The sequence below is a fragment of the Lytechinus pictus genome, chromosome 9 (genome assembly GCF_037042905.1).
Source record: "Lytechinus pictus isolate F3 Inbred chromosome 9, Lp3.0, whole genome shotgun sequence".
NCBI classification, from domain to species: domain Eukaryota; kingdom Metazoa; phylum Echinodermata; class Echinoidea; order Temnopleuroida; family Toxopneustidae; genus Lytechinus; species Lytechinus pictus.
In genome coordinates this window covers 8,074,525-8,218,703 of record NC_087253.1, presented here as the reverse complement: position 1 = coordinate 8,218,703, position 144,179 = coordinate 8,074,525, and the positions used below count along the sequence as shown (strand labels likewise).

Genomic DNA, 144,179 nt, shown 5'->3' with positions numbered 1-144,179 from the left:
GGAATGGTTGTGCAATAAATGTATATTGGAGAAAATACCTTTCGTTGACTCTTTTGATCTACACATAGAAGAAAATGTGCCTGATTCTATAACAAACGATGATGTTGTACATGATAGCGTGATTACAAATTCAACTGAAATTATGAAAACCAATCTGAACAACACAAAAGGTTTGAAAGTAGCTCATCTGAACTGTATATCACTTTTGAAATATTTTGATGAGATAAAACAGTTTGTTATTGATGCAGATCTAGATGTAATGACACTTAGTGAGACTCACTTATGTTCTTATGTGGATGATAGTGAAATCGCTATCGCAGATTACTCCCTCGTAAGACGTGATAGAGATCGCTTTGGAGGAAGAATAGCAACCTACGTGAAAAGCAGTATTCAATTTATGATAAGGGACAATCTAATCATGAGTGATAAACTGGAAATGTCAATACTAGAGATAAGACAAAAGAAACCAAAATCTTCCCTCATTGTAAACTGGTATCGTCCACCAAAATCTCGTGTTGATGTATTTATTGACTATGAACTCGTCATGAATAGAATAGATAATCTTTGTATTGATTACTTCATACTAGGTGATTTTAACTGTGACGTTTTGAGTCAGAGTAAATCATGGCAAACTGTGAAGTTATTGGATATCATGGATTCATTCAATTCTAAACAGTTAATTACTGAATATACACGTGTAACTCCAACTTCGTCTACAGCAGTCGACCTTATTTTTACCAACAATATAGATAAATGCACTCAAAGTGGAGTTATTTATATTTCACTTTCAGATCACTATTTGATTTTCTGTGTAATTGGAAAAAAAATTCATGACCCTCAAGAAACACACAGATATAAAGTAAATCGTAATTTTAAGGATTTTTCAGAAGAACTGTTTACTCGTGATATGAGCCGGATATGCTGGGATCCTGTCTATCAGAGTGAATGCCCACAAGAATCCTACGATAAATTTAGCTCTTTGTTACTAAGAGTCATTGATCAGCATGCCCCCATACGCAAAAAGAGAATCAAACAAAAAGAATCCCCCTGGATGAATAAAGAAATTATCAATCGGAGACGTAGTAGAGATCGCTTAAAGGCCAAAGCCAGAAAAACGGGCGCTGAAGCAGATTGGATCTCGTACAAACTAGAGCGTAATGAGGTCACATCACTTATCCGATTAGCAAAGCGTAATTTTCTAACTAAAAACATTGATCAAAATAATTCTAAGGGAATTTGGAACTCTCTAAAATACTTGACTCCCAACAATAAAAATAGATCTCCTCTTTCAGGCATCTCGATAAATGAAGAAAGACTTGAAAAAGAATCACTGGCAAATGCCATCAATGACTTTTTTAGTGATATAGGTATCAAAATTCTGAGTGAAATCACTAATCCTAATGCATGTACTCTCTCGGATTTTAGGAAAGCCGAGTCACGGTTTTGTTTTGAAACTGTTACTGTGTCAAGTGTTATGAAGATCATCAAGTCGATGTCAGGTGATAAAGCGACTGGCCCTGACACAATACCAGTAAAATGTATTTCATGTATTGCTCAAGATATTGCAGCTCCTTTAACATATATTTTGAACATTTCACTTAATACAGGTAAAATTCCAAGCCAGTGGAAGCTTGCCAGGGTAACACCCATTTTTAAAGGTGGGGACAAAAATAATTTGAACAACTATAGACCTCAAGATTTTGGTTCTTTCTGTATTGGCTAAGATAATGGAAAAAATGGTATATGACCAGGTATACAAATATTTGGAGCAATACAACTTACTTTCATCCTGTCAATCAGGTTTTAGACCAACATACTCTACTCAAGGAGCACTGCTTAATGTAACTGACAAATGGATGTCAGCAATTGATCAGGGCAACCTAATTGGTGTTGTAATGATTGACCTCAAGAAAGCTTTCGATAGTGTAGATCATTCTATATTACTGAAGAAACTAGATTTATACGGTTTTGATAAGAAAGCAATTAAGTGGTTTGAGAATTATTTATGTGTTGATAGACAACAGTATACTCAAGTAAATGGTATAACCTCTGGTATTAGGAATGTCCTTTGCGGAATACCGCAAGGCTCATTGTTAGGCCCAATTCTGTTTTCAATATATTTAAATGACCTACCCAATAAAATAAAAAATAGTCATTTGGCTCTTTATGCTGATGACACCTGCCTTTTTTTATATAGACACAAATCCACTGAATATCTATGATAAGCTGAATGAAGATTTAGCCATTATTTCTGAATGGTTGAAGCAGAACAAACTAGCTCTTAACATAAAAAAGTCAGAAGCAATGGTAATTGGTAGTAAACAAAGGCTGACGAAGTGGAGTGATATTACAAAAAAAAATAATTATGTCAATTGATGGAGTTGTCATCAACAGAGTAAACGTTTGTAAATATCTCGGGATTTACATTGATGAAAACCTTAATTGGAACAAACAAACAGACCATGTTAAATCAAAAGTTGTGAAAATTCTTTATTTACTAAAAAGAATAAGACCCATTATTAGTAAATCAACTGCTATGATTTTCTACAAATCTGTTATACAGTCACAATTTGATTACTGTTCCACTGTATGGGGAAAAACTTCCCAAACCAATTATAAGAAATTGCAAAAATTACAAAATAGAGCATTGACAACTGTATTACAAATTGACCATCTATATCCATCGAAACTCCTTTATTCTTCGCTTAATATGGATAATCTAAAAATTCGTTGGGCCAAACACTTGGCCGTTGTCATGTTTAAATCCGTACATTGTCTTGGCCCACCATACCTTAGCGATATATTTATTTCCCGTAAATCTATATACAAAACACGGTCTGGAAATGACCAACTGGCCTTGAACTGCCCCAAAACTGAATATGGCATAAGACGTTTCTTGTTTCAAGGCGGAAAGCTATGGAACAAATTAGTATCGTACATCCCTCCTGAAACTTCTCTTACTACATTCAAGATAAGACTTCGGACCACATTAGCTCAACACTTATTATAATTTCCCCCTTACTGCATGCTACCCCCCCCCCACCATCCCCCATGCCCTTATTATTATTATTATTATTATTTATTTTATTTTTTTATGAAATGTATTTTGTAGTCGTAAGTTGTTTTGTATAGCATTGATTTATGTTTTCTTTATATAATTATGTATTTATTTGTATATTGTATGTTTGTATTTTTAAACGTGTGTACTAGACCCCTCAGAAGAACAGCCTGTGGCTAAAGAGGGTCATCCAGCCCACGAGTGGAAAATAAATAAATAAAATAAATAAATAAAATAAATAAGCTTAAAAATTTTCTTCCAGCACAGGCGCTATACATGTTGTATTGTGCATTAATTCTACCATATCTTAATTGTGGAATTCTGGCATGGGGTAATGCCTCTCAAACGAGACTCAATAAAGTCTTGCTACTTCAGAAAAAAAGTACTGAGAATAATATGCAATATGTCCTTTAGAGCTCATACGGATGAATTGTTTCGTCAGAAACGTATCCTTAAAGTCAATGACCTGAACCGCTTGCAACTATTCCAATTCATGTATCAGCTAGATAGAAATAGTGTACCTAATGTCCTACATGAGAAATTGATGAGAAACAATACTTTACATTCATATAATACGAGACAATCAAATGACTATCACTTACCTAAAAGTAGAAGAGTATATTCTAGCAAAACTTTATTTTTCAAAGGACCAAAACTCTGGAATTCTCTGGACAGAGTAATAAAAGAGGCAGCTAATCTGAACCGATTTAAATTACTCATCAAAAAGATTATTCTGAATTCTTATTGATTCAATCAAATATTTTGTGAACTTCATACTTATCCACGGTAGTATTGATTATTTTAAAGTCAATATTTAATTTTGTATATAGTGTTACAGTGTTTATATCTATATAATTTTATAGAGTTTTGCTGATTATTTGACTCTACTTATATCATATTACCCTTGTATAAAATTTTGATAGGGGGTCTACATCTTACAAGCTTTGCGTTTTAGTTGGCCCCTCCAATTTTTTTTTCATTTCATTGCTATGTTTCAATCCTGCATGTGTTATGCAATTTTTCATTGTAAAAATGATTTATTACGAAATGTACTTTGATGATTGTGAAATATGAATATGTCAATAAATAAATTAATTAATAAATAGGTAAAAGTTGACGACCAAATTTTCATAATTTATTATTGAATAGACAGTCCGCTCTTGATTTCATGCTTACGTGTAATAACAACCAGTCTCGATCTCAGAGAGGGGGGGGGGGACTTGTAGGACGAAGGCTAAATATTATCTTAACCCTCATCCCATCAACCTACTCAACCCAATCGAATGCTACCACACCCAAATTCTCCCATGACCACACTGCTGAGATCCACATGATAAAGTTAAAATGTTGCACTAAAAATTGCAATATATGTTCGCTCATGCATTAAATTTGAGTTTAATAAGCCATGACTGATCGTTAATTCATCACAAAACCCTCAAAGTGAAAACAAAAATGAAAGTGTAATTCTTGCCATACCCTTTGTTTAAGTGGGTATTACTCACTCAAGCATGAATAGTTTTCCAACATTTTGGTGTCATATGAAAGTTGATTTCATTGGCTTTTCATATATTTGGTCTTTTCCCTCAAAAGGACATATTTATTCTTTGGCATAGTTTTCAAAAGTGGATTTTTTTTTGACACACTGCAGTTGGGGATTACAAAACATTGAAAAGAAGCGTAGTTTAACTTGAATATATACATGGATATATATAAATATATATATATAAATATATATATATATATATATATATATATATATATATATATATATATATATATATGAAGTCCTCAAAAAATAAGAATCTGACTTTGATCGATCATTCCTCATCAGTTTTAGTGAATATCAATGTGTGATTGATACAAATGAATACATCATTTAATTTTCTATAAAATGCTACCCTATATGATATGATTATGGTTCACATGGAGGCGCAGTGGACCAAGCCCCTTTTGCAACCAAACTCTTCATTTATTCACACACACACACACACACACTATATATATATATTTGTGTGTGTACATGTGTGTAATATACGCGGCGGTGGAAATGCACACCTGACGTGGAGGACATTTTCTTAGACAGGCAGGAATATCCTCTAATCAAAATTATTGCCCCCCCCCCCCCAGGAAAAAATATAGTAATAATGATAAAATTTGGATTGTAATTAAAAAATCATTAATTTTTTATTTTTTTTTAGTCAAATAACTAAAATATAAATAAATAAAGATAAGCAAATATTGAATATTAAAAAGATATATAATAAATAATAATACACATTATAATGTTAGGATAAACGTTTTCTAAGTGACCCGGTTTGAAGAAAAATCTGAAAATAATCATATTTGTTTATCATGAATAAAATATGCAAATATCTTCGTGAAAACATTGTTTGCAAATTTAACATCCATTTTCACTTTAAACTTTCTTTTTTTACCAGATGTCATCTTTGTAATCTAATTTAAAGGTTTTTTCCTTATGTATTTCTCCCTGTTTTTTTCATCGTTTCTTTTTTTTTTTTTTCAATGGAAATTATTACAGACCATTAACCAACTGAACTATAATGAAAAATAATCTCCCTTTTATGAATTCCATCTCCCATAGACTTTGCACACAAAGTAAAAAAAAAATTAGCAATTTTCGGCATGACAATGTCTTGTAAAAAGTCACGTGGCGTCACGATACTATACCCTATGTTGCGAATTCGGTCTCAAAAGTTGCGCGAGAACAAAAAAAAGCGCTATTTCCTTGCGTTTTGGAAATATCGCGCGAAATGTCGAGGGGGAGGGGGCATCATGCCCCCCATTCGTTTTAGGGTTAACCGTGAGTTTTAGTTATTGAAAAAGGTTTACTTGGAGTCATTAGCGAATGGCAATTCACATAGAGCACAGGTATGCCTGCATAAACAAAGCACGCATAACTTTCTTTGGATGGTTTTTTTTTTTGTATGAAAATATCACCTCATGTTAGGACTCTTTAGGTTAGGAACTTGAGGTCATGTTTCACGTGTGCTTTTCCGTAGTTGCAAATAGTGTTCCAAGGAATTATTTGCACCACAACAAAACAATGCAAAAGGAGAAGATGGGCTATGCTGGGATTTAAAAAACAAATAACTTGACTGTCATAAAATCACATCAAAGGGTGTTGTATATAATTGTGTCTTATCTTAGCCAACTAAATGCACGAAAAAAATTGTTTATACAAAAACAAAATCGATGTATAATCAAGAAGGTGCTGCAACCGTCCTGTATTCTAAAATAAAAATAATATGAGAAAGGGAAGACTGAAAGATTCGCAGTGTTAGGGAATCCAGGATTTTGGATTTTTCTTAAAATCAAACTTTATAAGAAAAGATTTGTTTAACTCCAGCTGCTAATCTTACAGCTAACCTTCATTTATAATGTCTACAAGGAGTTGCTTTTCCTTAAGTATAAATATATCTATGAGTTTCTGTGGACCTCGCCCATACTTCATGACAAACTTGTCAAGAATAATCTTGTATCCCTTCTGCGGATCCGCATCTTGACGTGACATTTGCATTGCAGCAGTAGCGGTAACATCATCAAAGCCCAAGTCTACAGCAAATTCACTGACTGGATAAATCGTGCAATTAATTTCCTTGGACAGCTTAAGCAAAATAGCATCATTCAGTGAATATCCCGGCATATTTACCTGAGAGGAACTGGTAAAGAAAATAAATTAATTTTGCAGAAGGAAGAAACATAATTTTTTCTAAAATATGTAACCAGTAAAAGGAATATTTTGTTAGAGAAGAAAAAGTGAAAAAGTAATAAATATAAAAATCAGATTACGGGTTAAAAACCATTTACAGTTTTTGTTTAATGTTTTTTTATTTCAATGATAAAATAGGAAAATTTTCAGCACGTTTTTTTTAAATGACACAACTGCGCCATCTTCATGAATCGTTTATGCGCGTTTATACACGTTAATGCATTGGCAACGCTGTATGAATTATGTCAAACTTTTATGTTTAACTTCAACAATGGTGATTTGAATCACGGGTTAATATCATTGGAGATATGATGTGTTGAATATATTGTTGTGTGAATAAATTTAAAGATATTTTATATAAATATATATATATATATATATACATATATATCTTAAAGTTTCACGTATTGGCTTCTGTAAAGTAACGAAATAATGCTGAACATAATGCTTTGATTGCCAATAAATGTGTTATTGTTCACTCGAATGTTCGACGGTCCTCCGTCCTCTTCAGGAGTTTACATTGTGTGGTATCAGATCAATCAGAGAGCGCATCCTCAGACAGATGTTGCTATGATGACTGGCTGAGGATGCACGCCCTTCACAGAAACAAATATAGTCATAGTAACGATTGTTTGTTAGGATCATATTGTTACGTAACAGTAAAGAAAATATTGCGCAATAACATTACTCGTTACGTAACAATAAAAAATTTAAGCGATTAGATGATAGAACAAAGATCAAATTGGTTCAGAGAAAATGATTCTCCCCGAAAAAATATTAAGTACGAATAGGTATTTTTGAGCAATAAGAGAAATTCCTGTGTGATACGTTACCAAACATCGCGGCACTCGTCAAAGTTTTTTTTCAAAACTAACGAAAGAATGAATATCCGCTTAGGAATCCCAGATCTCTGTTCATACCATCACCCTCAAGACTCCTACATTTAACAATTTCTCGTAGTTCAGCGGTTCTTCTCTCGTCCGCTGATTTGTATCCTCCCCCAAATGTGCACACTTTCACATTCGCTAACGAATGTCCAGGGAGGCAGAAATGTCTGGCAACAGGAAGGTCGGTACGTTTCTTCTGAAAAAGATTTGTGGTTATTGAAGCGCATTCGGAATTTCGTGCTCTTTTCACCAATATAGATTGTATGGGGGCAGCGTGCGCAGAACAAACAGTAAAGCGCGTTACTGGCATCGCAGTCATGTCTCTGCGGGTGCAGAGTAACATTATTTGCAATTTTAATTGTGGTGTTAGTAATGACGTGTTTACAGATTTGACATCTGGGTTTGTCACAAGGTATGTTACCTCTTGGATGTTCAGGTGTCGGGAGTCTAGTGCTCACAAGCAATTCCCTCAGATTGGGAGGCTGACGCTGAGCATGAAGAGGGTTTTCTACGACTATTTTCCCTAGCTTGGGATCTAGAGCCAATGTTGACCATTTCTGCCTGACCTGTTTTACGAATTTCTTGGTATCGGGATGGAAAGTGGTCACTAGAGGGAGTCGTTTCTTCTCATTGACCAAACGGTCCTTACTAAGTAGATCTTTACGAGATTTCATCTTTACTCTCTGAATGGTCTCTGAAATCAATTTGGGAGGATACCCTCTCCTTATGAATTGTCTCCCTATTATAAGGGCTTCCCTGTCAAACTCATCCTCTTTAGATATGATACGGCGAAAGCGTAGCATCTGACTATAGACAATTGATTGCTTTATGTGTTTTGGATGGAAAGAATCAAATATCAAATATGAGAAGGAATCAGTAGGCTTACGGTACACAGATGTATTCAAAGTTTTCGTTTCATGGTCGATAGAAACGGATACATCAAGAACATTGATTTCCTTCTTTGAGTTTTCCATTGTAAATTTAATGCTTTCACTGCATGAATCGAAATCGTTATGGAACTTGGCCAGTGAGTAGTCAGGATGCTCCCAAATCATGAATATGTCATCTATATACCGAGCATAGAGTGTCGGTTTCTGAGGATGATTTGACAGAAATTCCTCTTCTAGTACAGCCATGAAAATGCTAGCATATGCGGGTGCCATTTTTGTGCGCATGGCTGTACCCTGCTTTTGGAGATAGTGGTTGTCATCATATTGGAAATGATTGTGCGTTAATATGAATTCAACCATATGTGCTAAAGCGTATACATCCAAGGTCTCGTCCACACTAGCATGCCTGTTAAGAAATTGGCGGATAGCCTGGACACCTACTCTATGGGGTATATTAGTGTAGAGACTCTGTACATCCTTGGTGACGAGGGTGGAACCAGGGGCAATTTGAACTGACTGGATCTTTTTTGAGAAATCAGTGGTATCCTTGATATAACTCTTAATTTTAGGTAGGTACGGTTCAAGTTTCCTATCAACAAACTGAGACATTGGCTCGGTAAGAGAACCAACACTCGAAACTATAGGTCTACCTGGTGGAATGATAGAGTGCTTTTTTGCTGCTGCAATAATTGATTCAACATTAGTGAATTCTTGATTGGTTTCCTTCGTCACCATTTTAGACAGCTTATGTACTTTAGGTAGCAAGTAAAACTGACTGACTCTAGGTTCTTTGGGTAAAGATATACCACTACCTGGAATTTCATCAACACATTTCTGAGCTAGAATTTGTTATGTAAAGGTGAAATGAACATACAGATGACTAAGTAAATGCCATTGAATGAAAAAATCATGATGATGGTGTTTATTGTCGTATGTACATATAATGAACATTATTTCTTTTTCATAATTTTCTTAGATGTAGATTTATTGAAAGAAAACATTCCTCTTTTCAGAAATTGTTATAAACAGATGGGTGGAGAAAGAAAGAATCACAGGATGGAAAAGAATGAAATGTTTATGTTTTTTATCAATATACTTGACATTTGTTTTTCCCCCTCCCGTAACCAAGCGCATCTGGTGTGCCCTGTTTATTTTACCCCCATTTTGAATGCCACTTTATTTTGTCTTGTATTCTTAATCCAGGTTTATGATGCAAAATAAGTGAAGAACAGTAAAATAAAATAAAAAAATCATCTCAAGTGTGTATAAACGGTAAATATCCATGAAAACCAACGAAAGTCCTCCAAATGGTCAGTTTTCATGTCGGTTAACAGAAATCAGCACACACTTCACGCTTGCCTATAAGCTAAGCTAACGTATTTAAAAACGTAAGTCTTTGGGACAGCCCCTCCCCCCTCATTGTAGGCGTGCATATGGTTTAGGTGGGGGCCACCGACCTACTCCACCACCTCCAATATACACAGTAAAACAATAGCATGTTGTTTAAGCCTGTCACTCTATCAACAGGTTGTTTAAATTGTTTTGTAATTGTTTAAACTTAAAAAAAAATTGTTTAAAATCTTTAAACAGTAGTTGTTAGAGTGACGGGCTTAAACAAAGTGCTTAAAATTTTAAACAGCGTTTTTACACTGTGTATATACATGTATATATATATGTATGTATATATAACAAATAAAGAAAATAATAATAAATAGAAACAAATTTAAAGATAGAAAATAAACAATAAAAACATCATAAAACGAAAAAAAAATATATAAGAATATAAAAAATCATGACCAAGAAAGGAGGAGAGAATGAATAGAAAAATAAAAAGAGTGAAATATGTTGTATTTTTTTAAATATCATGGCACCAAAATAAAATTAGATTTTCTTTAATTAAATAGAACAGTTTATTAGCCCGTTTCGCTTGCTCCTTTTACAAATTTGCCCTTTTTACCATGTCTGGCCCTAAAAGTTTAGACTCTTTACTCCACAGATCCCCCCCCCAAAAAAAAAAAATAAAAAAAAAAAATAAAAAAATCCTCACAGATATTTCCCTTCATTTTTGTCGGCCCCCCCCCCCCCACTTGCACCATGAACTCCGATCGACACCCATGAAAAGAGAGGTATATATTATGTCTTTGAAAATATTTGTTTGGGTTCGTGAATTTTAATGTAATACTCGTGAAACCTATTCGGTATTTGTTTTGGCATAGTTTGATTGACCTATGCAATTAATAATGCTTGTTGAAAAAGAAACAGTGTCTTTTTATTTCTTTCTTGGGAGTGAGTATGACCGGAAGTGACTTTATCTACTTAAAGGAGAATGAAACCCTTGAAACCAGCTGAATCCATATCAAAGAGAAAAATCAAAGAAACATATTGTTGAAAGTTTGAGGAAGATTGAATGAATAATAAGAAAGTTATGAGCATTTGAATATTGAGATCACTAATGCCATGTAGATCCTCCCATTGGCAATGCGACCAAGATCGGTGATGTCACACACGTACAACTCCCTCACTACTTTAGTACCTTTTTCACTTATATTCTCACTTTTATAGAGTCTATCATAAGGTGAGGTGTTCTATTTATTAGAGGACAAGTACAGAGGTTTCACAACATTATATCATTGATGAATCGTTTGTCATATGATTAGAATGAGCAAAAAGAGATGTTTTAGGGTATATTTTCAGTGTCCAAAAGGGGAGAGTTGTTCATCTGTGACATCATAGATCTTGGTCGCATTGCCAATTGGAGGATCTCCATAGCATTAGTGATCTCGACATTCAAATGCTCATAACTCTTATATTGCTATTCCTATTTTACTCAAACCTTTGTTGATCTTATTCTTTGATTTTTCTGCTTTCACAAAAGCTAACTTGCTCCAAGAGTTTCATTCTCCTTTAATACAGGACACTCCATAGGTCCTATGGCATAAACAATATCTTAATATAAGACGAATACCTATTTTGCTAGAGTAGACTGCCGTAATGAAGCCACATTTTGAGTTCGTCTTGAACTCACGAAGATGATAAGAACGCAAGAGCAAATAACGTTATAATGACGTTTGTCATGAAAAAGTCAGAAATCAAATTCCTGCCCGATCACCTAATGCGTTGTGAGTGATAATTGAATGTGCAGTTATTAGTAATGTATTTAAAATAAAATATGTAAGCTAACCTTGTTCTGGCGGTTTGAACGCCTACTGAACTCGATGGCGATGGTACAAGAGCAAGGTTCCCTTGTTGAGATGGATCTACGGCTGATGTGGAAGATGAACAATCGGGTGTAGAATCATGATATCTCTGTGATGTACCTGGTTTTTCTAATTGTAAGAACCAAACAAATCGATTCGTCAGAAATAAAAATGACACATTAACTAACCAGTATTTTGAATAAGTGTTATTAAAGCCGACGCGTCTAGAATTTACGTTTTGCGTGGAATGATTTTTGTTTTATATCTTCTGGCAATATACATTTTTGAAGTTATAAAGTTAGAACTTTATAACCAAAATTAAATATAAAAAAACCAATGTTATTGATGTGCAAACGAGAACATTATATTTTTGGTAAAAGGGGACCACAAAATAGCAATAGCTGCTAATTGGATGTGGCACCCTGGATATATTACTGTATAAATCTAAAAAAAAGGATACATGCTAAAGGCATTATCCAAGGCACGCATTCTATATACTAACAACTAATTCAATTAGAGTACAATGGGCAGGACCAAATGAATAGAAACAAAATAATTAAAAAAAATACATTTTTTTTTTATCACTGACAAAGAAAATGATGCAAGAATTTAATGAAAATGACTTAAATGTTTAATATACACTATAAAAAATTAAAAGTAATTAAAATGCAAGAATCATGAAAAAATCTTGAGTGCTAAGGGGGAAAAATATTGCGATGTCAGTGACGGCTTTCTTAGTTGTACGATATAAAGTGTTACCAGTTATCTGCATCGGAACCATAAGTTCATTTGTTGTGCTTTGTTTGAAGACAAAAGTGACTATCATCACAGCATCTTGGATATTTGTTGTGTCAACTTTAAAGTCGGGATTACGGTCTCTCAAGTAGCGTATTTCGCTTTCCTCGATTATCTGCAATATATGAAAAAGATAAGAACTTTTGGCTCAACAAATTAGGCAGCAATTTTATTTTATTATTATTTTTTTTTATTTATTCTTTTTTTTTTCGGAGGGGGGATCCCCGTCAGTGTCATTACATTAATATAAAGATGATTGTTTACACATTGCTTACCACTAGAAATATGATCAAATGAAAATTGCCGTTCTTCATTTATATATCACGCAACATAAAAAATAATAATTATATTCATTATTGAAAGGTCGAGGCCAAACGGGATCAGCAATATAAGGTTTACAAAATAATCAAATCCTGAAATTGTTAAACGCCAAAGCAACTCCAGCTTTGCAACGTCTTTTTTGGTCTGACGCGCCGCGGCTTGATTCTCTGACATTCCGCTTTCAAGACGGACGTTCTAAAAACTATGCAAACACACCATTGTAAATAGGTACTTCAGAAAAAAAAGTAATAATAGCGATGCTCATTCGTAGCGCGAGCTTTGATTTTTTACAATTCAAACATAAAAACAGGACAAAATAGTTCCACGATACCGATCAGGAGTAATCCAGTATCGGTTGAATTGTACAATGATATCATTAATGTTATTGACAATATCCGTATTGGTAAAGTTACTGACGCTTTTTTTTTAGAAAGCATCTTAAACGCTACAGATCTACTTATGTTCTTCACATGCAAATTCCTCGAAAGATTCTCATCAATTTCGATTCCAAGATAACGAATATGTGTACTTGTTTATAATGTTCTTATCCAGATGTATGTTTAATTCTTGTGAAGTATGTGGGTTTCGTTTTAATAGCATAGTATACGTTTTGTCAACATTGACTTTTAATTTATTTTTCTTCCACCCGTTCCCATTGTTTTCAAAATACACCTGTGACTTATAGGTAATGACTTCGTTAGTCTTATCAGAAAAATAAATAACAGCATCACAATGTATATTGCATGAACATGATATTAAGCATTCACTTCAGTCATAAGTAAAAAACCGAGAAAAGGGGAGAGGGCAATATCCTTGGGAATTCCTTCAGAAGGATTATTAAATTTAACAAATTTCATGACAATAAACAGCTTGTTTTCTACCTGATAAGTAATTGGTAAACCATATCAACTCATTTTCTTTAAGACTATATATTTCAATTTTTTTAATAGGATATTATCATCAATACAGTTAAAACATTTAGATATGTCCCAAAAAAAAACACCAACCATCTCACATTCGTTGAAAAAATATTACCAATCATCTGAAATTGTATGTAAACATGCCGTTGCCGAAATATTAGGTTAAAATTCATATTAGTAAATGTTTAAGAAAAATGTGTTCATTAAGATAAAAGAGAAATTTACCCTGTAACTCTTTTTTCCAGTAACTTCGCCAAATAACATACAACGTTTATAGGTCTGTAATTAGTCATCTCATCCGAATCCCCTTTTACTTCATACATTTAATGAGTCTGACATTTTCTTGTCTAATTTAATGAAAAAAAATCGATAAAGTCATCCCCATTTAAGGAGTTTGGTATATATATTTTTTCTGTCCTGTAAATTAACGAAATTCTTTCCATAATTTCTCACTATTAACTTTATACATTTCAGCTATGTTATTAAAGTACTCTCGTTTCTTATTTTAATAAGTGTTGTAACATTGTTTCGAGTTTGAACATATTCATACAGAAGATGAGGAAGTTTAAGCTTATCATACTTCATTTAACAAAAATCTTTGTATATACATAAGTTTCACTACATCAGACAAAATCCATGGATTATGACGACATTTCTTTAAAAGGTGCATTTCTTACAAAGTTCAAGGAACAAATATTTCAATTTGGACCACATTTCATTTAATGGTAAATTATTGATATTTGAATCTTTGAACGTATTACACTGATTCAAATCATGAATATACAATTTGGCATCAAAATAAAAAAAAACACGATAACGAATTTTTTTATGTTTTACTTTCTTTTAATTACGTACACCAATACATGTATAAATTAGATAGTGATCACTTAATGCGATTTGAGCAACGTCGTTGATTAAATGCTTGTCATGCATTAAACTGAGAATGTGATCAAAACATTTCAATGAGGTACTAGTAATTCTTGTCGGTTTTGAAAAAAATTGTCTCAAAGAAAATAGGATTTCTAGTAGATTAACTGGGTTATCACACAGTTTGTCATCAGGCAAAAAATGCATAGTGCAGGACTTAGAATTTATAATTTAGATACTTTAATTCGTTCTTGTTCATCTCCCTCCTCATTAAAAATTTTATTTAAAAGATATTAATAATGAATCCCTTTCCCTTGTAAAGGGGCACCTGCCTCTTACCATTAATATGTTGATTTGTTTACATGAATGTATACATTATACTTATTTGATGCAGTATGTACGTCTTGCTACATTTATCCATTTATATGTGTTATTTTAAATTGTATTTGAATATTTTTATATGGTTAATAAATGAAATTGAATTTTTCGAGGTACTGAAGCGTATGAACGGCGCTTGTTGGTTACATAGGGATCGAGTACGGATTCAGTGATGTATGACTGCGTTGTGACGAGTTTGGCTATGGAATGAGGTACCCCTGAGGGGCCTGAAAAGTAATGTCGGGCGGGTAAAATGACAAATGGGGGGAGGGCGGTGCCCACTTGCCTGAGCGTAGAATTGTGAGGATCTACACGATCTATATTGAGGAGTAGGTCGAGCAAGTTGAAGTTGAGTGAGTTGGGGAGGTGGTGGGGGCCTTGGATATCCATTGATATGCATAAAAGGATGAGTGGGTAAGGCTGGGAAAGCTTCCTGAGATTGAGGAATATCAGTTTGCACCTGACATCTTTGTAGATGAGGCTGTGTGTCGAGAGGCGATTAATTTCAAACACTGGATAAAGGCAAACATCCGAAGAATAAAGGAACATATATTACTCCGTGGGAAGGCCTTCGATTGGTTCAGGAGCTACCTCAGTTCTCGTAAACAATGTGTTTCTTATACAGGTATAAATTCTAGTTCGAAATCAATATCTTGCGGAGTACCCCAAGGATCACTCCTTGGTCCCTTACTTTTCATTTTTTTACATTAATGATTTAAAAAATTCTTCCAATATTTTGTCATTTATTTTGTTTGCTGATGATTCTAATCTTTTTCTTTCTCACCGTGACCCACATATACTACTTAATATTTTAAATACAGAACTTCAATCAGTTCAGTCTTGGATTAGAGCTAACAAGTTGTCACTTAATGTTAAGAAAACCAATTTTATGATTTTTAGTTATTAAAAGTTTACCTGGTCAAGAAGTCATGGATAATGTAAATTTATTACAGGTTGAATCCACCAAATTTATTGGGCTCTATATCGATCATGATTTGTCTTGGAAATGTCACATTAATTACTTGTGTAAATTGACTTCTAGAAGTATCGGTATTTTAAGCAAGCTAAAATTATTTTTTCCTGATTATATACTATTAAACTTATATATGACTCTCATTTCATCACGACTAAATTATGGTATATTAGCTTGGGGTAATACAAACAAGACGGTATTAGAAATGTTATTTAAATTACAAAAGCAGGCTACTAGGTTGATTAACCAATCTGACTTTTATGCACACACAAATCTATTATTTATAAAAAATAAAATCCTGAAAATGATATTTACGAATTTCATTTGGGTACATTCATGTTTCAACTTTCAAAAGATGATCTACCGGAAATTTTCTCTTCCTTGTTTCAAAGAAACGACCTCATCCATTTTTATCCAACCCGCCAAAGGGACTCATTTCACCTTCCACGTACTCGAACGTTATTTGCTCAAAGAACAATTGTATTTGAAGGACCAAGGTTTTGGAATCATCTTCCAAACGAAATATCTAGCTGTTATCCTTGAGTATGTTTAAATGTAAACTGAAATCATTTCTTTTGTCCAGTTATGGACCCCCTTAAGACGCACTGGCTGAATATATATAATGTATTTGATTTGTACCTTTTTAAAGGTATACTGCCGTGTTTGATTTTTTTCATTCTTCGCTCATCCCCCTTCTATTTCACATTTGTCCACTTTCCCTTTCATTCTTTACCCCGCGATTTTCCGCTAATCTTTGGCTTTTCCTTTGTAGTCTGATTTTTTATGTGTGTGTCCGATCTCCTTGATTACTAATTTCATAATTACTTTAAGGAACCTGCAGACATTACAAGCTCTGCTTTTTATGCAGGTTCCTTCATATTTCACTTTATTTACTGCCATTATACATGTTATATTTTGTATTTTGTATGTAATCAAATGTATTTCTCAATTGTATTATGTTATTACTTCGCTATCTTGTAAAGTATGAAAATAAATTCAATTCAATTCAATTCAATTCAAATCCCGCTGCAGAAAAATATAAACGCTACAATTTTTACACCTCAAATCAATATCTGTTCATGGAAATGTTACCTTTGGAGAGTTTCCCCTGGTGCTTTCTGGACAAGTAATCTTCATAGGGCCAGATCCCCACTTAAACAGGAATTCCTCCCCTCTGCGCGGAGCTGTATGTCGACTCGAGAGCTGAGGGGTCGGGACAAAAAAGGGGCTTCCAGTTATTGTAATTATATTATAGATGGAGAATATGAAGGCTTGAAATTTAATTGATAATATAACAACTCGATTTATAAAGCGCTTTTTGCCTGAGGATACAAAGCGCTGCTATTATTACCCCGGCTTCAGCTCGAGCTACCATCACCGGCGCTCAGTGCATTCAAGGAATTACTCCTGCCGGGTATCCATTCACCTCACCTGGGTCGAGTGCAGCACAGTGTGGACAAATTTCTTGCTGAAGGAAAACACACCATGGCTAGGATTCGAACACACGAACCTCTGTTTGAAAGGCGAGAGTCAGAACCACTAGACCACGACGCGCCCACAATGCAAAAACATAGGTCATTAGCATGTCTAGAATAAAAAAATAAAAAATTAACATACATGTAGAGGACAATAATGCATGTTTTGCAGGAAAATGTTCTGTAAGCAATTTCAAATAGTTATTGGGAAAGAGGAGCAAAGGAAACGGAAAAAGGAAAGTAAAACAAAAAGAACTAAAAAACAAAACATTAGGAAGACATGCAGGCTTACCATGAAAGAATATCATACATATAGCTAATAGGTATGGGTGCGATGGTGCTAGATTTCGCATAAGGCTCCATTTAACGAAGCATTAGCCTAGTTTAAGAGAGTGTTTTTCTTTCTTTCGCCGAATGTGAAATATCGCACCATTGCACGAATAAGAATAAGAACAGGCCTTTTTGGTTATTTATTTGGAAAACGCCTCGGAAGTTGGCAAAAAAAAAAACGAACAATAATTCGTTTTTTTCCTACGTAAATTTATGAAAAAAAGAAAGGATTTTTTTTAGACAAAAGGAAAATCCTTTCAAACGCGCATCTGGGACCTGATTGATAAATGACTTACAACTGCTGTAACTTTGCCATTATGGCAACTACCATGAAAACATGGCTCAGCAACCAATCAAATCAAGGTTACTATTGCAAAGTTACAACAGTTGTAGCCAACGAACGCAGAGGGCAGCAATACACAGCAATGTTTTATAATGAGGTCCAATCGATACGCACATACCAATGACAATGACAATGACAATGTCAATGACAGTGGCAATGTCAATGACAATGTCATTGTCATCAACCACTGGCGTAAATCCCGGGGGGATGGGGGATACATCCCCCCCCCACTTTTCGAGGAGGGGGGGATGGCCTGTACAAACATCCCCCCCCCTCACTTTTTACGAAAGAAATGAAAAAAAAAATCACAAGAGATAATTGTTTTATTGGTGAAAATTATTCCTAAAATACCGCTTAACAAATAAAACAATATTATTGAATCATAAAATGCAAATAAAGAGCCATTTCACCATTTCCAAACGAAATACTTATGTCCATATTATAACATTGAAGAGAAACCCCTGTTTGTTCCAATTCATCAATGTTGGGGTCTTTGGGAAGGGATTAAGATGAAATGTCAAAAGATTTTGAATGTAATCTCTAATAAAACCATTAAACCATCATGGGGTAAAAAAAGATAATAATATTGGAGTGGTATTTGCCATATGGACATACAGTGGCGTAACTACGGGGGGCATGGGGGCACACCCCCCCCCCCCCATCGGCTGACAAAAAAACGGGGAAAGGGGGAAAGGAGAAAAAAAGGGAGAAAGGAAGAGAAACGTAGTGGGAAAGAAGAAAATATTCATTATAATGTTATATTATATTATAATTATGTTATGTTAAATTACAACTTTATGAAACATAATTTGCCCAGGGCCTACGTCTTTTTTATTGTTCCTGGTGCTTGCATTGTCTGTTTAACGAGATATATAATCCTGTTGTACTAAAACATCCCGTTTTCAAGTCAATATAAACCAAATATATTTCCTAGCACTTGAGTTATCATTGTTTTATGTAGTGACATATGCTTCTTTTTCATGACTCAAAAGTGATTGCCCCATGTTAAGGTCTTCTTATATATGAAACATTTTTCTGTCCGTGATTACGTTCGCACTAATGGATTGGTGACATATGTCTGCTCTTCATGAATTCCTAAAATCAGTCCTTAAAATGTCCCTTCTGATCTGAATATCAAAAGTTTTTAGCTCGCGCTTCGCGCGCGCATTGTTTAGCGAGACAGGTACCTATCATGATTACACAAATCTGATTATATTGTCCCTTTTTAGGTGTGAATATAAAAAAATTCAGCTCGCGCTCGCATTATTTGATCAGTGAGATACATATCCGTTTAATGACATTGTCCTTAAAATGTCTCTATTAGGTCAGTATAACTGGTAACTTAGCGCGCTTCGCGCACTCACTTAGTGATTAAAAATTTTTACTGGTGCCCCCTCCCCAATTCCGTGACCCACGGTACGCCACTGTGGACATATCAATGACAATTCCTTGCATATCTAAAAACATGATTGCAAAAAAATGCCAAAATATTTTAGTCATCCCCCCACCCATCAACACGGATTTACGCCAGTGTCATCAACCGACACAATGCACTATGGGATTAATAGCAAAATAAAGGCACACTAACGGATATTATGGCAATGTCAGATTAAAGTAATAGAAACCCAAAAATATACACACAATGGAATATTAATGTACTACATTCTGAAACAAAACTATTACTAAATGTTTATTTTTTATCTTCAGTAAATAGTTTTGAATTATGTCATTAAATGAACCAATCTGCTCATTTTACTCCGATTTAGCCAAGTTTATTATGTGACCACCTAATTAGCTCTGCCCTCTGTCAGATGTTTTTTTAATATATTGTAAAATTATAGAATGAAAATAGTACCCGTGACATAAACCTTCGCCCCTTCATATTTATTAAGTCGATACCCGTCAGAATATACATGACTTGACTGAGCAAGTATTTGATATTGTTGCCATAACGGAGACATAGCTGAGATCAGACGACGATCTTGTAGCCAAGGAAGTCACCCCAACGGGCTTCTTGTCCATATCTGTCGAGATGGCAGACCTGGGGGGGGGGGGGGTGTCGGCTTGTTACATAAGTCTAATCTAAGTTTGAAGACAGAGCTACCTCATATAGTATAACTCCTTTGAGGCCTTACATGCGCAATTATTAGATGATCATGGCACATTTCGTTGAGTCATCAGTATACGGCCCTAGTACTCTGGAACAATGCTGCAACTTTAGATTATCAGTCAATTTGGAGTAATTTGGATCAGATATGGGACTCCTCATTGTGAGTAACTGCTGGTTTATGTCTGTGGTCCCATACATATAATTATGTGATGAACTATACAAGTTAGATCCACTAGGCCTAGATCTACATGTACCACATTGAACCAGTTCATCTTCAAAGTTCAACGCCCCTTCAACCATTCAGTTCTAACTTGAATAATAGACTCGTGGAACAATGGCTAGTCAAAGACAGATAGCAGCGGTTGCTAGTCAAGTCATGCAAGACTTGCTCAAGAATCAAGAGTTCATCAGCTTACTGGAGTCAACTGTTGGTAATGCCATTGAGAAAAAAATGGGGGAACTATTGAAAAGCATAGAAAGTATTCAAGGTGAATTGTTTGAGTTGAAAAGTGATGCAGAAAGGAAGGACAAAGAAACTGAAAGGTGTAAAGAAAAGATAACTCAACAAGAGCAGAACATCATTAGATTGGAGCATTCAGTGAACAACATGGAACAATACTCGAGGAGATCATGCCTTCGCATATTTGGTCTACAAGAGAAAAGAGGAGAGAACACTGATACATTAGTGAAAGAGGTTGTCACCGCGAAGCTTGGTGTGTCCTTGGATACCATGAAAGATATCGACCGCTCCCACCGAAATGGACGAACTCCGGTTTCAGCACAACCCGGGTCATCGTCAACATCCGGAACTGATAAACCGAAGCCGCGACCAATCATCGTTAAATTGACCAGCTACAGGAAGAAAAGAGAAATCCTTCAAAATCGGAAAAAGTTGAAAGGAACAAAGATTGTGATTGCCGAAGACCTTACGATGAAGAATCAAAAACTTATTTCGCAGACAAGATCTTCGAAAAGCGTAAAAACAGCTTGGTCGTCTGATGGACGGATTATCGCTCTGCTTGGCTCCACTTCGTCAGGTAAAAACATTACAAAACTCTTAACGTGTGAAGAGGATTTGAGGAGGATTCCTACTACATGAACTGACTTTTTGTCTGAAGAATATAATTGTAAATGAGCTTTTGAAGATAACTTACATAGTAAACAATGTGAATAATAATTATTGATCCATTACTCTATTTATTAATGTTTCAATGATTGAACTTTTAACCTGGTTATTTGTACATGTATATACTTGTATTTTTTTTTTTTTGATTTCTTACCTTTTATTTCGATACACTTTCAACTTTTTCTCTGTCTTCTGGAAACTTGTCGATTTTTCTCTTTATTACTATTCTGAATCTAATTAATATTTGTTAAACAATGTGTCGCATACTGTATTTTCCAGGTCTTACTCTTTAACACTTGCTTGTATTTTCTTTCCCGACGAATTTTTTAAGTGATATACAGTTACAACGTTCTTATTTTGATGTGCCTTCTTTTAACTTAAAATATGAAGGTGATGAATTTTCTTCTTCATTCTCATTATTACATTTCAACTGTAGAAGTCTTGTGTAGAATTTTGATAACCTTAGTTTATTTCTCAGGAGTATAACTCATACATTTAAAATAATAGGTTTGTCAGAAACATGGTTGAAAAAATCATCTCCATTAAATCTTTATGACATAAATGGATATAACTTAATATGTAATAATAGAGAAAATAAACGAGGTGGCGGAACGGGAATGTATGTACATAATTCATTGCATTATATTATCAGAAATGACTTGTCAATTGTCTCAGAATCATATGAATGTATTTTTATAGAATTGTGCAATAGTAGTCAATGTAAAAAAAATATTATTGGTGTTGTATATCGTCCCCCTGGATATGATGTAAATTTGTTTCTTTCTTCATTTTCTAATCTGTTACATAAAATCAATATTAATTCATGCAACTGCTTTATCATGGGTGATATGAATATAGACTTGACTCAAACTGGTGTTAATTCAAAAGTTGATTCCCTTTTAGATCTTTTACATAGTTTCTACTTGCATCCAACCATTGAATGTCCTACTCGAATTGTTTCAAATTCTGCTACCTTATTAGACAATATTTTTATAAATACAAATATCTCTGTCAATTCTGATATTATACTAAGTGATGTTAGTGATCATCTCCCAGTGTTTTGTATATTCTCATCTTTCAAACATATTTAAAAAAAAGGCCAATTCCTTTTACAACGCGAAATATTAATGATATAAATTTGCAATCTTTTTATAGCAAACTATACAATGTCACATGGAATTTTGTATCATATAATGCCACTGTTGATACTATTTATAGGACTTTCTTTCAAATATTTACGGAAATTTATGAAGACTGTTTTTCTCTCAAATCGCATCGTCCCAAACAAAAACCTAGCAACCCATAGTTAACCAAGGACTTGATAAAACTATGCCATAAAAAATCAGTCTTACATAAAAATATTTGAAAAATCGAACTTCATATAGAGAGCAAGCTTTAAATTTTTTTCGTAATTATGTAACTTTAAAGATAAGACAGGCTAAGAGAGATTATTATAATAGAAAGTTCCATGAAGTAAAATGCAATATTAAATCAACTTGGAAAATTATAAATATTCTCTTAAACCATAAAAAGAATAAAAAAGGAAACAAAATTGATTTGCTTGAAGTTGATAAAGTTAATATAACAAATAAGAAAGATATATCTAATATTTTCAATGATTTCTTTATTAACATTGGTAAAAATTTACAAAATCAAATTGACACTGATGATGATTCTTTTAAAGATTATCTTAAACACCAAAATACACATTCTATTTTCTTTAAACCAATAACTCAACGCGAAATAATATCCATAGTTGATAAAATGAAAAATAATACTAGTGCAGGTATAGACAATATAGATATAAGAAATGTAAAATTTGTCATTCATCTTATTAGTGCCCCGTTGTGTAAAATATTTAATAAATGTATTTCATATGGAACTTTTCCCTCTGATATGAAAATTGCTCGTGTAACACCGATTTTTAAAAAGGGTAATCACAAAGATGTCAATAATTATAGACCAATTTCAGTACTAACAATTTTCTCGAAAATTCTAGAAAAATGCATATACAAAAGACTTACTGATTTTTTTGTAAAACACAATACTCTTATAAATAATCAATTTGGATTCCGTCAAGGACATACCACAGCTACTGCAATACTTAATCTTATTGATAATATCAATAAAGCAATCAATGATAAAGAATATGCTCTTACTATATTCATTGACCTTACTAAGGCTTTCGATGTCATAGATCATAAAATTTTATTACAAAAAATGTGTCATTATGGCATTAGGGGTACTCCTTTACAACTTTTATCAAGTTATTTATCTAATCGTAAGCAACTTACAATTGTTAATGGAATCGAATCCCAATTTAAACAGGTCAATTGTGGAATCTCCCAAGGTTCAATCCTCGGCCCCCTTATGTTTTTAATTTATATAAATGTCATGTCATATTCAACCCAACATTTAAACTATATTTTATTTGCGGACGACACCAGTGTATTTTGTAGAGGTTCCGACCCCCCCCCCCCAACTTTATTCAAATTTGTTAACACCCAATTAGCAAACATAAGTAATTGGATGAAGTCCAACGAGTTAATCTTGAACATCACTAAAACTAATTATATAATATTTGGAACTAAAACCACAATTTCGCCTGACTTAAACTTGTTTTATAGAAATGAAAAAATTACACGTGTATCTCATACCAATTTTTTAGGAATAATCATTGATAATAAATTATCCTGGAACAATCATGTAAATAATTTATGTAATACTCTGTCTAGAAATGTTGGAGTTCTCTATAGATTGCAATTCTTGCCACAAAACGTCCTGCTTATGGTATTTCATGCACTCATTTCTTCTCATATTAAATATTGTAGCATTGTCTGCGGCTTCACATCTAAAAAAAATATAGAACGGATTTATAGATTGCAGAAACGTGGAATTCGTATTATAACACATTCCGCATATCTTGCCCATAGTCTACCTTTAATTTAAAAAAATGCAAGTTCTACCTATAAATGAACTAATATCATTAGATACAGCTATTTTTATGTTTAATTTATCTAATAATTGTCTTCCAAAAATGTATAACTACATATTTACTCTGAACTGTTCTATTTAAAGTCATAATACCAGGAATGCTAAAAATATTCACCTTCCTCTTAACCGCACATCAATAGCACAAAAGTCAATTTTCTTTTAATGGTCCAATGCTTTGGAACAATCTCCCATTTTATTTTAAAAATAGTAAGACTGAAAAACAATTTAAACATCTGTATAAAAGACACCTCCTATTTACTTTACCAGATTGATTCAGAATTCACATACCGAATGGTTCCTTTCTATCTTCTTTCCCTCCTTTATTTTGTATTATACACTGTTGTCATTTATGTTATTTATCTCTGTTTACTTGTACTGTAAGGGGTCATTTTTAACAAGCCATCTTTTGTGCTTTCCATGATCCCCCACTATACCTATATGTATTGAACATTGTATTGATTTGTATATATTGTTGCTTTTTAAAGTGGAAATAAATTGAATTGAAATAAAAGAGCAGGTATTGAACTTCTTAAAAATGTGATTTTTTTTTTAATTCAGACAACCCCCGCCAAATGAGTTTTTGGTATCCTTTCTTCAATTTTTTCTTGCTCACTCATGCGTGAATGAAGATATTCTAAGCTTTACAATGATAGGTCACTTGGCTATTGTATTTGTGATTAAGTTATGATAAATCATCGATAAATCTCGGTTTCGGTTTTGTGGGACGCACTGTATTTCACCAACGCGTCTGTCGACGACTGGCGGAGAGATACTTCTGCATCCGTTGAAACATACGAAAAATATATGCGTGATATCAGTGATACTCTTGCACCTCTAAAGACAAGATGCCTGAAAGAAAGAAAAAAAGTAGATGGTATAATGATGAGATTCGGGCTGCAAAGAAGGTGAGACGGAGGTTGAAAAAATGTGGAGAAAGTTTAAGTCCAAAGAGGGAGGACAACTTCATCATAAAAGATAACAAGAGCAATGCCAGAGAGTTGTTACGCTAATAAAGGTGATGAAGGTAGCAAAGATATATTTATATTCATGTGCTGTTGAGAACTGTACGTCAGATCAAAAGACTTTATACACCATTGTTGATGAGCTTCTCCAGAAGAAAGGCGATGTGTTACCACAACTATCATCTGATGAGTAATTAGCCAACATATTCTCGGAGCATTTCTTGAACAAGATAAAAAACAATCGCAATTCGTTTGCGCAGCTTCACGAGACCTGTGTAATTTCTTCAAGTCGAGTACCGTATATGGCTCGTTATCAGAGATTGAAATTGAGAGAATCATCACAGAGTCATCAGCGATCTCTTGTCACCAAGACCTCATTCCAACGTGGCTAACAATTTCGTTCGAATGTTAGGTCTAATAAACGATAGACTATGACTTGGTTTTGCTAGTATGCTGGCCGTATACGATCTTGCTTGGATTGTAAAAAAAGCTGGGTCGGATTTGTGGACATTATATACTGTACTCTTATTTTGAGACTGCAATCTACACTGAGAGTAAAAACCAAAATTCTAATCTCGAACATTTATCGTTGCTCAACTGCCTTAGTGGCACAACAATTATATATCAAGCCCATATCCTTGAAGTCCATATCTGGCTACATGTAGGTCGAGTCGCGTCGAGATAATTCTGCCAGTCCGGTGCGGCCAGCACTGTTTATAATATTCACGAAGTTTGCGCACTGGTATGCAACCGGCGAAGTTTCGGCGCGAACAGGTCAGAAGAGCAGGGTCTTGGCTTTGGAGTTGGCTAGTGTTATTTCGGTAGGGGCAGCGAAATTTAGCAGCAGAACGGCAATACAATATCATAAGGCTATAATCTTTCATTGATTTACAAACTACAAGAATCATGGTTTTATTTTGTATAGCATGGAAAAATTCATTCACATTCCGAAAATAATATTTGACATTCTTTCTTGGAGTTGTTGTTATCCATAAAAATAGTAAAATTGAACACATATAAAAGTCAACTCTATAATCTACCATAATGGTTCTCTGGATGAGAGGCGAAGCTTAGGGTGGTCACAAAATCTGAGCGAAGTGGACCTTCCTAAGAGCAACACTGCAAATGGTTGGTGCCATCACCGTTCGTTGGTTAATGCTTTACGTCATCGAGAGTACTAATTGTTAGATATTACACGTCACCTGTGAATGTTACTTTATCCTGGACTGCAGCCTTGGTTCAAAAACAGTTTCTTTTGGGTCAGTTTATAGCAAATTTTACCTCGTGCTGCATGCTTACATCAATTGTTTAAGACACACATATTGCTATTTATTATAAACGCGGTATTAGAGTGTGTGTTGTTTCAGGTTAGAATATGAAAGAAAAATAGCTCGCGCCATAAATCTTCAGGCAATTCCGCACTGACACTGCATATTTCACGACATTGAACAACCAGGTGCGATTCGATGTGCAAACTAGTTGTAGCCTACTCGGGGGCCAGAATACTATCGTACTATTTTACCAGACTGTGTCATGTTTATGAGTGAACAAACCTTTTCTTCATGCGTGTTTGCATCTCTTACGTTGACAAACAGAACACGCTTCCCGCTCTGAAATGGCGGCAAGGGAACATACGGCGTACAGACAAGGCGCTTTCCAATGAAAATTTCCTTGAACCTCGTGTACATGTTGTAGACAGCCACGAACCAATATTCGCAGAAGTGTTTGAAGAAGATATCGAGGTCCCTCTGTCTTACCACACACCAGTGACTAGTGCCTCTGATAGGATGTATTGCAACAAACTCTTCAGAAGCTACAATTAAATGCAAAGGACACAACAAGTTTTACCTCATATTTCCTTAATTGTTTACTTAAGCTTGTCAAGAATTTGGGGAATATTTTATATACAAAATACATGTAAATAATAACTAAAAGTGACTACTGGACCACTTTCATTGGTCGATTTCCTCAGGACATTTCGATATGAAGGTTTTTTTTTTGCATTCTCTTTCAGTCATACCGAATTTATTTGGTAACCCACCAATGTACAAAATGCTATTATTATTTCATTTTGTATATTTAGATGACATTTTTATACAAAAACTGAATTGAGGATTAAATTTCCGACGACTCATTTGATTCAAATATTTTACAGGATTACCATTCACGTATGCGTAAGTTAAAGCTATTTTTAAAAGAATAAAGGGGAATTGAACATTTAAAACATTTTTACCTGTTTTCCGATAGTATGAAATGATTTCCACATTCTTTGGTTTTGTGAATATGCCCGAGTGAGGCATCGTCACTTGAATGGGATGTTCAAAGATCGCATTAGAAGGCGCCTTCACCTTCAAGCCGTATGTAATGATTGCTTCTGTTTCTTTGATCTTCAACTCGGGCGGGACATCATCGATCACTTCGACTGTTATATCCGATGAGCTATAAGTATCGCTTGGTGGGATTCGTACTTCAATGCCATGTTTCTCTAGACAAATTATTTTAGGAATACCACCCGATTCCTCTCTGCTTTCAGGAGTGTTAAATTCTTCCTTATGGGCGCTTGTTGAAGTAACATTGCTGACACCGACATCTGCACGGTAAAGTAAAGTATCCATACTACTAATAACATTTATGAGACGCCCATTTATCTAGTTTCTTATTCCATAGCGAACTATATATTACCCTGGCTTTAGCGCCAGCTGCTAAAGGCGTTCTGTGCATTGAAAGAATTAATCCTGCCGGGTAACTATTTACCTCACCTCGGTTGAACGCAGCACAATATGGATTAGTTTCTTTCTGAAAAAAAGGCTGATATTCGAACCCACGTCCCTCTCATTGACTGGCGAGATAAACACGACGATAATCACTACACTACGACGCACACATGAATAATATTAACCCAAAACGCTAATGTGACAAGCCACCCTGTAACCAAGTTGCCGGCCATGGAAGGTTTTCTGTGAATAGTCAAGTAGTTTTTCGGTCTTAAAATATAAAAATAAGCAAATTTGCTCATCTAAAAGAGTAATTCATTTTCATCGAAATGTCAAAATTTGAAGTTGTAAAATAATGAATAAAAAGACAATAAACAAAGCTTATTTGACACATTTTTTTCTTCTTTTTCTGCAGACTGCTTGAATATTTCACCGAGATTGCACAGTGTGCAAAGCTTGAGTAAACACTTGTAATCTCCCTATATATAATAATAATAATAATAAAAATAATTATACGCACCTTCTATATAGCTCTTAATACACTGTTCATAAGCAATGCATACAACTATCTCCGCTTAAGCACGGGTACGCTTATTGGGCGCTCGAGCGTTGAAAAAAATGTTTTCCTACCGGGTGCTTTTTTTTACAAAATATAGGTGGCGAATGGCAAATGTCGATGCTTTGCAAAAGGATGCAAGTGCTTCGTTGGAATTGGAACACCTCTTTCCATATCCTACTTTGGTGCACATGTTCTAAGGGGTTAAAGATATTGGTACAGGTTTAGAGTAAGATTTCCATAAGCACTCCAGGGTCCTGGGCAGAGATGGAGTCCAAAATGGCCGCCGTAGCCAGCCTAAAAATCCACAATTCATCTATGAAATACCATTTTTCAAGGATTCAAAGGGTCAATTATTAAATTGAAACATGTTATCATGACAGTCAATGGTCTGGTATGTCCAAATATCCAAGATGGCTTCCAGAAATTGAAGGAAACCTTCATTAACGAGCTTTGTATATCAGAAGGTTTCCATTTCTTTTGATTACTTTATATCATTATTCGCTTTACTTTGTAATTTCAATGAAATTTTGAAATGAAATAAATTCGTTATTAACCAATCAATCAATCAAAAAATTAGTCTAAATTGCTGTTGATACTTAAGGCGGAAATACCTCATTTCTTATCCGCCTGGGAAGTATGATTTTGGTGTCTAAAACATGGTCTCAAGGGTCAAATGATACCTTTGGAAGCTTCTCTCTAAATATAAAGAAATAGTAATTTGGTCCTCAAAAAGAAAAAAAAAAGAAAAAAAGAAAGCTGATCTGAAAGAGCGATTCTTCTTGTTATACTGTAAAAATTGGTGGTTCTAAAGAACTTAAATGAAAAAAAATTATACAAGAGTTTCTTTGACACCATTGTTTTTTTTTTCAGATAGCACTGTGTGACTGTGAGCACCTCTTGCTGAGTAAACCTCCAACTTCAAATATAGACTGTGGGATGGTCGCTAAAATTGAGACTTTCCATGGGCAGCAAATGCAAGCACGGTTCTTGGACATGATAATATGTAAAGTATTATGTGTGAATACATTCAACATTTTGCCATCGCTGAATTCTGCTCCTTAACTCAAACTCCACACACTATACTTGCCAACTGATCGCGACCCTAAAATTTACCCTCGGGAGAGGGCAAAATTCGAGGGTTGCGCGATCAGTGGACAACTGCGGTGTGTGGAGGAAAAGTGTGCAGTGGATGATGCGCAGTGAGAGTGGAGAGGAAAAATATCGAAAGGCCAACATCTGGACTAGTATTAAGCTTTAAATAGCTGTCATTATAAGGAAACCTCTCGATATAATTTTCAGTATTTTTAGATGTTCTATGGGCAGATGCTCAATTTCACAGCATTATTTCATGTAATATTTTCATGGTATTTTTTGTCATTTCTCAACATATTGCCTGTTAATAAAATAAATAAATAAATATATATACAATGAATGAATATTGAGGATGAAACTAGCTGTAGTTACCTCCATGCAGGATAGTGTCTGTTACATATGTCAGACCAGCATCTTTCAGGGCTCGATGAAGCTCCTTTACCTGCTCACTAGGTCGGACTCTTCGTCTCCAATCACTTAGCATCTCAACGAACCCCGATCTTGAAAATTTCTTATAAGAAGAATCTGACCGATCGAGGTATTGCTCTACGGTTGACTCTGAGAAACCGAGATAGCCGCCAAGGGAATTTGCATCACTTTGCATGAGAATCACGTCAGCCAGGGTTTCGATAAGATTGTTGGATAAGCAGCTCCATCGGCCTTCTCTGTATATAGTATATTCATAATGTTTACAAATATATTTTCATAAAAAACGCCAATTATTCCTTGTTTCCAAAAGGAGAGGCTCGTGTTTCACTATGTTTCCTACCCCCGGGTATAATATAATTTTGTTGGGTTTTTTATTGGGTAAATTTTATTTTCGTATTACTATGAGTTATATCTTACATGAAAGCGATTATGTTACTATTATTAGTATTGTCTTTATTAATATTTCTATTACTTAACTTTTCCCCAGGATTGCCAAAAGCGACTGGACTATAAAAAGGTCTATCTAAATATTTAATGACAAATTGCAGTCCTAAAAATCACAAGGCACGTCTTGTTTGCATTCTAGATCTGAATTTATTAATCTAAGGATGAAAATGCATGCCTCGGGTTCATATTCCAAATTACGTTACATTTTATTTTATTTATTTTTTTAAAGAAGAAAACGTTATATTTTATTTTCAAAAAAAGAAAGAAGAAAACTTACGAAACCCTGCGATAGATCGTGTAATCCGGTTCATCTGATGGAAAATGAAAGAATATAGCAGAATATCATAAGGATCGTTATTAATATCAACATTGGTGGTGAAGCAGTAGTAGTATTCGTATTATTATTATTATTATTATTATTCTGAGGAATTTATTTAATTTTACAAAGATCTATCAAAGAGTAACAGGGTAACCTGCTAACCAGTATGTTCCTTTAGAAATCGAAATTCAATAATGGTATGTTTATGGTAATACAAGGAATGATCACGTACGTACATTTTTGGGGTAAGATTGTGGTAATAGTTTCATGAACATTTATATTCATGGTGAGTGAGAATCGTCTTACTTATAAAAAAATACTGTAAAGATCACATTTCTAATTCAATTATTAGGACTCGTCTTCTTCTTAGACGTTGACGGTATCAAGGTTCACTATTATCGCATAAAGAACATCAGCTGCCGATACTTCATGCAATTTGATTTAAGTTCAAACCAGCTTGAATTTGTTGCTGAAATATTTCATCGTACCTTCTATTGACACGTTGAACTCTCTATCGGACATGGGCTCGTATCTTTCCTTTATTGCAATGCGAATATTCTTCTTCTCATTTTCTTCTGGGGTAAACTGAAGCGTGAATACGACAGGGCTGCACTGACCATTCAATACACCGCTGAGGGGTATCTTTGTTGGGGAAAAAGTATTTAAAATATATCAAGAAACCCGTTTCTTTTTTTTTTATCAAACTACGCATATTTCTTGTAATATCAGGTTTTATGGATAAGATTATCAAACCTACTCAATTAATTATAAAAAAATGGAAAAAAGTGGTAACAATTTCCCACAACAGTTTATAATCATCTCAAATACATGGCAATTTTTTCACCTTGAGTTTGGATGTGTTCGGTTTGCTAGATTGAGAGAGAAGATTTAGAGGTGAAACGCATATATGGATATTGATAAATCTTACAATGAAATTTCTTATATACTTTTTTTTTACTCAAGACAGGGTGCAAAGAAATAGCTTGGCAAATCAATAAGAATGTACAACGAAAATTGTCATGTGTGGTCTCTTATTGACTGTGTGTTATAAATACATCGTCTTAAAATACACGTTTCCAGATATCTACTAATACTACAGAGAATAAAATGACCTTTAATTGTATTTGTATAAAGAAACTAAAATGTTTTGAGATGAAAAGTAATTATTTTGCTACTTATAGCATAATCATTGCGGTAAAAATGTATTCAGTAGTTGATTAACATGTTATCATTCAAGTGGGTCTATATTACTAGACTACATTAGCATTATGGGTCAGGAAACTGGCCAGGTATGAGTAGTTGAAGGAGAATGAAACCCTTGAAACCAGCTGAATCCATATCAAAGAGAAAAATCAAAGAAACATATTGTTGAAAGTTTGAGGAAGATTGAATGAATAATAGGAAATTTATGAGCATTTGAATATTGAGATCACTAGTGCCATGTACTCCTCCCATCGGCAATGCGACCAAGATCTGTGATATCACACACGTACAACTCCCTCATTACTTTAGTACTTATTTCACTTATATTCTCACTTTTATAGAGTTTATCACAAGGTGAGGTGTTCTCTTTATGAGATGACAAGTACAGAGGTTTCACAACATTATATCATTGATGAATCGTTTGTCATACGATTAGAATGAGCAAAAAGAGATATTTTGGGGTATATTTTCAGTGTCCAAATGGGAGAGTTGTACGTGTGTGACATCACAGATCTTGGTCGCATTGCCATAGCATTAGTGATCTCGACATTCAAATGCTCATAACTCGTTTATTGCTAGTCCTATTTTACTCAAAGTTTTGTTGATCTTATTCTTTGATATTTCTGCTTTCACAAAAGCTAACTTGCTCCAAGAGTTTCATTCTCCTTTAAGGACTCAAGATGGTGCTGTTGGTTCGTATCTGCTTTAAATGTTTAAAGTATGTTTGAATTGCAATAAGCGCATTACCATTTGGTTTTGTTGCTTCGTCTCTTCATGACAAATAACCGTTAGGTGCTTTGATTTTGAGCCAATAGAGAACTTGAATTCCGTCTCGACTTGGCAGTACGGTACAGACGAAGTCAGCTCCCTCATGATAATATCCTGAAATGGGGAAAAGGTTAAAACTTGATTCACAGGAATTTCTTGATTATCAACGATAAGTATCAAAATAGTCAGTATAGTGCTCATTTAAGTATTGGTATGGTTCAATAATTTGCACAACATTTTTCCACTTGAAACCGAATATAAAAGGATACAAAATTTATCGACAGTTATTTCTTCATAGTAAATGGCAAGTGTACGGACTAAATGGCTACATTAAAATGAATGTGGGGCTTCTTTATAAAAGGAACATTAATTGTTCACAGATGACTCTTGATTGACACTAATGTAAATGTCAGTATCATGAATTTTGATAAGAATGCTGCTTTATTCTTGTCAATTGACTGATTAACCTAGACGTAAAATATTTCATTGGTAATTGGTTATATACCAGCTTGGCGTTTACCAGCAAAATGCTGTCCTGCCGAGTTCCTACGGGAGTTACCACAAACAGAAACAGAAACACAAACACAAATATCTGGAGCTGTTATGTGTCATATTCTTCTAGGAACGGCTGTTCGTTGCGGCAGAGATATTGCCCATATTAAGACTAACAAAAATTGGTCAAGGAAAGCTTATAAGAATTTCACTTTTTCTTTATGAATGACCGTGCATAGTTTAAAGTGAAGTTAGGATGTTCAGAAGAATTTGATATAAATTAATATTAGATAGCCAAGTGCGATTGGTCCATAGCGTGTCACGTGATATGATTGGAATCAATGTATTTTCCCAGTTGGTACACCTTCGATAAATATGTTGACCAGCCGGTCCATGAATTTTTTTCTACGTGTGCGTAGACCTCTTGTGGATTAGATGTTACCAATTACACGGAACTAACAAGTGTGGAAATAAAGTAGCAATCGTTTGCAATCGATCAACACTCTCGTTAACACAATTAACGTATATACCGGACCGCGGAATTTCCGATGACGAGGAGGGGGTTGCTACGAGTTAGATCTAACGTTAGGCCTTCTTCAGTTATTTGAGACAGGAATAACCGTTATTTCTGACATTCTGAGGATTTATTAAACGATTTCTGGATATGCATTGTCTAGTGGAGCCAATGAACTAACAGTTGAGTTAGTTAAGCAGATATAAACTGATGCTTAGCTTAGGCCTACTTTTAAAACTTTAGTTTTGATTTGGTCTTACGTCAAAGATTTGTGGTGATATCTGACTAGCAATGAGGAATAAGATTAGCCTTTGGACGCTAGAATCGGGTAAGTACATCTAGATATATAGATCTAGGCTACAGTCTAAAGTAAAAGTTAGAGAAATCTAGCGTTAAATCTTGCTAACGACAACGTAAGTTCGTGGTCGCAAAACATTAGTTAGATTTGGTCCAGGACCAGATTCGAAAACAGAGAGATCAGGACTGCTACCACCAAAAGTAGTCTGACATAGATCTAGATCTAACTTAACCATGTTTTTCTCATCCTAAATTAGATCAGAATCTGCACCTGATCATGGTTCAACATGCATTCTCGATCTGCCTGGGTCCTGGACCTAGCTGGACTGGACTCTAAATTTGATCTAACAAGTTAGGCCTAAACAAACTTGATATTGATTAGAAAATGGGCATTTAATGCGTTAGACTAACATTTTTTATACCAGTTCAATAATTCACTGTGAATTTCATACACAACTAAACTACTGCACGCACCGTAGACCCAACTTTAGGTTTACTTTTAGCGTTAGATCTATCATCCAAGGCTATCTAATATAACATATATTGACTGATGGGGTGTGTAAAGAAAACATTCTTTGGACCGCCTAAAGGGTTTATATTTCCCTCCTGATCATATTTTCCCTCAGCGCTGCGCGCTCCTGGAAAATATAACCCCTCTGGAAAATATGAATCCGGCGGTCCAAAGAATGCTTATATTACACACCCCATCATTCAATATCTGTATAATAGTAATACCTGGGTATATGCCTTATATGGATGAATGACGTACACGCGTAGAGATGGATGGTCTGCTGGTGACTTCATAGTAGGCTGGAAGACCAAGCATGTTAGTTGAAGATCTCGAAGATCCGTTGAACACACAGCCAAAACTTCAATATGACGTGTACAAAACTCGATCGTAGATTTTGAGATTCGCAAATCGTCCCCAGTCAGTATTCTGCGACCAAATTTTCCTGAAGTTTGGAAAATAATGGACGTGGTATTGTAATAATTAATTTCCATCAATATCGGGTCTATCTCTCTGTTGTACTTAAGTGACGGGAAAACAAATGTGTTTTACAATCAGACATTTTTCTTGTTCATCAGTTAAGCATTTTCCTTATTAACTTTATCCATACATTTGTTCTTTGGTACCATGTTAGAAATGACGAGAATTTGGGAACAGATATGAATCTAAACTTTTGTGATTTCTTAAAACCGGATAATAGCTGCCAACGGGCTGATTTATAATTGAGAGTCTACACCCGATGTATTAAGAGTCGATATACAGTACTGGGAAATTAACATTAATCAAACTATTTTATGACAAACTTTATACCTTGTCCGGTCTTGGTGTACATTACAAAGGTAGAATCGTCGTTCGTGAAACCCATACAGTGTGGTAGTACTATCGATGCCGGCTTGAGAAGTTCTTGTGTGACAGAAGTCTCTATGACGGGAGTAATAAGTACTTCGTCGTCGCGCATTGGAAGTCTACGAATATTTCGAAATGATACGCGAAGGGTGACAGTTGATAGCATTCCTTTTGGAATAGCCCCTTTAGGAATGGATAAAGCAATTTCAAGTACATCGAGGGTCAGCTTCCCTCCCTTATGATCAATGATGCCATACGAGATGAAATATTGATAGCTTGACTGACATGCCAGACCTATTGGGTAATGATACGACATAAAGATGTAAAACATACATTGTAAAAAAAATTGTTTTAATTTAAAGCGTTTTTCCATTGGACAAAAACAATGCATGAATATTACATGTATAGAGAGAGGGAGTAGAGAGCAACCAAGGGATTTTTTTTAAACTAGATGACGATAGTGACGTTTTATACTTTCAGAAGTATTTCATGCTCGTTGCTTGCTCGCCTTTCTATGCTCCTTTCTTTTCCCAGCTCTTTCTTTCCCTCCTCTAAATCCTTTCCTTTTCTAATTATTGTTTAGTCATATAGCTTACAAGACTAACCCGACACAGGCACTTGCTTCCTGCGTTTTACGCCTTAAAGCAAGTTAATTTACATTCCCATTCATCGTTTTTGTAGTATATTTAGGATATTAATAGTATATTGTACTTGAAAAATAGATGAAATGACGTTGACTGGAAAACAATAAATATTGATTGAATTGAAAAAAGGAATGCACAAACGAAGGGCAGACGTTGATTAAAAAACTTACCTTTTACTAAAAGGTCTACGCCACGGAAGCGAAAAGCCTGAGCTATTGCCAGAAGCCTCTCCCTGGTTCCACCTTTCCTGGACCATTCAATCAGCATTTTTAGGGCAACATGAATAATCATGTGGGGTGTAAGAGCTGCAGATGTCTTAATGACCTCCAAGACGCTAGTAGGTTGTACATCCAAATGATGAATTAAGCCTACTAGATCTGCCTCAGATCGAATGAGTTTTGCTATTTCTGTGAAACCTCCTGTCAAGGAAAACCGTTATAAAAAGCTAACCATAGTTACATGGATGGAACTGAAATGAATAAAGATGGACCTAGCTTTGGGCTTGAAAAGGGGGATTAAGGCTACCAGGCACGTTGACCATGAAATTGTTATTAGATATGTAGCTTAGGTTAATGCATTTCAGCTCCAAACATGATGTTTATTTTTATGACGTGAATTGCACTCTCCGTTCGGCTTTAGTAGACTTTAAAGTGAGAACTTTTCTGAAAATTGAAAATGAACCTCTTTTTACAGGTTGAAACTAAATTAAAGTGAGTCAGTTAAAGAGAGGTTTCAAATAACCTGTTTTGTCAACAGAAATGTTGTACTTCACCAATATCTTTTGAAGTTCAACTTCCTTGGCTCCTTCTTGTAAGCCGCAATGCCACATTCGTAGGATCTGCTGCGCTGTCTCATGCAGTAATGAATGACTTTGCTGAGTGACGTAACTAACTATGGTAATGTCATCGATACGAAGTGCTTTCCCAAGTGAACGTGCTGTTTGTAATGTTTTGATTTGACGAGCCACGTTACGAAGTTCTTCTGTGCTTGGTATTCCACCGTGTTTATCAAGATCCTCAAGGATTTCTCCATGTTTACACGAAGAACCACTTGGGTCATCTTGAATTTAAATTGATAATTATGCAAGAAAGGTGAATACACATAAGAATGATAATGAACATCAGCAATATAAAATGCATTGATCTTTATAATTTTTTTTCGAATTTTCTGACCATTTTGGAATGTATTTTATAACACCTTCTTCATAAATTAAAATATCAATTTTGTAATTCATCACAGTATAGTTTCCTTCTCAAAACTCCAACTTAGTCAATGGTTTTTTTTCTCCTGCTCCAATACAATCCCATTAACCAAAGGTCAATACTCCGTATTCATTGCAATAGATTGTTTTCATGTATGCCCATGTATGTTTTGCCTTACGATAAGTTTTTAAGGGGGGGGGGGGTTCAGGACCAAATGTATAACGACATTGTCCCTCTTTACTCTTTTTTCCTGTTGACCTAATAAGAAATTGTGCATTTTGAAGTTAATATTTTAGCATCGGGTGAACACTGCAGTTGAAAATGTGACTTCGGTTTCTAAAGCATACCATACACTGTGCCAGCTGCATGAGTCATGCTTAGTCACTGAAGGAAGTTACGGAATATAATATATTTCGATCATTTTCATTATGCGCCACCTCCCCCACACCTCAGTCGTAGATGGTCCCATCAACTATTAAACAATACAGATATAAAGTAAGATTAAGGGAACAATGTTATGTTCTCTTTAAATTTTTTTTTTTACATTTTACATATAAAACATCCTATAGAAAATATGCTTACATTTAAATATTTTTTAAAAATTAAACATTTAAAAATATAACATTTTCGGGAGACTGTCGAATAATTACTGTAAAACACAAGTCAATTAAAAAAAGTGTATCGAAATGAGAAATAGGGACGTCCCTAGCTTCCCCGGGAACTTGAGGTTGATTTGAAATTCATTGTGCAATGTCGATAAACACACATGAAAAAAAAAAATATTCGCTTCTCCTTACCCGTTTCTGAAAAGTCAATGATCTTCAAATGTTCTTGTTCGAGTTCATTTTGCTTGGCTCTTTCCACAACAGCCTGTTTGAGAACCGTAGAAGTATCTTCGTCTTCTGGAAGGAAAATTGTTTGTAATACAGTGGTGTAGTGAAGGCTCAAACCTCCGAGGCCAAGGCATGGAAACCCAAGGCCAGAATTTCGTTAAGACTTAAAACATTCTAATTGGGCAAAGGAAACCATACAAGGACACTCCTAACGGGATATAAAGCAACCTTGTTATAATTATTTAGAGTTGGCTATTTTTTAAGTATGGACATTTTAATAATTGCAGTCATATCTTTAAGAATTGTTATCAAATTATCATCAAATCACTATAATCTTTATCATAATCATTATTACTATCATTATTATTAATGCTATCATTATCATCATTAGTCATGATGACAACACAATACAAATAATTGTCTTTTTCATCACTGCTGTTTTTATGTTACATATGTAATGATAATTCTTGAAATGGAGAGAATTACAATTGATGACACCGCTACTACACTTACTACTACTGCTGCTGCTACTGCTGACTGATAGCATTGATCTTTAGTGTCATTAATACACAGAACAACTGAAACATTTATAATTACTTATACAAAACAAATGAAAGTACAAAATATATAATGCCTTGAAAAAACTTAAAAATGCAATGAAAATGCTTTAGAATGCCTTAAAATTATAAAGCTCATAATCCTCAAGGCCAAGGCCCTTAAAGGCCAATGCTTGAATGTTCAAGGCCAATGCTTTGAAAATTTAGGTCTTAAGGCCAAGGCCGAGCAACAACGCACTACCATAACTACAGCACTGTTGTAATGTAACAGTGTTTTAAGAAACTTGAAATAAGCGTAGCCTACTCTTTAAGTACAAATTAAGACAGATGGCGGTCTAAGAAACTCTTTTCTGGTGTCCTTTATCTAATTGTATGAATCCTTTTTTTGTCACAACTTGGCATATTGCACAGTTTTCCTGTTTGCAGTCAATATTATCGACCTAAAATGACTGATATGTTTTGCAAAGTTACTTTTTTCTCGGGAGAATATGAATTTTCCATCGAATCCATAGTCTGTTCAAATTGAAATACAAACACTTCAGTATATACATTTATTTTTCTAATTTCTCACTTACCTTGCATCCAGTTCGAGCGAACACATTTTTTTTAATTTAACGATGCCAAACGGTTGCTAGTTTTGATTATGTCCCATACCTTCGATATTGTCAGATTTTGTTACTGATTGGACAGAATCCCAAACAAGTTTCAAAGTCTCCACTGCCTTTTCTCCTGGCGGTTGTGATGATTTCCATGTAGAAAGCATCTGGATGTTGGTTTCCCTCCTGTTAGCAAATGTCCGGTGTTTTATGTGTTCAAGCTCTACCTTTGTAAGACCAAGCTTTCTTCCAGTCTCGAAGTAATTCTCTGGTTTTATCTTACGGGATATATCGAGAAGCACCTTGTTTGGAATGTCACTGTATAATTGTAAGAAGAAGTTAACAAGATTTAACTTGAATTGTCAATTAATAAATTTAATGATGTAGTGAGTACGGTTTCGATTCTTGGCATGCGAGTTGGTAACAGGTAGTTTACTCGCCTTCTTTGAATCCGCAAATACGTGCAATCTTCGCACATTTCAATCTATGTTGGTGCAGAACATTACCAACAAATAGGATAAGTTTACTTATATAGAACCAATCTATAAATTTACAAACTGACAAATCAAACGCTTACCTGGCAGGGGTTGTTTCAAGCGCACACGTGTCTATATCGGGAAGAAAGAAAAGAGACAACAGGGTTTCAGTTTGATCTGAATATATTGCTACTGGCAGCCACATCGAAGCAAACCATCCAGACCCGAGCCCCATGTGCACCACACTGAACGGATTGGCAAACATATTAATGCACACCTTCCACACCCTCACGAGCACACAGGCCAACACATCCACGCACTTTGCATATATCCACACAATCATGCACCACCCCAAAACAAATACACCCACGCAAACTGCCCCACCCACACCCTCATAAACCATCCTGAGAACACATGCAAACGCACCTACACATACTGCCCACACCCACACCCTCGCACACCACCCTGAACACACAGGCAAACACACCTACACAAACTGTCCACATCCACACAATCGTCATCATCACAAACACATAGGCAAACACAATTCACACACAGAGCCTACACCTACACCATCATGCATAATCCAGAGCACATAAGTGAACATAATTATACACGCAAACTGCCCACACCAACCCATTCGTACCCAGTTCACTTCCAATTGGTCTAATGCCAATTCTCAAACTATTCACATGGCCTACTTGTCATTTCGTCTACTAACCATTTCGTCTAATAACAAGTGGGTCCAATAGCCATTTAGTGCATAAACCATTCGGTGTTAATTAGGCGAAATGAATAAAAGGAAAATAGGTATTAAACCAACTGGTTATTAGACAAAACTGTCATAGACGAACTGGTGAGAAGATGAAGTGATTATTGGACCAATTGACGCTAGACTACATTTTCAAGGACGAATTGGCATCAGACTAAATGAAGGTAGAACATGTGATGAGCTGGCAATAGACGAATCGACAGTCTACCCTCGTAATCATCCGAACACACAGGTAAACACACTGACGCAACTGCCCTAGCCCACACATTCGTTACTATCCGAAACACACTGGCAAATACATCCACGCAAGCTTCCCACACCCACACATTCGTCACCATCCTGATAAAAGAAGGGAAACACACTAACTTGCATATAGGCACACTCTCTTCACCACGTCCACGTGTGCTACACCGAACATGCAGGCTAATACTAACACACACCCACTTTCAACATCCAAAGCCCCATGCACCACCCAGAGCAGACGGGCAAACACACCCATGCATTCCGCACACATAATCATGCCCTATTCCGAACACACACGTAAACACACCCTCGCAAACTACCGCACAACCACACCCTCACGCACTATCCTGAATACACGTAAAAATACACACGCACACTGCCTAAGCCCACACCCTCATTCACTGTCATGTGACAGGGCTTTTAATGCCCTATCATGTCGTTCCGTGCAAGCCTTAATTGCGGGTGATTGCCCGCAATTCACCCGCAAAAATGTTTTTAGCATGTTAAAACATGTGCAAAACTTATTGTACCACAAGTAAAATCAGAAGCGTTTACTTCTGTGTGCCAGATACTGTCAACGCGGCCGATCTGCGGGTAGCGGAAATAGTTACCTCAAGTCACACGCAAGGCTTGCAGGGAACGATGTGACAGGGCCTGCATCCACACAGACACCCTCTAGTCCAGGATAGAAGAGGCATAACCTTGTTTTTATATATATACAATATTTTTTTATGGTATCTTGTCAATTCGAGGGTGCTGATTACGAATGTGAATGATGCCACTCGTGTAACCTTGAGCATTTTCTGCAAATTGGCAAAATCCAATATGGCCGCCAAAATATGTAAATTACCCATGAAAATCATAAAAATGTCCGCAAACTAGCTATGAAATGCATGAAATTGTGTAGCAGGAGTGAAATACTCTCTGAAAAAATAATTTCTGACAAAATATTTATTTTCATGATATTCAAAATGGCCGCCATAGGCCTTTGTATACTGTATTATGTACAATATGAATATGGAAAACTAATTTTCACAAAAATGAGCACTAAACTGCAAGAAATCGCGGTGTATGAACGGATTAATATATGCAAACCATCATTACTAACGAGATATATCATTTATTATGTCATTTATGGGAACATTCCTGTATTTTGATATCTAAAATAGCCGCCACTGGCCCAAACAGTATTGCGTACAATGGCAATGGGGGGCCAAAAAAATCAAAAGAGTGATCACTAAAATGCTTATTATGAAGATTAAACGAGTGGAATACTGACTTAAAACATAATTGTTAACGAAATATATTATTAATATGCCATGTATGTGATGAATGTTGTATTTTGATATTCAAAATGGCTGCCAAAGGCCCTAAAAGTATTATGCACTAGGAGAAGCAAAGAAATCACAAGAGTGTGCACTAAAATACATATATATGTGATAAATTAATAGGATACTGTCTTAAAACATATTTTCTAACGAAATATATCATTCAGGTTTCAAGTTTTTGTTAAATACTGTATTTTGACTTTCAAAATGGCCGCCATAGACATTAACTGTATTATGTACAATGCAAAGTGGGAAACCAATATTCACAGGAGTGAGCACCATAAATGCACGTAATAGTGATCTATGGGTAAAATATTTTCTGAAAGCATAATTTCTATTAAGATATATCATTTATTCTGCCAGTTAGGTGATAAATACTGTTATTTTAAAGTCAGAATGGCCGCTACAGGCCCTTACGGTATTATGCAATCAGTGCACCCCCTGCACCCCCGCTTTTCAGGACCATGCCCTGGGTGGCGCGGTCTATTCTAACCCGCGATCTGGACCGGCGAGTGACTTCTCTGGTATAACTCGTTGGTCAAAACATGAATCCTACTAAAACAAAATCATGCCTGCTTGGGCAAAGTCTTACAATTCTGAGTTTATGAATGGAGCGGGCTAAATAGCCCGGGCTATTTTGGGGATCAGCACCAGACCGGACCGGATCTGCTACAGTTACTGAATTAACGCTCGGGGTGCGGACTATTTTAGTGCGGGCCTGGTGCGGACCAAAAGAAAATCATGAGTAACTGAAACAAAGAGTATTAGATGCCTTGACAACACATGTTTTTCCGATATCAGGGTCTGTCCTTTTTTCTAATACCAGCAAAAAATACAAATTTTATCTCACCTGCTGTTGATTACCATCACGTTGACTGGTAAAAAAAATAAATGATTAAATGATGAAATAATAGGTAACGTTGTTGTTGGATAATTTCGGGGGCCATTCTCCTATATAACTATATACACGACTGCGAACAGGAAAAGTGCAAGGGAACATTGTTAGGGGTGGTTTCTTGTGTCAAAACCGCCAAAATTCGCATAAAATATGTATTTTTATGGAATTGGACTGCTCGTAAAACACATTTTGTTTTCATCATTCTGAGATCAGGCCATGTCCCCCTATCCCAACATTGGTCTTCGGTATTGGGTAGCAAGAAGTTTCTTTAAAAGAATAATAATATTTGTCTGTGTGTAATATTTACCAGAAAATCCAGTGAAAATACATTTGAAAAATACAAAATGCCAATGAAGCAAAACAATGCAGTCCATGAAATGCTTCGGTCGACATGGTCGAGGTGTCATTATTTGTTTTTATTTTTGTTTCATCACGCACTGAAATAATATTAACATTGGCAACAAAGGGAGAATTATAATTGCAGATCATTTTTATACACTATTAAAATGGTTGGACCAAAAAGGCCCCCCTTTTTAACCATCACTGGGCAACATAGTTACTGTCCACAAAACTACTGGTTAAAATCTGTCTGCATTCGGTAATAAAAGCTAATTATTGAGTAATACATTTGCTCAAATTGGATAATGATAGCCCAGAATATAATTTTTACCAACATAGATTACCCAACACAGTGGACAGCAGGGCCTATGTTGCCCAACATTTTAAGTGTGTATGAATAGGAACAAACACTAGCGTACCTACAGGGGGGGGGGGCAGTCTGCCCCCCCCCCTGACGAGCTTGAAAGACCTTTTTTGCCCCCCCCCCCCCTGAAGAGCTTGAAGACCCCTATTCCCCCCCCCCCCCCCATGACGAGCTTGAATTTTAATTTTTGCTTGTAAATTTTTTTTCTGGTGCGAAATCCTTTATTTGTGATTGATAACCTTATAACCTTTTTTCTTGCTTGTCTAATTTTTTGGGTGACGGTTTTGCCCCCCCCCCCGTGGAAAATCCTAGGTACGCCACTGATGCACAATGTGAATGGGAACAAATAATTTCAACAGAATTTGGCTTTACTTGGCCAAATGGTGATGTATGAGGGAAGTATTGTCTGAAAACATGACTTAAAACAAAACATATCATATCTTAAGTAATTTAGTTGATGAATATTGTATTTTCTAAAGAAATATATCATTCAGGTTTCAAGTTTTTGTTAAATACTGTATTTTGACTTTCAAAATGGCCGCTATAGACATTAACTGTATTATGTGTCGGGGGTGGGTTGAGTTAGCCAATTAAGACCGTAACGGAGCAAACTTTACAGATGCTACGGGACACCAGATCTGAGCTTCTTCGACTTTATTGAGGTTTGCCAAAACCAACAAAATGAAAGGAGTAACAAAACAACAACCCTGCAATGACAGAAATGAAATAAGATTATCAATAACACCATTTCAAAAACATGTCATTAGCACTTGCATCACACAATGTACATAATAGACTGCAGATATTGAATACATGGCAAAATATTGATATTGAAAGTGGGGTGTATTCATCTCTATCATTTACTGAAATGATAAAATACATGCATTCCTCAAAAACAGCTTGTAAATATTATCGTTGTAGCTATCATCTCAAAACTAATTAGTAGATATAATAGGCATATTACTCATATTTAGTCAGATGACATAAGACTGCATCATACACTTAAAATGAATCATTTATACACAGAAATAGAAGAGTCCATGTAATTAATGCCTACCCAAAGTCAGAGGCTACTGGTGGTTACACACCACCTACATCACCCAGGATACCACAAAGGAGTAGCAGCTTCTACATTATCAAAATCTCGATGAGGATCAAATGAGTCGGACCAGCTATAATTAAAGAAAGCAACAATCATAACCATAAGATAATCATAACTCCAACTCATGATAAAATTGCTTAGAATTCCCTGAATTAATATTTTAAAAATATTATATTTCTCAAACAATTCTACTACTTTCAGTGTGGATAATCATTGGTAATGATATACTCACAAATATCTAATGTTTTCTTTTGCACGAATAAATAATCCAATTAGTAAAAACTATGTTCATTAATTCCAAAGTTTTGATCAAGACCCAAGTACTTGATAGAGCAAGTAGCTCTATCGAACGGAGTCAAACTGCATATTTCTGTCTATTGAGCTTAACACAACCATTCTCTATTACAGTTTACTCATCTGATACTGCAATTTAAAGAGTAATTTAAGTCCACAAACAATATGTGTATGCTCAGTAAGCAAAGAAGTCATAGATCTAACTTCTTAGTTCAGAACCATAATCATAAATCATCACATCATATAATATAACGAGGTCAGCTAGAAGCATACCTTACTATGGGCGCCGCCATCTTGAAATACAATGTTTACTATAGAACGCCCTCTATGTTATCTTTCAAATAATCTACTAAAACTTTCTCTTCAATTCAACAAGTAATCCTAAATTTCTGACCTTTCAAATATCAAGTATTACTTATATTCATTATTCCCAACAATGTCTAGCACAAAAAGTAAACCAGTAAATATCCTCATAATTTGTAAGTTACAACTCGTCTTTGAACTTGACCGAGATACACTTGCTTTGCCAAAGTTATGAAAGTAAAAGTGACTAAATTCAATCTTAAAACAAGTCATTCTTTTCTCATAATTTTGTCCATGATAGAATAGAAACGATTAGTTATTAAATTAATTACATTTTACTGTAATTCTATGCAAAAATAAGATAAAACGACACTTACATCAGCCCTTTCCCAAGCCTGCTTCGATTGCAGTCCGACCTGCACCAGAACCAGGACGTGCAATAATCTACCCAACGTAAAATGCCAACAAGCAGTGGAGTCACGGAACCACCCCAAAAAATATCATTCCGCTAAGGATTTGTTAAACTTTGAAACAGCCAATATGAAAAAGATACAAGTATATATACTGTTTTCACTCAATATTACGAGAAAACAAATCCTTAAAATCCTTTAAAATACATAACAAGGATTAGAAAATAACTAGAATTATATTTTTCGAGTGTACATACATCGATCATCCTAACCCTATCTAGTGATCCGGCCGATCAAGAGAATTCCAAACACATGTACAAAAATAATCTGCAAATTAGGCACATTCTTTTCAAGTGACCTAAATGAAAATTCCACTTTCCGACAGTTTCCCCGCTTGAAAATCAATCGACCCGAATGATTTGCTTCAAACAAATGATATAACAATATATACAATAAATTACACTATTTTCTGTACATGGTCCAATTTGTTTCTTCTATACACACTCTCTGTTACAATTCTTGTCAGTGTAAACAATACATTTTGTGTAGACAGCTTGGATACAGTAAAACTGAATGAACTATATTACTCACTCAAAAAAAGGAATGTTCTGAAAGCAATCGAAACGTTCAGACTTTTTTTTTTCTTAAAAAAAATCTAATTCAATATCCTTTTCTTCAAATTTCTTCCCCGCTTGAGTCGTTGTATTATCTCCAAAAGAAATTTTGTGAATTCAGAATAGTTACTCTTTCCACAAGAAAAAAAATGATGTTGAGAATAAATGCAAATTTAATCCTACAAGTCTCAACTCTGTCACCAACTCTTTCTTTCTGCTTGAGTAACACAGCAAATATCAACTTCTGGAAAAAAAAACAATTTCATCTTGTCTCAAGGATAAATATATATAACAAAAATTGCCACTGAATCAACTGGAAAATCCAATTGAAATCGACGGAGGGAGTATACAATCAAATCGAGGAACTACTTCATCACTCAACTGGGCAATCCAGTTAAAGCCGACGTAGGAAGTCTACCTGGATTTCTATGAACTCCTCTAGTACTCCGCGTTGATCTACGAAGTGGTGTTGGTTCGACATCAACTCTTGGTGCATTAAAGTCCTCATCATACGTAATAACATATGGATATTCATCATCTTCTGAATCTGAGGTATATCGAATAACATCCACTCCTTCATTCTCATCGACACTTGAATATTCAACTCCTTGTTGATCTTCGGGAAGGACATCATCTAGATCATCAGCTTCATCTCGTGGATCTAGAATGAGGTGTCTCCTATTTACCCACTTGCTTTCACCACCCGTTGCAGGTCGTATCTCATAGACATCATCTTCAGCATTCTTACTTTCTATCACATAGGCTGTATGATATAATTTATCAGCTAACTTGTGTCTTTTGGTGAAAGCTTGTCTTCTTAGTAACACTCTATTGCCAATACTAAGCATATCCTCTGGGACATAGTATTTGTGTCGCTCTTCTTCCTTTCTGGCAGCTGCTTGGAGTCTGGATGTGACTACATCACATGCTCGCTTCATCAACTTTGCTTGCTTCTCTGTGTACTCTTCATTCCAATCTTGTTCTACATTGCTTAGCAGATGATCAACTGGGATTAGAGGTTCTCGGCCAAACATTAACAAGTATGGCGTTACTCTAGTCACACGATGTGAGGTGGAATTATACACATGTAGTATATGTTGGATTAACTCAGGCCATCGCCTCCTTTCCTTCGGGTCGACCGAACGCAACAAGGCACACAACGTCTTATTGAAGCGCTCACACTGTCCGTTTCCGGAAGGATGGTATGGTGTAGTATGTGATTTCTTTATGCCATACAATTTGCATAATTCCTGTATCAACAAACTCTCGAACGAACGTCCTTGGTCTGAATGGATTCGGGTAGGAATTCCATAATGCGCGAACCAGTGATTTCGTAGTGTGCTTGCGACAGTCTCCGCTGTCTGATTCTTACATGGGACAGCTTGGGCAAATTTACTAAAGACATCGGTCATAACTAGTACGTCTTCGAATCCATCTCTGCCTTTGTCTAACTTCAGGAAGTCAATCGATAGGATTTCTTGGGGACGGAAAGCAAAAAGATGTCTCAGAGGCGGGCGAACACTTGAAGTAGGGGCTTTTGAAGTTGCACATCTCCAGCACTTCTTGACATACTTCTTCACATCATTGTGTAAGCCTGGCCAAAAACATCTCTTGCGGAGAAGCTCTACAGTTCTATGGATACCTTGATGTGCCCACTTGTCATGTGTTGCTTCTAACAACATAGATTGCAGACATTTAGGCACTAGCAGTTGTCTAAACTTGCCTACAATAGAGTCATCTACTACTCGATACAGAGCTCCGTTATGTTCAGTCAACTTCGACCATTCCTTGACAAAGCCTCTCAAACCTGGAAGATTCTTATCATATTCTTGACCTGGCTTCCAATTGGAACTCCACATGTTCCACACCTCCTTCAGTACCTCATCACTCTCCTGCATGGTACTTAGATCTTCATGAGAATATGATGGTAGGACAGTCGACATTGGGTTGGTTGTGGTTAACAAGTCACTAAGAGCTGGAGTCTTTGGGGCATTTACTTCGACATCTGCTCTCACCACTAAGCAAGAAGCAACCTCTTGAAGTCCAGCCTTCAGCTCTTCAGTCGAAACATTCGCTGGGCATCTACTTAGTGCATCTGCGCATTGATTGGTTCTCCCTGGCTTGTATTTCACCTCTATATCATACATTGCCAGCTGGGCAACCCATCGCATTTCAGTCGCATTTAACTTTGCAGTTTTCAAATGGGCAAGTGGGTTGTGATCAGTCCAGATCACTGTGTGCGAGCCTTGAATGTAGGGACCAAACTTATCCGTTACTGCCCACTTGAGCGCAAGCAACTCTAACTTGAAACTGGACAGATCAGGATATATCTTTTCCGATCCTCTAAGTCCTCTGCTTGCATAGGCTACTGGATGAACTTTCCCGTCATTCTCTTGAAGAAGGCAAGCTCCAAGACCTCTAGTACTTGCATCAACCTCCATGATGAAATTCCTGTCAAATCTAGGGTGAGCTAGAACTGGCGCTGTGGTTAGTGTTCTCTTCAGTTCTTGGAAGGCCGTTTCCTCCTCATCGTCCCACTTGAACGTAGCTTGTTCCCTCTTCTTCCCTTTCTGGCTTGAACCTGTGAGTGCATGTAAGGGGGCTGCTATCTTTGAGAAGTTAGGGATGAAGCGTCTATAGTAAGATGCCAATCCTAAGAATGACCTCAACTCCTTAGCATTCTTGGGAACAGGCCATGTCGCCACTCTCTCTACTTTATCTTGGTCTACAGCTATACCATCATTAGATACAATGTGACCCAGGTATCGAACTTCTCTCTGAAACAGATCACATTTCTTTCCCTTGACCTTGAGTCCATGTTCATGCAACCTTGAAAGAACTGTATCTAGACGACGTAGGTGCTCTTCAAATGTCTCTGAGAATATTAAGATGTCATCCAAATAGAGTAGTATCTGAGACAAATTCAAATCTCCTAATATGCACTCCATCACTCGTTGGAATGTAGATGGGCTATTGGTAAGACCTTGGGGCATCTTCATAAACTCATACAGACCCCATGGGACTCGAAAGGCGGTCTTATCAATTGAGTCCTTATCCATCACGACTTGGAAGTAACCATGTGCTAAATCCAAAGTTGAGAAATACTTCGACCCAGACAATGCTTCCAAAGTCTCTTCAATTCTTGGTAGAGGGAATGAATCTTTCACTGTACGATCATTTAACTTGCGATAATCTATGCATAGTCTCAAACTACCATCCTTCTTTCTAACCAATACGATAGGGCTGGCAAAGCTACTCTTTGAAGGACGTATAATCTTCTGGTCTACCATCTCTTGTAGCATCTCTTTCACTTCTATTACTTGCAAAGGGTGAATTCTCCTGTATGGTAACCTAATATCTGGACCTTCAGTCAATCGGATCTCATGTGGAATGAGGTCACATACACCTACATCATATGATCCCTTAGAGAATACATTCTTGTGCTTATGCAGTAAGCTAGCTACAGCTGCCTCTTCAACTGGGTCTAGGCCTTTTATCTCTACGCCTGGAGGTAGGGTGTCTTCAATTACGGTATAAATTCGAACAGAACCAATGTGAACATCAGTTTCTTGCTCTTGGTTACGGGATTCTTTCTTCAACTTATCATACAGTGGCTTGTATTCTGCTATGTGTTGCAATATGTTGGAGCCAAGAAGGATTGGGTACCTCATATGTTCCACAGTAGGTGCTCGATCTGACACTACCAGAAAATTACCCATCAATTCTTCTCCTTTCACCTTGATTGGTAACGCAACATAACCAACAATAGGCAACTCTACCCCTCCAACTCCAATCACGTGCAGAAAGATTCCTTCGCTCTTCTGAAGCTCTCCAATACGACACTTCAGCTTGCTCTCATACAAGGACAAAGGTATGATAGATGCTTCGGCTCCTGTATCAACTACACAGCCAATCTCTACTCCTCCAATGAGAATGTTACAGCATGGACTTTTAGCAACAAATCTCTCAACAAGGTTTGATTTAGCTTTCTCTTTAAACTCTGCTGGTCCCACAGTCCCTAAATTGGCAGTTGGTACATAATGCGATGTAGGACTGGCACTAGTTTCAGACGTAGGATGATTGCTAACTGTACTCTTCTTCGGACACTCTCTACCCATGTGACCAGTCTGATGACAGTTAAAACAGACCACTTCTTCTGTACAGTCTTTCTTTGTGTGTCCTTCTCTAAGACAGTTGTAACACTTGAGTTTCTTCTTGATCTTCTTAGGAGTTTGAGTATACTGAGTAAGATCCTGAACACTCTTGGCAATCTGAGCTACTTCTCTTCTTAGATCTGCCAATTCAGCTTTGACATCCGACTGTTCATGTTCTTTCTCTTGCTTGGGAAAACTAGAACACATGTCAGCACGCTCAGCATACACTTCATGAACTCGTGGTGAACTTCTTGGTTCTTGACCAGAGAAAAATTCAAGCACTTCAGATCTCATCTCAAGAAAGTTCTTACTCTTTGAAGACATTTCAATTCGTCTTAACTCTCGTTGTACCCACTTCTCTTTAGCTCCACAAACGAAACGTTCTTTCAGCGAGCTATCTTTGAGCCTCTTCAAAGCATTCTTATCTTCTGTACTGGAAGCAGCTTTCTCCATGCGATCGTACAACCTCATCAAGGCCCGGCTGTAGTCGGCCAAACTCTCGCCCTCTTGTTGTCGTCTATTGTAGAAGGATTGACTGAGTGAAGGTACCGACTCTGACGCTGCAAAGAGTGACTGTAAAACGTTGATAATTTGATCACTATCCTTTCGCACATCCTCATCTCGGCATAGAACCTCTTCTTTGGCAACTCCAGCCAAATGATCTACAAGCGACTGTGCTTTTGCCTCTCCAGACAACTGATAGTGAGTAGTATAACTGGAAAACTCTTCAAGCCACTCTTCCAGAGATAAGTCTCCAGCGACTTTAGGTGGACCCTTAAATTTAGACAATTTCACTGGTGGGGGAGCACGTTGAATATTCAAGCCTTGCAGTGCCCGGGTAAGGACTGACACCATTTCCTCTACAGACTGTGACATCGTTACAAGGGCTATATAATTCTACAAAGGGGAGAGAAGGTCTATGCACATGTATAAAGTGGTGTAAATCAATGAACAATCAAAAAATTAACTCTACTCATAGTTATCTATGATTACCTAAACCACCTTTAACTCATTACCAAATGTTCATGTGTTGACCATTCACTCTCCGAAGTAAGAACGTTAAAGTCTCTTGGATGTGTAGAACTTCACTGCCATCATCCTAGTTGGTCGCTGACCTCTGGACGATAGACCTCAATCGCTGACTTTGGGGTTGATCGCTGACATCGGAACACAGCCATAATCTGATGATCCCATCCTCGTCGCCATTTTGTCGGGGGGTGGGTTGAGTCAGCCAATTAAGACCGTAACGGAGCAAACTTTACAGATGCTACGGGACACCAGATCTGAGCTTCTTCGACTTTATTGAGGTTTGCCAAAACCAACAAAATGAAAGGAGTAACAAAACAACAACCCTGCAATGACAGAAATTAAATAAGATTATCAATAACACCATTTCAAAAACATGTCATTAGCACTTGCATCACACAATGTACATAATAGACTGCAGATATTGAATACATGGCAAAATATTGATATTGAAAGTGGGGTGTATTCATCTCTATCATTTACTGAAATGATAAAATACATGCATTCCTCAAAAACAGCTTGTAAATATTATCGTTGTAGCTATCATCTCAAAACTAATTAGTAGATATAATAAGCATATTACTCATATTTAGTCAGATGACATAAGACTGCATCATACACTTAAAATGAATCATTTATACACAGAAATAGAAGAGTCCATGTAATTAATGCCTACCCAAAGTCAGAGGCTACTGGTGGTTACACACCACCTACATCACCCAGGATACCACAAAGGAGTAGCAGCTTCTACATTATCAAAATCTCGATGAGGATCAAATGAGTCGGACCAGCTATAATTAAAGAAAGCAACAATCATAAGCATAAGATAATCATAACTCCAACTCATGATAAAATTGCTTAGAATTCCCTGAATTAATATTTTAAAAATATTATATTTCTCAAACAATTCTACTACTTTCAGTGTGGATAATCATTGATAATGATATACTCACAAATATCTAATGTTTTCTTTTGCACGAATAAATAATCCAATTAGTAAAAACTATGTTCATTAATTCCAAAGTTTTGATCAAGACCCAAGTACTTGATAGAGCAAGTAGCTCTATCGAACGGAGTCAAACTGCATATTTCTGTCTATTGAGCTTAACACAACCATTCTCTATTACAGTTTACTCATCTGATACTGCAATTAAAAGAGTAATTTAAGTCCACAAACAATATGTGTATGCTCAGTAAGCAAAGAAGTCATAGATCTAACTTCTTAGTTCAGAACCATAATCATAAATCATCACATCATATAATATAACGAGGTCAGCTAGAAGCATACCTTACTATGGGCGCCGCCATCTTGAAATACAATGTTTACTATAGAACGCCCTCTATGTTATCTTTCAAATAATCTACTAAAACTTTCTCTTCAATTCAACAAGTAATCCTAAATTTCTGACCTTTCAAATATCAAGTATTACTTATATTCATTATTCCCAACAATGTCTAGCACAAAAAGTAAACCAGTAAATATCCTCATAATTTGTAAGTTACAACTCGTCTTTGAACTTGACCGAGATACACTTGCTTTGCCAAAGTTATGAAAGTAAAAGTGACTAAATTCAATCTTAAAACAAGTCATTCTTTTCTCATAATTTTGTCCATGATAGTATAGAAACGATTAGTTATTAAATTAATTACATTTTACTGTAATTCTATGCAAAAATAAGATAAAACGACACTTACATCAGCCCTTTCCCAAGCCTGCTTCGATTGCAGTCCGACCTGCACCAGAACCAGGACGTGCAATAATCTACCCAACGTAAAATGCCAACAAGCAGTGGAGTCACGGAACCACCCCAAAAAATATCATTCCGCTAAGGATTTGTTAAACTTTGAAACAGCCAATATGAAAAAGATACAAGTATATATACTGTTTTCACTCAATATTACGAGAAAACAAATCCTTAAAATCCTTTAAAATACATAACAAGGATTAGAAAATAACTAGAATTATATTTTTCGAGTGTACATACATCGATCATCCTAACCCTATCTAGTGATCCGGCCGATCAAGAGAATTCCAAACACCTGTACAAAAATAATCTGCAAATTAGGCACATTCTTTTCAAGTGACCTAAATGAAAATTCCACTTTCCGACATATGCACAATGCAAAGTGGGAAACCAATATTCACAGGAGTGAGCACCATAAATGCACATAATAGTGATCTATGGGTAAAATATTGTCTGAAAGCATAATTTCTATTAATATATATCATTTATTCTGCCAGTTAGGTGAAAAGTACTGTTATTTTAAAGTAAAAATGGCCGCTACAGGCCCTTACGGTATTATGCACAATGTGAATGGGAACAAATCATTTAAACAAAATTTGGCTTTACTTGGTCAAATGATGATGTATGAGTGAAGTATTGTCTCAAAACATGACTTAAAACAAAACATATCATATCTTATGTAATTTAGGGGATAAATACTGTATTTAAACATTCAAAATGGCTGTCATATGCCCTTTTTGCGATCATCATTTGTCTCCACCCAAATTGTATATTATACAACAAGGGCCTATGGTGGCCATTTTCAATTTAAAAATGCAGCATTAAATCACCTTAATTACACAACATTATGATATATCTCGTTAGAAACCATGGTCTTAGACAATAATGCAACCTTACATCACAATATATAGGCCTATGCAATATTTAGAGTCAAGCAAAGCCAAATTCTTTCAAATTATATGTCCAATGTTACAATGTACACAATATTTTAAGGACCTATGGCAGCCATTTTGGATTTCAGAGTACAGCATTTATTACCTTCACGGCCAATATGTGATGTATTTAGTTAGAAATCATGTTTAAGACAATATTTTTACTCGTACATCACAGTTATATGCAGTTTATGATTCTAACTCTTTTGAAAATTAGTTTCCCTATTCGCATGTTAGCTATATTTAGTTAGGGCTTGTAGAGCTTATTTTGAATGTCAAAATTGAGTGTTCATCACCTATGGTGGAAGAAATGCTATAATTAAACAAAATATATATGTTTTCAAATAACATTTTACTCATACAACAGGATTATATGGATGTCATAGTCGAGCAAATCCAAATTCTTACAAAACTATATGTCCCCATTCACATTGTAGATAATACTGTTAGGGCCTATAGGGACCATTTTGAATTTCATAATACAGCATTTATTTCATGCATGACAAAAGAAATGATATGTCTTGCTATAATACATGTTGTCAGGCAATGTTTTACTCGTATATCAAAATTACATGTATTTTATGTTTCTTACTCATGTGAAAATTAGTTTCTCCATTCGAATTGTACATGATAAATATAGGGCCTATTGCGGCCATTTTGAATTTAAAAATATAAAATTGTATATTAACAATTATGTTTTAGTAAGTATTCCACTCGTTTATCTTAATAATATGTATTTTAGTGCTCACTTTTGTCATTTTTTTGGCCCAGACCATTGCCATTGTTCATAATACTCTTTGGGCCTGTGGCGGCTATTTTAGACACCAAAATACAACAATGTTCCCATATATGACATAATAAATGATATATCTCGTTAGTAATGATGAATTGCATATATTACTTCGTTCATACATCGCGATTTTTTGCAGTTTAGTGCTCATTTTTGTGAAAATTAGTTTTCCCTATTCATATTGTACATAATAGAGTATACAATGGCTTATGGCGGCCATTTTGAATATCATGAAAATAAATATTTTGTCAAAAATTTTTTTTTTCAGAGAGATTTTTACTCCTGCCACACAATTTCATGCATTTCATAGCCAGTGTGCTGACAATTTTATGATTTTCATGGGTAATTTGCATATTTTGGCGGCCATATTGGATTTTGCCAATTTGCGGAAAATGCTCAAGGTTACACGAGTGGCATCATCCAGATTCGGAATCAGCACCCTCGAATTGACAAGAAACCATAAAAAAATATTGTATATATAAAAAAACAAGGTTTGGTCAATTTTCTATGGGGCCTATCCTGGACTACTCGTGCACCTCACTCCACCTGCAAACACACAGAGCACAAGTACACGCTTTGCCGCACACTGCCATTGTACACACTCTCCTGCACCAAACAAAACACAAGCCAAAAGAGTCACGCACATCTACGCACACTCCCCACACGCACACCCCACAACCCTGAACTACATAGACCTATACTGAACCATTTACTGGCCAAAATGCGCACACTGCCCAGACACCCTTGAATTCACATGTCCGTACAAAAAATTATCAATATACATTCGCACTTTTGTTATCATTACCATACCTTCAGTAGGGGAATCCAGTGTTTCCATGATTGTGATGAGTTCTTCCTTCGCTGCTTGACCAGAGATTTGTGTCTGCCGCCACCTTGTAAGCATATCATAGGAGGCCTGCTGTCTGTCTCTGAATCTCTGGTATTCTATAGCATCCAGCTGTGTGATCGTGAAACCAAGAGCTACCCCTAAATCATAAAACTGATCCACTGTCATCTTTTCAGCAATGTTGAGGATATCATCTTCATTAAGTTCACCTTTAGAAACTTCTTCAACCACCCTGAAAGAAGAATAAAAAGGTTTTAAATAGAAGTAATCAAAGTTAGCCGATTGTTATCCGCTTACGAAGTCAAATTAAAAATAGTTGACGGAAAAGGTATATACAAATAAAAACGTGAGCAGAGTACATTGGTAAAGATCAATATAATGGACAGTTACTGCCCCCATCAAAATAATTCCCCCGTTGGTTCGTTACTAAAACCTTAAATCATGCATTTTCACATTTTCGGTAAAAATGTAGTTCAACATAGTATTAAACTATCTTGTAACCCACCCCGTTTATTTAACTTTGTGCGTGTTGTGCATAATCGTAACGTCTATTGCAGGAATACTAAAGCCCCTTTCACAATTGGCGCCTCACTCGTGCGATAATTTTTTTTTTTTCGAAAATATTTTTTCCGTCCTGTTGTAGAAGTGTTGTCTTTGAGTCGCAAGCAATATATAAAATCGTACGAGAGGTGAACGACCACTGCACCAGGATACAACAGTCGTGAGACGTAATCGTGCGATTATTTTCATGTTTCCGGGTGCAACAGTCGTACAACGGCTGCAACGGTTGAACTATGATGCGACCAAGTCGCACGACATATGCGTTTTGTAGCGCCATATGTCGCGCGACCTAGCGACCCGTTGTACGACAACTACAACCGATCGTACAAGGCTACGACCCATTGTGCGACACACCGCACCACCTGTCGCGCGAGGTGTTGGCCTATAAATACGACACGCGATGCGACTTTCTTCAACTGGGCGTTGTGGCGTGCGCCTGTAATCCAAGCTATGCGGGGAAGTTACAAATTGATGCAGAGGTTCGAGCCCTGGTCACGTCTTTCGGATGGTGACGTTAAAGGTCGGTCCCAGACGTAAATAATCATATCTGATTGATACACGTCTGACAAAACTCAAATACACACACTTTCTTCATTACAACCGCTGATGCCTGACGAGACGCTGCTACAGTGAACAAGACACAACCAAAATACAAGCATCGGCATGGCCCCAAAGAAGTCAAGGGAAAAGAGGAAAAATCAGCCTGATGAGGAGGAAGGGCCCAGCCTATACCCGTGGCCGAGGAGAAAGCTACTGCTTCTGTCATAGCTGGTGATGAGGGTGATGAATTTGGTGAAGCCCAGACCGAGGATGATGAAATGCTGCAGGAAGGGGGCCAAGATCCACCAGCCGCCGCCAGTGATGAGAACCACGTGACAGATGGCCATGCTACCTGCGGTATCACCAAAGCCATGGAGCAGGAGCTGGCCGAGTTTTTCGCTGACAATGAGTTCATCTACGACAAGAGCAAGGTGGACTTCAAAAACTATAAGAAGAAGGAGCGCAAGTACATGGAGATGGCGGAAAAGCTGGGAGTCACCGGTAAGTAGTAGCGGAAAAATATGCACATTCCGATTTATTGATGATGTTTATTAGTTAAACATGCCAACTTTTTGGATGTTGACTAATTTCTTGCTTCTACATTTTGTATATTTTCAGTGGCCGACATCAGACTATGGTATAAAAGCCAGAGGACCATCCTGGGGAAGATGAAGACCGCTGGAAAGAAGAGTGGTGAGAAGGCCATCGTCCTTACCCCCAGGCAGAGATGGGTCAATAACAACCTTGGTTTTCTGACGAAGCACATAGTCCATCGGTCACAGGGCTGCCAACTGGGCCACCTCAGTAGCCGAATTACTGAAGCCGCCTCCGACGAAGAGGGTTTAGATGAGGAGGGTCCAGATGCCAGGCAAGCACCCAGCTCCAACCAAGTCTCCAGCCAGGGGGCTGCACCTCCCAAGAAGAGGCAGAAGAGGGGGTCGCCCACCGATGTGGACAAGGCCCTCCTGGAATTCATCAGAACATCCACCGAGCAGACGGCCATCCGGAGCCAGGTGGATGCGGCACTCACCCAAGGCGCTGACGAGAGGCAGGCCTGGCTAGAATGGATGCTGCAGGCCGTCCGCCCACTCCCAAGACCCATCTGGCGAGAGTTCACCAGGGACACTTTCAACTTGGTGAGCCGCTACCAAGATCGGGCGGACCACCTTTCCACCACCCCAGTATCTCGCCCCAGCACTCCCCAGATGATCCAGCCACTCAGGCCTCAGTCAGCGCCGATCAGCTTCACCCAGGACGCTCCACCTGCTTCCTTCCTTGGGATGCTCGGGCCAAGCAGCACCTGGACCCCTCAGAACCATCAGGGAGGATTTCAGCAGCCCAATTTACAGGCCCCCTTCCAGCAGCAGGCCCCCTTCCAGCAGCAGCACCCCCACTTCCAGCAAAAACAGCAGGCCCCCTTTCAGCAGCAGCAGCAAGGAGGCAGCAACAGCGCCAACACATCAATCATCACCCAGTTGAACTTGTCAGATGAAGAAGATGAACAGTGAACTTTTGTTAGGATTGTTTTTATTGTTACTTGACGAACTCTCTCAACTCAAATTATAATTTGACTATTTTGGAACATTTATTTCAAACTTTTTTAAACATTTACTCGGTGAATAGAATTCATTTTCGTTAACAAAATGTCTTGGACAAAATATATAATTTTTAAAACAACATGATTAATGACAATATAAAATTTGTTATATCTGTACATCTTTTTTATTCTCATAAATAACGTTTTTTCAAAAATGTTCTTTTTTTAATTTCAAATACATGCTATTAAAGGAGAATCAACATTAATTATTTCAAACATTTCATTGTCAAAGAATTTTTTGTTTAAAATAAATGTTGACATGATCATTCACTTCTTCTTTGAAATGATTCATTCCACTAAATCCACATCAATCATCATCCATTTGAACTTATCAGACTTGTCAAATAAAGAAAATGAACAGTGAACTTTTGTTTGGATTGTTATTGTTACTTGATGAACTCTCTCAATTTAATTTACAACTGACCCATTTTGGAACATTTATTTCAAACAGAAAAACGATCTCTCATTAGGTTGTGGAGGCACATGCAGGCCATAATGACTGTCCTGGCTTTTTCTGGATCAAGCTGTATGGTACTCAACAAGCATCTCCAGCGATGGGCAAGGATGCCAAAGCTGTTCTCCACCACACGGCGAGCCCTCGAGAGACGGTAGTTGAAGATTCTCTCCTCGTCGGTCTGCTCACGATTGGAGTACGGCTTTTGCATCCATGTCCTGAGAGGGAAGGCGTCGTCCCCAATTAAGAAGTAAGGGGTGTCTCGGTCATCATCTGGCAGGGGCTCTGGATCTGGCAGGCCAAGAGTACCATTCTCCAGTCCACTTCTCAGCGGGCTGTGGTTGAAGACCTGGGCATCCGATGATGAACCGGGATTACCAACGTCAGCCCAGAGGAACTTGTAATTGCCATCAACTAGGGCCAAGAGGATGAGGCTGTAGAAACCCTTGTAGTTGTAGTAGATCGTACCAGAGCCTGGTGGATTTCTGATGGCCACGTGTTTTCCGTCCAAGGCTCCGCAGACATAATGAAAGTTTCATCTGTCAGCGTAAGTCCGTGCCACTTCTCTCCATATATCTGGGGTAGTTGGACAGGAAAATACTTCATCTTGGTATTCACTGATGATGGCCTGGCACACCTCTGGTATAAACAGAGAGATGGTATTATGGGCAACACGGAAGGCATACTGCAGGGTTTTGTAGCTGTTGCCGGTCGCAAGATATCTCAAGGTGATGGCCAGTTTGAGCCCAGGATCCAGTGGCTGCCGGTAGCGATAGGACTTCTCTATCCTCGGAGTGATGCGCTGCAACAGTTCAAGGAACGTTTCTGGTGGCATCCTCATGTAGTTCAGGAAGTCACCCTGACATTCTCTCTGCAACTCCGTCATCAGATTATCATACTGTCCAAACAGCACACGTCTCTCAATCCAGGGTTTGACCCACCACCTTCTTCTTTGCCTTGCATGTCTTTGACGTCTACGGATGAGTAAGGCCATCAATACGACATGTCTGTCTTGAACGTTTTGGATTTGCCTTCTCAGACTTAGCAAATGCAAGAGCCTCCCAGGAGCTATTGGTCGAGCAGCAGCCATGTTTACAGTATGGATGGTCCAGACATTTGGGATGAAAGCTCAGGAGTTCTCGAGCTTATATTGAGGGTGAAACAAATCGTACAACGTTGCAAAGGGGGCAAGACAGGTCTTCCAATAGTCTTAGGGTGGTACAACGGACTCGTACGACAGGATGCATCGTCGTACGACATGAAAATACTCGTGCAACACTCGTTCGGGGTCTTACGAGTCGTACTGCCTGTCGTGCAATTATTTTTCATCGCGTCAGTCGCTCAAAATATCGGAGCAGCACGGTTTTTTTTCCCGACCGAGATGCGACCATTTTGTCGCATCTGGATCGTACAATAAGTGGTACAACGGCTACAACGAGTCGTACAACGGGAAACATTTCGAGTCGCAATCCGTTGTAGTCTGTTTGGCAACAATTGTGAAAGGGGCTTAAGCCGTTCACTACACCAGTTGTGGGGATACTTGTAAAAAGCCTTATAAAGATATGATTCAGAGAGGAAGGGTGTAATACAATAAACATGCATCTTACCGTCCAAAGAGAGTGGGTTCCAAAGTCCGTCCATCTGTCGCAGAACAAAAAACAAGAAAAAAAGAGCAAAAATAAAACACAGCTAACATCTCGTATCGATATCTTACGACTGCTGGCTAAAAGGAATTAAGCATTCGATTTTAATGAGTTTGAAAATTATACACGACTTTCCATGAATAAACGCCTAAGAAGGGGGTACCAATTGCAGAAAGAGATATATTGGCAGCACATTATAGAAAATAAATTACAGATTAGAATTCGATTAGACTTTTAGAATTTCAGTTTCTTAATTTGTGACGTTCTATGCGAGCATCTGTCCACTATTGTGAATTTAAGAGAGGCAATCAAATTCATTTTCTCAAGAAAATACAAATGGGTTTTCATTGTACCATCAGCATAGCAATAGAAAATTTATTACACACTCACTCTTAAAAAAATAAAAGATTTAATTATCATGAACAATTAAAAAATGGAAGGCTCTAATATTACATCTGAAATTTTAGTTCTTAATAACGTTCTTAACCATTAATGGATTTTCGTCCAACTTTGCCATTTTTCTGTTATTCTTACAACAAACCTTTCGTCAGGGTGAACTTCTCCTCTAATCAGTGTTTTGCATGTCAGAAGTATATTTGCATTAAAATTAGTCTGATCGTACTCCCCACTTTAAATCAAAACAACACTGCAATGACCATACATACCAGAGCATCCGATAACAAAGGTGAGTGATACTGAAACATCGACCCGTTTCCCAGACTGGGTAAGAATGACTGTAACTCGAAGGTCCGTGTCATCTTCATGCATTTTCACCGGGAGCACAATTAGGTGTTGCATTCTTCTTTGAACGTCTTTGAGAAGGAGAACCTGTTGTTCACAATAAAAAAAAAATGAAAACGTATAAGTTTTCATTTTGAAGAGGATAAAGACAAAGCGTTTCAATACAAACACAGGCTAATGTAAGACAAAACAAATACCTTGTCGTCCACGGCATCGCCACCTCGGTAGGATGTCACACTGACATCCCCTGCCTTGGAGGCAATACTGATGGGTATAGAGGGATGGGCCTTGTGATATAACTGCTTCTTCTCCTCCTCTTGTATTTCCTGGTGAGCCAAAAACGAAATTGGATGTAAGAAATTAGATCTATTAGATAAAAAATGCTGCATTGTAGATTTCACTAACATTCGAAGATGGGGGGATTTATAGTTGTTCAAAATGTACATTTATTAAATAACAACGTATTACTGAAAACTTGAAGAATATGACAACAATAAGAATTGAAAAAAGTAACTTTCGTAGGGGGAAAATACTAGTACACACATAGATGGGATGATAGGTTTCATATAGAAAAGACACAACTGTGTGCTAGCCTTTACATCATGCTTAGTACTAAATTATCTGACAATTCTAACATCGGCATATCAGGGGCCGCGGAGCGGGGGTTGGGAGGGGTTGTCGGGATTCAGCCCCTTCCCCACTTTTGTTCTATTCTAAAACCGTGTACGAAAACGTAAAATGACAATATGATTGCAAGTTTTGCATGGTCAGCCCCGCTGCCACTTTGAAAAAGGTTCCACGGCCCCTGCATATCCACTGACATTGATTGATTGATTGAATTCATTTATTTTCCATTAAAAATATACAAAGTCAAGAATATACAAACAAACATTACAATTCAATACAGTTCATTATATTATATTTATTTATTTATTTTGTTTTATTTATTATATACTTTACAAAGGCGCCCTGCAGTTTAAAATACATGTCAAGATAACTATGAACAACAACAACAACAACAACAACAAACAACATCAAAAATACAAAATACAAAATATCTAACATCAGTTAACAATTAACACCAAAATATAGAGTGGGAAGTGACAATTTAAACATACATAGCATTGTAAATCAATGGAATATCATTTCGCTCTTTATTAATTCGTATGAAAGGCTTTGCATAATTTTTTTAAAAACTAACAAGGAGGTACAAACTTGTAAATTTGAAGGAAGTGCATTAAATAATTTGGGTCCGACATATGCGAAAGATTTTCTTTTATGTTCAATTCTAGCTTTAGGAAGCTGAAGGGGGCATCGTAAAGAAAACCGTGTCCTGTATTTCACGGGCCGTTTACATACTAAAGGTTTTAAATAATTTGGAACTAAATCATTCATTATTTTATATACAAGAACACAATACTGATATTTTATACGCTGATCTACTGATTGCCACTTCAGTGACTGCAACAAAGAAATTTGTGATGTATTATAATCTTTTTTCAAAAGCATTCTGGCATATTTAATTTGAAGTTTTCGTATCTTATCTAAATGTATTTTTGCACTGCTTCCCCAAGATGTAATACAGTAATCAATGTAAGGTAAAATCATAGAAAAGTACAGCTTCTTCATGATATCAATGGACAGTAAGTGCTTAATCCGCATTACACAACCTATTGCCCGAGATATTTTACAAACGATATTAGTAATATGTTTGCACCAAGTCAAGCCCGGATCGAGCATGACATCTAAGTATTTAATCTTTTTTTACATTTTCTAATTGTATGTTCCTGAATTTCACTGACAAATGAGCACCCCTCAACTTTTTTATTTTGACCAAATACCATGGCTTTTGTTTTGTGCGGGTGTAAATGCATATTATTTAAGTCTAGACATTTACTTATTGAATCAAAATCATCTTGCAAATACTTTTGTACCTTCTTAATTGATTCACCGTGATTAAAAATGGCGGTATCATCAGCATAAAGAGACATTTTAGAATGTACATGCAATTTCAAAGTACACATGTCATTAATAAAAATACAAAATATCAATGGACCCAGTATAGATCCTTGTGGGACACCTGATTTTATCTTCAAAAATTCACTGCGACAACTGTTAATCATTACAAATTGCCTTCTGTCTGTTAAATACGAATCCATCCAGTTGTATTCATTGCCAGTAATACCATAGTACTTAAGTTTTGCAAGTATAAAACTGTGAGGAATAACATCAAAAGCTTTACGTAAGTCCAAGAAAATACCACCATACAGTAACATGTTTTCGGTCCATTTTATCATACAAAAAGTCTGTAATCTCAGTTAGACAAGTGGCAGTAGAATAAGACGGTCTGAAGCCAGACTGACAATTTGCAAGTAGATCATTTACATTTAAGTACTTATACAATTGATCATGTATTGCTCTCTCTAGTATTTTGGACAGGACTGGAAGCACAAAAATTGGTCTATAATTGTCAATATCAAATTATCCTCCCTTATGTACAGGAGTAATTCTTGCTGTTTTGAAATCTTCTGGAATAACACGTGTTTGTAAAGTTGCATTAAATAAATGGGTTAAAGGGCCAGCTATACTCTCTGCTGCCAGCTTAAGAAACTTAGGGTGAATACCATCTACTCCGACCGCTTTCAAACAATCAATATGTAATAGTTCTTTCATAACATACTCCTTTTTGATTGCATGAAATTTAAATTCACAATCTGGAATAAACAGAGTTTGTAAATTGTTTAATAAATCTTTCGAGAAATTACCCGAAGCGGCTTGCAACCTTTAGCCGACTTCATTAAAGGCTTTGTTTAGAACGTGAGCTATTTCATTGTTAGGTATTTGATCATTATCAATTGTTAATTTAACATCATGACTCGTGGTTTTATTTTTCTTAGGTGTATGCTTCGATATTTGTTCCAGTTCTTTTTATGTCATTTTCGCAGTCCTTATGTAAATAAATAAATAAATATATATATATATATATATATACATTTATCAGGGAAATTGAATGCCCATGAAAGCAGTATGCTTGTTAAGTTGGTTCACCCCAAAAAAATATATTAATCGGTAAATGATAGAATACAAAATACAGTTATTTGAAATACTGAACGGATAAAACTTTTATCAATGATAAAGAAATATTGAATTTACATGATACTTACAACTTATAACCAAACCCACCCGCCCCTCCCCCATGCATGTATGTATGTAAGTATGTAAAGAACAGTTATGTATATATTAATAAGCGTCAAGGAGTTGCCTTTTTAACTGTTGTTTGAATGAAGATAATAAAGATGAGTTTCTGACATTCATTGGTAAAGAATACAATATGTCTGGACCAGTGTGGCGGATAGACTTATGTGCTGTGGTTGTGATTGGATTTGCTAGATGAAAATTGAGTGAATTTCTTGTGTCATAGGAATGAATATCACGATTAAGTGTAAACATGGTATAAAAATAATTAGGTAGCATATTCTGTGTTAGTTTATACATGAATATTCCGATTTGTAATTTATTAATATCGTGAATTTTTAAAAGACCGAAATTTTTTATCTAGGATTTGTGTGTGCTAGATAATGAGATTTTGTGCATAGTCTAATAGCTTTCTTTTTTAGTAATAATATCGAATCTAGGTGTATTTTGTTCCCATTTTCCCAAGCGATATTGCCATATGACGAATATGATAAAATAAATGATTTATATAAAAGTAGTAAAACATTTTGTGAAAGCAAGTATCTTATTTTATAAAGAATTCCAACAATGCAAGATGCAAGAATCGATATATTATTAACATGGTTATTCCAATTCACAGTTTCATCGAAGGTAATGCCCAAAAACTTGACATGGTCTTTCCTTTCTATGACTGTATTATTAATGTTGATATTAGGGCAAGAAGTGATCTTCTTATTTTTGGAGTGAAATACAATGAACTTTGTTTTGTTGATGTTAAGAACAAGTTTATTTAATTGAAACCAGTTAACAAGTTTTGGGAGGTCGTGGTTGAATGTGTATATTGTACGATTTAGATCAGAATGAGAAAATAAAAGTGTTGCGTCATCTGCAAATAAGAAGTGGGATAATTTTTTTTAATTGTTCATGATATCATTAATATATATATAAAAAATAACAGTGGTCCCAATATTGATCCCTGTGGAACACCCGTCTTTTGCTGCACTATGTTTGATGTTTGATGACGATAAGTTGTAAATTGTTGTCTGTTTTTCAGATAATCATTGAACCAGGATAGTGGTGTTCCCCGTACTCCATAATGTTGGAGTTTATTTATCAAAATCGAGTGGTTGAGGGTGTCGAATGCCTTACTAAGATCGATGAATAAAGCAACTGCAAACTGTTTGCGAGAAATAGCATTAGAAATTCTGTCATATAAGTCAACAATGGCTAATTGCGCAGAGTGGTGTTTACGGAATCCATACTGGCAAGGTCTTATAATCTTACATTTTTCAGAAAATAAAACAATTGATTGTATACCTACCACATCTATTCCAGGAATATCCTCGTGAAGACGAAGGTGGACACCAATCTCCTGTCCTCTTTTTATTCCATCTGGAGTATACGGTGTGCACATGAATCGGCGTTTAATCACATGCTGCTCAAGGGGAATAAGAACCCACCACTCAGCACTGTGGTCGATATACAGCTCAAGGTGTCTCTTGTAGACTTTGCAGTATGGTGGCTTGTCAGCTGGAGAGTCGGATGAACTGCTTCTTGAAGTTCGTGGCAGATCTGGGTTTGAGGTCATAAAAATACATTTCCTGTTAACCTCTTTGGTAAAACTGAGTGTCTAGTCCTAATACAGAAACAGAACAGTGTCCTTAGCAGCACTCCTTCAAATAATTATATGAATTTAATACAAATAAAATTATAATAAAAATAAAAACATGAATAGAATATAGTAATAAATCATCAATTGATCCATCAGTCAAACTACCCAACTTATAACTCGGGTTAACCTCAGAATTTTGTTTATTACAGGACAGTCGATTTCTTAGCCCTTCTAATTAACTCAGCTTACGTGATGTAAGTAAAAGTAAACGCAAGTTTGTGATTATTAATAATCATCATTTCATGGATCCAAGTGATGTTCAGATATTGTAAAACTTTACCCTCACTAAAAACTTACCATTCACTGAATCCCATTCATATGACACAACATCTGGCTTTACTTCGGCTGGGTTGGCAACTAGTGTGGCGTGTGGTATCCTGATCTTTGCAGGTTTGAGAAATACCATGTTTGGAGGATCACATCTGATCCCGTAGCAGGCCACGGTTTCATCATCTTGTATATCTACGCTTGGAGGGTCTCGAAGGAGGGTTAGTGTGATCTCTCGTGATTCTCCCTGAAGCAAAGCATTGGGTGGGATGTACATTGACAAGCCATGGTCCTCTTGTAATATATCCTGAGAGATAATTTCGTCGACTCTGACGCGACTTGCAGTAGATCCAGCTTGTTTCTCAGCTTTGTGTAATAACCATTAGGTAAGAAATGTTTTTTTAAACACAAATTAAGATATATCCATTAAAACTCTCAATAAAATTTACAGCCAAACTTGCCACCCCTGAATAATCGGTGTTATAGACTCCTAATTGCTCAGAAACTTGATATCATGATGGAAAAATCGAATGCTAATTCCGCTTAAAGCGGAGATTCATTATATATATATATATATATATATATAATATATATATATATATACATATATATTTAATCAACAAACCCCGGTTATGATATTGATTACGACCTGAACAGTGTCGCGGACGCTTTCTATTGAAGAGAAGAATAGAAAGGGAAAAAACTGTTAAACCAACAAAAATATCATAGTAAATTTTGCTGACCCGTTATTGTTTTAGGTACATTCAATAATTGAAAGAAAATGTCCTCACAGTTTTAGTACTCTATATAAAGAAAGGGTTAGATTGATTTTCATTTACACAGTAGCATAACAAAATTGATAAAAATAAGTTTTAATGTATTCGATCAATCATTTGAAGAATCTGGAATATACCGTTCTGTGATGCTGTTTTTCTGTCAGTGGCAGGAATATCTCGATTGTTAGCCGTCAACATTCTGATAACCTTAATACCTTAGGGCTAATCATGATTATGGTGATAATTGTGCTTTTACCAGTATTTTACTACAAACATTTTAATGGAATTAATTAGTCGGTAATTTAATGTTATGTATTTTACGATTTCATAGAAACATGTAAAACATAAATGTACGAGACTTCTTACCTCGATAAAATGTTATGTCTTCAAGGGAATTTAATCTGAAAAAGGGGGAATAATTCCAATATCAATGACACAGTATTAATAATCATTCTAAATATGAGAAGTATATCTTTCAACAAAGATAATTTATTTATAAACTTATTCATAGTTTTTTCATAAACTCACAAGAGTTAGATTTTGATTAAACTCTTAGCTCTTTGTGCGCCTTGAGCACTCTACAGGGTTTACTGACGGATGGTCTATTATCACTTGGTCTAATCATCAGATGGGCTAACAACATTCGGGCTAAACCCACTTAGTCCAATTCTCTTTTGGTATAATGACCACTTGGTCTAATAGCCAATTAGTCTAATGACCACTTGGTCTAATAGCCACTTGGTCTAATGACCACTTGGTCTAATAGCCAATTGGTCTAATGACCACTTGGTCTAATAGCCACTTGGTCTAATGCCCAGTTGGGCTAATCGTCACTTGGTCTAATTTTCATTTGGTCTAATTGCCATTTCGTCTAATGTATTTTATTGCCACTTGGTCTAATACCACTTCGTCTAATAGTCAGATGGTCTAATACTAGTTGGTCTAATCCTCACTTGGTCTATTATTCATTTGGTCTATATTGCAGTTGGTCTAATCATCACTTGGTCCATTATTCAGTTGGTCTAATGTGCAGTTGGTCTAATTTCCATTTCGGCCAATTTTCACTTGGTCTAATTTCCAGATAGTCTAACATTCATTTCGTCTACATGCCATTTGGTCTAATTTGTAAAGTCTGCACAGTAATTTGTTTTCAATTTTCTGGTGAAATTTTTAAAGTTACTTTCCGCGCGCCGGCTTCGAATCTTCACATGCGCGCCCCTCGATATTGGAGAACAGTTAGAGTGACGTATATTTCGTCCCCAACTGAATTTTGAAAATATGGGGATTTTCGAAAGCCTGTGGGGACGAAAAAAATATGGGGATGAAACAAACTGGGGATTTTCTTTCTGTTTCAAGGAACTTTTGAAGGTTTTGGTGAAAAACAATCAAATTTGCAATTCTGTAAAATAACGCTAATATAGAGGTGGGAAAAAATACGATATTTATTCATTCACCTTTATGTATACGATCTACTGTAGAAAGTTAACGCTGGCTTAACCTAATCATGGTTCCCAACTTTTCAAGAAAACAACAATCCCTGATTTTTCTCTGATAAAGTTACAAAATTCCCGAATTATTTAAACCCATTCCCAGTTTCTCATGTTTTTTCAGTGAATTACATGTATTGTTATTTTTTTAGTTATGCATGTATAATGTACCAGTAGGCCTATACTTGTATTGTAGTAAAAGAGGCTACAGTGAAAAAAAAAAAACCATAACATGTCATTCAATGAATGCTGTTTTAATATACAACAAAATATAACAGAGTCTGAATGACTATCGTGCTTTCGACATTTGGGCCGATCAAAATTCCCTGATTTTGCCCTCAATTGAGGCATTTTCCCGGATTTGAGGCAATCCCTGACTGGAGTAACGTTAAAAAAAAATCCCTGATTTCCTTGATGGGAAATCCATTTTAAGGAGGAGGCGAAGAAGTAGAACAAAAAAAAACAGAATGAGAAGATAAAGATGAATGGCTACTCTGGTGATAACTGATAAAGGTCTGCAAGCGTAGACTTTACTGTGTTATTACACGTCATAATGATGTGGCTGCAACAAAGATGGTCGCAGTGATGTTGTTGCAGCTAACCCGATAGACCTGTATAGTGTTATCAAACTATATCTAACTGGTCTGTTATTTGCCTCCAAACTAACTATTGAAATAACTAGTCAAAATATTCATAACAAAATTACATGATCTAATGGCTTTGTAGTTTTGGAATCCCCTAAACTGCATAACTAGGCCATCAAGTTCAAGTAGTCCGTAATGGTGTATCACAATGATTTAAAAGAGGCATTTACCAAATACGTATCCACACAATCAATTACATTATATTTTCGTTCCTTTCTTCCTTATAATTTTTTTCTGATGAAACCCCACAATTCGACCATTATAAGCTACAAGGTCCCCAACTTATTGTTCTGTAAATGTGCATGCGGTGATGTAATGATTATGAGTATGATTTAATTGTCATCATCATCTTATAATCGACATACAGGCCTAATTATAAGAATTATTTGATTAGAATAATTCATTTGATGAGCGATTATCTCATCATCAATAGTCATTCACGGTGAGGTTTTGCGCCCACCAGCCCTATCCCGGCTCTTCCCTTCCGGATCCTGGTGATATGTATTAACTGATGCATGGTATTTATCCATTACGTACCATATTTGCTAATTCTAGATAAAATAAATAATAAGGAATGATGCTATATTAGAATAAATGGACATTAGACCAAGTGTGAATTAGACCAAATGAAAATTAGACCAAGTGAAGATTAGCCCAACTGGTCATTAGACCAATTGGCGATTAGACTAAGTGACGATTAGCCCAAGTGGTCATTAGACCAATTGGATATTAGACCAAGTGAAAATTAGACCAAACGGTCATTAGACCATGTGGCAATTAGACAAAATGATAATTAGACCAAGTGGAAATTAGCCGAAGTGGAAGTTAGACCAAGTGGTGTTAGACCAACTGGAAATTAGACCAAATGATTTTAGCCCAACTGCTCATTAGACGAATTGGATATTAGACCAAGTGGGAATTAGACGAATTGGATATTAGACCAAGTGGAAATTAGCCCAACTTGTTATTAGCCCAAATGGAAATTAGACAAATTGGATATTAGACCAAGTGGGAAGTAGACGTATTGGATATTAGACGAACTGGTTGTAGACGAAATGAGTTTAGACTATGTGAAGTTGGACAAACTGATGAGTAGACCATGTGGTATTAGACCATCCGATAATTCACCCTCTACAGAAGGGAATTTAGCGCTTTATAAGTCACATTATTATCATTATTATTATCATTATTATTATTATTATTATCATCATCATCAACATCATCATTATTATCATTAATATTATAATTATTATTATAAACAATGCCAATTGCCCAACAAACGCAGTCAGTGGCGTAACTACGGGGGGCATGGGGGGGGGGGGCACGTGCCCCCCCCCCCCCCCCAATCGGATGGCCAAAATAAAAACGGGGAAAAGGAGGAAAAGAAGGAGAAAGGAAGAGAAACATAGTGGGGAAAGAAGAAATTATTGTTCATTATAATGTTATTCTTTGTTATATTACATAAGAAGCATTTTTTCATCACTTTATGAAACATTATTTGCTCAGAGCCTATGTCTTTATTGTTCCTGGTGCTCGCACAGACTGTTTAACGAGATATATAATCCTGTTGTACTAAAACCTTCCGTTTTCAAATCAATATAGTGTACGCCAAATATATTTCCTCGCAATTCGAGTTAATGTTGTTTTATGTAGTGGCATTTGCTTCTTTTTCATGACCACTTAAAGTGATTCCCTATTTTAAGGTCTTAACGTGCCAACATTCACATTAGTTGATTGGTGAGATGTCTGTTCTTCATGAATTCCTAAAATCAGTCCTTAAAATGTCAATTTTTCTGATCTCAATATTTAAAAAAAAAATCAGCTCGCGCTTCGCGCTCGCATCATTTTGTTAGTAAAAAACGTACGGTCTTAGAGAATTCCTGCAAACAGGCCTTAGATTGCCCCTCTACAGGTCTGAATTTCCTATTTTTTTAGATCGCGCTTCGCGCTCGCTTTTTTGATTAGTGAGATGCGTATGACTATGACAACAAAATGTGCTTCATGTGTTTAGATGTAATTATAACAAAATCAGAAAGCGCTTGGCACTCGCATCAGATGACTATTGTGAGATACTCTTAATGGATTCCTAAATAGGAATCCATTAAGATTATCTCACCAAAGTCATCTAATGCGAATAGTCCTTAAAATATCCATGTTTGGGGTCAATATATACAAAGAAAATCAGCTGGCGCTTCGCGCTTGCATCATTTGGTTAGAGAAATAAGTACGGTCTTAGTGAATTCCTACAAACAAGCCTTAGAGGGCCCTTCTTCAGGTCTGAATTCCTAAATTTTCAGCTCGCGCTTCGCGCTCGCAGTATTTGATTATTGAGATGCGTATGATTATCATGATTACAATGACTACATAAAGTGCTTAATGTGTTTAGATGTAATTCTAACAAAATCAACAAAGAATGGCACTAGCATTAGATGACTATGTTGAGATATGTATACTCTTAATTGATTCCTAAAATGTAGTCCTTAAATGTCAGTTTGGGGTCAATATATGCAAACATTTCAGCTCACGCTTCGCGCTCGCATTGTTTGTTTAGCGAGACAAGTACGTATCATGATTACAAAAAAATTTGCTTATAATGTCCCTTCTAGGTCTGAATATCAAAAATTTTCAGCTCACGCTTCGCGCTCGCAATATTTAATCAGTGAGAAACATATCATTTTAATGGCATTGCATGTCCTTAAAATGTCTCTATAAGATCAGTATACCTGGCAACTGAGCGCGCTTTGCGCGCTCCCTAAGTGACTTGAAATTTTTGCTGGTGCCCCCCAATGCCGTGACCTGCGGTACGCCACTAAACGTAGTAACTTGATTACAAAGCTTGGGAAAAGTCTAGAGAAGCAAGTATTAAATGAAAAATGAAATATAAACCCACATTAAATGATAAAAACTTAGTGAAACAAATGCTGGAGATGTCTGATATAAAATTTTGGTTAGATTCAATTCCTCAGATCCAGCTGGTACAAAAAGGGTAAAGGTTGTGCTTATTAAGTGTTGAAATGTCAACTTTGGAGGCAAAATTGTTCTAAAATGCTTTAATGTATCCGTTTTATTTCAATTGACTAAAAGTGCAAGGGAATTGTATGAGAAATGTTTCGCAGGATAAGTTTGATTTTGCCCTTTCCCCTCGACACAGCATGAAAATGGGCATTTCTACGCAAACAGTTTTCTGCGAGCTTTACAAAAATGGACAGTGCTCACTCAAGTGTAACATTCTGTTAACATTTTTACTTTCATTGGATAGATGAGACCCAAATCCAGGAATATATGTGAAAAAATTACCCTCATGTTGTATATTTTTTAATTCCCAGGGCTTTTTCAAAGTGTAAACTTTTTTTGATACGCACTGTAGTTTGATAACACTATACAGGTCTATCGGGTAATTAGCTGCAACATCACTGCGACCCACATCATTCTGACGTGTAATAACACAGTGTAGTCTACGCTTGCAGACCTTTATCAGTTATCACCACAGTAGTCATTCATCTTATATATCTTCTCATTCTGTTTTTTGTTCTACTTCTTAGCCTCCTCTTTAAAATGGATTGGCAAGGTTCCCACCCCATCAGGGAAATCTGGAATTTTTTTAGACGTTTCTCCAGTTATAAAAAAATCATAATACATGTAATTCACAGCAACAAATTAGAAAACATGAGAAACTGGGAATAGGTTCAAATAATTCGGGAATTTTTGAACTTCATCAGATAAAAAATCAGGGATTTGTGTTTTCTTGAAAAGTTGGGAACCATGATTGGGTTAAGCCAGCGTTAACTACCTAACGTACAGTAGATCGTATATACAGTGCGTATCAAAAAAAAGTTTACACTTAGAAAAAACCCTGTAAAATTGTACATTTGTAATATCCTGACGATTTTTCCACATTTTAGCATTGGTACAGATCCATTTAAGCAAATGACGATATTACTGTCGAAAAATATTTCCGCTTGAGTGAGCACCACTTACTTTTGAAAAGTCGGTGAAAAAAGATTTGCGCAGAACTTTGAAATAGTTATGAGAATAAAAATAGACCTTAATCATGAAGAGCACGTGGAAATTAGCAAGTAAAATTGATATGAAGATATCTTTTACCTTTTTAAGCTTGTTTCCTTGCCCAAAACACTTCGAAGAGTGCATTGCGCCCCATCCCACTCTCCCACACACCAAGTCCATCGTGACGATATTTGCTTTACACTGAAATGTGATTTGCATGAAATGGCTTAGGCTTGATTTTCATTTTGTTAATCATTGCCAAGCTTGGGAAAAGTGTGGAGAAACAAGTATTAAATGAAAATGAAATGTAAACCAACTTTAAATGATAAAAACTTAGTGAAAAATGCTGGAGATGTCGGATATAAACTTTTGTTCAGATTCAGTTATGTCCTCACATCCAGCTGGCACAAAAAGGGTAAAGGTTGTGCTTACTAATTACTAAGTGTTGAAATTTCAAATTTGGGGGCAAAATTGTTACAAAATGCTTGAATGTATCCGTTTTATTTCAATTGGCTAAAAGTGCTAGGGAAATTTATGAGAAACGCTTTGCAGGGTAAGTTTGATTTCGCCCTTTCCCCTTGACACAGCGTGAAAACAAGCATTTCTGCGCAAACAGATTTCTGTGAGCTTTACAAAAATGGACAGTGCTCACTCAAGTGTAACAGTCTGTCAAAACTTTTACTTTCATTGGATAGATGAGACCCAACCCCATAATTATATGTTAAAAAATTACCCACATGCTGTATATTTTTTATTTCCCAGGGCTTTTTAAAGTGTAAACTTTTTTTTGGTACGCACTGTAGAGTAAAAGTGAAAACTTTTTTTAAAGCAATAAAACATGATAAACCTAATATTTGTTTCTATTGTCGTTATTATTCACCATTATTATCATTGTCATCATGACTTGATATAAATAAGTTATCGAAGATATTTTGAATCTTTTTATAGGAATTTTCAGGTCTGCGTTTTTGTATATTAATTGTGTATAGAATATGTTAATGCATGTATGTACATAAGGTTTCACAAATAAGAATTTAAGTATGGAAAATTACCTTGACAATATCATCTGTCTGACCACTTCATCCTTGGCATAATGGATTGGGAGCTTGCCTGACTTATCTTCCACATCTATCTTGGCTCCGTTGTCAATGAGATAGAACACTAAGGCTTTCTCAGGAGCAAGTTCTCCACCGTAAAATTCATCAGAAATCTGAAACATACCAGAAATATGCCCAAGCTCAAGCCACCAGACATAATATAGGCTTAAATATGTGAACACACTAGAGTTCGTTTTAAAGAGTACTGAAATTTTTTTGTAAATATATTGTGTCATTTGATTTTTTTCCAATTTTTTTATCGATATATATTTCTTAATGGTTATTTTCGGGAGGGGTAAGTTGGGGTATCATACATAATTAGGAGCTGAAGGAAAACTATTATGAGTGTCCATTCTAGAATGACATACATGTAGAAACAAAAGCTCTTGCACCTTCCCTAAAAAAATCAATCTATAAATAAGTAAATAAAAAAAAATACACTCAAACACCCGCATAAACCAAGTTACGTGGCTTGGAAAGTTGAGATCAGTTACAAGTTCTGCAAAAAATTATGGATACCCAGAGGGATCCTTTCCTCAAAAAAGGCAAAGGTTAATGATCGATAATGTTGATTATTATATTAAACAATGAAATTTGCATCTCTAATCATCTTGTACATGGTTGGTTTATTCGTAAGCTGGCAATGTTGAATGCTACTCACCTTTCTTAGTGTGTCACTATATTGTACATTTCTCTCCGTCCTGTCGCAAAGTTTGATTGCTTCATGGAGACAGGTCTGACCGTCTGCTGACTGGACATTGAGATCCGCTCCACGATTGACCAGATACTCAACAACAAATGTATGACCCTCTTGTATGGCATGATGAAAATAACTGTTGATAACCTGGGCAGGGATCGTTTTTAAAATCTCTTTTTAGCCATATTGAATAATGAAAAAAATATTTTAAAGACATTTCTTTTTAATTTCTGAAACTTAAATCATTTAGGGCATGAAAATTTTACTATTCTACCATTATCATTTTGTGTGCCCTACTGTTTTATTTTAAATCTGTTTGATGCTTTAATTTAAGTTCGACTTTTAATATTGTGTTCAATATTAATTAGTTATGTTTGATGAATTAGTTTTGTTTCAATCCTGTTAAAAATGGAGTTTGGTGAAATCAGGTATTTAGAGGTGCTAAATAACATATTAAACTGCTTATCATGCATCAAAGTAGAGAATACGTTATCAGTATAAAGAGCTTACCTCGGATGGGGAACACGTGGCTAGAATCCCAGCGATTTGTTTGTACCCAAACAGCAGAGATAGTCCTAGGGGAGTCGTTCCGTGGACGTCGTCTACTTCAGGACGCGCTCCTGGTGCCAAGAGAACGGGAACGATATTTAGGCGACTATCCTGCACAGTAGAGAGTGCTTTTGCACAGCCATCAGCGATTCCCCTGTCGGCTTTATCTCCTTGATCTATCAGATATTCAATGACTTCAACATGGCTATTTTGGACAGCAAGCAGCAGTGAAGTGTGACCATCATTATCTTCTTTATTCACCTCAGCTCTTTGGTTAACTAGATGCATGGTGACATCAATGTGTCCATTCGCAGCTGCAAGATGTAATGCAGTCAAACCAGTCTTATCTCCTATATTCACTTTAGCTCCTTGACCGATGAGATATTTAGTGATATCTAGATAACCATTCTCACACCCAAAATGTAATGCAGTTCGTCCAGTGTCATGTTGAATATTTACGCCAGCACCTTCACTGATGAGACATTTGGTGATATCAATGTCGCCATTCAGAGCTGCGATGTGCAATGCCGTCCAGCCAGTATTATCCACTTTATTCAAACTAGCTCCTTGTCTAAGAAGGTATTTGATGACATGAATATGACCACTGTTGACTGCACTGTGTAATGCACTCCAATCAGTTCTATCACCTTTATTCACATCTGCACCATGACTGATGAGATATTTAGTTACATCAAGATGGCCTTTCTCAACAGCACTGTGTAAAGCAGTCCAACCTGTAGTATCCCCTTTATTCACATCAGCTCCTTGATTGATGAGATTTTTCATGACATCTAGATGACCATTCTGCACCGCAAGGTGTAATGCAGTCCTACCACGCTTCCCCTCTTCATTTATCTCAACCCCTTTCCTAATAAGGTATGATGTGATATCAATATGTCCATTTTCAGCTGCATAATGTAATGCTGTCTGACCTATAACCTCCCCTATGTTCATATCAGCTCCTTTAGTGATGAGATATGTGGCGACATCAAAATGTCCCTTCTCAGCTGCATAGTGTAATGCCGTCCGACCGGTATCGTTGCTTCTATTCACTTCACCTCCTTGACTGATGAGATATTTGATGATATCGAGATGACCTTTGTAAGCCGCCATGTGTAATGGAGTCCAACCATGTTTACCCTCTCTATTTACTTCAGCTCCTTGACTGATGAGATGTTTGCTGACATCAAGATGACCACTCTGAGCTGCAACGTGTAATGCAGTCCAACCATCTTTTTTCTCTCTATTCACATCAGCTTCTTGACTGATGAGATGTTTGGTGACATCAAGATGACCATTCTGAGCTGCATTAATTAATGCAGTACTACCATCATAATTTCCTTTATTCACATGAGCTCCTTGACTGAGGAGATGTTTGGTGACATCAATATGACCATTCTGAGCTGCAATGTGTAATGCAGTCCAACCATCTTTATCCTCTCTATTCACATCAGCTCCTTGACTGATAAGATGTTTGGTGACATTAAGATGACCATTCTGAGCTGCAATGTGTAATGCAGTCGACCCATCTTTTTCCTCTATATTTACTTCAGCTCCTTGACTGATGAGATGTTTGCTGACATCAAGATGACCATTCTTAGCTGCAATGTGTAATGCAGTCCAACCATCTTTTTTCTCTCTATTCACATCAGCTTCTTGACTGATGAGATGTTTGGTGACATCAAGATGACCATTCTGAGCTGCAATAATTAATGCAGTACTACCATTATTATTTCCTTTATTCACATCAGCTCCTTGACTGATGAGATGTTTGCTGACATCAAGATGACCATTCTGAGCTGCCACGTGTAATGCAGTCCAACCATCTTTTTCCTCTCTATTCACATCAGCTTCTTGGCTGATGAGATGTTTGGTGACATCAAGATGACCATTCTGAGCTGCAATGTGTAATGCAGTCCAACCATCTTTTTCTTCTCTATTCACATCAGCTCCTTGACTGATGAGATGTTTGGTGACATCATGATGTCCATTCTGAGCTGCAATGTGTAATGCAGTCCAACCATCTTTTTGCTCTCTATTCACATCAGCACCCTGGCTGATGAGATGTTTGGTGACATCAAGATGTCCATTATGAGCTGCAATGTGTAATGCAGTACTACCATTATCATTCCCTTTATTCACATCAGCCCCTTGAGTGATGAGATGTTTGGTGACCTTAAGATGTCCATTCTGAGCTGCAATGTGTAATGCAGTACTACCATTATCATTCCATTTATTCACATCAGCTTCTTGAATGATGATATGTTTGGTGACATCAAGATTTCCATTCTCAGCTGCAATGTGTAATGCAGTCCAACCATCTTTTTCCTCTCTATTCACATCAGCTCCTTGACTGATGAGATGTTTGGTGACATCAAGATGACCATTCTGAGCTGCAACGTGTAATGCAGTCCAACCATCTTTTTGCTCTCTATTCACATCAACACCCTGGCTGACGAGATGTTTGGTGACATCAAGATGACCATTTTGAGCAGCAATGTGTAATGCAGTCCAACCATCTTTTTCCTCTCTATTCACATGAGCTCCTTGACTGATAAGATGTTTTGTTACATCAAGATGTCCATTCTGAGCTGCAATGTATAATGCAGGACTACCATCTTTTTCCTCTCTATTCACATGAGCACCATGGCTGATGAGATATTTGGTGACATCAAGATGACCATTCTGAACTGCAATGTGTAATGCAGTCCAACCATCTTTGTCCTCTCTATTCACATTAGCACCATGGCTGATGAGATGTTTGGTGACATTAAGATGGCCATTTTGAGCTGCAATGTGTAATGCAGTCCAACCATCTTTTTCCTCTCTATTCACTTTAGCTCCTTGACTGATGAGATGTTTGGTGGCACCAAGATGACCTTTCCCAGCTGCATAGTGTAATGCAGTCCAGCCATCATCATCCCCTTTATTCAATTCAGCTCCATCAGTGGCAATTATTTTCATTACCTTAAGTAGTCCCTGTGAGGCAGCAAGATGTAAGGGTGTTTGTCCGTCTGAGGTAGTCTTTTCGACATCAGCTCTATGTTTGATGAGATACTCAATGATGTCCCTTTGGTCATTAATAACTCCAATATGTAAACACGTGTTTCCATCTTGGTCTGCTTGGTGTATGTCAGCTCCTTTTTTTATTAGATGCTTTACTTCCCTAATCTTCCCTTTTGATACTGCTTTGTGTAAATTTTGAGTCACGTCATCCATACTCATATAAAACTTGTACACCGCATATTAAGCATCTCTCATCGAAATAAAAATATTTCAATGTGAATCGCGAACTTATTGTCTTGATTCATCTGAGTGTTGTCTCCTCATCGTGTATTGCGTAGCCCATGTCAGATGGTCAGATGGGGGGGGGGGGTATCGACATAATCTATGTGAAACAAATATGTATTCATCTTGCAGCAACGGTGAATCAGATAGTTGGTTTACAGCGTAGTCGAGCACTAGACCCCTTTGCAGTAATCATATTCCTGTAGCGATTCATGCCGTGTTACCATAGGTACCAATGGTGTATCGTAATAAAGCAAATATAAATTGATTGTAGTGATGATCATCACTGGTGTATCATACAGGTGAAAATACTAGTGATCATTGTGGAGAATACAGTACCGCAATTTCATTGCCTCGTTGAATGTCAATACCAATATACATGTAGGCATACTGTTTAAACAATATTAATCTAACTACTCTCATTTACCATGATTGCAGTGACCATTTATGGTGGACAGAGTGCACTTTGTAATCGTTACGTTATTTGTTTAAAGTAATAGCATAATTTACTTATCTAAACTTAAGAATAAAACTTTGGACTTGGTTATTTGGTTCATGTTGATCTAATGCGCCCAATAATTGAAGATAGTTGTCAATTATTGTCTAAAGTCAACAACAAGAAATCTTCATTGTTTGATCAAATTACTGAACTAGTCCTACATTATTCTTTCAATGGCAATTAGTACTTAAACCATAGGCGGATCCATGGGGGCTGAGCCCCCCCCCCCCCCCCTTATTGGCGGAGCAAAAAAAGGGGGGAAATAGGAGGGAAAGGAGAGGAGCAAGACGAGGGAATAAAATAAGACGAGGGGAAGACTTTGAAAATAAAAAGAATCTTTCATATCTCTATATAAAAATTTCGCTCGCGCTTCGCTCTCGCATTGCCTGTTAGTTGATTTCCATATTTTGAATATGGAGCTTAAAATCAAGTCAATATACAAAACACATCTTACGTCGGAAATCGAACTGTCATTATTTAGTGTGTTTTACAAATTGATTTTTTTTAAGTAGGTTTTATCGTCTGGATACTAACACTTTCTGCTCGCGCTGCGCGCTCGCAAATTTCAATTTATTAGGCACCTATTTTTTTCGTATATTCCATAAATTTTTTTAAATATCCCTTTTGATGTCTCATTGGCAAAACGTATTAGCTAGCGCTGCACGCTCGCATTTTGATTGGCGAGTTATGTATTTCTCAATATTGATTATACAACAAACTACCTAATATCCATTCTATCATCGAGTTTCAGATCACAATATCAAACGTTTCCTGCTCGTGATTTGTGCTCGCATTATACATGTATCATTATTGTAGGAAGATCCCATGTCATGCATATTACTCATCCTTTTTATGATTTACAAGACATTAATAGAGTGCCCCGTCTTTAGGTCTAAATCCCAAATTTTACGCTCGCGCTCGCATCAATTGCTTCGTTATATAGCCATCCTGCTTCACGTTTACAAAAATTGATCAAAATCTGTCATTCTTCATGTATAAATGTAATAAAATGTTCAGCTCGCGCTAGCATTATTTGATTGTTGAAATATATAACGTCTTCATGGCTAAAAGTGCAAGCAGTCCTTATTCATTCATTCATTTATTTATTCATTTTCCAACAAATTTTATAATGCAATAATTACAATATATAAATATAAATACCTTAACAGGTACATTTTCAATAACTTCAAAACGTATACAAAACTTTCTGCTCGCGCTTTGCCCTCGCATTATTAATGTAAGGAAGATCCCTAATTACTCATCATTTTCGTGATTTACAAAACACGAATATAGTGTTTCGTTCAGCAGGTCTAAATCTCGAAAATTTGCGCTCGCATCAATTGTTTAGTTATATACCTATTATGTTTAAGTTACAAAAAGTGCTTAGAATTTCCATTCTTTGGGTAAAATGTCAGAAAATTTCAGCTCACACTTCGCACTCGCATAATTTGATTTGTGAAATATGTAGCGTCTTCATGGCTAACTGCAATCAGTCTTTAACAGCTCCCTTGTCCATTAGTTCATTACAATCTGCTCGCGCTCTGCGTTATAGTAATTATTTAGCTGCATGCGCATCTTCTTCAAGATAAAAAAATTATCAGAATGTTAAAATTTTAGGAAAAAATACAAACAAATTTCAAAACAATTAGCTCGCGCTCGCATTATATAAAACAAGGATTATGATATTACACATGTATGTTGATGTATAAGAATAAAGCTAAAAGCTGACTATTAGGACTATCCCTTCAAAAAAATCAAACAAAAACTATCTTCGAGCGGCCGACCGGGAAAAATAATTTATGGCTGAAAATGATTCCGCCACCCCCCCCCCCCCCCACCCCCTATTGGCGAAGGCTGCATCCGGCCCCATTTAACGGTTGCAATTTAGGCTCACGCGTATTTATCTCCATTACCAAATTTGATGTAATTATTTAAGCATATTAATATAAAGTATATCATAGCTGCCCAAACTCTGTAATTTCTCTGGTGTGTGATTTATTTCATTACTTACTTTATTTGCAGCAATAGATATCAATTCAGTTTCCATGTAGCCTCGTTCAGACGTGGGCTCTTACAGCATACTTTCATTATGTAGGGATTCAGTTGCAAAGATGTTTATGTGAGCACGTTCCAGACGCAGTCATTTTTCTTTGGTGAGAGTAAGGTAGAAGGAAGGCTCGGAGGAAGCCCAGTCGGAGTAAGAACTGAGGGCAGGTAGAAGAAGCACGTTTCAATTATTTTTGGAAGCTATTGCAGCAGAATGATGTTATTGGTAAATAGCTTGCAAACTGGCACTCCATAAAAGTGTCATTTAACTAAAGTGTGGCTGTTAGAATACCACTCCCGGGGTAGAATTGCTATATATACATTATGTGTAATACAGAACATGAGTGGACAGTGCAGTTTGAAGTAGAATTTTGACTAAAAAGCAATTTAATTCAATTAATTTTATTACGTTCAAGAGGCCGTTCGTTCTAGGATTTGAATATTAAAAATACATGAATACATAAATGGAAGATGAATAAATGGTCCTTGTACATAAACTGTGCATCTCAAAATAAATTACCTGCATTTATACATAGGCTCGGTCGTATAATAAGATAATGGGAGAAAAAATGGTGATGGAAACAAACCCGGGGTGAATTGGGGAAAACAGGCTTTAATCGCCACATGGCAAGAGCCTGAAACCACTTCCGGAAGTTACTCTGACCCCTGCGACGGCCCTTGCCAGGATGTGGTAAACCGGTCGGGTTTTGAAGGATTTTATACATATTTCTAGAATTCTAATCAATGGTCAATAGATGTTTACTACGACTGCAAACTCACGACTGAATGAGTAACTGTGATCAGACGGGAACTACTCTGACCTACTCCGACTGGGTTTTTTTTTTCTCCGACCCTTTCCTCTGAGCAAAAAGTCCTGTGTGTGAACGAGGCTTGTTTCCATTGTTAAGTAAGCATTTGAGTTCATGGGTGCACTGTTTGAAGAGTGGATTCATTTATTAAAAACAGTGGACTCATAAATAGAATAGCGTGGATAACCATGGCAACATGGGGTAATTTGGCGCACTGTGACAAAAGCGCACATCAGCATTGGACATTTTTTTTTAATATACGCGGCAAATATGCGTCATTTAAACAGGAATTTTGCATTAGCCATGGAATCAACCGATGGTTAAAAAAACACCTTTGTGAATCTTGGCCATTGAGTTGATCAGAAGGTCGGAGTAACTCTGTTCAGATGGAAACTACCCTGACATTTCTCTCCAATCTTACTGAAAGTGGGTTTTCTCCAACCCTCCTTCTGATCTTACTCTGACCAAAACGTCCTGTGTGAACGAGGCTTGTAATTCAGAGCTTTTTTTAGATTTGCAAGAGAATAGAAAACATATTGGAAAGGCCAATTATTAACGTCAATACCAACATGAACATTCTTTGAATAAGATATTATAGGTAATTGAGACATAAATGATATTGTATATGGTAGTGATAAGTTGTGCAAGGGTGCACTTTGGAATCATTACATTGTCCTGTGTCATTATAATCTAATTTTATTTGCATATATAAAGAAATATATTGAAGTTCATTTGCGGCCATCGGCATTCACTTTGGCCTTTTCACTTGCGTAACAAACTTTTACAAACGCTCTGCAAAATTCCACTCTGTCAAAATGAACAATATTTTTGCATCGGCAATAATCTGTACTAAGTACATGTCAATAAGAGATTGGTTTAATCACAGAGAGGCTACATTTTTGTATACCCCCCCCCCATACAATGTAAAAACAAAAACAAAACTTACAATGGAAATAAGATGGGATTTAAAAACTTTCAAGTTTGTTACACATTCATTCACGGTCATATGATTGATTCAATCATAAAAAACTATAATCATCAAAATTGTAAATAACTTAAAGGCCAAGTCCACCTCAGAAAAATGTTGAATCGAATAATAAAGAAAAATCAAACAAGCACAATGCTGAAAATTTCATCAAAATCGGATTTAAAATAAGAAAGTTATGACATTTCAAAGTTTCGCGTATTTTTGAAAAAAAAATAGTTATATGAACGAGCCAGTTACATCCAAATGAGAGAGTCGATGATGTCACTCACTCACTATTTATTTTGTTTTTTTATTGTTTGAATTATACAATATTTCAATTTTTACGAATTTGACGATCATGACCTCCTTGCCTGAAGCACAACATGTTAAAATAATGGAATTCCATGTTTTCAGGGAGGAATGAAACTTCATTTCACATGACAATGACGAGAAAATAAAAATATTTCATATTTCATACAATAAAAAAAAAGAAATAGTTAGTTAAAATGAGGAAAAACGGGATCGATACCCCCCCCCCCCATTGTTTTCTGTGCAGACCCGAGATATACAAATTCACCGCGGGGGGGGGGGGGGTTATGTCAGACTGTTGCAAAGAATCCGTTGGATTTTTTTAATGGCTTTGAGTGTCAATAGAATATACATTTTTATAGAAACAATCGTCTCCTGTGTTAAATTTATGTGACTGTTGCAAAGAATCCGTTGGATTTTTTTAATGGCTTTAAGTGTCAATAAAATATCCATCTTTACAGAAAAATCGTCTCCTGTGTAAAATATAGAACAGCATCGAAGGCAAAGAAATAACAGTTAAATCATAATCGACTGATCGACCCATCTCTATGATTTTCGGCTTCTGTATGAGGCGACGTGACAATTTAGGCTTTATTTCCTGAAAATAGTTATTCTTTTCACGAGAGTATGATAAAGTTAGTGAAACAAATTACAGCTCAACTTCCCGAACCTTCTCAAAACATGATTGGAGGTAGGTTGGTTGTTTTTTCAACACTTGACTGCCACGATAATCTCTCACTTTGTTTCTGTTTGTAGGCTGTGTATACCAAGAAAAATATAAATAGTTATTCGTATATTCAAGTTGTCGCGTAAAATGTTGAGTTATGGGATAAGACAAACGTCCTTGAGTAGGTCCATGCCTATCTATGTACACAAAAACCAGTTAAATAAAATATTGAAATATATATGAAGTCTGACATTATATTCATTATTAGAGTGTCTCAAGCAATCGATGATTTCCCTGGGTATATAGACTCCTAAAAATGGTTTGGAAATTTGAATTTGATCGATAATCCCTCCTCGGATTTAATAAATATCAATGTGTCATTAACATCAATGAATAGATCTTTTAATTCTCTTTAAAATGATGCCATACATGAAATGATTATGGTTCATATGGAGGTTCAGTGCCTTGGAATGTGGGGCAAGGTCAAAATTCAAAAGTTGCAAAATGACACAATATTAAAAGTCACTGTTCTTTTTCCGTTAAAGATCATCGCAGCCAAAGGCCGTTTGTGATTAATTTTACAAACATAGAAGTTACATATGAATTTTTCATACAAACTTGTTATCCTATGAGATGTCCATCTACTAAACAAATATTCTGAATTTATTGACGAACTTAATGAAACCTTATACCAGATAGAGAGTCAAGACAATGAGTATTTTATTTTTGGTGACTTTTTGTGTGTCACACTCTTTCTATGTGTTTGTAAGTGGGGCGCGTGTGAGTTGACGTTCGTGTGTGTGTGTGTGTGTGTGTATGTGAGTAGATAGATAGATTTTTCATACAAAGTATTGTAACATTTTTCCTTCATTATCGAGCGTGACGAATAATCATATCAATGGGTTACAAAATTTCCAAACTTCTTTTGAATTTTGCTTGCTTAACCAATCAATACGCACATTCTTGTGACGCATTTAAAACGAATAGGCAAACCTGCAATAATGGGCCCTGATCTCTTCCAGCCTTAGGGCAAACTGGTGTAGACCGCCATCTATAAGCAATATCCCCTTCAACTGTTTAACAGCTTAATAAATTTTGGTAAAAAAATTGTCACCAAGTATTTAAGACCATACTACATGATTCAAAAGAGAAAAAAGAGTACATGTTCACCAAACTATACAATTTTGTTTAGAAGTGCATGTATGAATGTCAGCGGTATTTGTATTAAATGAAAACCCATAGTGTGTTTCCATACCTACAGAAGAAAAAAAAGACCCTGAAATTTAAAGAATTATCTTTTTTCTGAGTGGGGGGGGGGCAGTCTCCTTTCTTAATCAAATTAAATCAAACTGGCCATAAATAAGACAGATAAGTATCAAATGCTGCCATGATTAATGGTATTATTTTTATCACATGAGTAATCGTTACCATGGTAATTCGTGCGTTCAAAACATATACACAGTTTAAAAGAAGGAGAAAAACAAACCGATGATAACAAAATCCTAGTTTTCTGTGAGGTTATCTAATAGACTAATATGGAACCAAGTCTTTGCTCTTCACTTGTTCATTTAATCATGTTAAATATATCATTTTTTTTCGTTAGAAAGAGCCTAATCATACATTTCCTGACATCAAGAGATTTTATTGTTATAGCATCAATACCGATAGATTTTAAGATCAAAACAGAATTTCAGATTCCGATGTTGCTAAACTGGAATATAGATATACATAATTATGATGAAAGTCACCTCCATCATCCGTGGCTTCTTGATAGTAAATCACTAGATACGTCTAAGTTAGAATGACTTGTTAGACATGGCCCAGTCCATGGAGGATTATTCTATAGATAATGGGGGCGCTGAGCATTGTCACAACACCCCCAATAACCTCCGTGGCCAGGTCCATGTCGTTAGATACTATTTACCTGCCACGTTACCCCATATAAAAATATCCATAATCTTTTTTTTGTTTCCTTTTCAAAATAAAGCTATTTTTACATTGCCTTTGGTAATAAAGAATTTATATATTATGGTTTCGCTCTGCTATTGTTTATCATATTGAAAATGATTAAAATCTTCAATATAAATGTTTTTTATGCTATCAAAGATGATAATCACCTTTTTAGTATCAATCCTATCCCTCACTCTGTTAATAAGAACAGATGATTTAACAAAATAAAACAATCATGCAATAATTATGCGTTTTCTTATAATAAGATGTTCTTCTGCAATCTAAGAGAACAGGTCCCAATATCAAGTTGAATTCTTATTTAGTCAAAGAACCAGACATATGGCAAGATTAATGATCACGTATTACAACATGAAATGTTTTAGGGCCTTAAGAAGCAGATGATTTATTACTAAATGAGATATGCATTAAAGCAGGAACATAAACTACAGATATGTCAATTAAACAAAGATATGACAAAGTATCCACACACAAAACACTCATAAACACATTTGTAGTTTAGAAGAAGGAAATAAAAGTTTTATTATAGGAAATATGTAGGGTTTTATACACAATGAACGAATTTTCATTAATTTCGAACAATCTCAGTTTACAGGTGTCCTCGAGTAGATTCTAATTAAGTTTCTAGAATCATCTACAAACACATAATACAGATATTGCCTGCCTAGAGTTAGAATGTAACATTTCATTTCCCTGACGGAGTTATATTTTTCCAATGGTTAACATTTTGCCCGATGCGCACAGTGCTAAGGAAACTATTCTCCCTAGTGAAAATATAACTTCGGAGATGAGTTGAAATGTTATTTATTAAAAAGATAGATAATGCAATATTTGTTATATATTATACAGTCCATGTAAATTTACAATCAAAGAATGCATTCATCATCTGGCTTTATGAATAACCCGAAATTCTTGCTACAGCTGTAATCCATCTACGTGGAAAAAAAGGAAAAATACAGCAAGCGCATTCTTCATGCAATCGACGCGATAACACTAGCACGTACATCAAGTAAACGACCAGGGGAGCGTTTCATCAACATTTTTGTCCGACAAGTTGTCAAATCTGACATCTTTTCTTGAATCTGATTGGTTGAAAAGCAGCATTAATATGGTAACTGTCGGATAAAACGTCCGACAAGTCCTTTCATGAAACGCTCCCCTGATTACGCAACAGGTCAGCAGCAAGTGAGGTCACCTTGCTGAATATAACACCGCAGTTAACAATATAATGCAGTTATATCACCGAGGTGATCTTCAAAGCTAGAAAATAAAAAATGCGATCCTTGCAGCATGGTCACATGATGGCGTATTGACCAATCACTGATTCGAATCTACATAACCTATGTTATATATAATATCATCTCCAATATCACGTAATTACATAGGTGAGGAAGTCTCCAGGTGTATCAATACCTAAGATTATATAGATGAAGAAAATCATAATAATTGAAAAAAAATGGAAAACGATTAACAATATTATGATAGTTTAAAGATTTACATGATTTCGGTAAAACAGTTTAGAATTATTACTAGAAATTCACCTCAAAGTTATTTTCAATAGTTTTTGGGCGAGGGGGTAGAATCAACATCAGCACGCGAAGTATTTATCGGGCAAATGCAGTAAGAGTCACAAATTAGATTTGGGTTTTTTTTTTCATAAGTTTAAAGTCTCACTTTTTTATCATAATTGGCTAGTAATATTAGTTATGACTTAAAATATTAATTTAATATACGGTGGAAATATCCCAATAACATTTTGAAATTTGCAAAAGATCAGATATACATCTACATGTATGTAGACCTCTTACCAAGAGTTATGAAAAGGTAAGATATACGTGTAATTAACAAGAATAAGTATTATCAGCAGATAAGTGTTAAAAAGATACATGAAATGTAACTTATGATAATAGTAGTAATACTAACAGTTATAAGGCGCGTATCACTTTTTGTTTATGGTTTATACTTTGGAGTAAAAAAAAAAGGTGATGAAAAGGACACAGCTAATGTAACTAACATTAATAATCAAACTAGTGTGCCGTGTGCACCTCCAATTAACCATCAATTGTGAATCATCTCTTTAACAGATAGCTTTTGAATAGAGTCTTGAACTGGTTCACACTTTGTATTATGAATGTAAGACGGGAGCTTATTCCAAAGGCAGGGCAATTGAAGAAAAAGCGTGATCACCAAAGTATAGATTTAAGAGATGTAAGTCTGTGAACTCTACAATATGAGCTGTTAAAAGTACAGGTACATTTGAAATGGAAATAAGAGCTGTTAGAATATAAGACTAGTTAGGATGAGCGTAAACTTTTTAACAAGAACTATTTAAGTGTTTATGGAGTTTACAAAAAAATAGAGTGACAAGCAGATTTCAGTCAATAAGTTTTTGACACTTACAATTCAGAGTTTAGAAATATATAAGAATTCATTAAACAAGTGAAACAAAATGTACAATGGCTACTTACATTTAAGGAATATTTGAAATTAACAATACGAGCTGTTAAGAATTAAGAAATGTGTGGAATTTACATTAAGAGTTACGTTATAATGACTATTCTACAATATATCGCTCAAGACAACCCATACTTAATACACGACACCGAATATATACAGTAGCCCGGAATATCCAGGTAAAATTAAATGACTACTAACATTTTATATTACTTTACCTATACATTTAGGTGTATATGCAGCGGTGCTTAAAAGTTAGTGAACCACACCAGAAAATGCACTCTTTTATGCTGAATGTTAAAAGGAGAGAGCAATATTCAATATTGCAATGCTCGGCGAGCCCAGAGAGATAAACTTTATTGAATACAGTATTTCATCACCTGACATTAGAATTAGATATCTTAAATATGGCAAAAATTGCTAACATAAAAAATTGTTTTATTTTCTGGTGGGGTTCACTAACAATTTACCATGTTTAGCACCACTGTATATGGTAGCAGTATATGAACGTGCTATGTATTAAACTGTACATACATGTATCTGCCATTCTATGTGAACCATTTATATGTTTTCATTTGTTTATCTTTAATAGAGCCTACGAAGAAGGCCCAATCGCCCAAAATGATTTTTGACATTTTCAATGAGCTAATAAGGCACATACATTGCCTTAAAATTATATCTGTCAAAATTAGCCAATAACCCTTACAAGTACTTGATTAGACAAAGAAGAAAAAGGCATGAAGTTCTGGCGCTCACTCACGCGTGAGATGTTCACACTGTGTTATCGCTATGAAACTTCAGTAGTCTAGGCTAGAGGTCCCATGACCTTCTTTTTATAATGCTTGTTTCAGTCAGTTCCACGACAGTAATTAAACATCAGAACGATTCCGTTCGTGTAGATTTCAGCATTATCGGCAAATTTGCGAAATACAGTATGACCACCAGAAGATACAAATTACAATGGAAATCACACACACAAGAATATGCAAACAAATTGACCATAAAATGCTTGTTATCATGATGCAGGATTAAAAGAAATTGTTTGAAAACAGGATTTTGTTCGAAATCTATGTTATAATAAAAAAAAATGTATTTAACTAGAAATACATCATACCACATGAGATGTATGCAATGTAAAGTGAGATCTGTTAAAAATACAGGAAATTCACATAGCCAGTTGCTTATTGTAAGTTTCATACGGGATAGCTAGTCGCGTATAAAACTTACACTTAAAAGTGCATGAAATTTACAATAATGTCTGATTCGAGTTAAGAGATACATGAAATTGACTGCATGATATTGTTTTTTTTTAGATTTGATATGTATATCATATTTACATTAAGAGCTGTTAACATGGTTAAGGTGTGGATTTTACAATGTGGAATTTACACAAAAACTACTCTATTAACATTAAAGAGAAATATAAAATTCACTATAGAAACTGCTAAGCGTAAGAAGTATGTGGAATTCACTAATTAAAACATAACTGATTTTTTTTAACAATAGCCATATAATATGGCGATATATAAAACTTACAAATTAAGATACAGTGTACATGGAATCCACAGCAAGCATGATATGAACTGTTCAGAGGTAAGGGATAGATCGAATTTCCAATAAAAGCCATTAAGAGTAGATATATGTATGACATATTTTAATAAGAGCTCGTAAAAATCAATAGATATTTCTGATTTACATGAATATGTCTTAAGAATATTATATAGAATTTTAAACATAGGCAGATGTATAAAATGTAGAATGAGAGCTGTTAATTTCACGTGCCTAGTTACTTATTGTAAGTTTTATACGGGATCGCTAGTCGTGTATGAATCTAAGTGCTGTTAAGAATTAAGAAGTGCATGGAATTCATAATAATGTCTGATTCGAGTTAAGAGATACATGAAATTGACTGCATGATATTGTTTTTTTTTAGATTTGATATGTATATCATATTTACATTAAGAGCTGTTAACATGGTTAAGGTGTGGATTTTACAATGTGGAATTTACACAAAAACTACTCTATTAACATTAAAGAGAAATATAAAATTCACTATAGAAACTGCTAAGCGTAAGAAGTATGTGGAATTCACTAATTAAAACATAACTGATTTTTTTTAACAATAGCCATATAATATGGCGATATATAAAACTTACAAATTAAGATACAGTGTACATGGAATCCACAGCAAGCATGATATGAACTGTTCAGAGGTAAGGGATAGATCGAATTTCCAATAAAAGCCATTAAGAGTAGATATATGTATGACATATTTTAATAAGAGCTCGTAAAAATCAATAGATATTTCTGATTTACATGAATATGTCTTAAGAATATTATATAGAATTTTGAACATAGGCAGATGTATAAAATGTAGAATGAGAGCTGTTAATTTCACGTGCCTAGTTACTTATTGTAAGTTTTATACGGGATCGCTAGTCGTGTATGAATCTAAGTGCTGTTAAGAATTAAGAAGTGCATGGAATTCATAATAATGTCTGATTCGAGTTAAGAGATACATGAAATTGACTGCATGATATTGTTTTTTTTTAGATTTGATATGTATATCATATTTACATTAAGAGCTGTTAACATGGTTAAGGTGTGGATTTTACAATGTGGAATTTACACAAAAACTACTCTATTAACATTAAAGAGAAATATAAAATTCACTATAGAAACTGCTAAGCGTAAGAAGTATGTGGAATTCACTAATTAAAACATAACTGATTTTTTTTAACAATAGCCATATAATATGGCGATATATAAAACTTACAAATTAAGATACAGTGTACATGGAATCCACAGCAAGCATGATATGAACTGTTCAGAGGTAAGGGATAGATCGAATTTCCAATAAAAGCCATTAAGAGTAGATATATGTATGACATATTTTAATAAGAGCTCGTAAAAATCAATAGATATTTCTGATTTACATGAATATGTCTTAAGAATATTATATAGAATTTTAAACATAGGCAGATGTATAAAATGTAGAATGAGAGCTGTTAATTTCACGTGCCTAGTTACTTATTGTAAGTTTTATACGGGATCGCTAGTCGTGTATGAATCTAAGTGCTGTTAAGAATTAAGAAGTGCATGGAATTCATAATAATGTCTGTTTCGAGTTAAGATATACATGAAATTTACTGTACGATAGCGTTTTTTTTTTTTTTTTTTTTTTTTTTTTTTAGATGTATATTATATTTACATTAAGAGCTGTTAAGGTGTGGAATTTACAGAAGCTACTCTATTAATAGTGAATAGATATTTAAAATTCACCTTAAGAGCTGTTAAGAGTAAGGGAGAAATTTACAACAAAAAACCCTAAAATACAAATGATATTTACAATCATAGCTATTTATAGTAAAGCGATATACTAAACTTGCAAATTGAGATATATTGCATATGGAATCTATAAAATGCGTGGTATCGTCTGCTCAAAGATAAGAAATAGATGGACTTTACAATAAACGCCAGCAAGAGTAATTATATGTATGACATATTTAATAAGAGCTCGTAAAAATTGATATATATTTACTATATTATATTCACATTGAGAACTGTTAAGGTGTGGAATTTACCAAAAAAAAGATACTCTATTAAGAGTAAAGAGATATATAAAATTCACTATGAGAGCTGTTACGTGTATGAAGAATGTGAAATTTACACACAAAAATATAATAGCATCGCGATAAAACAAATTTACAAATTCGGATATATTGTATATGGAATCTACAATAAATATGATATGAACTGTTTACAGTTAAGGAATAGATGGAAATTACAATAAAATCCATTAGGGGTTAAGAAATGTATGCAATTTCCAATAAGAGCTGCTAAGATGTAATAGATACTTCAGATTTACACTGTACATGGATATGTCTTTAGAATATTTTATAGGATTTCAAACGTAATGAGATGTATAAAATGTACAATGAGAGCTGTTAAGAAATATATGGAATTCACATCCCTAGTTATTTATTGTTGGCTTTGGGATCGCTAGCCACGTATGAAACTTACAATAAGTGCTGTTAAGAATTAAGAAGTGCATGAAGTATGGTTCGAGTTAAGAGATACATGAAATTTCCAAAATAAAATGTTACAGTTAAGATGTATTTTTTATTTACATTAAGAGCTGTTAAGGTGTGGAATTTACAATGTGGTATTTACCAAAAAAAGATACTCTATTAAGAGTAAAGAGATATATAACATTCACTATGACAGCTGTTACGAGTATGAATAATGTGAAATTTAGAAACAAAAATATAATATCATCGCGATAAAACAAATTTACAAATTAAGATATATTGTACATGGAATCTACAATAAGCATGATATGAACTGTTTACAGTTAAGGAATCGATGGAAATTACAATAAACGCCATTAAGGGTAAAAAAAATGCATGCGATTTCCAATAAGAGCTGCTAAGATTTAATAGATACTTCAGATTTACACTGTACATGGATATGTCTTTAGAATATTTTATGGAATTTCAAACGTAATGAGATGTATAAAATTTACAATGAGAGCTGTTAAGAAATATATGGAATTCACATCCCTGGTAATTTATTGTTGGCTTTGGGATCGCTAGCCACGTATGAAACTTACAATAAGTGCTGTTAAGAATTAAGAAGTGCATGAAGTATGGTTCGAGTTAAGAGATACATGAAATTTCCGAAAAAAATGTTACAGTTAAGATGTATTTTTTATTTACATTAAGAGCTGTTAAGGTGTGGAATTTACAATGTGGTATTTACCAAAAAAAGATACTCTATTAAGAGTAAAGAGATATATAACATTCACTATGACAGCTGTTACGAGTATAAATAATGTGAAATTTAGACACAAAAATATAATATCATCGCGATAAAACAAATTTACAAATTAAGATATATTGTACATGGAATCTACAATAAGCATGATATGAACTGTTTACAGTTAAGGAATAGATGGAAATTACAATAAACGCCATTAAGGGTAAAACAAAATGCATGCGATTTCCAATAAGAGCTGCTAAGACTTAATAGATACTTCAGATTTACACTGTACATGGATATGTCTTCAGAATATTTTATGGAATTTCAAACTTAAGGAGATGTATAAAATGTACAATGAGAGCTGTTAAGAAATATATGGAATTCACATCCCTGGTTATTTATTGTTGGCTTTGGGATCGCTAGTCACGTATGAAACTTACAATAAGTGCTGTTAAGAATTAAGAAGTGCATGAAATTTTACCATAAAGTCTGGTTCGAGTTAAGAGATACATGAAAGATACGACATTTTTTTTAGAGTTAAGATGTATTTTCTATTTACATTAAGAGCTGTTAAGGTGTGGAATTTACAATGTGGAATTTACAAAAAGAGATACTCTATTATGAGCAAAGAGATATATGAAATTCACTATAAGAGCTGTTAAGTGAAAGTATACAAAATTTACAAAAAAAATATAAAAGCATATCAATGTAATAAATTTAAAAATTAAGATATATAGTATATGTAATATAAAATAAGCATTTACAGTTAAGGAATAAATGGAATTTACAGTAAAAGTTATTAAGGGTAAGGTTATGAATGAAATTTTTAATAATTGCTGCTAAGATTTTTCATATATTTCATATTTACATAAATAGCTCCTGGAAATGTTAATATCATGGAATTTCAAAAGTAAAGCGATGAGTTGTACGAAATGTACAATGAGATTTGTAAAGGGGTATATGAAATTTACACTACCAAAAGAAATATAAGATATTTGATATGTAAGACACGACGTTTTCAGACTTACTCTGAAAAATAAATCGACTGAATAGTTAACTTTTAAGAGTATTGAAATGAAAAAGAGATAAAAAAGAGAGAATGTTAGCAAATCCAGTATGGCCGCCTAGATATGTCATTAGAATGTAAATCACAAAAATGCAAACACATTGATTATAATATGTGTGTAATTTTGACACAGGAGTGACACAATGAAAAAAGTAAAATTGGTCAAAATCTTTGCTTTCTTCATATTTAAAATTTCCGCCAATTGCCCGCTTATATTCAATTATGTACAACGTAAAATAAAAAAATAATCTTCACAAGAGCAAGTACTGTCGAATAACATGATTACTAAAGATATAACAAATAGTATGTGATAAATGCTGTTTTTTATTCAATGTGGCTGCCCTATCTTTATAAATATGTACGAAGTAAATGGTATTTTTGACATTTGACTTTGCCTGACTGTATAATGAATATAAATGTGGTGAATGAGTGAAATATTGTCTGAAAATGATTAATAATGAGACATATAACAACTCGTGCCATTTAAGTGAGAAAGGCCGCATGCAATTTAAAGTACGATCTTTTCAAAGATAGGGAAATATGTGAAACCTTTAGCAAGATCTACTATTGAGAGCAAAGAGATTCCCCATTGACCCTAAAGCAACAATAAGTCACCCAAAACTAATTTAGTGATTTTCAATGAGCTTTAAAAAAGGATAAAATTCGTTATAATATATCAACAATGACCATCAAAGTACTAATGCATAATAAAAAAATAGCGAAATTATAATAATTTGTGTTAAGAAATGCATGGTATTAAACAATAAGTGCTGTTTCGAGTAAACAGATATTGATTTTAAGATAGTGATTTTATAGACTTTAGGTATATGATATTTACATTATTAAAATTAGGATCTGATGTCAGAGAAGTTGTGAAATTTATAATGGGGAATTTGCAATAACAGCTACTGTTTTTAGATTTGAAAATATTTGTATATAATACATGATGTTAAGATATACGTAATTTACAATACGAGATTTTAAGAGATAACATTTATCTGTAATGTTCTCGTTAAGAAACATTATACATCAATTTAATAACGATAATAGTTATTTAGCATGTTTAGCGTATAGTGATGTACGGAATATAGTAAGCGACTATATATATGTGTTATTTACCATAGAAATATAATGAAATACACTACAGTAGCCATTTATGTTATAGCGATACAATGAATTTTGTATATTGAATCTACAATAAGCATGATATGGAGTATTTACAGTTAAGTAATAGATGTAATTTACAGTAAAAGTCATTAAGGTAAAGACATGTATGAAATTATCAACAAGAGCTAATAATACTATTTATATGTTTACATAAATAGCTAAAGGGAATTTTGAGATGACCTGTATGAAATGTACAATAATAATAATTATTATTATTATAACAATAATAATAGTAATATAGGTATATCTACTCAGGGAAACCACTTCAGTTCTGATAACTGTTCTCCTAACGGGTCCTACTATTATTATTACCCCGGCTTTAGCGTGGCTGCCTATTTTATAGGCGCTCAAGCATTCAAGGAATGTCTTCCTGCCAGGTACCCATTCACCTCACCTGGGTTCAGTGCAGCACAATGTTGATACATTTTTTGCTGAAGGAAATTACGCTATGGCTGGGATTCGAACCCACGACTCTCTGTTTCAAAGTCAGGAGACTAATCCACTGGGCCACAACGCTCCACAATGAGATTTGTCCAGGGATATATGGAGTTAACACTACCATATAATACACGACGTTTAAAGACTTACTCTGAAAAGGAAATCGCCTGAAAAATTCACTTTTCAGAATAAGAGATAAAAAAAAGACTACAAGCAAATTCAGTATGGCTGTTAAAATGTGGCAATACAATAGAATTTTAAAAAAAATCCAAATGTTTATTATAACATACCTGTAATATTAACGTAAGAGAGAAAACATGAATTTGAACAAATCTGTATTTTCATGATATTTAGAATTGTCCCCGAATGCAGAGAATTTTCCACATAAACTCTATTATGTACAATATAAAAGCAGAAATACAATTCTTACACGAGTTAGTGTGTAACTACTCTTTATGAATAAAGTACTGTCTTAAACATGTATGCTAACGATATATAAATGTATGTGATAAATGCTGGTTTGTTTGTTTTTCAATATGGCTGCCATATGGCTGTCTCTCTACTGCTTCTAGTCATTATCTCTACTCGCCGACTCAAGCCAGCAACTCCTCATCCATCCTACTACTCAAGCTGTTTCTTCAACTAATCAATCTCTTCTGGTTTACAGTCCTTTTCAGGACTACTTTCAAGAAAGAATACTCTACTCTCAAATATCCACTTTCTTGCCTATCAAATTCCTTTTCTTCCTCTTTCCACTGTTTCTACAACACTCCACATGGTGTACCGTAAACCACATCAGCGACTGTACATGCCACCATGCAAACCTTCAAACAACATCTGAAAGTGAATATAATTGTGATGTGTGAAATACTGTCTCAAACATAATCTGTAATGAAATAATTAATTGTTAGTTTTTGCTAAGAGCTGTTAAGAGTATGGAAACACGTGAAGTTCACAAATTAAAGTATATATAAAACTAAAAATAATACTCATTTAGAGTATATATAAAGAATTTAGATTGAAATCTATATATAAGCATTTGAAGGACTGTTTGAAATTAAAGAATATATGAAACATGGACATTTAGAAGTAGGGAGATGTATGGAATGTATAATGAAACGGGTAAAATATATACATATATGAAATTCATACTATTCAAAGAAGATATATATATACGACCGTTTAATATTCGCTTCTCAGAGATTTGTTGTTGAGTGAATTTTATCCCTGCAAATCAAATTTTCGTGATGAGACATTCGCTCGTAAAATTGTGTTTACTCTCAATTCAATCCAATTTGAGTGGACATTGGGTTTGATACCAATGTGAGTAGAATGTAAGAAGCGAGTGAAAATTTACTCATTCTATTTGTCTTTTTTTTTTACAGCGAGTTGTACATGGTGTATGTGTTTAATAAATTGAAATCATTTAATTATTTCAGGGACTCACACAAAGAAGCGATGCTTTCCAGTGAGTTCCCTTTTTCTTTTCTGTTATTCACATTCTGATCATTTCCTACTTACTTTGTAAATTTGTTTGAAATGAAGAAGAATAAATTCAATCAATCAATCAATCATGGTATATGACAATGACTAGATAGAGAATGGGGAAAAAGCCTGAAGTTCTGGGGTCAATCACGCATGAGGTGTTCACACTGTGTAATCTATGTGAAACTTCAATTATCCGCCTGATATAATAGTGTTTTCTTCGACAGATTATATAATAATGTTTCAAAATATGATAGAAAATGTATAAAATGTATATGTTACCACTACCAATACTACATAAGTAGGCCTACTGTGGTTGGCATGATTGTAATAATGTTATTAAAATTAAATTTTTTGGAAAGATAATCACCCCTTCAAATCATGAAATATGTGCTCTGGTATTAACATTATGTCACATTTTGATGTGAATGATCTGTATTAGATGAAATTAATAGGTGAGTTATAACTTCAGAGATCCTCAGGTTAACCCGCTGGCTCTAGACTCTCGAATTTCCATAGGCTTCGTACAGTGACCATCCAATTCTTGAGGTAACGGCTTAAGAGTCTGGAGGTCAACGGAATTGTCGTTTTCTATTTCTTTGACTCAAGTTTTTGCACGCGCTGAGGAACGGTAGGCCTAGATGAGCCAGTCACTAAATAGAAAAAGGTGAATAAAGTTGGAACAGTATTGTACAGGCATATGTCTTCCTTTCTGCCAGACCAGATCGCTTTCGAAGCACGTGTGTTTCACACGTGGTGTAATTTCAATCGTGTAAGATCAAATAAACTGTCGAAAGGAAACAATTTTTCTTTCCAGAGTGTTTACTAATGTTGACACATGGAATGGATTGTAATATTCAGCTAGTCCAGATGCAGCCACTTCGAGATTTTCCCCCTCAATGTTCTCACTGAGCTCCGTGCACTCGTTTCCTCCACACACTATATACTTGCCCACTGATCGCGACCCCAAGATTTACCTTCGGGAGAGGGAAATTCGAGGGTTGCGCGATCAGCTAGTGGACAATTACGGTGTGTGAAGGAAAAGCGTGCAGTGGATGATGCGCAGTGAGAGTGGAGGGGAAAATATCGAAAGGCCATCATCTGGACTAGTATTAAGCTTTAAATAGCTGTCATTATAAGGAAACCTCTCGATATAATTTTCAGTATTTTTAGATGTTCTATGGGCAGATGCTCAATTTCACAGCATTATTTCATGTAATGTTTTCATGGTATTTTTTGTCATTTCTCAACATATTGCCTGTTAATAAAATAAATACATATTTATACAATAAATAAATATTGAGGATAAAACTAGCTGTAGTTACCTCCATGCAGGATAGTGTCTGTTACATATGTCAGACCGGCATCTTTCAGGGCTCGATGAAGCTCCTTTACCTGCTCACTAGGTCGGACTCTTCGTCTCCAATCACTTAGCATCTCAACGAACCCCGATCTTGAAAATTTCTTATAAGAAGAATCTGACCGATCGAGGTATTGCTCTACGGTTGACTCTGAGAAACCGAGATAGCCGCCAAGGGAATTTGCATCACTTTGCTTGAGAATCACGTCAGCCAGGGTTTCGATAAGATTGTTGGATAAACAGCTCAATCGGCCTTCTCTGTATATAGTATATTCATAATGTTTACAAAATTTCCATAAACAAACAACGCCAATTATTCCTTGTGTCCAAAAGAAGAGTGGTGTTTCACTATGTTTCCTACCCCCGGGAATAACATACTTTTGTTGGGTTTTTGATTAGGTAAAGTTTATTTTCGTATTACTATGAGTTATGTCTTATGTGAAAGCGATTATGTTACTCTTATTACTATTGTCTTTATTCATATTTCTATTACTTCACTTTTCCCCAGGATTGCCAAAAGCGACTGGACTATAAAAAGGTCTATCTATGTAATGACAAATTGCAGTCCTAAAAATCACAAGGCACGTCTTGTTTGCATTCTAGATCTGAATTACTCTAAGGATGAAAATGCATGCCTCGGGTTCATATTCCAAATTACGTTACATTTTATTTTCAAAAAAAAGAAGAAAACTTACAAAACCCTGCGATTGATCGTGTAATCCGTTTCATCTGATGGAAAATGAAAGAATATAGCAGAATATTATAAGGATCGTTATTAATATCAACATTGGTGGTGAAGCAGTAGTAGTATTCGTAGTATTATTACTATTATTCTGAGGAATTTATTTAATTTTACAAAGATCTATCAAAGAGTAACGGGGTAACCTGCTAACTAGTATGTTCCTTTAGAAATCGAAATTCAATAATGGTATGTTTATGGTGATACAAGGAATGATCACGTACTTACATTTTTGGGGTAAGATTGTGGTAATAGTTTTATGAAAATTTATATTCATGGTGAGTGAGAATCGTCTTACTTATAACAAAAATACTGTAAAGGTCACATTTCTAATTCAATTTTCAGGACTCGTCTTTTTCTTAGACGTTGATGGTATCTAGGTTCACTATTATCGCATAAAGAACATAAACTGCCGATACTTCATGCAATGTAAATTTAGGTTAAAACAAGCTTGAATTTGCTGCTAAAATATGTTATTGTACCTTCTATTGACACGTTGAACTCTCTATCGGATATGGGCTCGTCTCCTTCATTTATTGCAATGCGAATATTCTTCTTCCCATTTTCTTCTGGGGTAAACTGAAGCATGAATACGACAGGGCTGCACTGACCATTCAATACACCGCTGAGGGGTATCTTTGTGTGAGAAATGTTTTTTAAAATATATCAAGAAACACATTTCTTTATTCTTTTAATCAAACTACTTACATTTCTTGTAATGTCAGGTTTGAAGGATAAGATTATCAAACCTATTCAATTGATTATAAAAAAACCGGATGCAAAGTGGTAACAATTAATTTGGCACATCAGTTTATAATCATCTCGAATACATGGCAATCTTTTCACTTTGAGTTTGGATTTGTTTGGTTTGCTAGCTTGAGAGAGAAGATGTAGAGTTAAAATGCATATATGGATATTGATTAATCTTACAATGAAATTTCTTATATACTTTTTTTTTTACTCAAGACAGGGTGCAAAGAAATAGCTTTGCAAATCAACAAGGATATACAACGAAAATTGTCATGTTAAAGGGGGAGTGAACTATATGTGGTCTCTCATTGACTGCGTGATATAAATACATATTCTTCAAAAATATGGTTGTAAAAATGTACTAATACTACAGAGATTTTATTGACCTATAATTGTATTTGTATAAAGAAAGTAAAATGTTTTTTAGAGGAAAAGTTAATTGTTTTCCTACTTGGTAGCATCATTATTGCGGTAAAAATGTATTGAGTAGTTAATCAGCATGTTACCATTCAAGTGGGTCTATATTACTAGACTACACTAGCATTATGGGTCAAGAAACTGACCAGGAATGAGTAGTTGAGGACTCGAGATGGCGCTTTAAATATTTAAAGCAGGGGTTCTCAAACTACGGCCCGCGGAACTTCTTAATCCGGCCCGCGAGACTCTGCTGGGTTTTTTTAATCACTTTTAAGTCACAATATGAAACATAGCTTAATATGATTACATTGTGTATCCATGAAACCGTAATAAAAGTAATGACAGTCAAATAAATTTGATTTTAAACAAAGTTTAGTGGAGTCTTTTCTGTCTGTTCGATCTTCTTTCTTATTAGATGACCAGCGCTGTTCTCACCATGTTTTGATGTACATAATACAGGTGAGAAAGTGCATTTTCCACAATGAACATTTTAAAAAACTAACTCATACTGCAGTACCTTGACAGGGCCCGCGGAACGGTTTTCAAAGTGGGGAGGGGGTATGGCCATGCAAAAACCACAATCATATGGTTATTTTTACGTTTTTGTACATGGTTTTGGAAAAAAGTGGGGCGGGGGGGGGGGATTCAGCCCCCCCCCCCCCCTTTCGCAGCCCCTGCTTGACCAGTGAACATTTGCATCAATGCCTTCGTCTGGCAATTACACCTTTTGTGCCAAGGTTCAAGCAACTTGTTGCTGACAGTGTCACTTTTCCCACATTGAAAGTGATTATGAGACTGACATCCTTGTTAGAGTCTACAACAGACATGCTCTATTATTCAATCTACTTTTACTAAAAAAATTATTTGATACTTCAGATATTACCTGTCTCCCCAATACCAGCTATGTATAGGTACAATCTAGATTCCTTTTAACAAAGTACTACAATTTTGTTATCATTAATATTGACTCTCGCTGTATTTTGATTATTTTTGTTCTAATTTTGCCTGCGTTCCATATAAAACTGTTATAAATTTGTTGGATGTTGGATAAATGCTCCCAAAATAAGAGCCAGAGTGCACAAGAGAGCATCTAGGACCCCAACCGCAAGGGTCTTTGCGCTTCGCACACATTTTTTTTCTAAGTATCCACTTCACCCTGGCCCTTTCAGGTTTACTTGGAGTCTCATCTGGCCCTTCAAAGAAAAAGTTTGAGAACCCCTGGTTTAAAGTATGTTTGAATTTGTAATAAGTCGCATTACCATTTGGTTTTGTTGCTTCTTCTCTTCATGACAAATTACCGTTAGATGCTTTGCTGTTGTCCCAATAGAGAACTTGAATTCCTTATCGACTTGGCAGTAAGGTTTAGACGAAGTCAGCTCCCTCTCGATTATATCCTGAAATACGGAAGCAGTCAAAACTTGATTCACAAGAGTTTCTTAAAAATCAATGAAACGTTTTGAAAATGGTTAGTAAAGTGCTCATTTATCATGTAATGGTATGGTTCCATAATGTCCACAAAATTTTCCATCTGAAATGTAAGATATTTTAAAGATACAAAATTGATCCACAGTAATTTCTTTATGGTGAATGGAAAATGGATTGACTGAAGGGCTACATTAAAAGGATTGTGGGGCTTCATTATAAAAGGAAAATCAATTGGTCACAGATGACTCTTGATTGACACTAATGTTAAAGTCATTATCATGAAGTTTAATTAGACAACTGCTGTATTCTTGTCAGAATATCTGGAGCTGAGATGTGTCATCTTTTTCTGAGAACATCTGTTCGTTTCGGCAGAGATGTTGCCCATATTATGGCTGACGAAAATCGGTAACGGAAAAGTATAAAAGAATTTCACTTTTTATCTGTGATTAACCGTGATGATTGTGCACAGTTTAAAGTGAAGTTAGGATATTCAGAAGAAATTGATATAAATTAATAGTAATACCTGGACATATGTCATATATGGATGAATAATGTACACGCGTAGATATGGTTGCTCCACTTGTGCCCTCATAGTAGGCTGGAAGACCAAGCATGTTAGTTGAAGATTTCGAAGATCCTTAGAACACACAGCCAGAACTTCAATATGACGTGTACAAAACTCAATCGTAGATTTTGAGATTCGTGAATCGTCTCTCGTCAACATTCTGCGACCGAATTTTCCTGAAGTTTGGAAAATAATGGACGTGGTATTCTAATAATTAATTTCCATCAATATCAGGTCTGTCTCTCTATGGCACTTAAGTGACGGGAAAACAAATGTATTTTACAATCAGACATTTTTCTTGTTCATCAGTTAAGCATTTTCTTTAACTACAGTGTATGTATAAATTTGTTATATGGTAGTAAGTTCGGAATGACGAGAATTGGGTACAGATATGATTCTAAATTATCTTTATTTCACCTGTTGTGATAGCGGCCACCAACGGGTTGATTTATAATTCAGAAGCTACACCCGTTGTATTAAGAGTGAATACTCTGCAATTAACATTAATTAAACTATTTTATGACAAACGTTATACCTTGCCCGGTCTTGGTGTACATTACAACGGTAGAATCGTCGTTGTTGAAACCCATACAGTGTTGTAGAACTATCGATGCCGGCTTGAGAAGTTCTTGTGTGAGAGAAGTCTCTATGACGGGAGTAATAAGAACTTCATCGTCGCGTATGGGAAGTCTAGGAGTATTGCGGAATGATACACGGACGGTGACGGTTGATCCCATTCCCTTTGGAATAGCTCCTTCAGGAACAAATACAGTAATTCCAAGTTCATCGAGGGTCATGTTCCCACCCTTATGATCAAGGATGCCATGTGAGATGAAAAACGGGTAGGTTGACTGGCATTCGAGGCCTAAAGAGTGAGGGGATGATCAATATACCGAAAACACGTAGAACATGTTCTTTTTTAAATACAGTACTTATTTAAAGACTTTCACAATAATGACGAAATTATTTTTTTTTTATGCTCTCGGAGTGTTGGAATAGCGGGTTTGTTGTAAAAGAATTACCTTTTGCTATGATGTCTGCGCCACCGAAGCGAAAAGCCTGAGCTATCGCCAGAAGCCTCTCCCTAGTTCCACCTTTGTTGGACCATTCTATCAGCATTTTTAGGGCAACGGGAACAACCATGTAAGGTGTAAGGGCTGAGGATGTGTTAAAGAACTCCATGACGCTGGTATGGTGTACATCCAAATGACGAACTAAGTCTAGTAGGTCTGCGTCAAATCGAATGAGTTGTGCTATTTCTTCATAGCCCCCTGCCAGGACAGGTAAGTAGAAATACACGAGTTCATATAATTTATGATGCAATAAAGTTCCACAAATGCGAATGGAAATGAATAAAGAAACACATGACAGATGACTTGTTAACAGGGCTCTAAGACCAACAAGATTAGAAAACCAAACGGCTGAAAGGCCGATTAACCGTGAAAGAGTTATTAGCTATGCAACCCATGTTAACACATTTAATCTCCAACCAATATGTTTATTCTCTTGATATGAAATACTCTTTTCGTTCGAAATTAAAACATTCGGAATAAGAAGAATTGAAAGGGCAAGCGTTTCTGAAATTTGAAAGTGTTTCTTTCATTCAGAGGTCGATAATTAAAGAAGCTTAGAAAGAGATTTCAAACAACCTGTTTTGTCACCAGAGATGTTGTACTTCTTGAATAACTTGTTGAGTTCATCTTCCTTGACTCCTTCTTGTAAGCCATTGTGCCACATTCGTACTATCTGCTGCGCTGTCTCACGTAGTAATGAAGGACAGTGCTGAGTGACGAAACCAACTATGCTAACGTCATCGATATGAAGCGTTTTTCCAAGTGAACGTGCTGTTTGTAAGGATTTGACATGACGAGCCACACTGCAAAGTTCTTCTGTGTTTGGTATTCCGCCGTGTTGCTCAAGATCCTTACGGGTTTCCTCATGCTTACAAGAAGAACCACTTGGATAATCTTTAAAATCAATTCGTTCCTTATTTTAGAACCGTATATGTGCATACGATTTATGATCAACAAGATAAAGTATGTTTTGGATCTGTAATACTTAGTTTCTAATTTTCTGCTTTTTTGCGATTGTATTTACTATTAGCTTCTTAACAAATCAAAACAATATTTTCTTACCAATGATAGAATGGGTTCCTTTTCAAAACTCCAAACGCATTCAATGCTCTCTCTCTCCGATTAAATCCCATCAAGAATAGTTTAATATACAATATATAGATTTATATATATTTTTTAAACTGCGTTCTACAAAAACAAAGTTCAGTTGTATGAATACAATGAATAATCAGTACTCATTGCAAAATTATCTTTTCATGTATGATGTGCATTTCAACGCATTTGTTTTCTTATGGTAATGCAGTACCCCATAGTATAACGATGTCATATCCCTCTCCATCCCTCTACCCTGTTAAATTGATACGAAATTGTTCATTATACAATGAACTCATAAAACTACTAGAAAACAAAAAAAGATTTCATTATGGAAAAAAATTATAAATTATATTTTTCTCTTCTTTTTTTTATTTGTATTTCTTAGATACTTAATAACATCATGTGGAGTTCATTGTACAATGTCGATAAACCCAAATTCCAAACACCTTAAAATCATTCGCATCTGCTTACCCACTCCTGAAAAGTCAATGATCTCCATCGTTTCTTGTTCGCTTTCGAGATCAGTTTGCTTGGCTCTTTCGACAACAACCTGTTTGAGAACCGCAGAAGTACCTTCTTCTTCTTCTAAAAGAAAAAAAAATAGATGTTTGTAATATCTCAATATGTAAAAAAATGAAATAAGCGTACAATTCAAGCACAAAGAAAGACAGGTTACGGTACATTCTGAGAAACTCTTCGCTGGTATCCTATATCTACACGTACATATCTCCATTTGGTTAGAACATAGCATATTGCACAATTGTCTGCTTGCGCTGGCAGCCAATAACCCCGACCTTTCGCTGGAGAACGCGAACGCTTATTTACGACGGTAGTTGATTTCGGAAGAGACTTTTGGGCCCGTAGTCATTGTCGTAAAACTGTCCTGCAATGCAAATTGTGTTACATGAGATTTTTTTCGTTTCGCATCTGCAACGGAAACATTCAATCTGCGCTTTGTGTGCAAAATTCTGGTTGCTACTATGGTAACAGCGATATATCCGATTTAGGACGACTTTCTAGAGCCACATTTGGTTCATCCCAGAGCTCGAGAGGCCGCCCGGGGGCACACTTCCATTGACGAATGGATACCAGCTGCGACCACGCGTAAACGGGGAAAGAAAGAGTGGGCAAGTACGTCACGTATAGGCCTATGTAACGTTATAAGGGTGTCAAAAACGATGTTTGAAATACTGATAAAGGTATATATTTCCAATACTTGTAGGGTTTCACAAAATGGAAATGGAAAAGAATTGCTTCCCTTGTTTAGGGTGCTTTTCGAAACCCCATGGTCGCGCCTGGTATCCACTCATCAATGGAAGTGGTCCCCCGGGAATTTGAATCTAATCCTTCATTTATGGGGAAAGTAAGACTTAATGCCCATTACATTGTGTGCTAGAGGCATATTTTTTTGTGTAAAAGGAGCAAGCACAAAAAAAACCAAAAATTTGGATGGTATTCAGACGTATACATTGTAGGCCTATTGCAAATACTGTGTACATATCAACGCATGCGAATGGTTTCGGCCAGAGAGGTGATCTGGCCCATGGAATCAATTGCCAGTGATGATCCAATAATCCACATTAAATGCAATATCGATTCGATGGACTGTAATGATCTATATCTAAGCCTTCATTCAAAAAGTCTTTCCTCACTCAATATGTACTCGATTTGTTTGAAAAACCTCTATCTTATCCATGTTATAATCTATTGTAGGCCCTGCATTTCGAATATTTCCAGCCAGCTGACAAAGTAGAGGCTTGCCGCCGGCTCAGGGGCATATACTATGATACCGATATAATAAATAACCGATTTATTGTGCAAAGTTAGCCCTTTTCTTCACGTGAGAATATGAAATTTCAATCGAATCCACAGGCTGTTCAAACTGCAATTCAATTGTTTTATTCTGTTACTTTTTTGTTTAGCTTAAATCAAATTCGATTGAACACAATGGACAAACTAAATTAAAATTGTCATTTTACAAAGTCAAACAATTTCTTTCTGTTCTTTCCCATACCTTCCTTATTGTCAGCTTTCTTTACTGATTGGACAGAGTCCCAAACCAGTTTCAAAGTCTCCACTGCCTTTTCTCCGGGCGGCTGATATGATTTCCATGTGGAAAGCATCTGAATGTTGCTGTCCCTCCTGTTAGCAAATGTCTTGTGTTGTATGTGCTCAAGCTCTATGTACTGAAGACCGAGTTTTGTTCCAATTTCGAAGTACTTCTCTGGTTGTATCTTTCGGGATAAATCGAGAAGCGCTTTGTCTGGGATTTCACTATATAATTGTAAGAAGTATTCAACAAGATAAGAACTCAATTCATTTGAACTTAGATTGTTTTCTCCCCTACCTTCACATTACATGTAGATAAGCTAATAAAAGGCAAGAGCTCTTGGATAACATCTATATGATTAGAATAAGTATCAATGGTGCAAAATGGATATCTTGAAGTAAAAAAAAATTTATGGAAGCGATTGTTATTATTATCCCCCCCAAAAAAAAAAAAATATATATATATTATTATAATTCAGCGTGCAAAGGGATAATGATTTTAGTGATAAAGTGAGCACGGTTTTCAGCACGGTTTTCGATTATGGACATGTGAGTTGGTAAGAGGTAGTTTAATCGTCTTCGTTGAATCCACAAATACACGCAATCTTCGCATAGTTTAATTTAGGTTGGTTCAGAATATTACCAACAAATTGGATAAGTTAATATTTAGAACCAACTAAAAATTACAAACTGAAAAAAAAGTGCTTACCTAGCACAACTTGTTCCTAATGCACGAAGGTCTATATCGGGAATTGAGGAAAGAAAAGAGACAACAGGGTTTCAATTTTATCTGAACGTTTAACATTTTGGCGCAATAGGATACAGAAAGAAAAAAAAACCTGCAAATCATATTGATACGAGAGAAGGGGAAATTGAAAAGAACTAGTAAAAGAAAAAAGAAAAGCATCAACATTCACACCAGGATTCACACTCGCACCACACTAGACACATCCCACCTGTTCACATTCAAATCCCTTTTCACCTTCAGTTCATCCCATTTCTGTAAATGTAAACTTAACTTGCCTGACTTCGTTGCCAGGCGTATTTCTTCTTCTATACAACCCGTTTAAATGTGTGTATTTTAATAAATGACGGTACCCGGCCTTCAGCTCTGGAATTAAAAATTGCATATTTAATAAAAAGAATAACAGAATTGACACATTTGATTCTACAAGAATTTCCAGGTAATCCTAAGAATATTTCCCGCCAATTTAAAGTTCTTAATTCAGCTAAACAAAAATGATCAATACAAAATTTCCAAAGAGGTTTAACTTTTATGCAGTATATGAAAGTACGATTCAGTTTTTGTACAACAAAACGAACAATAATTATCTCCCACGAAACCAAATCTCTTCAAATGTTCTTTTGTATATATTGCTCCATGTAAAAGCATAAACTGAAATTCCCTTTGTTTTCTTATAAGAGTTGAACTCCTGATATATTCAAATAATTTACAAATTTCTACATCAGTAAAATCAAAATCACTGTGACCATCCTTAAGTGTTAACTTGTATAGCTCTTGTAGCTTAGTAATACACAAGTTATAAATTGTTTTTTATTTAATTACTTCAAAAGCTGTTTCCTGTTTTCCAATATTCATACTTATCCCAAAGTCTACGAAATCAATTTTTTTTTTACTTTATTGAACTATTGAAATTTCTTTGTTATCTACATTGTCGAAAATACTTGAAAATATTAATTATAAAAGAACTGTAAATTTTTTCAAATCAAATAATATTTTTTCAAATTCGCAATTTGGATTTAGGGAAAAGCATAGCACCACACATGCATTATTGAGTTTCATTGAAAAAGCGGCACATTCAATCGATAAATCTTCTCATTTAATTGGTTTGTTCCTGGACTTCTCCAAGGCCTTCGACACCATTAATCATGATATTTTACTTAACAAATTACATCATTATGGAGTGCGTGGGAAGGCCTTGGAAGGTTCAGGAGCTACCTCATGAATAGGAAGCAATATGTCTTTTTAAACGGTTGCAATTCTCAAATGAAAAAAAATAATTGTGGAGTTCCCCAGGGTAGTCTTTTAGGCCCGATTTTGTTTATTGTTTATATTTATGATTTTTGTAGATCATCAGATGTTCTTTCTTTCATTCTCTTTGCGGACGACTCCAACTTTTTTTTTTCACATAAAAATCCACTTCACCTTGCTAGTATAATCAACTCTGAACTAGAAAATGTCACCGAATGGATAAGAGCAAATAAATTGTCACTAAATCTTCAAAAATCAAAATATATGTTGTTTAGCAACTGTATAAATATACTTCCTGTTGATATTATTTTTGATGGAACTCCCTTGGAAAATGTATCCCATATTAAGTTTTTTGGAATAATAGTCGATAATAAGCTCTCATGGAAATTTCACATAGATAACATATGTAAAACTATTTCACGCAACATTGGTATAATTAACAAGCTTAAATTTTGTTTACCATTATCGTCTCTGCTGACATTATATTCATCCCTTATATTGCCTTATTTAAATTATGGAATTTTAGCGTGGGGTAATACACAACAAACACTCTTAGACAAATTACTCCTATTACAAAAGAAATATCTACGTATTATATGTCACACGGCATATTTGTCTCATACTGACCCATTATTTTTTGAAAATAAAATATTGAAAATTAAAGACTTATATTTGTTTAATCTCGGTCAGTTTATGTATAACTATAACAACAACAACCTCCCAAATGTATTTAATTCAATGTTTCCAAAAAATCAATCCATTCACAACTATCCAACAAGGCGATTGGGTGAATTTCATTTACCACTTTTAAGAACTTTGCGGGCTCAGAACACATTTATATATTATGGACCGAAGTTATGGAACTCACTTCATAATGATATAACAAATGCAACATCTTTGAACTCTTTTAAGACTAAATTCAAATTATCTCTATTAAAACCTTATAATATACTCCCAAATTAAGTTTAATTCATCATCTCTGTCAAGTCATCATTATTACTTTAAAGACTACAATTAAAACATAAAATAATTATTATCTTTTTTATTAAAAAAAAATCTGACACAAGTCCTTCTCCGATGTGCTCATTATTGAACCTCATACATTATTGTGTCTATCTTCTCCTCTATTTTTTCCTCTCCTGTCCGCTTATCCGCCTTCCTACCGGTTATTTGTTTACGGCATCAATCACATTTTTCGTGCATTATATTCTTTCCAGGTTATTTTATATACCTTTTTCTCCTTTTATACACATCATTGAATCCAGTTTGCTTGAGTCCACGGCATGTGTTCTATCTACATACAGCAACACCCATCCATCTTCTCAGGGCATTCTCCCTTTTTTTTTCTCTCTCTTTTTCTGGGGGGGGGGGGTGGGGTGGGGAAGGGTGGATATTTTTAGGACGGGTTGTTTTGTCCTTTATCTAAATGTATATTTTTGATAACTTTGTATTTATTTTGTGAGTATTTCCCTCTCAGTTATTTTTTTTTTCATTTGATTATCTGTATTTATACTTTGCTGTTTTGTTATTTGTTGTGTTATCTATTTTTTGAGGGGCCCACATTGTACAAGCATTGCTTTTTAGTAAGTCCCTCCATTTCCATCTTAATTTAATTTCTATTGAAAAATAGTATACTTATTTAAAAACCTACAATGTGTTGCCCAAATTGTCTAAGTGTTTTTTCTTTTTTTTTCACAACACATGTATCATTATTTTCTTTTTTTGCAACGTATACAAATATTTATGTTTATATATGGTATACAATTCATGTATGTACAATTGATGGAAGTGAAATAAATAAATCTGAAATCTGAATCTGAAATTTTTCCAGTTTGCTGGTATAACGTGCACAATATCTATTATTTGGAGAAGTTGATTTGCGGTAATACCGAGATTTTGAAAAAAAAGTCACAGGCTTCAAGTGGCCATTTTCAAAAATTTGATCAACGCTAAATATTCCTTTATTGAAAAGATCATTGTCAAAAATTGTTTTACCTTTTATACAAATATGTTGATTATTGAATATAATAGGGTTAACCTCCTCTTCAGAATAACGAAATCTCCTTAAGTCTTGCCAAGCCTTCATCATTTCTGAATAAAATGGGGGCAATTTTATATTTAATTTTGAAGTGTCAAAGTCACATAGAAACAGAAATCTCCCCCCAACTGATCGAAAACAAAAATCAAAATACAACTTCCATCCTGCATCCCGTTCTCCGTAAAGTAATCGTTTAAGCCACATTAAACGTTGAGACTTTACAAACAACTTAAAATTCATCATTTTTAAACCCCCTTGTGAGTAATCCTGGTACATTATAATTATCTTTATCCGATCTTTTCCTGACCATAACAATTCAAATGTGATCTTTTCAACCTCAGCATACAACCACTGAGGAACCACTATTAGTGACGAAACAAAGTTTAGCCTTGACAATGCATATGTTTTTAACGAGTGAATTTTCCCCATAAGTGTGATATCCCTTTGTTTCCACCATCCCAACAGTCTTTTTATTTTACTAAGTATTTCTTTGTAATTCATGTCTTCTTTTATTATAACATTAAGAGAAAAGTAAACACCTAAAATTTTAATATGCTGAACAAAATTCCCAAACAACTGTGTCTGAGGTCTGTCATTATCCCGACCCATCCACAAAATATTAGTTTTTCCTTTGTTTATTTTTAGACCACTAATTATCTCGAATTCTTCAAAAAGGTATTAAAGACGATCTAAAGAGTGTGTATTTTTAACAAACAATGATATATCATCAGCATACACAATTTGCTTTATTTCATGTTTCTGAAATTGAATTCCTTCAACCTGTCTGTCTTTCCTTATTGCCAGAGCAAGTATTTCAATACAGAGCAGAAACAAATATGGGGAGAGGGGATCCCCCTGTCTTACCCCTCGCTTTATATTAAAGTAACCGGAAGAAAACCCCCCATTCATAACACTACTAGTAATATCCGAGTATAAAACACGGACCCACGAACAGAATGAGTGCCCAAATCCAAATAGTTTAAGGATCTTAAAAAGAAAATCATGTGAAACAGAATCAAAGGCCTTTTCAAAATTAACAGTGATTAAATATCCAATATTTTTGAAATTAGATTGATATAACATATCATCTATTAATCTTACACCATCCCCAATGTTCCTATCTTTTACATATCCAACTTGATCATTGTGAATTATCTCATTTAGTATACCTTTTAATCTTTCTGCTAAAACCTTTGACAATATTTTGTAATCCACATTTAAAAGTGTAATTTGTCTAAAATTTTGGACATATAATGGATCTTAATTTTTTTTTTCCAATACACACTCTCGCAACTGCCCAAACCCACACACTCGTCACAATCCTGAAAAAGAAGGAATCACATTAACGTACATTAATCAGTCACACTCCCTTCACCACGTCCTCGGGTGCTACACCGAACATGCAGGCTATTCAGACACACACGCACACTTCCCACATCAAAAACCCCATGCACCACCCAGAGCAGACGGGCAAACACCTCCATGCATTCCGTACACATAATCATGCCCTATTCCGAACACACACGTAAACACACCCTCGCAAACTGCCGCACAACCACACCCTCATGCACTATCCCGAATGCACATGAAAATACACACGCACACTGCCTAATCCCACACCCTCATTCACAGTCTTATGACAGGGCCTTTAAAGCAATGTCACGTTGATCCATGCAAGCCTTGCGGGTGAGTTGCGGGTGATTGCTCGCGAATCGCAATTCACCCGTGTTTAAAACTTTGTTGTACCACGTGCAAATCAGACTTGTGAACTTCTGCGTGCGAGATGCATGCCAGATATTGTCAATGCGGCCGACCTGCGGGCGATCTGCGGGTGGCAGAAATAGTTACCCTAAGTCACACGCAAGGCTTGCACAGAACGATGTGACATGGCCTGCATCCACACAGACACACTCGTGCACCTCACTCCACCTGCAAACACACAAATCACACGCCTTGCCGCACACTGTCAATATGCACACTTTCCTGCACCACCTCGAACACACAGGCCAAGAGAGTCACGCACATCTACGCACACTCCCCACACGCACACCCCTGTACCTTCACCACCCTTAACCACATATGCCTATACTGAACCATATACTGACCAAAATGCCCAGACACTGCCCAGACACCCTTGAATTCACACGTACAAAAGGAAAATTATCAATACACATTAGCACTTCTGTTATCATTACCATACCTTCAGTAGGGGTATCCAGTGTTTCCATGATTGCGATTAGTTCTTCCTTCGCTGCTTGACCAGAGGTTTTTGTCTGCCGCCATCTTATAAGCATATCATTGAAGGCCTGCTGCTTGTCTCTGAATCTCTGGTATTCTATAGCATCCAGCTGTGCGATCGTGAAACCAAGAGCTACCCCTAAATCATAAAACTGATCCACTGACATCTTTTCAGCAATGTTGAGGATATCAACATCCTGGAGTTCACCTTTTAAAACTTCTTCAACCACCCTGGAATAAGCAGATGATGGTTTTTAAAGGAAGTAATCAAAGTTAGACAAATGTTATCCGCTTACGAAGTCAAATTAAAAATAGTTGACGGAAAACGTATGTACAAAATATAAAACGTGAGCTAAATACATTAGTAAAGATAAATATCTTGGACAATTACTGCCCCCATAAACATAATTTCCCCGTTGGTTGGTTACTAAAACCTTAAATCACGCATTTTCACATTTTCGCTAAAATCGTGGTTAATAGTATCAAACTATCTTGTAACCCACCCCGTTTATTTAATTTTGTGTGTGTGTTTTTCATAGTCGTACGTTTTAATATTGCAGGAATACTTAACCGTTCACTACCCTATTGGTGGGGATACTTGCAAAAAGCCTAATAATGATGTGATTCAGAAAGGAAGGGTAGACTACAATAAACATGCATCTTACCGTCCAAAGAGAGATGGTTCCAAAGTCGGTTCTCCTGTCGCAGAACAAAAACAAGAAAACAAAACTAAGCAAAACACAGCTAACAACTCGTATTGACATCATACGTGTAAATCGACTGCTGGCTGAAAGGCATAAAACATTCGATTTTAATTAGTTAGAAAATTATACACAAATATCCATGAATAAACGCTTAAGAGCGGGGTATCAATTGCAGAAAGGGATATATTGGCAAAGCATTATAGAAAATAAATTACAGATTATAATTTGATTAGACTTTTAGTTTCTTAATTTCTTAATTTGTGACGTCCTATGTGAGCATCTTCCCATTATCGTGAATTTAAGAGAGGCAATCAAATATCATTTTCTCAAAAAAAAGTACAAATGGGTTTCATTGTACCTTCAGCATAGCAATAGACAATTTATCTCACACTCACTCTTAAAAAATAAGTTTTAGTTATCATAATACTAATGGTCTTTATAAGGCATCAAAACATTCTTGGCAGCCAATGGCTGAATTGAAAATGTTTGTACACAGTAAAAAGATTCACATACAAATTTAACAGAACAGTATACAAAATATACAAAATACAGAATATAGCTGAAATATGATTAATCAATATACACACGAATGGGCGGACTCCATCCAACCTTGCAAAGATAACTGGAAAAAGGGGAAACGTTTGATTGGTGGGACGGTATGAAGTTGATTAAGCAGTTTGAAAAACCATATTAAACTGACGGAGAGAAAGAGAGACAATGGAGAACAAAGGCGTATCCATGGGCATAGTTGAGTGGGATTGTTGGTGATAGAATTAAATGGGGTATAACAAAACAGTATAAAGATACAAAAGGCACTTTGCAAAGCCGAATGGAGCATTAAACAATGACGTAAGCATGAGACTTGGTTCGGAACTTTAAACTAAACTTGAACAATCAAAAAATGGAAAGCTCTATTATGACGTCCGAAATTTTAACCTTTAATGGATTTTCATCCAACTTTGCCCCTTTGTCTGTTATTTTTTACAACAAACCTGTCGTCAGGGTAAACTTCTCTTCTAATAATTGTTTCGCGTGTCAGAAGTATTTTTGCAGTGCAATTAGTCTGATGGTACTACCCACTTTAAATCAAAACAACACTGCAATGACCATACATACCAGAGCACCTGATAACAAAGGCGAGCGATACTAAAAAAACATCGACCCGTTTCCCAGACTGGGTAAGAATGACTGTAACTGGAAGGTCCGTGTCATCTTCATGCATTGGCACCGGGAGCACAATTAGGTGTTGCTTTCTTCTTTGAACTTCTTGGAGAAGGAGAACCTGCCGTCCACGATGACAAAAAGTGTGAAAACGTATAAGTTTCAATTTTCAAGATGATAAAGACAAAGCGTTTCAATGTAAACACAGGCTAATGTAAAACAAAACAAATACCTTCTTGTCCACGGCATCGCCACCTCGGTAGGATGTTATATTGACATCCCCTGCGTTGGAGGCAATACTGATGGGTATAGAAGGATAGGCCTTGTGGTAACACTGCTTCTTCTCCTCCTCTTGTATTTCCTGTTAAAGTACACACACGAAGAAAATTCACGAAAGTGATGATTATAGACAAATTATATATGGATGGAAAGGTCTTGTCTTTTTATACACAAATTGTCACTAAAAAGTTTTATAGATGTCGTGGAAATGCAAGAAATGAAATTATTAGAGACCCTTCTCAGCCCCCCAGCCGCCCCCAGACCGACAGTTCACGCAGTGAAAACAGTCGAGAATAATGACGTCACACAATCGTCGAGCTCATCATCCCTCTGTGCATAATACACTGAATCACCTTACTGACCTGTTCAATATCTTCCCAATTTACCGTTTTCTTCATGTTATGTGATATCCGATTTCTGTTTCCGACAACTTCAGTCCAAAAGTGAACCAGAACTGTGTTACTTTGCCGTTTTTTATTGAACTGGGAACTGTAAAGACCGATTTTGTCCACTGGACAGGCGTCGTGGGTTGTGTTGCTCCTGTCAGTCAGTCAGGGAGTCAGTGTTTATTGAAAAACTCAAAGCTGTAGCTGCCCATTCACTGCTTGCCGCTGGGGCTCTGCAAGGGCAGTCGATGCTGCACATTACGCTGTTTGATCCATCCACAAAAGGCGTCATACCTTAAACTAAAGTCAAGGTAAGAATGTTTGGAAATTGTACTTGTCTGGTCTGGCATCTGACTGACGATGCATTCAGGTCAGATGACAGATACAGATCTAATAATACCGGTAATTTTAGAATCATGCATTATTTCAAGCTGTACTAGTTGACTACGTAGGCCCTAAAGTCTTTTTTAAAAAGGTTTTTGCAGAATATTTTTTTTCTTCAGTCAGATTTCTAAATAAACTGGCCAGGCAATGGCTTGGTTATACTGAAAAAATCTGCAGTTTCGTTTCAGAGGAATGTTTAATTAAGCTTTTTTTTTTCTACTCGGAATTAGGATGTCATGATTCATGAAGCCAGACAAAATATCTGCAGTGGTTACCCTGATTCCCTGATTAGTATACTAATACTAATCTCGCAATACGTGTGAGTGCCCTGATTCCTGACCGAAATTAGAGTCTGGTGTTTCTTTTAAAAATGAAGATAAATGCACTCTTTGTTATGACACGGAGAGCACGGCTCAAGTGATGTTCGTGTAGGCTCCACTTCACTACCGCTACACTACGCTACACCTATACCCGGGTAGCGTACATGTAATGTAGCGATAGTGAAGTGGAGTGGAGCCTACACGAACATCACTTGAGGTAGAGCACTGGTGCTCTGAGTAGAACTTTTCAGTCTAAACCCACTATCATTTATCGTCGACCAGGAATTACATGCCACTGCACCGGCTTATTCCTGTATCAGATGATGATGATAATCTGTGCACCAAAACTAGAATATAAACTGATTAAAATCAAACTAAAAATGTCTGGTAGGCTTCCTACTAGTGTACATACTTCCTACCATAGCCTGTAGTACATTTATTAACCAGTTTGTTCAAAAATATTGTGGCTGTTGAAGACAGTATTTCTTGTAGTCCTTCTTAATCATCAACATAATAAAATTCATACTTTGATCATTTAGACTATTTCCTTTTTCTCTCTCTCTCTTCTACATACAGATCTGCACACTTGCTGACTCTGGTCTCTGTTTACTACTTCAATCTGGGAGATTCTGATATGGACATGTAGCCATTTTTTCTTCACTCTGCTTTCCTGGAGCTACGGTTTGCAAATTTTGTACTGATAATGATCTTAATTGATCTTGGAAACAACAATTTAGAGCAGTTTTGGAGAGGACTATAACATTGAATTGTACAGGAATACAGCTTGTCAAAAATAAGAACACAATTTAAAACGAAAGAACAATTGTAATGTAACTAGGGCATTTTGTGAGAAATTTTCTACTCAATCACACGTCCCAAATCAAGGGTAAGTCCTTTGATTAAACACAAACATGTAGTTGAATTGCACGTGCAACTTGACCTTATTACACTTGAATTTGAGACTTACGCTTTGAACATAATTTTCTTGCAAAGCCCCAAAGTTATATTTTGTTAGCAACTCTGTATCAATTATATACCAGGCTGATTGCTGAAAGTTAAGTGTCGTGTATATATCGTAAGATTTTTTTTCTCGAAAGGCATAATATATTTGTCCTTTTAAATTATATTGGAATATGGGTACGCCTTTTATTTGTTTTCCACAATATTCATTGCATGTATGAACAAAAATGAAATATCTATTGTGAAGCACTGTGAATGTTGTTTGCAGTTGTGTGATGGTGCATCATGTTTGTTATAAGACTGTAAGCCTGGTAGATGTGATCGAGGAAGTGGCCTGGATGAAAGGAAGTGAACATGTGTCCAATTACTGGTTTGCACATTTTAAGACAATTTTGTTTCTGGATAAATATTGCTATGCATTCCATGTGAAGAGTAAAGAAGAAGTCCACCCAACCAAAAATTCATTTGAATAAAAAAAAAAAAAAAATCAGAAAATTTCAAAAAAACTGATTCAAATTAAATAATAAAAAAATAAATGCTAAACAAAATTTGAAATGAATAAGATGTGACATAATCAACTCTAATTTGTATGTCATTGTTTTGTGTTTATAACTGTTTTGAGTAAAAAAACGAGGGAAATTACTCTATTCAAATAATTTTTACTTGATGTGGACTTGACATTTAACTCATCCTCTACCCCTCCCATCCCTGCCCAAATAAGTGTAGAATCTAATCAAGAACTTGAAAATCAAAAGCAGCAATTAAGAAGTACGATTTAATAAATGCAGGTCTGAATAGAATCTCACATGAAAACAAAAAGAGAAAAAAAGAGCTGGGTAGGAATGGGGAAGGAATAAAATGATTTAGAAAAAAATCCCCGAACCAAAAAAATTACACGAGTTCCGAACCAGGATCCTCTCACTCATCAAAATGACGTTTTACCGGTTTGGCCACAGATCGCTTCGTATTGGCATTCGGGTTTTTAAGGATATATTAAAAAAAGACCATTCGCCGCTGTTGCCTCATAATGCTTCGGCAAATCAACTGCAATTCCAATCATTTCGCGATGGATATTGCTGTGTTTTTTTGTGGTTCCTGACTTTGCTACGTGATGAAATTTCAGAATTTTTGTTCAGTGAAGAAGAATGTCTATGCTTTATATTGATTATAATATTAATGTGACGCAAGTGTGATTTCTAAGTGAAAATGTGCTTTGTTTATTCACATATATTTCTTGAAAGAAAAAAAAATACGTTAAATGTGCATTTTATTTCATTGTTCAGTAAATTCAAACTTTTATCTATATAACAAGACCAATCTTATGAGGAATAAATAATTCTAAGAGCAAAAAACGCTGATTGGAAAGGTCGTCTTCAATGGGCTGCTGTCAGCTCAGCTGCTCACCGCTCATTGTGTGACGTCACTCAGCTGGAGCTCGCAAGAGGACCGGTGGAATGCAGACATATGGCATGAAAATAAATCATTTTTGAGAGCCGATTTCTGCAAACTCTAATCACTATTTCAAAAAGTGAAGTTAGATATATGATAAGTAATCCTTCCCCTTTACAATGATGACCACAAAAATTAATTATAAAATAGTTTTGATTCTTCGGGTGTGTACTTTAAGCCAAAAACGAAATCGAATCTATTAGATCAAAAATGCCGCATCGTAATTTCACTAACATTCGAAGATGAGGGGATTTATAGTTGTTCAAAATATACATTTATTAAATAATAATATATTACTAAAACTTAATGAATATGACAACACAAAGAGAAGCAAAATGAATTGAAAAAGTAAATTTCGTAGGAAAAAATACGTAAAATTGACTAATACACCCCCTCCCCACTACTGTTCTAAAACCGTGTACAAAACGTAAAATTGACTAATATGATTGTGATTCTTGCATGGTCAGCCCCCCCCCCCCCCCAAACACTTTGAAAAGCGTTCCGCGGCCCCTACATATCCTCTGACATCGTTGGACTTGGTATACCTACCACATTCATTCCAGGAATATCCTCATGAAGACGAAGGTGGACACCAATCTCCTGTCCTCTTTTTATTTCATCTGGAATATACGGTGTGCACATTAATCGGCGTTTAATCACAGGCTGCTCAAGGGGAATAAGAACCCACCACTCAGCACTGTGGTCGATATACAGCTCAAGGTGTCTCTTGTAAACCTTGCAGTATGGTAGCTTGTCTGAAGAGTAGGATGAAATGCTTCTTGAACTTCGTGGCAGATCTGGGTTTGGGGTCATAAAAAATATGTGTTGTTAACCTCTTTCTTAAAACTGAGTGTCTAGTCCTACTACAGAAACAAAACAGTGTCATTAGCAGCGCTCCTTCAAATATATGAAATTAATACAAATAAAATGATAATAAAATTAAACATGAATAAAATGTAGTGATAAATCATCAATTGATCCATCAATCAAACTACCAAACTTATAACTCGGGTCAACATCAGGTTTTTTTATTACCGGACAGTCGATTCATTAGTTCTTATAAATAACCCAGCCTACGTGAAGTAAGTAAAAGTAAAAGCAATTTTGTGATTATTCATGATCACCATTTTATGGATCCAAGTGATGTTCAGATATTATAAAACTTTACCCTCTCTACAAACTTACCATTCACTAAATCCCATTCATATGACACAACATCTGGCTTTACATCGGTTGGGTTAACAACTAGTAGGGCGTGTGGTATCCTAATCTTAACAGGTTTGAGGAATACCATGTTTGGAGGATCACATCTGATCCCGTAGCAGGCCACGGATTCATCATCTTGTATCTCTACGCTTGGAGGGTCTCGAAGGAGGGTTAGTGTGATCTCTCGTGATTCTCCCTGAAGCAAAGCATTGGGTCGGATGTACATTGACAAGCCATGGTCCTCTTGTAATATATCCTGAGAGATATTTTCGTCGACTCTGACGCGACTTGCAGTAGATCCAGCTTGTTTTTCGGCTTTGTGTAATAACCATTAGGTAAGAAATATTTTTTTAACATATAAGATATATTCATAAAAACTCCATAATAACATTTAAAGCCAAACTTGCCACCCCTGAATAATCGGTGTTATAGACTCCAAATGTTTCAGAAACTTGATATCATGATGGAAAAATTGGATGCTAATTCCACTTTTAGCGGAGATTTATAACATAAGTATATATATATTATATATATATCTATATGTATACAGTGCGTCCCACAAAAAACGAACCGAGATTTATCGATGATTTATCATAACTTAATCACAAATACAATAGACAAATGACCTACCATTGTAAAGCTTAGAATCTCCTGAAATTACTTAGATTATTTCTCATTCACGCATGAGTGAGCAAAAACAATTTGAAGAGGGGATACCAAAAAGTCATTTGGCGGGCTGTATCTGGGGTTCAAAAAGAAAACGACATTTTTAAAAAGTTCAATATCTGCTCTTTAATTTGATACCTCAATTACAGAAAATGGTCAACAAATAACAAAGTTCTGGTTATTTGAAATAAGGCTTGAATTTCAATAATTTAGTAAAATTAAGAGGTTCTACAGGCTAACGTTCAAACTCACTCCGTTTTGTTGACGATCAGCCATGCATTAAGTTGTTTGTTAACCATGCGAGAGCTTCTGTGGGAAACCGGTGAAAACACGTTTATTTAATGAAATTATGGAAATACAAGCATTGTTTCGAGGGAACATAACCTTTTTACTTCTTGGCCAATTTTTGTGATTAAGGTATCAAATAAAAGAGCAGATATTGAACTTTATAGGCATGTGATTTTATTTTTGAAATTCAGATACCCCCCTGCCAAATGAGTTTTTGGTATCCTTTCTTTAAATTGTTTTTGCTCACTCATGCGTGAATGGGGAATAATCTAAGTAATTGCAGATGAAAGAGGAGATTCTAAGCTTTACATTGGTGGGTCATTTGTTTATTGTATTTGTGATTAAGTTATGATAAATCATCGCTTAATCTCGGTTTCGTTTTTTTTTCTGGGACGCACTGTATATATAGTGATTAAGTTATGATAAATCATCGATAAATCTCGGTTTCGTTTTTTGTAGGACGCACTGTATATATACTTGGAAGACAGAAATAACAACGAGTGAGACGTAGCTCTCAGGTTTCCTTTTATATTGCAAGCTTTCGGCCATCATTGGCCTTTGTCAGGCCTACAGAAAAAGGAAATCAGAAGGAACGAACATAGTATTTACATATATATAGATAAGGTATAATATTAGGTATAAAATTGCATGTGTTAATAGTACTACAGAATTGTGCTTAGTAGTTTTACATGTGTGGTCAGAATATGATTAACATTTACAATAATTCAACATATATAGTTGTAGTTACCGTAATTTCCTTTTTCTGTAGGCCTGACGAAGGCCGATGATGGCCGAAAGCTTGCATTAAAAAAGGAAACCGGAGAGCTACGTCTCACTCGTCGTTATTTCTGTTTTCCAAGTTTATCTACACTAAATGATGAGTACCTGCACTACTCGTTGTTCTGAGGGCCCCTTACATTATATATATATATATATATATATTATCATTATTATTATTATTAACAAGCCCCGGCTTTGATATTGATTAATTGTATTGAAGAGAAGAATAGGAAGGAAAAAAACTGCTAGTAAATTTTGCTAACCCGTTATTGTTTTATTTACATTCGAAAAATTGAAAGAGAGTGCGCACACAAAATAATGCCAGTCATAGTACTCTATTTAAAGAAAGGGTTAAATTGATTTTCATGTATACAGTAGCAAAAGAAAATTGATGAAAAATAAACTTTAATATTATTCTATCAATCATCTGGAGAATATGGGAAATAAAGTTCTGTGATGCTGTTTTTTTCTGTCAGTGGCAGGAATATCTCGATTGTTAGGCGACGAACTTCTGATAACCGTTATACCTTAAGGCTCATCATGATTATGGTGATGATTGTGCTCTGATTACCATTAAACTACAAACGTTTTTAATGGAATTAATGGTCGGCAATTTAATGTATTTTACGATTTCATAGAAACATGGAAAACATAAATGTACGGGACTTCTTACCTCGATAAAACTTCATGTCTTCAAGATAATTTAATCTGAAAAAATAATAATTTCCAATAACAATGAGATATTATTATCCTTCTAAATAGGAGAAGTATATGTTTAAACACAGATAAATTATTCATAAACCTTTTAACTCTGCAAGAGTTAACTTAGAATAAAACAAGTGCCTCCGGCAGTCTCACGCGCGTCACGCGATTCAATATAGCAGCAGTGCTGACTTTGAAAACTACTATAAAATAATTATTCACAAAAACACCATTCATACAATGATACAATACTACGTTCATTGACGATAAATGACATTTGACCTTACTCATGCGACCTATATAAGACTTGTCAGTGATAATTGATTACCCATATATCCACATTTTATAAACTATATCTATAAAGTTAGGCGGCAAGTTAATAATTACCTCCAAATTGACCAACGTTCCTTTACCTTAAATGACCTTTGAATTTGGTTATGTGACCCGAAACTTGCATGAGATGTTCAGTGATACTTGATTACTCTTATGTGCCAAGTTTTATGAAACAGATCCATACACTTTCAGAGTTATAATGGTTATTCAACAAATACCCCCAAAATGGACAAAGTCCATTGACCTTTGACCTTGGTCATGTGACCTGAAACTCGCACATGATGTTTAGTAATACAGGATTACTCTTATGGCCAAGTCTTATGAACTAGACCAATCTACTTACCAAGTTATGATGGTATCAGTGCCGGCCGCGGGAAACGTCACGGCACACCCTAGGGTGAACGCACGAGCCCGTAGCAAGCATTTGAGGGGAGCGGACGAGGGCATATGCCTGCGGTTGATACACTAGGGCAGGGGTTCTCAAACTTTTTCTTTGAAGGGCCAGATAAGACTCCAAGTAAACCTGAAAAGGCCAGGGTGGAGTGGATACTTAGAAAAAAAATGTGCGCGAAGCGCAAAGACTTTGCGGTCGGGGTCCTAGATTCTCTCTTGTGCAATCGGGCCCTTCTTTTGGGAGCATTTAATTCAACAAATTTATAACAGTTTCATTTAGAACGCAGGCAAAATTGGAAAAAAAATCAAAATACAGCGAGAGTCAATATTAATGATAACAAAATTGTAGTAGGATGGGGGTCGGGTGTCCGGACACATTATTATTTTTGAAGCTTTCTTTTTGTCTTTGGATTACACTAAATGTATGAATTCAATAGTTGTAATCATCTTCTATTTTTTCAATTATAATATTTCCTAACATTTTGTACTAAAAATTGATGAAACTTTGCTTGTAAATTGTATGTATTCAAAGTAAATTGAATAATAGAGCATGTCTGTTGTAGACTCTAACAAGGATGTCCGTCTCCTAGTCATTTCAATCTGGGAAAAGTGACACTGTCAGCAACAAGTTGCTTGAACCTTGGCACAAACGGTGTAATTGCCAGACGAAGGCACTGGTGCAAATGTTCACTGGTCAAGCAGGGGCCGCGGAAGCCAAAACCATGTACAAAAACGTAGAAATTACCATGTGATTGTGATTTTTTGCATTGCCAGCCCCCCTTCCTGCACTTTGAAAACCGTTTCGCGGCTCCTGTCAAGGTACCTCGGTATGAGTTAGTTCTTTAAAAATAATGATCATTGTGGAAAATGCACTTGGTGAGAATAGCGCTGGTCATCTAATAAGAAAGTAGATCGAACAGACAGAAAAGACTCAAATTAATTTGACTGCCATTATTTTTATTACGGTTAGGTCTACATGACTTAAAAGTTTTTAGAAAACCCAGCAGAGTCTCGCGGGCCTGATGGCCGTAGTTTGAGAACCCCTGCACTAGGGTGTATGTGCCCTAGGGTGTTTTCCCTAGGGTACTCACCTGTGCATTCTTAGTCGAAGCAAGAGGTCTAAATTGACACATTCGTTCAAAACTATACGTGATTTTAATCCTATATCAAGCATAGGTTTTCAAGGCCGTTTTTTCTCAACATTCATCGTACATAAAATAAAGATCTCATAATCTCATAAAGATTTAAAAACTTTGGGGTGATAACTGGGATTTCATTTTTTTCACCAAATCACTCATTGTGTTCGAATACACACTGATATCGGCGTAAAGGGCCCTTTTCCTATTAATATTTTTTCCCGTGGTCGTCCGTTATTTCATTCATTGACATCGTGGATCGTGATCGTAAATGCGTTTCTGACATTGGTCGATGTTGGCGCTACTTGTCCGGAGGTCGTGCTAGAATTATTTACTGTATTCTTTCCCTGCATGGTCATCCTTTATTTTATACCCTGATATCGTTCCGGCGCGGATCCGTGGGATGCAGATAAGGGATAGGAGAGGAAGAAAGGGAAAATGACAAAAAAGAGCGAAGAAGAAGGGATGAAGGGAAAAAGAGAAGGAAATAAAGAAATATAAAAAGTGAGGGAAGGGGAAAAGAAGAGGATACAATATAGGGGAGAAAAAACGAAGAGGAGGAAGATGGAAGGGGAGGACAAAGAAAAGAAAAAGGGAAAAGGAGAGAAAAGGAGAAGGAATATTTCTATCCTCATCAAAATGCTGGAACCCCTCTTGAATTTTGCTCATCTTCTTCCCCTTCCTCCTTTGCATCTATATATCTATCTATCTCAACCAGTAGCTCTCATCACTTCCCGATCTTTATCATTGGACGTCATTTTATATGCACCTCTAGTCATCAAATTTTCTTTTCATTTCTCGTTTAGTTTTTCTCTCTCTCTAACTATTTTTTATCTCTTTCCAACATGTAATGCCATGCACAGCCTTGTGAAAGTATATTTTACATATATCCTTAGAATACAAGAAACGGTTGTTTCATAATTATACATACAGGTATATACACAGTATAACAAAGAATTACAGGTTGTGTTTAATTACGGACCTATGAATAGGTCCATGGTTTGATAGCCTGTGCTTGAGCAACCCCAAAACTCTTAACAAAAGAAAAGAATTAATTGTATAAATCCATTCTTACTTTGTCGCTAGGTGATAATTAACGAGTTGCAGTAAGTACCCATTCGTTATATAGTAGCTTTCGAAAATACATAAACTTTGAAAGCAAATATATCAAGAAAATGTTCAATAGCTATCATATTTCGATCTGCCGCAAAACATTGTCTTTCATATTATTACAAGCTGTAACTTGGTTTATTTATCTTTATTCATTGAGCTCCCCTCTTATTTCGTCAAATCGACATCACCCCTTTCAATTGAGGTTCCATATACAAATGTTGACATTTCTATAGAAACACAATCCATACATATAGGGATATATTACCATGATTATTAAATTACCATTTGGTATACATCCATGTTATTTTTCCCCCGTTAAGACTCATCCAAAATGTTCTACAGTGTAGTTTATTCACAACGAAATTGGAGTAATAAATACCGTATGGACAATTTATTAAAAACAGACCTAATGAATACCAAGAAATATAAATGATCACTATTGCCATCCCCACTCCCTTCCTCTTTATGATCTGTTATGAAAATAGCGTCAGAAACATTTCCATTACCATTTACTTATAGTTTTACTTTCTCTCTCTCTTTCTCCTTTTAACCTTTATTTTCTTCCCCTTTCCCTTCTACTTATCTTTCCCTCTTTTCAATCTTTACTTTCTCTCTCTTTCCCTTCCTATCCTTCATTTCTCCCGTTCCCATTTTCTCTCTCATTTATCCTTCTCCGTTGTTCACCCCTCTCCATTTCCTTTCTTCCCTTTCTTCTATTAAATTCTCTCTCTTCCCTTCCCTATTTTCCTTTTTAACGGTTTCAAAGGGAGGGGTTGTTAGAGACCCGATTTGAACTGTAATGAAAAGAATATCCTTCTTTATTGTTGTTCACCCATCAACAAATTAATGACCCCCTCCATTTCTAAGAACACCCTGTCATGATTTGATCAAAGGAGATGGGTGGGTGAACGAGGAGCAGAACTATCCCGGACTGTTAACAATAACAAAACAACAAAAAATTGATGAGTACAGCCAGTTTTGCAGGTGTTCGCTTTGTGGCACGTCTACTTTGTATGATCTTGGTCAAGTAGTAATCATTTTAACATTTCATTCCCCTCACTAGGTTTTTAAATAACTGTTTTTATCAAAGAATTGATGATCCCAATCGATTGCACGTTTTCACATAATGTGAATTCACAAATGCCCATAATTTTCATAATTCTGTTTTATCTTCAGTTTGTCATATTTAGTGTTTCCTTTATTGATATGAAATATATTTCACTGGTGACTTGTGGACTTTTGTTAACAATTTGTCAATATTGATTTACCAAAAAAAAAATCAAATCTTCTCATTTATTTGTTATTTTGTTAACACGGTTAATATGCCTTTCTTCTGTGTCCCCCGTTAAAACTTAACAAAAGACTATTTTGATATGTTATCTAGATAGATCGTACACTGATCATAATAGGAGATGAGATTGTAGGTGTATAGTTAACACTGAAGGGAGGGGGATGTGTACGTATAACTTATCTAAAAAGATAAAGAATGGATCATAGACTCCATTACATTAAATCACAATTATTTCACACAAGGAAACCGTTTTCTTCATTTTTTTTTAAGAAACAAAGAAGGAAGAGAAACAGGAAGGACAGAATGGAAAGAAAGAATAAGGGAAAATAATTCAAAGGGGAAAAGAAACTAAAGAATGAAGGAAAGAATGAAATAAAAGAAAAACATCTATATGTTTTAAGTTCAAAATAAAATCTACAACATTTTCCGATCACACTAGTTTTGAAAACATAATGGTCTATTACAAGTAAACGAAGTACATGTTAACCTAATGCTAGTGTGCCCTAGGGTAAATGCGGGCGCAGCCAATGTTATTGGGACGCGGGCGATTGAGGGTGCGGGCAGACACCCCTTCCTCCCCCCTCGAATACCCTCGGGTGGACGCAAAAGTACCCTAGGGTGTTTGCGAGCACGGGCGTGACGTTTCCTGCGGCCGGTGTCATAGGCCAACTGGCCCGGGTACCGGTGTAGCAGATTTTTTATGCCCGGGCGGTGAAAACGCCCGGAAATGCGAAGACGGACAAAACACCTGATGTCGTTCAGGCATTTCCGTCTGCCCGGATGTAAAAAAACGTTTTGCCCGCTGAAAATGTCCGTGTTTTCCGGAGATTACGCCCGCATATTTTTTTCAGCGACTGGAGTACAGGCTACGTTTTTTTCGGCGACTGGATGGGTCGCAAGTTACGATTTTTCAGGGTGTCTAAATCACAAGCTATCTGACAATGGTGTCCGTGTAATGCTTGCGAAAGTCAATCATATTTGTTTTCCAGATAATTCGCTACTATATTTGTAAATTACAATCCACTCTTTCTCGTAGGTGTTCTCTCCATTGTGATATTTAACATGAGTTTGTTTTTATACTCACCAGCGAAAACAAATTAAGTTTTTTAATGGGTGATTTCAATATTGACCTATTACAACATGATCAAAACAATTCTGTTAAAAACTTTATTAATATGATATTTAGTAATTCATGCTACCCTTTAATTAACAAACCCTCACGTATTACGAAGTCGTCTGCCACGTTAATCGATAACATATTTACAAACAACATACATTCATCTATTGATTCTGGTTTATTGTATTGTGATGTCTCTGATCACTTGCCAGTCTTTCATATATCACAATTCGGCACTAGCAATGTAAAATCACCAAATGCAAAGGCTAGCTGTAGAATGATAAATGAGAGAAATATTGAAGTTTTATATAGGGATTTACAAGAAGTCGACTGGGGAGAAGTATATGATAATGACGATCCAAATGAAAGTTATAATCTTTTTCAGGCGAAATTTCGTAAACTATATGATAAAAATCTCCCTGTCGTAGTTGAAAAAAATAGGAATAAAAAATTGAAATGCTGGATGACGAGAGGACTGTTACAGTCTATTCGACATAAGAATAAATTATATAAATGGTATATACGTAATCCGTCAGATGAAAATGCTTCCGTTTATAAAAATTATCGTAATTTACTCACAGCGCTAATTCGTAAAACAAAATCACAATATTTTCATAATGAATTTTTACTCAATAAATCCAATATTAATCGCACTTGGAAAACAATTAATTTACTACTTAATAAAAGTAAACCAAGTGAAAATTCTGTGTTTAAACATAACGGTAAAACTGTTACAGAACCGAGCACTATATCGAATTCGTTTAATAACTTTTTTACTAATATCGGTCCATCTTTGGCAAACAGAATCCCTGAAACTCAAACGGACTATTTGAAGTTTATCAATGATCCACCAACTGACTCCTTGTATCTGTATCCCACCTCGGAGAATGAGATTTGTAACATTGTTAAAACATTTAAAAACAATAAAGCGGCTGGTTTGGATGAATATAGTCCAAGAGTCATAAAACAAGTCGTACCATATATTTGTGGACCTTTGTGTCATATATTTAATTTGTCTTTATCAAAAGGAATATTTCCTCATGAATTAAAAAAGGCCAAAGTGACACCAATTTTTAAATCTGGGGACAAAGGTGAATTTACGAACTACAGACCTATTTCTGTTTTATCTGTTTTTTCTAAGTTATTAGAGCGTATTGTTTACAAGAGGACTTTCGAATTTCTTGATAAATTTTCTATTCTTTATGATAATCAATTTGGGTTTCGTAAAGATTATTCCACAAGCATGGCTCTTACAAGTCTCTCTAGTAAAATAATAGATGCTTTTGAAAATAATGAGTTCGCAATTGGAGTTTTCATCGACCTATCCAAAGCCTTTGATACAATTAACCATAACATATTACTATCTAAATTATATCGTTACGGCATACGTGGTATTGCTTATAATTGGTTCACTAGCTATCTTAATAATCGTTTACAATGTACTAAATACAAATCATGTGTGTCAGACTTTAAGACAATAACCTGTGGAATTCCCCAGGGCAGTCTCCTCGGCCCATTGTTATTTATATTATATATTAATGATCTTTATAAATCAGCAAATGAGCTATCCTTTATATTATACGCCGATGATACAAATATATTTCATAGCAATTCAAACTTGAACTCCCTTTGTGATATTGTGAATGCAAATCTTGTACATGTATGTGAATGGTTTAAGGCTAACAAATTATCTTTAAATGTCAAGAAATGTAACTACATGGTTTTTCATAATAGAAAGAATATCGATTTTAATGATGCATGTGTTATACTCGACAACGTAGTATTACCACGGGTAGACAAGGCCAAGTTCCTTGGAATTTATTTAGATAGTTTTATGACATGGAAAGATCATATACATGAGATCGAAAGTAAAGTATCCAAAAACATTGGTATTATATCTAGAATTAAATATCTCTTGCCAAGTCACATTCTACGTATGTTATATTGTGCTCTGATACTTCCATATTTCTCGTATTGTAATATTATTTGGGCCAACTCCTGTAAGTCTAGCATCATAAAGCTTATAATACTGCAAAAGAGGATTGTTCGTATTATATCTGGATTACATTTTCAATCTCACACAAATCCTGTATTCAAAGAGTTAAAATTATTGAAATTTAGCGATATTAATTTGCATCAGCAAAGTATTTTTATGTACAAAAGCATAAACAACATTTTCCCCTCTCAATTTAGTAATCTCTGTCATTTTAACTGCAATTCGGATATTCATAAGTATAGCACGAGAAGCGCTACCCAAATTCATTTACCAAAACATAGAACCCGAAGATTTCAATACGATATTCGCTACTCTGGGCCAAAATTTTGGAACAGTTTACCAGCCCGCCTACAAAACTCTCGTTCTTTGCAATCTTTCTCTTATAAAATGAAACTTTATTTAAATGCTCGCACTGACAGAGATCCTTGACATGTTGACATGCTTGAACTACCTTCCATTTCTAATGTTAATTAATGCACATGCCTTACCTGTTGCTCTGCTAGACAAATGTCACTCAAGCTCTTTATATATACATGTACCAATATTACGTAATTGCGACCAGTTTACTCTGTTATTCAAATGAACTTATCTTCTAATGCCTACATTTCTTCTCCCTCTTCTCCATCTGTGTTTCTTTTTCTACTCTTAACTTTCTTATTTATATGCAATTACATATGATGTCATTACAGTACGTAACTTGTTATTTATTTGTATCTGGCGACCCCAACTCAAGCTCTGCTTTCCGGGTTTTCGCCTCCTTCAAAATTGTGTCGAAATATATACTGTATTCGTTACTATGTCAAATATTATTTTGTATCTGTTTGAAGGAAATAAATGTGATTTTCAATCAATCAAATCAATACTAGATTAATATGCAAGTACATTGTGTTACTGTTACTTGTTGCGTGTGAATCAACAAAATTAGCAGGCCTTTGGTCCTACTTATACATTTTTATGTTGCTATAGAATCGTTGAATCGGGGGGGGGGGGCAAATAGGGTATCAGGACAACTACCCCCTGGACAATCACCCCCCGGACAACTACCCCCCGGACAATTACCCCCCAAGGACAATTACCCCCCGGACAATAACCCCCCGGACAATTACCCCCTAAGGACAACTACCCCCCGAGGACAATTACCCCCCGGACAATTACCCCCCGGACAATTACCCCCGGACAATTACCCCCCGGACAATTACCCCCCGGACAACTACCCCTGGACAATTACCCCTGGACAATTACCCCCCGGACAATTACCCCCCGGACAACTACCCCCCAAACAATTCCCCCAGGACAACTACCCTCGGACAATTACCCCCTAGACAATTACCCCCCGGACAACTATACCCCCCGGACAATTACCCCCTAGACAAAGGGGTGCACTGAGTCATACGTCGGCCGTACGTACTCAAGGCATTCTCGAGTATCTTGGAATCAAACGTACGCCGTAAGAAAGCTGTAAAATTGAGCTCCATCCATAGGCGGATCCGGGGGGGGGGCGAGGGGCCCGACCCCCCCCCCCTATCGGCAGAGCAAAAAAATGAAGAAAAAAGGGGAAAGAAAGAAAAAAAAGAGGAGGGAGACGAGTACAAAAAAAAGGTCAGGGGATGACTTGGGAAATGATTAAAAAATGTATTTCATGTCACTATATTAATTTTTTCGCTCACGCTTCGCGCTCGCATAGCCTGTTCGATGAGATACACATCTTCACATCTTGCTAAATAGGCTGATATGTAGCTTAAAATGTCAAGTTTTGAAGTCGATATTACAAAGTATGTTTCAGCTCGGACATTATTCATAATTTTGTTTGATTTACAAACTGATTTTTAAGTGCTCTGTTTAATGTATGTTTTATAATGTGAATATAACTTGCAGCTTGCGCTATGCGCTCGCATTATTTGATTTTTTTTTTGCCAAATTATATAACAAACTACTTAAAACCCATCTTTTATGACAGTTTACCAAAAGTTTCGTCTCACGATTTGCGCTCGCATTTTTGTTAAAAATATATCAACTCACAAATCCTATTCATGATTACAAAAGTGCTTAAAATATCCAGTTTTCAGGCTTCAGTGTCAACACATTTTACTCACTCATTTAGGCTTATTACATTAATAAATATGATAATAAAATTTTCATGAATTCTTATTGACTAAATTGTCCCTTTTCAGAAAAGAATATCGACAATATCACAGTTTCATATGTTTCATATCGCGCTCAGGAAGAGGAATAAGAAAGTTGTCATCATTTTCATATGATGACAAAATGTCCTTAGACCTAGAATGTCCAGGTCCTAGGTCAAAATAAAAATGAAGATATCAGCTCGCGCTTCACACTCGCATCATTTATGAAGTGCTTTCCACATCCACTTCACAATTACCATACACAATGCTTTAGATAGTGCTCAAATTCACCATTTTCATACCGGAATATCAAGTATTTTCCGCTTCGCGCCCGCATTGCTTTTCCAATGAGATTAATATCTTGCTCAATATAGGCTGATATGGAGCTTAAAATATCAAGTTTCGAAGTCAATATACAAAACATATTTCATCTCGGATATCGAGCTTTCATTTTTTTTTAATTTACAAATTGATTTTTCAAGTGCTCTGTAAAATGTCCGTTTTATGGTCTAAATATTAATATTTTCAGCTCACGGTGCTCGGTCGCATTATTTGATTTGCATAGGCCTACTTCTTTATAAATTCTTACAAACCGTCCTTAAAATGCACCTTAAACGAATCGTATACTATCATGATTGCCAATTTGTATAGAAAAAACACTGTATTTGATTATGTCATATCGTTTACTATTTAGTAAATTTGGTACTTAATTACCTACTTTAATGTTTAATTACTTTCACCCAAGAATAATACACACAAAAACACCTTGTAATTTACAAGGTGTTCTTGTGTGTATTATCTTTGCATATAGTTTTTTTAGCTTACTGTATTAAGTTATAAAGCCACATCTTAATCTGGAATGTGCACCAATTGTTTCATAATTCTTAGCTTCTTGTTAGTTGAACTGTTGTAAAATAAAAGATTTATAGGTCTAATTGACAGTGTTAGCGTTGATAGTTGCGTTATCGACTTTCAATATTTCTACCTATAAAGGTGTCTTTTTTACGTTTTATCTATTTGCCTGATTTCTTACATGAAATTAAACCCAAAATAAGCATTCTAAAAAAAATAAGATCAGTTGGAATCAGAGATATTCAGCATTTGTGATTATTATGACTAATCGTGTTCAATTGTTCTATGAAAACTTAGAATGAGGGCCAGCTTACAAATTTTCTGATGTATATATATGCATAGCCAAACGGGAGGTTTCGGGTGCAAGCCCCCCCCCCCCCCATTTTTCATGATGCAGAAGGCGCCGCTAAACAAAAACAAAAAAGGAAAAAAAGAAGAAAGTGAGAGAACAGGAGAAAGAGCTATATAAAAGAGAAAGAAAAAGTTATTAACGTAAGATAAAGAAGAAAATATTTCGGAAACCTGTGCCACCGACCAAAACTTACAATGGGTCCCGCTTAATTCTAACATTGATGCTGGAGAGAAGGGGGGATTTTCTGAAGGTAATTGTTTGGGGGGGGGTAATTGTCCGGGGGGTAGTTGTCCGGGGGGTAGTTGTCCGGGGGGTAGTTATCCGGGGGGTAGTTGTCCGGGGGGTAGTTGTCTGGGGGGTAGTTGTCCGGGGGTAGTTGTCCGGGGGTAATTGTCCGGGGGGTAATTGTCCGGGGGGTAATTGTCCGGGGGGTAATTGTCCGGGGGGTAATTGTCCTCGGGGGGTAATTGTCCAGGGGGTAGTTGTCCGGGGGTGATTGTCCAGGGGGTAGTTGTCCTCGAACCGGCAAATAGTGCATAGGTATTAGGACAAAAGATAGATAACCACTTTTATTCATGTTTAGTAAACGTTATGAAATTACATAGACAATCTGTGCGTGTAGTGTATATTTTAAAGGGGAAGTTCACCCTTAAGAAAAATTTGTTGTAAAAATAGCTGTCATGAATGTCATGAATATTCATTAGGTGGGCTGATGACGTCAAATCCCCACTTTCCTTTTTCTTATATTATTACACGAAATTATATATATATATATATTTCATTATTTAATGGATTTGTGAATGAGATGTCTCCCATATAATGAATTAAGATGCAGCAATAAATATATAATGCACTAAATCAGTTGTCCAATCTTTTTTGTTCGTGGATGAAAAAAATGAATAAACCTAATTTCATATAATGAAATATACAAGAACAAGAACATCATCAATTTTTTTCATTAAATATTCATGAAGACACGTCTAGAACCGTTTCACTGGAAAATTCAAATATCTTTAAAATGTCATAAATTGTTATTCATTGTCTGATTTTGATAAAATATTCAGTGTTTTGTTTGTCTCATTTTTCCTGATTGTGTTTCAAATCATATTTACTTCAGCGTGGAGTATCCATTTAATTGCATAATGCACATCCCACTATCGGGACCAAAAGGAGTGTCAAAATCTGCTCTTTTGACTTTTTCATTAAAATGTCTGGTTCGTACGAATGTGACCAAAAAGCGACATATTTTCACAAGCCTTATGACTACAAGTACTAGAAGAGTAATATACAGGTTTGGTCGATTTAATCCCTCGCGAGTTTACTTCACATGCCACCGTAGGGGTGCTATACCCCTACACTAATTCACATTACTTTTCTAGGCGTAAAATAGTAAGAACAAACAAAAACTTATAAGTATAAGGGGAGTAAAATTCCGACGCATAGGATGAGGGCCCTCGATCCCTCACCCCCACTCATTATTTGAAACCCCTTTTAAAACCTCAATTGGCAGTATGCTAATAATATCCCACTTGTCCTGCATTCGCCAATATACTTCCAAACGGAGAAATTCAAAATCTTGCTTGATGAATAGCCTTTCTATGAAAATGGGTCTAATGATAAGAAATGAAGAGCTCACTTGCAAAATGGGTTAGGTCCATTTTTCATCAAATTTAATTTTTTGGTCTCAATGTATAGATTTTTAGTAGCTCTATAAGATAATACCAAAGAAAAGTTGAAATTCCTATTTACAAGGGATCAAAAATTGCAAAGAAAAATCACTTTTTTTTCAAAAGGGGTTAGGTCCATTTCAGTTTAGTTGCAAAAGGGATTAGGTCCACACCAATTTTTTTTTGGAAAAGAATATTTTTAAAAATATGAATAAAGGTAGATTTCTTTTATACCCAATGTTATGTTGTCATGGTAGGGAATCTTGAAAATTTAGTTACGCATAAGAATATGCAATATAGGAGAATTAAAAAACATAATTTTCTTGGAGTGGACCTAACCCCTTTTGCAAACAAACTCTTCTGAAGAGCTCATTTGTCAAAAGGGGTTACGTCCATTGTTCATAAATTTTATTGTTTTCTGTCTCAAAACCTCTAAATTCTTAGTACGCTTTGATCAAAACAAAGGAAATTTGAAATTTACATGAAAACGTGAAAAAAGTGGAAAAGAAAAATTACTTTTTTAATCAAAATAGATTGGATTCATTTCAGTTTACTTGCAAAAGGGCTTAGGTCGACAATGATAATTTTTAAAAGAATTTATAGAAAAAAAATTGAAGACAGGTAGATTTCTTGTATACCCAATTTTATGTTCACATGATAGGGTAGTACAACATGACAATTTAGTTTCTCATAAGAATATTGCAGTAAGTAAGAATAAAAAACATAGTTTTTCTCAGAATGGTCCAAAATGGACCTATTAAGCCCTTTTGCAACTAAACTCTTCAAATACTACTACTATTAGTAATAATAATAATCACAATATACATGGAGATATAATACAATAACAGTAGTACACATCTAGTTATTATTAGTTATATCATTATAATGATATCCCAATAATTAGACATGTTAGGCCGATTAGAAGAGTGATATTGGCGGATGCCTACTGCCGCAACCGAGTGCCCCTTCCCCTATCATTGAAATAATGGGATGATTTCACATTGAACTAAACTGAACTATTTGACAGAGTCGGGTAATTTCGTAGTCTAGCTATTTAGGCTAGGGTATTATTTGCAATTATTTAAATCGACCAAGGAGATGTCTAAAACTCTAATACCTCGAAAGATTCGGTGCACTCGTGCCCCTGCATTATACGTTGCTGCAGCGTTATAGTCTAATAACATCCAGCTGAGTTACAGTACGTTACTGTTTCTTTCAGACAGTTTGGAGTTTCTGAAAACGTGATTTTGGGGGCAAATAATAAAATGTTTGCCTGATAATGACTGATCTCATTATTACCTTTAATGCAAAGTTTGTTGTGTAGGTAAAGCATTCTCTAGAATCTCCCAAACTGCTAAATCATCATAACACTAGCACCGCATTTATAAACATGTATAAAAGATACATGATGATCGCCTTCTTGCCTGATAAAAAATTTACCCCTTACTCCCCTTATGTAAACACCTAACCCTATTGGGGGGGTAGTTTTCCTGGTACGCCAATACGCGGCTGACAGGATATGCAAAACATGAAGCCTTATGTGTTATGACGACTTAAAAACAAAGACTACGCACGGAGAAAACGTCCGCCCCTCGGCGGAGAATTCGTCCACTCAACACGGTGTTTTTGTCCGCGGACAAAAAACCCTGAAATACTATAGGATTTTTCGTCCGCGCAGACGGGTTAAACTTGCCGGACGTTTTCGCCTCCGACACCGGCGGTCAAAAAGGGCTAGCTGATTAGTACCGCCAGTACAAAACGGCTAGTCGATCGGGCCCGCCAGATTCAAATGACTGGTTCAAATTTTTGCCGAAACGATAGGAGAGCCGCCGTTCGGTTCTACATTTATCAAATGTTCTAAGGTAGATATTATAATTATCTACTTTGATAAATATTTCAAACTATATCTTGGTGTTATTTTAAATGTAATTTGAATATTATCGTAGAAATAATGATTTCCATAATTCTGTTTAAACGGTAATATTCTATAAATATTTTTTTTATCAAATGTTTCGATATATTTAATATTGGTGTAATTTTTAATGTAATTTTAATATCACAAAACCGATTATTTCTATAATTCTGTCTGAAATTAAAAATGTTGGTGTAGATAAGAGGTAGTTCAGCCTTGTATACGGTACTAATAGGCTACATTTTTTTTATTGCAGCGCTGGACAGTTGACATACGGCACCGTACCACGTCTCATTTTTGGAGTTGGAGCTAGTTTTTAAACATTTTACTTTTTGATTGTAAACATGGACCGTGATTTTTTGGGGACATCCCGATAGACCGCGGGTCCGATAGACCGCGGGTCCGTTAGACCGCGGGTCCGATAGACCGCGGGTCCGATAGACCGCGGGTCCGTTAGACCGCGGGTCCTATAGACCGCGGGTCCGATAGTCCGCGGGTCCGATAGACCGCGGGTCCGATAGTCCGCAGTGTATGTAAAATTATGATCAGATATATCAAATGTCATCGAGAGGTCCAAAGGTCAAATGATACGAGGCCATGGGGTTCTATCAGGTGCGGATCCATGGGGGGGCCGAGGGGGAACTGCCTCACCCCCCCCCCACCCCAGCTCAAAAAAAAGAGGGGGGAAGAGGGGAAAAGAGAGAGAATAAAAAGAGAGAGAGGAAGATGGGAAAAGAAGAGAATAGAAGAGAGAGTAAGAAGGAGAAAGTAAGAGAAGAAGAGAAGAAAAAGGGGAAAGGGAAGACAAAGAAAAAAAGGGAGAAGAAAAGGGGAAAGAAGAGGAAAAAAAGAGGAGGGAAAAGGAAGAGAAGAAAAGAAAGGAGAAAGGAAAAGGAGGAAAAGGAAGAAAAAAAGAGGAAGGAAGAGAAGAATTTTTAAATAGAGGAAGATGGGAAGAAAGATAAGAAAAGAGAGAGAGAGAGAGAGAAAGAGGGGAAAGAAAGAGAAGAAAGAGGGAGAGGGAGGAAGGGGAGGGAGAGAAGAAAAAAATTAAAAGAGAAAAAAGGGGGAAAGGAAAGAAAAAGAAAGGGAGAAGTAAAGGGGGAAAGAGAAAAAAGTTGAAGAGGGAAAAGAAAGAAAAGAAAAGAATAACGAAAAGGGGGAAAAGAAGAAGAAAAAAAGAGGAAGGAAGAGAATAATATTTAAAGAGAGAAGAAGATGGGAAGAAAGACAAGAAAAGAGAGAGAGAGAGGAAGAGAGGAAAAGAGAAGAAAAAAGAGAGAGTAAGGGGGGAAGAGAGGAAAAACGAGAAAAGAGAGAGGAAAAGAGGGAAAGAAAAGACAGAAAAAGAGAAGAAAAGGGGGAAAGAAAAGATGGGGGAAAAGAGAAGAAAAGGGGGGAAAGAAGAGGGGGAACGAAAGAGAGAAAGAAAGAGAAAGGAAGGAAGGGGAATGAGGATAAGAGAAAGAAAAAAGAAAGAAATGGAGATGGGAAACGGAAGAGGGAGATGTTGACCTGGGGAGCGTTTCATCAACATTTTTGTCCGACAAATTGTCAGATCTGATATCTTTCCTTAATTTTGATTTTGAGAGTCACTGTTTCTATGGTAACTGTCGGATAAAAGGGGACTTGTCGGATAAAACGTCCGACAAGTCCTTTCATGAAACGCTCCCCTGGACGTCGATTTGATGGCGCCAAAATGACGTTCGAACTATGGGGCGCCGAATTGATGTTCGATCTAGCGGGGCACCGAATTGATTGATTGATTGATTGAAAATCACATTTATTTCCTTCAAACAGATACAAAATAATATTTGACATAGTAACGAATACAGTATATATTTCGACACAATTTTGAAGGAGGCGAAAACCCGGAAAGCAGAGCTTGAGTTGGGGTCGCCAGATACAAATAAATAACAAGTTACGTACTGTAATGACATCATATGTAATTGCATATAAATAAGAAAGTTAAGAGTAGAAAAAGAAACACAGATGGAGAAGAGGGAGAAGAAATGTAGGCATTAGAAGATAAGTTCATTTGAATAACAGAGTAAACTGGTCGCAATTACGTAATATTGGTACATGTATATATAAAGAGCTTGAGTGACATTTGTCTAGCAGAGCAACAGGTAAGGCATGTGCATTAATTAACATTAGAAATGGAAGGTAGTTCAAGCATGTCAACATGTCAAGGATCTCTGTCAGTGCGAGCATTTAAATAAAGTTTCATTTTATAAGAGAAAGATTGCAAAGAACGAGAGTTTTGTAGGCGGGCTGGTAAACTGTTCCAAAATTTTGGCCCAGAGTAGCGAATATCGTATTGAAATCTTCGGGTTCTATGTTTTGGTAAATGAATTTGGGTAGCGCTTCTCGTGCTATACTTATGAATATCCGAATTGCAGTTAAAATGACAGAGATTACTAAATTGAGAGGGGAAAATGTTGTTTATGCTTTTGTACATAAAAATACTTTGCTGATGCAAATTAATATCGCTAAATTTCAATAATTTTAACTCTTTGAATACAGGATTTGTGTGAGATTGAAAATGTAATCCAGATATAATACGAACAATCCTCTTTTGCAGTATTATAAGCTTTATGATGCTAGACTTACAGGAGTTGGCCCAAATAATATTACAATACGAGAAATATGGAAGTATCATTGATGTTCGAACTAGGGGAGCGCTAATTTGAATTTTGACCATAATGCGACAAATACATGTTTCAGAGAGGGGGAGGGAGGGCAAAGTTATATTTCACATGGGGGCGCCAAGTTTATGTTCAACCGAGGGCGCCAAATTGACCTTGAACTTAGAGGGCTTCATGCAAATTCATTATCGACCGGGGGCGCAACATTGCTCGTATTGCCTGTTTATAGTAAAATATATGTCCTGCCCAAAAAACTTAAATTAATGCGGCTGAATCAAAATATCCCGTTTTTACGATAACAGAAAAAACAATGTTTTCGAGTTTTAAGTCTGTTTAGCGAGATAGATAACCTGTTCAGGGTCACAAAAAAGAGTTATTATCAAATTCAGCTCGCGCTACGCGCTCGCAATAATTGATTAATGAGGTATGCATCCTCTGCTTCAATCCCACATGTAAGTGTTAGTGGTTTTCAAGTCAACATACATAGGCCGATCCAAGGGGCAAAGATTTTGCCCCCCCCCCCCCCCATGGTGGCGCAAAAAAAGGGGTAAGAAACAGAAAAAAGGAAGAGAAAAAGGACAAGCAATTAGAATAGGAATTATACCTTTAGTTATATTTTCCTTGAAGTAGATGTCATGGGGCGATTGTCCTTAGGGTCATCGTTATAGAACCCCATGGACTCGTATCATTGGCCTTTTGACCTCTTAATTGGATCTCACTATATCCTGATCATAATTTTACACACACCGCGGACTATCGGACCCGCGGTCTATCGGACCCGCGGACTATCGGACCCGCGGTCTATTGGACCCGCGGTCTATCGAACCGCGGTCTATCGGACCCGCGGACTATCGGACCCACGGTCTATCGGACCCGCGGTCTATCGGACCCGCGGACTATCGGACCCGCGGTCTATCGGACCCGCGGTCTATCGAACCGCGGTCTATCGGACCCGCGGACTATCGGACCCACGGTCTATCGGACCCGCGGTCTATCGGACCCGCGGACTCTCGGACCCGCGGTCTATCGGACCCGCGGTCTATCGGGCTGTAACCGATTTTTTTATCTAATGCGAGGACATCTCGCACTTCCGTAGGCATGGGGGTTATCTGTTTGCACACAATACCCCTTTTGACATATATTATTCTCTGAAAATTGTGTCAAAATCTATATATCACAAATCATATATTTATTTTAAATATGTCAACATTTTCCTCGCTCGCAGCTTAAAAAATCCCTCGTACACCAAGTCTGCCCCCTCAAAACGTTTGCCTCATTACGCCACATGGGTAGATAGTAGACTATTTTCTTATAAAATTGTTATTTGTTTTAAGTTCACTTTTCAATAGAGGAAGTGCCCCCCTTTTCCCGTGCCCCTTCCACTCTCAAATTTGCTCCGCCGCCCCTGATTATATCATTTTCCTTTTTCTTCATATGTATACATTTGGTGAAATATATAGCGTAAGAAATGACCAGCGGACAGAACGTCGGTGCCATTATACTTCAATGATCAATGGAAAGAAATAAAAATACATAACTTTGTAGCTTAGTATATCTTATTGCGCCAAGCTTTGATGATCGAAAGAAGCTAGGACCAGTTTTGAGTCGTCATAATTATGATCAATTCGGCACCTCCTTACAGGTCACACTTCAAATGGTCGCCCACGATCTTTTATAACCTTTTAAAATCCCCTTTGTCCACCTTCTTGCTTTCCTTTTCTCTCCTTTCGGCTTAATTCCCTCTTACCTCCCCCCTTTCTCTTTTTATACTTTCTCCCAATTAATTTTGCGATCTCTTCTTCGAATCTCTTTTTTTTCTCTCCCTTTAATTTTCATTTATTTCCTTCTCCTTTTTGGAATACCCGGGTTTCCTTAGCCCCTAAGCCCCCCCCCCTCCAAAAAAAATGAATATGTGCATGTGTGTGGTTTGTCTCGATGAGGTGTCACTGAGAGTTCCCTGTGTTTTGGGCAGCCTTGAAGGACTATTAAGCTCTTAGTTCTTTTATTTATATATTATTATTTGTTATATACTTACTTTGGGGGTTTTGGTGAGCACGCATCAGTGTTTACCCCCACCTGCCCTCAGCACAACAGTCGCCATCCCGTCCTATTTCTTGCCCCGGTTTCTTACTTAAGTAATGAAGACCTAGATCTATACAAAATCGAAGTTCACACCCCGAATAGCACAGGCGTGCAAAGGGAGCACTCAGTGTGAATATTGCTTCGTGGCCCCATACACATGTAATCAATGTGCTAGAAGTGTGCTAAAATAATGCATAAATTATATATTTCCAAAACATATAGACATCTCTATGTCCCAAAATAAGATTCTCAAATCGGCAACTGTACTGTTCTGTGGATGTGGTTAATTTTGAGGAGCCAGTTGGTTGAAAAGGACATTTTTGCTTTAGGGGTGTCAACGTTGAATGAACGGCGTATAGGAACAAATCGCCTGGTCGGAACAAATCGGCTATGACGATCGCATCATACAAAAAACTCGGAACTAATCGGCGGATAGTTCCTCCGGCCCCGATCGGCTGCCCGGTCCAATTCGCCTATGACACTGGCACCCCGAACATGGCCAAAGTTCATTGACCTTAAATGACCTTTGACCTTGGTCATGTGACCTGAAACTCGCACATGATGTTAAGTGATACCTGGTTACCCTTATGTCAAAGTTTCACGAATCAGATCTATAAACTTTTAAATTATGTTATGTCCAAGTATAATGAATCAGATCTTTAAATTTTCAGAGTTATGTACCCTTAACATGCTCAACATGGCCAAAATTCATAAACCTCTGACATTGGGCATGTGACCTGATATTCACATAGGATGTTCAGTGATACTCTTTTGTTGAATTTTTATGAACTAGACCAATAAAGTTTCAAAGTTATGATGGTAATTCAGCAAATACCCCCAACTTGGCCAAAGTTAATTGACCTTAAATGACCTTTGATCTTGGTCATGTGACCTGAAACTCGGACATGACGTTCAATGCTTCTTGATTACTCCTATTTCCAAGTTTCATGAATCAGATGCATAAAGTTTTAAAGTTATGATGGTAATTAAACAGATACCCCCAACATGGCCAAACTTAATTGACCTTTGACCTTGATCATGTGACCTGAAACTCGCACAGGATGTTCAGTGATATTTGATTACTCTTACATTATGTCAAAAATGTATGAACTAGACCAATACATTTTCAAAGTTACGATGATAATTCAACAAATAAACCCCAACTTGGCTAAAGTTCATTGACCTTAAATGACCTTTGACCTTGATCATGTGACCTGAAATTTGCAAAGGATCTTCAGTGTTACTCTCATGTCCAAATTTAATTAACTAGACCAATAAACCTTCAAAGTTATGATGGTAAATCAACAAATACCCCAAACCTGGCCAAAGTTCATTGACCTTAAATGACCTTTGACCTTGACCATGTGACCTGAAACTCGCACAGGATGTCTAGTTATACTTGATAACTCTTTTCATTGTCTAAGTTTTATGAACTAGACCAATTCATTTTTAAAAGTTATGATGGTAATTCAACAAACAAACCCCAACTTCGCTAAAGTTGATTGACCTTAAATGACTATTGACCCTGATCATGTGACCTAAATCTCGCACTGGATGCTCAGTGATACTTGATTACTCTTATGTCTAGGTTCCACGAATCAGATCAAAAAAGTTAAAAGTTATGATGGTAATTCAGTAGATTTGGGCCAAAGTTCATTGACCCTAAATGACCTTTGAACTTAGTCATGTGACTTGAAACTCAAGGAGGATGTTTAGTAATACTAGATGGCTAGGTTTCATGAACTAGGTCTATATACTTTCTAAGTTTTACTGTCATTTCAAATACTTAACCTTAGGTTAAGATTTTGATGTTGATTCCCCAACATGGTCTAAGTTCAATGACCGTAAATGACCTTTGACTTTGGTCATGTGACCTACAACTCAGTCAGGATGTTAAGTAATACTTGATAAACCTTATGGCTAAGTTTCATGAACTAGGTCTATATACTTTTATGTTTTGCTGTCATTTCAAAAACTTAACCTTTGGTTAAGATTTGGTGTTGACGCCGCCGCCGTCGGAAAAGCGGCGCCTATAGTCTTACTCTGCTATGCAGGTGAAAAAAAAATGCTGGTATTTTTCTCAGTTTTCTCTAATGATATTTTTTGTTTCCTTTTTTAACACTGGTTTGTCCTAGAAATACATTCACCAGACATTTTTTTTTAAGTTTTGGTAAAAGTGTTTCTGAATAAATAAATGCTTCATTCGCTGTTAACACGGTTTCGAAGGAAAGAAATATACATCAAGAGACGTGTAATGGAAAAAAATAATTTTATTAATTCTATTTTGTATTTGTTT

The 144,179-nt window shown here is 35.9% G+C and overlaps 5 protein-coding genes across 6 annotated transcripts in view; all 5 read right to left on the bottom strand.

The window, feature by feature from the left end:
- Window positions 1–5,491: 5,491 nt before the first annotated feature.
- On the bottom strand, window positions 5,492–45,485 carry LOC135155567 (uncharacterized). The gene is made up of 18 exons (XM_064105052.1): window positions 45,466–45,485; window positions 44,906–44,968; window positions 39,435–39,694; window positions 38,188–38,292; window positions 36,930–37,247; window positions 36,359–36,607; window positions 35,509–35,838; window positions 34,926–35,143; window positions 32,867–33,001; window positions 31,405–31,558; window positions 30,875–30,908; window positions 30,094–30,386; window positions 27,590–27,946; window positions 26,910–27,169; window positions 17,109–17,219; window positions 12,522–12,672; window positions 11,747–11,891; window positions 5,492–6,738 (listed from the first exon to the last, which is right to left on the bottom strand). Exons 1-18 carry the CDS (start codon window positions 45,483–45,485, stop codon window positions 6,441–6,443), a joined length of 3,501 nt encoding a protein of 1,166 aa, XP_063961122.1. The 3' UTR covers window positions 5,492–6,440.
- A 13,669-nt stretch (window positions 45,486–59,154) lies between these two features.
- LOC129263961 (putative nuclease HARBI1) lies at window positions 59,155–60,159 on the bottom strand. The gene is made up of 2 exons (XM_064105051.1): window positions 59,784–60,159; window positions 59,155–59,678 (listed from the first exon to the last, which is right to left on the bottom strand). Exons 1-2 carry the CDS (start codon window positions 60,157–60,159, stop codon window positions 59,155–59,157), a joined length of 900 nt encoding a protein of 299 aa, XP_063961121.1.
- Window positions 60,160–65,573: 5,414 nt separating this feature from the next.
- On the bottom strand, window positions 65,574–79,136 carry LOC135155566 (serine/threonine-protein phosphatase 6 regulatory ankyrin repeat subunit B-like). Its single transcript, XM_064105050.1, has 10 exons — window positions 77,939–79,136; window positions 77,579–77,815; window positions 77,246–77,518; window positions 75,879–77,173; window positions 75,333–75,515; window positions 74,627–74,784; window positions 67,805–67,839; window positions 66,693–67,028; window positions 66,045–66,295; window positions 65,574–65,609 (listed from the first exon to the last, which is right to left on the bottom strand). The coding sequence occupies exons 1-10, from the start codon at window positions 79,134–79,136 to the stop codon at window positions 65,574–65,576; spliced, it is 4,002 nt and encodes a 1,333-aa protein (XP_063961120.1).
- A 17,973-nt stretch (window positions 79,137–97,109) lies between these two features.
- On the bottom strand, window positions 97,110–122,870 carry LOC135155489 (uncharacterized). 2 transcript variants are annotated; one of them, XM_064104608.1, is made up of 19 exons: window positions 122,840–122,870; window positions 120,412–120,747; window positions 119,776–120,023; window positions 115,681–115,809; window positions 115,404–115,569; window positions 114,249–114,282; window positions 113,546–113,814; window positions 108,024–108,054; window positions 107,280–107,539; window positions 105,737–105,850; window positions 104,747–105,064; window positions 104,120–104,368; window positions 103,633–103,962; window positions 103,056–103,273; window positions 102,367–102,501; window positions 100,423–100,576; window positions 99,897–99,930; window positions 99,167–99,459; window positions 97,110–98,494 (listed from the first exon to the last, which is right to left on the bottom strand). In XM_064104608.1, exons 1-19 carry the CDS (start codon window positions 122,853–122,855, stop codon window positions 98,433–98,435), a joined length of 3,396 nt encoding a protein of 1,131 aa, XP_063960678.1. In that variant the 5' UTR covers window positions 122,856–122,870; the 3' UTR covers window positions 97,110–98,432. The 2 variants fall into 2 exon arrangements, with proteins under 2 accessions (XP_063960678.1, XP_063960679.1); XM_064104609.1 differs by having other exon boundaries at window positions 97,738–98,494; window positions 105,737–105,847.
- Window positions 122,871–141,087: 18,217 nt separating this feature from the next.
- Window positions 141,088–144,179, bottom strand: part of LOC135155488 (putative ankyrin repeat protein RF_0381) — an 8,461-nt gene continuing 5,369 nt past the window's right edge. The window contains exon 3 of the mRNA XM_064104607.1: window positions 141,088–144,179. This exon is cut by the window's right edge and continues 434 nt beyond it. The gene's annotated coding sequence lies outside the window, so the exon portion shown is untranslated.

Coding starts and splice junctions, on each gene's coding strand:
- LOC135155567 (XM_064105052.1), bottom strand. CDS start 45,485: ATGGCGGCGCCCATAGTAAG. Junction 35,144..35,508: donor GTACACCAAGACCGGACAAG/GTATAAAGTTTG, acceptor TCCAAACTTCAG/GAAAATTTGGTCGCAGAATA. Junction 17,220..26,909: donor CAAACACGCATGAAGAAAAG/GTTTGTTCACTC, acceptor CCGACCCCTCAG/CTCTCGAGTCGACATACAGC.
- LOC129263961 (XM_064105051.1), bottom strand. CDS start 60,159: ATGGCCTTACTCATCCGTAGACGTCAAAGACATGCAAGGCAAAGAAGA. Junction 59,679..59,783: donor GGTGTGCCAGGCCATCATCA/GTGAATACCAAG, acceptor ATGTCTGCGGAG/CCTTGGACGGAAAACACGTG.
- LOC135155566 (XM_064105050.1), bottom strand. CDS start 79,136: ATGGATGACGTGACTCAAAATTTACACAAAGCAGTATCAAAAGGGAAG. Junction 67,840..74,626: donor AGACAGATGATATTGTCAAG/GTAATTTTCCAT, acceptor CCCCTTTTTCAG/ATTAAATTCCCTTGAAGACA. Junction 65,610..66,044: donor ATATTCCTGGAATAGATGTG/GTAGGTATACAA, acceptor TCTTATTTGCAG/ATGACGCAACACTTTTATTT.
- LOC135155489 (XM_064104608.1), bottom strand. Junction 113,815..114,248: donor GAACCATCTCTCTTTGGACG/GTAAGATGCATG, acceptor TGCTTATTCCAG/GGTGGTTGAAGAAGTTTTAA. Junction 103,963..104,119: donor CGCAGACATCATAGCAAAAG/GTAATTCTTTTA, acceptor CTCACTCTTTAG/GCCTCGAATGCCAGTCAACC.